Below are 144,179 nucleotides of genomic sequence, written 5' to 3' on the forward strand. Positions count from 1 at the left end.
AGTCACCTCTGCTGCGCCTTCATTTCCTCAACAAACATTTTTTTTATTTTTTTTTTAATATATATTTTATTGTTTTTTTACAGAAAGGAGGAGAGAGGGATAGAGAGCTAAAAACGTTGATGAGAGAGAAACATCGACCAGCTGCCTCTTGCACACCCCCTACCAGGGATGTGCCTGCAACCAATGTACATGCCCTTGACCGGAATCGAACCTGGGACCTTTCAGTCCGCAGACCGACGCTCTACCACTGAGCCAAATTGGTTTCGGCAAACATTTTTTTTTTTTTAATTTACTGCTCTATTCCCTAGCTCCATCCTCATCTTTCTAAATAAAACCCTTGCCCTCATATGGTTTTCAGTCTTCAAATTAAATGCTTAAAATTGTAATCAATGGAGACTACTTTTTTGAGAATTATGGGCATTATGAAATTAGATCATTGGTTTAATGTGATTGGTACAGTGCCTGGCCTACAAGCAAGCACCCAATAAACAGTAGCTGTTTCAAATGGCTAGTTCTGTGATCTTGAGTAAGTTACTTAAGCATCTCAAGCCTCAGTTTTCCCATCTGTAAAATGGTCTTATAGCAATACCTACCTCACAGGGTACATGTGAGGATTAAGTGGAATAACACTTGGAAAGTGCTTAAAAATATAAAAATACTTGATCCATAGTAAGTGCTCAATCAAAGCTTATTGTTAATATTCTTATTATATTACTTATAACCAGAAAGAAGCATAATTCTGAACCCTGTCCTTTTGGGGTTGGGAGGCTGGAGGGGTCACTGTTAGGAGGTCTTGATATCTCTAATGACTGGGTTGAGATGGGGATAAAAAGGATGGTTCAGTCCATTGAGATTTAAAAGTCTCAGTATAGAATCCCTTTCTTATAAAATTGCAAAAACATTTCCATGTGGGGAAATATCAAGATGCAATGAACTCAGTTCCTGCCTCAGAGGATGTACAGTCTGGTGAGAGAGAGAAGGGACACAATGGGATGAATATATTGAAATACAGTCTGGCTGGGATAAGGGTATGTACAACCTGAATATTTCTTTTCACAAAGGTTTGCAGCTCCAGAAAGAGAGAGCCCTTTTATTCCCATTCACCTTCCTGGATGCAATAATTTGTCATAAATCTACCAATTCACCTTATCTATAAATCAGACTTTAATCATCTCTATTTCATTTCAGTACAGTCCCTCTTCCAGGACAGAATTTGTCAGTGAAATGTATTTGGACAAAACTTTCTCCAGGGGGTCATATTATACCAAAGAAATGAAATTCCCTCTTTCAAGCTCATAAAATGCAAAAATAAATCAGCATTTTGACAGAATCGGGTGCTCAGAGTGACAACCCTCCCTCTGCAGGAAGTGTGCTCAGAGAAGCTGATTTGCATTTACCTTCATGCAGGCCTGGGTTCCGGAGGGAGGGAGAAGGGAGGGAAGCACGGGGTGTCCTGGCAGCCTGCCACTGCTGCAGCTTCCCCGCCCTCCTCGTGGATGCCAGTGTGTGATGGGCTGCAGGGCAATGCAGCTGCTCTGCTCCGTCTCCTTTCAGAGGAGCAGTCTTTCCCCTGCCCTTCTCACAGCCCACCTGGCAGCTTCCCTGGCAGTTTGCAAAAGGACAGTTGCTAACCTGAGCGGGAAGATGGGGGAAGAGGAGTGTTCAGTCTGCCAGTAGCCCTGCAGTTTGAAGGAAAGGGAAAGTTGGGGACAAATTTTAGACAAACCAGTGTCCACTCAGCTTCCTCCTTCCCACACCTACCACCCATATAGGTGGGCTGGAGCTCAAATGGCAGCAAGCAATGCCTGGGAGGAGTCCAGAGCACAGGGATACACCAGGCCTGCAGGAGGAGTCCAGAGCACAGGGATACACCAGGCCTGCAGCAAGGAGACCTGGCTCAAACCCTCCTCCCCACTTACCAGCTACGGGCCCTTATGGCAATCCTTTAATCTTTTTATGCCTCAGTTTCCTCACTTCTAAAACAAGCAGGCTAGCAGTGCCATCACCTCCTAGGAATGGGAGGGTTTAAAGAGGCTCACAGTACAGTACCCAGCACCTCGTAAGTGCACTGAAAATGCTAATTACAGTTGCTGTTTTTCTAAAGTCAAAGTCAAACCAAAAGGGAGACGCAGTGCCACTGCATCCTCCCTCCCCTTGGAGATGAGGCTGTTTGGGGACATATACAAAGCCTTCCAATTGTAACTCAGAAATTTGTGTTCTCCCACCCACCATCCCTCTCCTGGGTACACACTGTAAACACACAGCAGTGGCAGTGCCCCAAATCTCCACACCCAGAGCAATGCTCCATTTCAACAAACCATCGCATGGGATTCTGCTCAACCCCATAGGACATTCTCCAGCCATTGCTGTCCTCTTTCTCTGAAATCTCTTTTTGTACTTGGGGGTCCTTACAGGCTAACCAGACCAGTGGTCCCCAACTTGTTTGTGCCAGGATCCCTTTGTTCAAATGGAAATCTTTTTTGTTTGTTTGTTTATTCCCCTCACCTACAATATTTCCCCCCATTTATTTGTTATTTGTTTGTTTGTTTGTTTGTTTATTTTAGAGAGAGTGAAAGGAAGAGGGGAGACAGAGAGAAACATTGATGTGAGAGAGACACATCAATTGGTTGCCTCCCACATGTGCCCTGACCAGGGTCAGGGATCGAGCCTGCAATCCAGGTATGTGCACTTGGCCAGAATTTAACCCATGACCCTTCAGTGGTTAGGGCCGATGCTCTAACCACTGAGCAAAATTGGCTACAGTCCAAATAGAATTCTTAAAGAAAGCCCCAACATACACAGGAACTGGGGAGGATAGAAGCTGAATTTCTAATTTCTTACAAGAAGAATATATTAGTATTTTCCTGGATAATTAAAAGTTAATTTTTATAAAATCCTATATGTAAAACAGACAAAAGCAGAGCTGCTCTGGCTGAAGCCTCCCACCACTCAGTGTTGTCACCCAAGTCACCTCTGAGAGCCCTGGGGACACCTCAACACCCCTAAATTCTGCAAAACACAATTTGAGAACCTCTAGTTTTATAGACAAGGAAGCTGAAGGCCAGAGAAGTCTGTTGTCTAGCCCAAGCATCCAGAGCTGGGCTAATGCCAGGGCTCACAGTTGAACCTGGATCTGAATCCTGACTCCCATTATGGTCATTCCTGATACATTATCATCATTCCCAAAAGACTGGTATTAAAAAAAAATAAAAAAAATAAAAAAGAACAATCCAAAAAATAAAATTAAAAAAAAGACTGGTATTAACATGATCAGCCTATCACCAGAGAGGGGCAGCACATGATAACCTAGGAGCTTTCACAAACACTTTCATCTATGCATCTTTGCAGTTGCCCAGTCACATGGTATTCAGATTCTAAAGAAGACCTAGCTCCATTCCATGTGAGGGTGGAAAAGAAAGGGTAAGGGCATGTCCCCTATCGGACAGGAAGAGTCAGAATTTGGACGGTCACAGTGCTACTAGTCTCAGAGCACCCTAATGCCAATAAGAAAAAAAAATGTTCCTTTCTCTAGATAGACATAGCTCCCTGCCAGGATGCTATCTCACTGAGTGAAGAGCAGGCTAGATATCAAGTGGAAAAATACAGAGGGAAAGACAGAGCTCTTCCACCCATGACTTATGAAGCCCTCCACCTGCCAGACATCAAGTTTTTTGCCAATGTTTATGCATTGCTGAAAGTCCTATGTATTCCTCCTATGATGAAGGTTGAGAATGAACACTATGAAAACGGGAGAAAGCATATCAAAGTGTACCTGAGTAACATTTTGACAGGCCAAAGAACAAGTAACTTAGCTTTGCTTAACAGAAATGTTGCTATAAAACATGATTTGGACTTAATGGTGCACACATATATCAAACTCTATACAACTAAGTCAGAACTCCCTACAGATAATTCAGAAACCATAAAAAAAAAAAAAATATGTGGGAGGCTTTCTTTTGATATTAAAAAAAATCTGTGAGAAATTTGAAAACATCTTATAAAAACTTATAAGATATATATAAACCATTGAATCACTGAATATGTTGAGTAGATTAGCCATTGATAATCTGCCTGTTTAAATGGCCCCCATTTGAACTCATGCTTTGGAGAACTAACTGTCCTTCCAGAAAACAGCACTGAAAGTGCTGTCGCATTTCTGTGTGATCTCTGCTAATGGCACTTTGCAATTGTTTTACAGTCGTTTTAGACATAACGTTTATTATCACTGGATCCAGTTGTCATGGGCTGAGTTATCAGTTCTTTGTAGAAATAAATTTTGAGGAGGTGTGGGAGGAAGGAATACATATTATAAAATCTTACCATGAATCTCATGCCTAACCTTTGATTAGCAGGAGTTCTGAATGTGCTGTGAAAAATCTGTAATGGGCAGTTAATGGAATTACCAGACAGTGAGAGAAACATGTGAGCTTGCCAAATAAGGATTTCGGTGTCGATTTTGTCTTTACTAAAAGATCTTAAAGGAACAAGTTGCAGTTAAAGGTTGAATGGAAGAACCTGCCATTGTTGTTCCACATCTGAATGTTGCTCTTTGTATTCCTTTATTTTTGAACCGATATCTTCATAAGCTTTTTAGCAAGTATATGTCAAACACTTCTCCTTCATGGTTCAAGACAGGATCAGAGACAACAGATACTGACAACTGGTTTGTCTGTTTTATTCTGCCTTTTTCCATAATTATATCTACTGCCTCCTCTTGATTTATAAGCAAAACTTGGAAAACCTACAAAAATGTATTTTGTGGTTATGTAGGAATAATATAGAAAATATTGCCATTATTTTTGGTGAAGAAAGCCAATCCTAGCCTATATGATAAAAGAGTAATATGCAAATCTACCAAATGGCGGAATGACCAGTCGCTGTGATGTGCAATGACCACCTGAGGGCAAATGCTCAACACAGGAGCTGTCCCCTGATGGTCAGCGCTGCTCAACCAGGAGTTGGACTCACAGCTGGCGAATGCAGTGCAGTGGCCATGGCGGGAGTCTCTCCTGCCTCTGCGGCAGTGGTAAGGATTTCCGACTGACATCCCCCAAGGGCTCCCAGATTGTAAGAGGGCATAGGCCAGGCTGAGGGACCCTCCAAGTGCATGAATTTCATGCACAGGGCCTCTAGTTTTATATAAAGTTATTTCAGTGTAAATAAAATATGAATTTTGTTTTTAAAAAAGAACTATTATATCTTGTGGGAGAGATACTTTGAGACTATGTTCATATCCTATTCATCAAGATACTTTTATATATATTTTATCACATACATTGATAATACTTGCCTGAAACATTTTGCCTAATGATTTTTTTCATCATCTTTCTATGCTCATTAATTTGAATTCTACCATAAAGAAGCCTTTCCCTTATTTCTATATTCTTCTTTTTAAAATCCCTAAATTTGAGGTTAAGTCCTTGGTATCTGATACTTGGGTCTGTCCAGTTTTGAGGTATTCCCTAATGTGCCTGCATAACAAAAGAAATAAACAAACAAAACAAAAAAAAACTCCTTTATTTTGCATTTAAACCTTGTAATTTTAGTTCCCATTAATAGAATCTTTGAGGGAAGAGTATGCTAAATGCTTTGCAGGGTGAAGAGAACATTTAAATTATTCAAGAGAACTGCTTTTATACAATTTGGATGTACTCACTTACACATAAAAATTAATGCTAATTAGATATAATTTCCATCTATTCATTAAAACAAATCCCAAGCATTCCAGAAGTCCTTAGTTAGCCTAATGTTATTCCAGGCACTTGAAAACCAAATTGCTTTCTTGAGAAAGAAAAAGTATGACTTTGTCTTTTATGCAAACACTTGTTCCCACTAATGGTGGGGCCTTCTTGCTCCTCTTTCCCAGCTACCCTCTCCCTCCCCTTCCTTCTCCTCATCCATCAGGCATTGATTCAACAACCACTTCTTGAGAACATCCTGTGCACCTGCCTCTTCTCTAAGTGCTGGGGCCAAACCTGTGAACAAAACAAATCTGAACCCCTGCCCTATCCAGCACTCAGTTTCAGGGGGGACGTTAACTACACAAAAAATGACAAATGCTGTCAGTGGGGCAGCTCTGAAGAAACATGAGGCAGAGGAAGTGAAGAGAGATTTACAGGGAAGGGAGCCTCTCATTCAGATGGCATGCGCAGGGAAGACCCCTAATGTGAGGGAGATGAGGTAAGAGTTGGCAGACAGCTGGAAGACCTGAGGGAGGACATTCCAGGAAAAGGAACAACAAGTGCCAACTTCTATTTTAGAGGCCATGATTGGGTCGCACATGCTAGGGGGAGGGGCTGCTGTGTGTTTTTCCCCAAACTGGCCCTCTTTACTATATACATACAGCTTTCTCTTGCTAACAATTAGGCTTTCAGCACCTGCCAGTTTACCTTCCCACCCCACTTAATATTTTTTAAATTTTTCAATTACAATTAACATATAATATTATATTAGTTTGTGTATAGTATAGTGACTAGATGTTTATATACCTTAGGAAGAGATCAGCTCAATAAATATAGTACCCATCTGACACCATACATAATTATGACAATACTAGAGGCCTGGTGCACAAAATTCATGCATGGAAGGGGGTTCCTCAGCCAGGCCTACATCTTCTCCAATCTGGGACCCCTCAGGGGATGTCTGACTGCCGGTTTAGGCCTAATCCCTGTGTGATCAGGCCTAAACCAGCAAATATCCCTCTCGCAATCTGGGATAACTGGCTCCTAACCACTCGCCTGCCTGCCTGCCTGGTCACCCCTAACCCATCTGCCTGCTGGCCTGATCGCCCCTACCTTGCCCCCCCCCCACCCTCCACCTGCCTGATTGCCTCTAACTACTCTCCCCTGCCAACCTAATCGTCCCTAACTGCCCTCCTCTGCCAGCCTGATCTCCCCCCAACTGCCCTCTTCTGCTGGCCTGATCTCACCCCCAAATGCCCTTCCCTGCAGGCCTGATCTTGCCCCTAACGGCCTCTGCCTTGGCCCCCTCCACATGGCTTTGTCCAGAAGGAAGTTAGACATCCAGAAGATGTCCAGCTGACCCAGTCTAATTAGCATATTATCCTTTTTTTAGTATGGATAGATTATATAGGATAGGATTGCTTAAATGGGGGAGAGCCTTTTTCAGCAGGAAGAGATGCTCTTGGCAAACAAAAACACATAATCCCTATATCTGGACTGATAGCCAGCCATATGCACTATACTGCCTGCCAAATTGGTCATTAAAAAATTGAATCACTTTCTTACACCTTACATCGAACAGCTGTTGCCCTTATAACCCTCCTCAGCCCCCAATTTAGGTTCTGCCTTTACAATTAACCCAGATTTGGTTCTGACTGGTCAGTTCCTATGCCAGTCAGCATCAAAAGCTCCACCTTCTAGGCAGCCATTGGCTCCTCGCACTGCACCCAGATTTGGTTCTGATTGGTCTGTTTCTATGCCAGTCAGCATCTCCAGGCCTGATCATAAGAAGTGGGGCCTCACCAGTAGCTGCTACTGCTGCTGATCTGCCCCACCTCTCTCTCTCTCTCTCCAAGAGGTCAGCAGTTCAGCCTGCTCACCTGCTGTGTGCACAGCCTGATGTTAGGTCAAGCCTCCTGTCATTGTGGATGTTATGACCCTGGCTCTTTATATATATAATTTTTTTAATATGTTACAATATTATTGATGTGTAGTTTTGAATATCTTTCCTCACCTGGAAGAAAACACACACACACACACACACACACACACACACACACATATATATATATATATATATATATATATATATATAGAGAGAGAGAGAGAGAGAGAGAGAGAGAGAGAGAGAGAGAGATTGAGGGACTAAGACTCTTTTTTTGATGAGTGGCACCTGACAGTTTTTAAGCCTCAACCTTTCCTTTTATTTTCTGTTTCATCCAATAGAAAACCCGGCTACTCCCTCATTTGGTATAACATTAGAAACAAATTTTGAGTCCTGGTCAGTGTGGCTCAGTTGTTTGGGTATTATCCTGTGCACTAGAAGGTTCAATTCCCAGTCAGGGCACATGCCCAGGTTGCAACTCAATCCCCAATAAGGGGTGTGCAGGAGGCAAGGCAGCTGATTGATGTTTCACTCTCACATCAATGTTTCTTTCTCTCCCTCTCCCTTCTTCTGTCTCTATAATTAATAAGAATATTTTTAAGAACCAAATTTTGAATAAAGGTTCATAATACCCACACACCTTTGCACTGTTCAATACTATAAGAACTAGCATGTATGGCTACTGAGCACTTGAAATGTGGTGAGTGGTGCTAATACAAACTGGGTTTCAAAGACAGTATGAAAGAATGTAAAATGTCCCATTAATAATATTTATGTCAGTTATATGTTGAAATTGTATTTTGCATATATTAAGTTAAAGAACATGAAAATTAATTTTCCCATTTCTTTAACCTTTTTTAATGTGGACACTAGAAATTTTTAAATTACATGTGGAACTCACATTTATGATTCACCTTACATTTCTGTTAGGCAGCACTAATATATACCAAGGTACTATCACTGGGTATGTCTTAGGGTGTTTTTCTCTAAATACCTTTCTTTTGGCTTCTCTGTGTGTTTTTTAAATGTATTTAAAAGTAAAAAGATCCTTTCATGCAGTTGCTGTCACTGGAGGTGGGAAAAGCAGTTTGGGGGTTGGAAAGGAGAGACTGCCCTGATCAAAAAGTTCAGAAAATGAAAATATTTTCCAATCAATCATATTTCTAAAACTAAAGTCTATTCCCTGTTCTCTCATGCCCTGTGAGGGACAGGCAGCATCTCTGTAAGCTTTGGAGGAAATGACTTTCCCTCAATTATATTATAGCACTTTATTCCTTTTTATGAGAGGCCTACCCCAAAACTCTGCTATCTTCCTGTCCTTGGATCTGACTTCACATTACCCTCTTTCCAACTATATTAGGCCCTCCTATATTGCACCCCTCACAAATAAAGGCATTACTTAATGCCTTTAATCTTGAATCTGCTTAATCTTTAGCTATAAGCTCCATAAAGAAATAAACTGTATCTGTCTTGTTCACTCGGCACTTAACACAATGTCTAATAGATATGATCTCAATAAATGGCTGAATAACTTTTTCCTACAGGAACATACAAGTACAAATAATACTGATAGAAGGATGATTATTTTTGGTAATTGTTATTATTAGTAAAAATTAAATGTTCACCAATAGGGAAAGAGCTGAGTACATTAGCGTATTTCTGTACTCTGTGGAATAATGTGCCTAAGCAAAACAATCGAAGAAAAACTCTTGCAACTCATTTCAAAGTCATTAGCTATTACTCCTCAATTATGTTCTGCCTTAGAAAATCAATGTCATTGCCTTTCTTCCGTATCACATAGATACTATCCTTTGAGAGACTCAAGTTCAAAACTTAAACTTCTTCATATTCTGTTGAGTTCTTACAAGGGTCTCCATGATTCAGATTATAACCATTTACCAGGATATCCATTGGTTATCACCAATGACCATCCCATCCTTGTTACTGACATTTATGAAGACACCATGCAAACACTTGATATATATTATTTCACTTTTATACCAACTTTACAAATTAGGCATAGGGGTTGGGGCAGAGAGATCATAAAATAAACCTCAATAATTCTACCTCCTGGTGCTCACACCTCTGTGTAACCCCCTCCACTGACTGGGAAGGACCTTCACTTGCTTCTAACGGAACAGGGTAAATGTGATGGGATGTCAGTTCCACGTTTGCTCCGTTATGTAAGATAAGTCTGCTTTAGCTACCAGGAGTAGGAGACTCACCTGCCCATTTGAGGAGGTAAGTATCCACACTGGAGAAACTCAGTGAATGGAATTGTGAAAAGCTCTAAAACCTGAGGACAGCTGACAGCCACGAAAAAGTAGGGGGTCTTCATACAATCATAAAGCCTCAAAGAAAGGAATTCTGCCAACAATCTTAATGAGTTTAGAAAGAGATTCTTCCCCAGTCAAGCTTCCAGTCTGACCAACAGCCTTGCGGGACCCTGACCAGAGGCTCCAATTAAGCAATGTTCAGACTCTTACCATAGAAACCATGTGATAATAAACACGTATTGCTTTAAGCCACATGTGTCAAACACAAGGCCCGCGAGCCAAATCCAGCCCGCCAGGCCTTGCAATGTGGCCCGCACCGCGCTGTCATCACTGCACTCCGCTGTCAGTTTATGACATTGTCAGTTTATGACTGTTCAGTAAACCATTCGGCCCGCGATTTAGGCTGGATTTTAGATTTTGGCCCCTTCTCTGATTGAGTTCGACACCCCTACTTTAAGCCATTAAATTTGTGGGAATCTGTTATGCAGGAATAGAAAACCAATATAGGGGTTAAGTTTCTAACCCTACAGCCACAGAAGTTGGGGAACTGAATATCTAGCCCAGATCTGCCGACTTTCAAGTCCATGTCCATCAAGGACACACCCTGCCCTGCTACTCCCAAGTGGTGCTGTCAAGAATGTTCCAGACTCAGCTATCATAAATCTCATTACAGTTGGAAGCATTTAATGAAGCAAGTGTTAAAAATAAAGACATTAAATCAGTGCATGTTTTATGGCTTGTTTGTTTATATATTCATTAAATTCACATCTGTCAGATCTATACCAAGTTCAGAAGTTTACTTTGGACCTGGAATACAAAATAGAAATTTGGTCTCTGTTTCCAGAAGCTTTCAACATATCTAAAAATAACCATATGGGCCAATTCAAGCACTAAGAGCCACTGAGATATAGCCATTCTTGTACATATATTTCATCACTACACATGGACATGGACAAATGCCTGACAAGAAGTATATCACAATGTTAACCTCTAGGTGATGAGATTGTGATTCTTAAACATCATTTGTCTTTCCTAAATAATAGAGATAGCCTTTAAAAATAAAAACAATCATGCATGGCTATTACAGATCTTTTAAATCATTAAGTCTAACAACTAATCAGACCCACCAAAACAATGATGTTCATTCTTCCTTAAGCACACAGCTAGTTAGTGCAAAAGAATGTTTACGGAATATGGACCGTAAACATATTTCTTCTTAAAATTTAGTAGTATTTGCACAAGTTCTTGAGTGTCCCTTCATTATTTAGCCCTCAGTATAAATTTCACTTATTTTTTGTTTTTGTTTCAACTATTTCACAAACATTATAATGATAGATCCTCCCTTTTCCCAACTGATGGAAAGAGAATGAAATAAACTCCACCTGCAACCCAAACATTCCTGAGCACCTAACCAAGCATCTTATATGGACTGTCCATTGAACCACCGATCAGCACCTGCCAAATACCCTAAGCCTCCGATTCCTAAGTCCCTAATCATGTGCCTTATATGAAACCATCAATCAGAGTGTGCCAAGTACCCTAAGCCCCATCCCTTCCCTTTCCTCCCCTCAAAAGGCGCCTTCACCACTGCACATGTGCTCTCTTCCTTTGCAAGGTAGCCCGGCAGGGTTCCTGCTCCTCTAATAAAGCCTGTGTCCTGGTCTCTGACCCTCTGTCTCATCTTTCATATAGCAGTACATGTTCTGAAAGACACAACTATAATGCAGCAACTTTAAATCCGTTTGCATGAGATGAGCCCCAAGAACGCTGAGGAATGAGTTCAATAGACTGGGAGTTGAAAACATCTGGCAGGAGAATTTAACCACAAACCTAGGGCATACCCATTAGACATTAGGGGACGCGTGGCAATACATTGAGAGAACACAAATGCAAAATACTCCACAAGTCTTTTCAGCTGCTCATATATGAAATAGCTAGACAAGGATGTTCTCACTGCAGCACATCTCCCCCACCCCCAACCCCAAAAATAAATGAAAGAGGCATCTGATGTGTCTTCCTGACTGCACAAATCTAGAGCTCTTCCCCATGCTGTCATCCATGCATGCTCATACTGGACACTCCATCCTGCATCCAGCCTCGGGACAGGAGGGTTAGCTGGAATCAGAGGGCTTGTTCACTGAGGGTGGAGGTGAGGTGAGAAAGAGTCTTTATATGATGGCTTTGATGTGTTGAATTTTCTGTTCTTCAAATTAAAGCTCTTACCGCCGGGACCGGTTTGGCTCAATGGATAGAGCGTCGGCCTGCAGACTGAAGGGTCCCGGATTCTATTCCGATCAAGGGCATGTACCTTGGTTGCGAGCATATCCCCAGTAGGGGGTGTGCAAGAGGCAGCTGATCGATGACTCTCTCTCATCGATGTTTCAAACTCTCTATCTCTCTCCCTTCCTCTCTGTATAAAATCAATAAAATATCGATATATTTAACAAATTAAAGCTCTTACCAAGTGGTGAGGCACCGAGGACCGAGTTTGTCGTGCACAGTCCCACGGCTGCTAGCTCTATAGGGCAGGGATCAACACCTGGGACCTCACAAAGTGTCTGGCACATCACAGGGGCTCAACAGGTATTTGGCAAATGACGCAATGAAAAAAGGCAAACTTCACTTTGAAAACCTCTCACCTGGATAAAATCAATAGCCTCCTAACTGTTCCTGTCCTTTCTACTTTTGGCCTTCTATAATCCCATTCTCCACAAAAGAACCAGAGTGGTCTTTAAAAAAAAAAAATTAAGTTCTAAAATTACATCCTAGTGATGGTTTGCGAACTCTGTAAATATACTAAAAACTATTGAAATGCAAGTGGGTTAATTGTATAGTGGATAAATTATATCTCAATAAGTCTGTTAAAAAAGTTAGTTATTCCCCGACTTAGAATCCTCTACTGGTTCCCCCCATTTCACTTAGAATTCACTAGGTTACCTATTGTGACTTGCAAAATCCTACCTACCTCCTGGGCTCTCCATCCTCCCCATGCTCAACTCCCACCAGGCACCAATTACCTCCCACTAGTCCCTGCATCTGCCTACCTGGTTCCTGCCTTAAGGTCTTGCATTTGCTCCTAGCTCTACTCCCAACCATCTTCTCAATATTCTGAATGATGTCTCTTATCATTCAGGGCCTCCTACTTATGTCATGCCATTGTGAATCACCACCCTACTGCTCCCATCACCCCAATCACTTGCTATCATATTTATATAGCACTTCTCATTCTTTGAAAATTACATTGGGTTTTTGTTTTGTTTTTTTCTTTCGTTTCCCTTCGTTGAACACAGTATAAGCTCTGTGAGGGTAGAAAAATCTCATTGTGTTTATTTATTAAGAACAGTACCTTGAGCCAAAACCGGTTTGGCTCAGTGGATAGAGCGTCGGTCTGAGGACTGAAAGGTCTCAGGTTCGATTCCGGTCAAGGGCATGTACATTGGTTGTGGGCACATCCCCAGTAGGGGTGTGCAGGAGGCAGCTGATCAATGTCTCATTGATATTTCTAGCACTCTATCCCTCTCCTTTCCTCTCTGTAAAAAATCAACAAAATATATTAAAAAAAAAAAAAAGAACAGCGCCTTGAGACAGTTCCTTGAGATATATAATAGAAATTAACAAATTAATCAGAAAAGAAATAACATTTAGCTTAGTTTATCTTAACAATTTAAAAAATGTTTTTAAAAACTTCATCAAGAAAAGTTTTCCCCTTAATACTGTCCTCTTGGTAATTACAAATAAAACCTTCCAGTTGTTTAAAAAAAAAAAAAAAGGAAACATCTCCTATAGGTATTATTACCCCAATAACTGATTTTAATAAAAGACAGGACAGGCTACTAGATATCAAACTGCCCTCTAAATCAGAAATTAAATAATGTTTTGAAGTTTTCAGGTTGCACATACTTCATTAGCTACAAACTGTTCGAAGGTGTGAAACAATTATACAGCTTATACTGTGTTCAAGGAAGGAAAACAAAGAAAAAAAACAAACCCAATGTAATTTTCAAAGAATGAGAAGGACACGTTCGGAGACCCCCCAATGGATGCCTGAAACCACGAATAGTACCGAACCCTCTGTCTACAGACTACGGTTTTTCCCTATACAGACACAGTGTTGATAAAGCTTAACTTACAAATTAGGCACAGAGATTAACTAGTAAGTTACGACAATTATAACAATACACTGTAATAAAGCTTAAGTGAATGCTCGCTCTCTCTCTTCTCGAAACAACTTATTATACTGTACTCACCCTCCTCGTGACGACGACTGACGAGATGAGTGAGGTGAGATGAGGTGAATGACGTAGTCGTGATGAAGCGTTAGGCGACTGGGGACCGTCTGACGGTAAATCAGGATCACGGGGCCACGATGATGCCATGTTTCCCACCCCCAAAGTTAATGCCTTTTCCATCACTTCGCACTCATTAAGCGCTGTGGTCCTACTGTTTGCCACGTGAGGTACGACAGCAGAACTAGCACAATGTCGTTCTCCTCCTTCAGTTTCACGAATATAAGATTCGCTCTTACCGTTAAGTCAGCAACCTCAGGTTACGGGATTTTTTCTTAAAGGAGGTGCTTTACGGCTGCACTCCAGCATACCGAAATCGCCAACATCACTACATTTGAGCTTTGGGGCAATGATTAAAAGTAAGGGTGGGTTACTGGAACACAAGCACAGCAATAACCTTGATCTTGGGTCTGGTAACCAAAATGGCGACCAAGCTTCTAATGAGCGGCAGCGTCTACAGCGAGAAAACACGGGACCAAGGGATGAGTATCGCGAGATTTCACCGTAACTCCGAATGCCACGCAATTTAAAGCTTATTATCTCTGGAATTTCCCGCTGAATGTTTTCTAGACCACTATTGAGAGTGGGTTTAACCACAGGAAGTGAAACCATGGGTAAGGGCAACTATTGTATCATAAAAATAACTTGCTATTTCGCCAGACTGGGCATCTGAATTAAGTCATCTCTTGGCTCTGCTGTGTGTACCACACATAGGAAGCTATATATAAGACCAGTATGCGTCCAATAAATCATGAGATGCAAGGACAAGCCAAAACTCCCATCTTCTATGAATGTATTAATAACAAGCACATGTGATCTCAATCAGCTGACAATGACAATGTTCTCTCAGAATTGTTTCATTTAGCACACTGGCTTGTAATGTTTGGTTTGGGCACCACCTAATGGCAAAAATGTTTTTAAAAATCCTACTTTGTGCCCAACTGGTGTGACTCAGCGGTGGAGACTCAGCCAATGCACTAAGAGGTCATTAGTTCGATTCCCTGTCAGGGCACAACATGCCTGGGTTGCAGGCTTGATCCCCAGTAGGGTGTCTTGCAGCCAAGAGATATTTCTCTCTCTCTCTATCAAATCAATAAAAATATTTAATTAGGGGGGGGGGGAGAATCATACTTTGCTTTCTGAGGCTTGGTAAGTTTTGTATTTTAGTTTATATTGATTTAGAAAATGTCTGCTTAAAAAATATATCAGCTCTTTTTTAGCCATTTGAATAGTTTTAAGTGTTCACTTCTCTTAAAAAGATTAAGTCTTTTCCATGCCTACTTTGAAATAAGCTGCCTTTTATAGTGAGAAATGTACCAATGAAATGAACATTCTATTCCATCCTTAAATACAATGTTTAAACTTAGCCTCAGAATTAAGAAACACATTTTAGGCCCTGGCCAGGTAGCTCAGTTGGTTAAAGCACCATCCCAATATGCCAAGGTTGTGGGTTTGATCCCACTTCAGAATACATACAAGAAATCAACCACTGAATGCATCAGTAAGTGGAACAACAAATCCATGTTTCTCTCTCAAATCAATACATTTAAGTTTTGTTTTTTAAGAAACACGTATTAATTGAATAATTTTAATTAAGGGGTCTCAAAATCTTCTACACCAAATATCCGTATAGTCCCCTGTCATGAAGAAAATAGTTTGCTGGGTGGGTGTGACTCGGGGTTGAGCATCTACTTATGAACCAGGTCATGGTTCGATTTCCAGTCAGGGCACATGCCCAGGTTGTGGGCTCAATCCCTAATTGGGGGCATTCAGGAGGCGGCTGATCAATTATTCCCTATCATTATTAATGTTTCTATTTCTCCCTCTCCCTTTCTCTCTGAGATCAATAAAAACACATTTTTTAAAAGCTTTAAAAAAAGAAAAGGGGCGCAAGATGGTGCTGCCCTTCACACGATCTCGGTGCCTGTGCTGCTGGGAGCCAGATGATTGGAGGCTGCTGCAGAATTCTGCAGAGGCCTCAGTTTCAAACTGAAAGAGAAAACCACCCACAGCAGCTTGACACGCTTCAGGGAAGACACAGGTGTTAAATGTGGATTGGAGCCCGCCAAATGTGGAGCGTTTCTGGGAGTGGGCAGGGGTGCTGGTAAACACGGCGATCACCAGTGTCAGGTGCTATAGGGAGGTGACAATTCCAGGTAGGAGTGGCAGATGTGGACATTTCTCAGGATAGCTGCATCAGTGTTGACAACTGTTCTTGGGTGTTCACCTATGCCCAGCGCCAAGTGGCACACCATGTTGGAGAACAGAATGAGAAAGCCCCTATTGAGGGCATCGGGCATCCAGAGGTGAGGCTGCTGCTGGAATATGAGGCCCAGAAAGTGAACTTAGTGGATGTGAGTTGGGTTGCTGTGGTCCACACGCTACAAATAGATTTCCAGGGTCCAGTGGTACCTGCCTTTCCCCTTTGTGATGGAGAATTGCTGACCCATTTAGGGCTTGAGGTGCCTAAGGACCTCTAGTATGTCCATCACTGGAGTTCCTAATCACACTCTGGGCCTGCTCAGATCCAAACCCTCACCCTCCCACCCTAACCTTGGCAGAACACACTTAACATAAAGAGGGATTAGGGGTTTAGGGGAAACCTAGTGGGATGAGCATGTATGTGAAATATGCATTTCCATCTTATTCTATTTTTATGATGGTGATACAACTGAATGCCTGTAGAGGAGAAAGATGATTGGGTTTAGCAAAAATAATCATTTGTATAATTAAAGTTTGAAAAAAAAATAGCTTATCTTTTTGAAAACATGGTACTTATTAGAATTAAGTAATATAACATATCTAAGTAGTTGTTAAAAACCAATTCTGAATGCAAAAATAGTGAAATACACCCTTATAAAACCACACACATTTAATTTTTTTCAAGAGATCCTTGCCTGGACCTAATGTTTGTTTTATGATTACATAGTATTTGGGATAACAGAGCAGACAACCAGTGTTGTTTTTTTTAAAAAAAGGTATTTATTATTTACACCACTGAAATAGTCCCGTAAGAACAATATACACCAGGTTCATTTGAAAGAATCAGATTCCTTTCAAATACAAGAACTGTATAAACCAATACTGTCAACACAAAACAGTGGTCACATTACATATTTGCAGGCTTAAGCATTTCAAATTTTTTTTTTTAAAGCTTATGGCTAGATATTTTCACTGAAACAGTGTTGCACTTAGACAAGATACAGCTAGAACAGAACAAACACTTTTGTTCATGCTTTTTAGGGCTGAATCAGTGATATGTCCCATTTTAAAATGTATTGCCTCTGCTTTTATGACAATGGTTTTAGGTAGAAATGTTTTTACTTAGCCACAAAAAGAAACATTCTTGTTCCTTAGTTTTATTCTTCAACCTTATGTTTTCTATTTTTCATACCATGACATATCGGTATTGCAGCTGACATTTTCCAGTTTTACTCAAACACTGACACACATACAACCAGACAGCTCACAATTTAGAGATGCCAATAGTGGATAAGAAGAGAAATTGTGTCTATGACAAAAGAATTTTTTTAAAAAATTGGTGCTTTTAACCATACCAAACTAGGTTCCTTATTGAAAATACATGTGTGTGTGGGGGGGGGGTATATGTTTGTTGTTTGTTTTAAAAGGAAAAGCAGTAGTTTCAAGATGGAATTGGTCTTAGATTTAGTTCAACAACAACACAAATAAGGCAGGAATGGAAAACATAACTTGTTTCCAAAATCTCAAAATGATATTACATTTCTGTCCACTTTTTTTGTGTGAGTGGTGGTTGGGGGAGACACCTCAGTACTCAAACCTGGAGAAAATATTTTTTCAAGAGTAACAATATATTCACATAGGGGGAAAAAGAGATAAAATTTTTAGCATATTGCTGTGATCTTCAAAAAATATAAAATTAAATTTACAAAAAACTGGAAGACCAAGTATAAGTATAAGCAGTCTGGTATTTGCTTCAGTGTCCAGCACTATTATAATGATTTCTAGCATAAAAGCAAGAGTTCGTGGATCTCAAGTATCTTCAATAACTGCCAGCATAACTTGGAACTACTGTCCTTGCTTCTTTGAGAGGTATCTGCAAGAAATAAAAGACGTCTAAGCTGTACCATGCTAAACTCACAGAAACAATCTAACTCTCTCCCCAAAAGAAAATAGTTTTAGTACCAAAACTTTTTTTTAATATATTTTATTAATTTTTTTACAGGGAGGAAGGGAGGGGGAGGGATAAAGAGTTAGAAACATCTATGAGAGAGAAACATAGGTCAGCTGTCTCCTGCACACTTTCTACTGGGGATATGCCCACAACCAAGGTACATGCCCTTGACCAGAATTGAACCTGGGACCTTTCATTCTGCAGGCCAACGCTCTATCCACTGAGCGAAACCAGTCAGGGCAGAACCAAAACTTTTAAAGATGAGTAATAACTGTTAATAATCACTAACAATTTGGGACAATGTGCCAAGCACTATTCTAAACACACACTCTATGTTCATTTGGTCCTCACAACAGCTCTATGAAAAGTTTTCTATTAGAACTTATTCCTATTTTACAGAAACAAAGAGGTTAAGCAATTCCCCCAAGTTCACACAGCCAGAAAGTGGCAAAGCTCAGATTTAAAATAAGGCCCTCAATTACTCTATGTCTTACTTATAATTAATATTGTAATTTCTCCCCCAAAAACCTCAAACTCCATTTAAAAATCTTACTTTTCTTACACAAAGATAGTGGGCCAAAGATGCTAAGGGACTCTGATTAAGAAGGTAAAGATGCAAATACATTAATTTATTAATCAAACAAACTTTCCTTCATGTAATTTTATAGGAATCTACCACTAAATTAAAAGTTTCATATCTCTATCCCATTTATAAGTTACCATACGCAGTGATAATGAGGAATGAGGCAAGAGTCCTTAAAACCATAATACCTAGACAAGTTTAGATGGTGCAAAACTTGCTCACTTCCTGGCATTGTGGCATTTATACCTACCATTTAGTTATATTATCTACAATTTGTTTTTCTAGTGGAATAAAGTTCGCTAACATTTCTGATACACAGATTATTTGTAGATAAATTTTTAATGTATTTTATTTTATGCAGACATTATTTTACAATATCAGATAGAGATTACAAACCCAAGTGTTTCATAATAGAGTGGACCTACCTCATGTCACAAAATAATTTACAGGTAGAGTCACAAACATGTACCAGACTCTCAATTCCTCTCTATTAGAAGTAATAGAGATCTTAAGATATGGGTTTATTGACTAGTTAGAGGTTAAGACAAAAGGTAAAAATACTCTTGGATGAGATGTCATGAGATTAGAAAATATTCTTAGATTTATCCATTGTAAAATAAAGAGTTATGTGTAAAACCAGAGTCGCCAATTTTTTCATTCATAATGGAAAGAGAAAATTAACAAAAATTAACACTCACCTTTCCCAATATTTGTGATTTAGGTCCAAAAAGTCATCTAATTTTGCTATTTCCTTGAGGTACTGAGTTAATTTTAAAAGTTCTTTGTCTTTATCTCGATTTAGGTGAGCTTTCATAAAAGGCCTTATCTATCAGAAAACAAACATTACCCAATATTTCACATTGCACAATGGAAACTGGTCCAAATTTACACTCATCTATCACTTAGAGTTAATTATATTAAAATATTAACAAGGATGTCAATATCAAAAGTTACTTTTATATTACCTCAGTTTAACAAACCGATAGTCCTGGTATAATGTTTATAATACAAGTTAAGTGTACTTCCACCTAATTTTTCCTTGTTATCTTTTCAGTCTGGATCTGAAACACTAGCTTTCTTATGGCACTTGAATCCTATATGGTGACTCTTCTTTGCATAACTGCTTAGACTTTTCCCCTTCTTACTAATTGAATAATTTCATTCATATCATTTCATTCATAAAGTTAACCCAATACAAGCTTGATCTAACAAAGGAGACAAATTTTAACATTGATGACTTCCATTTCAACATTTTTCTATGAAACTTTTATATAGCTAGGAGAGCATACATTTTTATAACCTGTTTTGTTTCTAATAAAAACCAAACCAAAACAAAACAAAAAAACACTGAGCATGGCTCAGAGATTGAGCGTTGACCTATGAACCAGGAGGTCAGTTTAATTCCAAGTACAGGCACATGCCTGGGGTTGCGGGCTCCATCCCGTGTGGTGTGTGCGGGGAGGTGGCCAATCGGTGGTTCTCTCATCATTGATGTTTCTGACTTTCTCTTTCTCCCTTTCTCTCTGAAATCAATCAAAATATGTTTTGAAAGACCCTTACTGCCAGCTTCCTAGATAACTAGAATTTAAGAAATTCTAAGATTTGTACCCCTTATTAATAAAATGTCTGATGATTTCCCCTTTTTATTTTTATTTTTTTTAACCAGAGTGGAAGAGAGAAAGACAGAAACATCGATATGAGAGAACGCATCAATTGGTTACCTCCTGCATGAACCCCAACCAGGACCCAGGCCAGGGAGGAGCCTACAACAAAGGTACATGCCCTTGACAGGAACTGAACCTGGGACCCTCCAGTTTTCAGGCCAATGCTCTATATCCACTGAGCATAACTGGCCAGGGCTGATGCTTTCACTTTTGATGCTAAAAGTCGATGGTCAATAAGCTCATGTTGCTCTCAACAAATTTAATTAAAAATAAAACACCTGAATGAGTTGGCTAACCAAGAAGATAATGTTCAATTTTACATACATTTTTCTAAACAATTAAACTTTTCTTGCATGACCATAATGATAGAGTATTTCCAAAAATTTATGAAATTCAACAGTATTAAGGAGCTACCACATATTCCAGGTTATGTGAGCATAGCAAGTAGAATTGTCTTACCTTTAGTCCATTCTGTGGGTTCATTAGAAAATTTCTTCCTATGTCATCAAACATAATGGTGTTCTTTTTGCTGTAAAACTCTGAAAACTTCCCCCATATAACACCAAGAGGCTTGACCTTAAAATAAAAGTTTAGATTTAACTCAAACTTTATCAATAGTTCACCCTTTCTTAAATAGCAGCAACACAAAATGCCCTGCAGAACTACACCAGGTGTTCCTCTGTAAGGCAGGCACAGCTGGCTGTGTGACCAGACCAGACTGAGAGACAACACACCTCAAAGCAGGATGTATCTCAAAATGTTAACTTCTGAAAGATCTGTTCAAACTGAACTGAACTAAACCCCATTATAAGATTTCCCATAATTACAACATAAAGATTTGGGGTCAAAGTAAGAGTAATAGTTTAATTTAAAAAGAACCTAAAATAACGGTTTAGATATCTGCTAAGCAGACACATTACTCCTGGGCTAATACTACCCTTCAGAACTGGAAAACCTTAGTGATGGACAATGTATCTGGATCTTTTAATACAGACTTTAAATATTTTCATACAGAATGTAAATATTACAGAAAAAGTAACTTGTCTTTAATTCAGTGGCACAGGTGCATAATTTCTAGGGCATTTGATTGCTTAACTTCAAAAGCACAATAATTTGTTAAGTTCTTGCTTTTATTTTTGAATTCTTAAAAGGAGCCTTCAAAAAGATTAATTCCTTATACATTCATATCTGTTGGTACTTGCATTAGGTCTGTAAGACTACTCAAGAAATAAGTGATTTCTCCTGGGAGGGAGCATTAAGGAGAGGGAGGGCCTAAATAGGAGGAAGACTTCTCTTATGTATATTTTATTTTGAATCATGTGAATGTATCTTACACATTTGGGGGGAAAAAATTTTTAATAAATTAATTTTGAGTGGCGAAAGTACATTTTCATGAAAGCAAGGGTCTCATTTATAATAATATTAGAGCCCTGGTGCATGAATTTGTGCATGGGTGGGGTCCCTTCGCTGGGCCAGTGATCAGATACAATCAGGGCTGATCTGGGCCACCTGGCCAGGGGGAGGGATTGGAGGAGGTTGGCTGTGGGAGTGCACTGACCACCATGGGGCAGCTCCTGCATTGAGTGTTTGCCCTCTGGTGGTCAGTGCAAGCTATTGCAACTGGCCAACTGGTTGTTCCATTGTTTGGTTGCTTAGGCTTTTATATATATAGATGAGATTATATCAAAACAGTAACCCTGACATTAAAGAGTAGTAAGTAAATGGTGACAATGGTTGACATTTTAAAACATTAAGTTTTGCCCTGACCAGTGACTTAGTTGTTGGAGAGTTGTCCTGTACACCAAAAGGTTGTGGATTCAATTCCAGATCAGGGCACAAACATAGGTTGCAGGATTAATTCCCCAGTTGGGGTGTGTACTAGAGGCAACTGAATGTGTCTCTCACTCTCTCTCAAATCCTCAGGTGAGAATTAAAAAAAAAAAAAAAAAAAAAAAGTTAAGCTTTCTTTTTCTCCTATCATTTAATGTAAGAAGCCTATTTTCTTCTTAGTGCCCTAGCTACAGCAAAGAATGTTATTAAAATATTTTAATTTTGCCCAGGCCAGTTTTTCTCAGTGGTTACAGTGCTGGCTTGCAGACCAAAATAGTCATGATTCAATTCCTGGTCAAGGACACATACCTGGTGTGTGAGACAACCAACCAATCAATGTGTCTCTCACATTGATGTTCCTCTCTCTCTCTCTCTCTCTCTCTCTCTCTCTCTCTCTCTCTCTCTCTCTCAAAATCAATGGAAAAATATCCTCGGGCCAAAACCAGTTTGGCTAAGTGGGTAGAACATCGGCCTGCGGACTGAGAGGTCCCAGATTCGATTCTGGTCAAGGCCATGTATCTCGGTTGTGGGCACATCCCCAGTGGGAGGTGTGCAGGAGGCAGCTGATTGATGTTTCTCTCTTATCAATATTTCTAACTCTCTATCCCTTTCCCTTCCTCTCTGTAAAAAAATCAATAAAACATATTTAAAATATATGTCCATCCATCCTCGGTTGAGGATTAATAATATATATACACTAGAGGCCCAGTGCACGAAATTTGTGCACTGGGGGAAGGGGGGGTCCCCCTTAGCCCATCCTGCATCCTTCTCTCCAATCCGGGACATCCCTCTCACAATCCAGGGCCACTGGCTCCTAACTGCTCACCTGCCTGCCTACCTGATCGCCCTTAAATGTCCGCGTCGTCCCCCCCTCCCCTCCCCGGAGTCTAATCACCCCTAACCACCTCTGCCTGCTGGCCTGGTCACCCCCAATGGTCCCTTCCACTGGCCTGGTCACCCCCAACTGCCCCCCCCCCCCTTCTGACCTGATCACCACATGCAGCCAGCTGTTCAGTCATTTGGTCATCCCTTACTACCCCCCTGCCAGCCTGGTCGCCCCAGCAGCATGTGTTCGGTCATCTGTCTGGCTGTTTCAGTCATGACAGCCCCTGGCTTTTTATATATTAAGATATATTTTTCTTAATTTTACTAAAACTTTACTTGCCTCAATTTGTATAAACCCCTCAAATATTTTAAGACAAATATACATGAGCTGTCACAATAAACCAGATTCTCCGTTTTCATGGCTACTAAAGTCTTAAGAAATATGACAAGAGCTTTATAACATCCAGGGTTAGGAATCCTATATCCTCTTAAATAGTTGTCATTTTGTAGTTAGGTCAAGCCACCAGTTGGTTCCCAAACATGGGCTTTTCTCTAATGGCTGTTGCTGCTTTTCTCTGGGGCTTCATATATATTACCCCAATTTACCAGTTTCACATAGGGCACGGCAAGTCTATTTTGGTTTGTTTCTAGTACCTCCCTTGATGTCAGTATTTTTTCTCACACTCTGTCTTTAGCAACACTATGCTGCCATCATCATGGGACAATTATCCATGCTTTCCTGCATCAAAACCCTTAATTTTGTAATTAAAATTCAAATCTGAAAAATAAAATTCAAACCTATTAATCTTAAATTCATCTTCCTAAGTCTAAACTCAACTGATAGTTTACTGTCCACTCAGATGTCTAAACTCTTTATGTAGTTTATTCCAGCAATATAAATATAAAAGTACATTAAAAAAGAAACAAGCCTTTAAATAAAAGTAAAATGATTTCTTACATCTATTAATCCTCTCCTTGGCGTATGCACTGTTATCATAGCAGCACTGTCCAACATGAAGGTAATCTTGTAATTTGCATTTGTGCTCACTCCCAGCTCCTAGAAATACACAATACTCGTATGGTTAAAATATAATAATGTGGAAATTCCAGGTTTTCTGAATATTCTAGCTACAACTTCCCATTATGCCAACTTTCTACCCTCCTGGCCACCACCTGCTACTTAACAACTGGCAAGCATTTTAGTTCCACTTAGCTAAGTCAATAAATAGCAGTCCAAAGAAAGAAACTAGAGAGAGATTACTTCCCAATTCATTATTTTAAAAGAGCTTTACTCCTTTAAGTATCAAACACCAGAACAAAAAGAAGAAAGCATTATAATAAATTGGGAGGGAAGAGAAAGGAGCTTTGCTGTACATCTTGAAAAAGACATAGGAATTTAACTTAATATAATCCACCATCAGACTAAACACAATTCTAACTCCTGTACTGTTTATCCACTAAATGTTCTCCAGTGAGAATGAAATTAATTCAATTAGAAACTTTAAAAAAAAAGACAATTATAGTTGCAAGACATTCTTATATGGATTGTTTTTTGATACTTACTTTCATTTTAGCTTCAATCCACTTCATATTTGTAGCAGCTAAAACAGGAATACAAGACACATGAAAAACATGAATTTCACTTTAAAAAACCTTTCTTCTGTATAAATTAGTTTTCTAAGCAACACTAAAAGTTTAATCAATTACATATTTTATAAAAATAAATTTAATGTGTATCTTTAAGACAGAATAAAACTTAACTACTTTTACATTACAGGGGTGGGGAATGTCCGGTCCATGGCCATATAACACCTACAAAATCATTTATTCTGGCCCTGCCAAGGCATTAGGGTGAGTTAATTAAATGTTTAACCCAAATATAGCAGGCTAATTTTTAAGTTGGTAATTTTGTATGGCTCATGAATGATGTTATAAATATCCAAATGGCCCTTGGCAGAAAAAGGTTCCCCACCACTGATCTAAAAGATACAGGTAACCAATGCTATTGTAAAAGAACTGTGAACCTAGGAAATGTGTAAGTCAAGACTTAAATTCTCTTTAAAAATAGCCTAATACTATTCTCTATCAGTTCCAAACTTAAGTTTAGGGTGTCTGGGTGCCCATTTTTTTCTATCCAGGCAATGCACAAGTATATACATCAATATAGGCAGATTAGTATTATATGTCAAAAGTTAACATCAGCCTGGCCTCAGAGGCTCAGTAGTTGAGTAGTTGAGTGTCAACCTATGAACCAGCTCACGGTTCAATTCCCAGTTAGGGCTTATGCCTGGGATTGTGGGCTCAATCCCCAGTGGGGGGTGTGCAAGAGGCAACTGATCAATGATTCTCTCTCATCATTGATGTTTCTATCTCCCACCCTCTCCTTTTCATTTCCTCTCTGAAATCAATAACAAATAAATTTTTCTAAAAAGTTAACATCAAAGATTAGATAGGTTCAATGAATTTTATCAGGCTCACCAAACTATGCTCATTGAGTCTAACAACTTTTAACAGTCTGAGACAACTATATTCATAAACTGATCTATGTTATATATCTGTTTATTGTCCAATTTTGAGATCAATGATATTAAAATATTAAGCCCTCAACTTTATGTACCCTCCTGGTTTCAAGTTACTGGACTAAACCAAATAGGTATTACCAAGCAAAATGTTTATAAAGGGAAAAAGAAGTTCAATTATTTAAGTATGTGTATGTGTATTGTTTTAGGGCAATGGAGGTACAGAGAGGTGTTCTCAAAACAAGTATCTTTAGCACACAACCACCAAAATAATCACCTTCCAGACTGGTGAATCTACAATGACAACAATCATGAGAGAAAAAAATAATTTTTAATTCAGTATACATTCCAGGTTTCTAATTTTTAGATGAGAAACAAAAAGATTCAAAGCTAATGAAAAGGGCTTCTAATTATTAAGTAATCATTATATACTAAGTGCCATAGTATTAGGTAATATACCTATATATTTATCTTCATTTCCCAGATGAGAAAACTAAAGCTCAGACAGATTAACTGACCTACCCAGTATCACATAGTAATACTATGAGCCAGAATTCAAACCCTACTCTATTTAGCTTTCTTCTATGTCTTAAAACCAGAAAATTATGTATTTCAGTATTTACTTTTAATGGCTGTGAACCTGTAATACCACTGAACAATAGAGTTGCAGATTACTAGGAAAAGTACAAAGGAAATTTACAGACTGAAAAATATTATGTGGTCTCTCATCAAAAACCTAGTAAAATTAAATGTAGTATCTTTAATTGATTAGATTTTATTTCATTCCCAATCAGGATAGGTCCTCTGTACTTATGACATTGCCAGAGGCAACTTTGCATGTTTGTGGGACGGTGAGATGTATATTAATACACCACTTCCCTTATCAAGAAAGTCTTACAACAAAATAAAACAAAAAAATTATCAACTAAACAATATGCTCAGTAATGTAGTAAATTCACTTTTCAAAGCAAACTCATTACCTTTATCTTATCACAAACCTGTAAGTTCCTGGAATGGTCCATAGACCACAATTTGTTATACCGATTTAGTCCATTCATTCATTTTCCTTAAGTAAGTTCACACTGCCTTTCTTTATTTCTGAAGAACCACATCACTATGATTTTTAAAATATATAAATTCTCCAAGTATTTTGAAACTAGAGTGATGAAGAAAGAAAGCAACAATATCCTGAAGCATCAAAGATTCTACAGTAAAGATCAGAAAGAAAAGTTCCTAATCAAGGGGGTGAGGGGAATCTTATGAATATAAGGCCATTTTTATCTGACACCAAAATCCACACTCTTCCTATATTTAACTATTTCAGCAGTACTTGCAACTATGTGATGCAAGAAAGTCAAACATGATTATTAAAAATTTGCTAAATCAAATGAAAAATGTATCATATTTAAACATGGTCATTTTAAGTGACACTTTATAAAGCAGAATATAAGGAACAACATTATTTCCATGGAAAGCTAAACAAACAAACAAACAAAACATATATATATAGCTTACACCAAATAACAATGTCATAATCCTCATATGCAGATGTTAGGAATTCATGAAGATATGGCCGCATTAATTCTACCCCAGTCTCTGCACAAGACCTATGGTCTAAAAGAAAATCAGTCATAGATGATTATTAGTTTATTATGTGGATAAGTACCTAATATCAATTAAACTTAGGAAATCAATATATATAAAAGCCTAAGTGACCATCCGACCCATAGCTATGATGCACAATGACCACCAGGGGGCAAACACTCAACGCTGGAGCTGCCAAGCTGCGTTGACTTGGCACCTGAGGTTCTTGGGTGACACACCTAGAACCAGAGAGAAGGGAGCCTGATTCTGGGGTGCATCCCCTGAGAACTACCCTCTCACAATCTGGGACCCCTCAGGGGATGTCAGAGAGTCGGTTTTGTTCTGATCCCCGCAGGCCAGGCCAAATGACCCCATCAGTGCATGAATCTGTTCATTGGGTCTCTAGTGTAATATGCACACTCACAAGCAAGCTACTTCAGACTGACATACATTGACTGACAAAGAGGTGACTCCAAGCACACAATTCAATATCTTTGTGATCCAATTTTAATTTGTCAATTCTATTCAATTTGTGAAGAAGAGCAACAGCCCGAACTCAAGCTTATATAGTAAGGTATAGAATTTTTTTTTTTGTCATCTAGTCTCTCAAGTATAGATGTTACTTTACAATATGTAAAACAAACTAGGGTACTTATTCTCACTTTGAATCATTCACCTTCCAGATATAATCACATTTCACCAAACAACAGGTAAAATTAACTTATAGTCAAATTTTAAAATAAGTATACTTTAACTTATATCATGTACTTCAAGTTTAGGATAGTAGTAAGTAAATTCTTTCTAATATCAGGAGTAAACTAATCATTTCTTGACAATATTAGAGGGGGAAATGAACATCTTTCTAATTTTAAAGAATCGGCTCTGAAGATAATTTAAATTTTAAATTCAAAAATCAGCCCTGAATATAAACAGAAAACCAGGGTTAATATCAAAAATGCTTTTTTAAAAATCCTCATAAAAATTTAAATGTTAATCAGTACGGAATGACTTGGTAGCCTATGATGCACCAAAAAACTAGAATTCTGTGTAACAAAAAACATATATATATATTTCATTCACAATAAATATTAAATGAGAAAATATTCAATATATCACTAAGCAAAAGTAATAAAAATATACATACAAATACACCTTGAAGATACACAAAACTATAAAAGTGGTCATCTTTGGGTCTCAGGATTATAGAGAACTTCTTTTTATTCTTATATGTGTTTTCTACAATGAATGATTTTCTTTTGTAATAAGAGAAACTTTCAAATATTTCATATTGCAAGGAAAAATAAATAAAAGGAAAAAACGTGGATAACAGAAGATGAAACATAATTTTAGCCGACTTACCAAATAACGTATAATCAACGTCTAGTACCAAAAGCTTTTTCCCTTCCCTGGGTGGGTTCAAAATTTCCACTTTGTATTCTTTCACTCTGCGAGAAATTTTCAGTAGGTTTTCTTCCCTAATGGAAAAATAAAATCAGATGAAACACTCATTTCTTTTTCATATTACAACCAATTTTCTTCGGTAGTGAAAAGCACTTACCTATTTTCTACTTCAACTACTTCATCTTCAATATCAAAGTCATTGACAACATCATCATTGTCAGGAGGTGGGCCTAAGACATCTTCCTATAAAGATGAAAATGTTTTCTTTTACCATGTCATCTTTAACACATAAATACATACATAGTATAAAACACAAATGAGAGATTGAGTTCAAGTTTTCCAAGCACACACTGTGGAAAATTTTTCATAATTTGTTATAGACATTCACTGGGCAGATCTGCCATGTTAAATTTGACCATTTGCACTATAATACTTACAGCTATCCATATACTAATAAGTTCCCCAGTATTTTTCTGTGGAGTTAATACCACATTCACCGTGCAGTTATTTTTTAGTTACTACTAAACTGACAATTTTACAATTTAAACTGTGATACAGAAATGCAATGTAAATCATATTATCTTCACAGGGACAAATGGTAACAAAAGTAAACATTTACCAAGCTCTCCTCACGAGTTCCCATCATCATGATTTTAGTATTTGGTTTCAGTTTGAGAGCTCCAAGCTTAACATCATTTTCTGCAGGTTTGCCTACAATACAAGCAAATGACTGTTTTCTCACTAAAGTTCAGGTGCTGGTTGTATCACTATCCTATGATACAAAACCCTAACAATAATAGATTCAGAACAGATCCCACAGCAGTACTTTTTTCCCTTAAATTAACAAACTATTACTGCTGAATTCGGAATTTCCAACACTCTAAGAAGTACCAACTAATACAACGTTTGATTTTTCCCCAACTCTGTCTGAAGGAACATCCTTACTCAACTCACTAAACAAAATAAATTAGTGGTTTCACTGTTAAAGATGAAAATAACTGTTTTCCAAAGTCTTGAAAATTGCACACCTAAAATCACTCATTATAGATTCAATGCACTCAAAACACCTTTCAATGATATGACAAACATAGACACATGAACATCCCTTTTAGACTGGATATGAACAATGCATATAATTGCTAAGTATTATTTTAAATTATCATTACTTTCAAATCAGAAAAGATAATTTGGAGAGAGTACAAGGCCCAAACTATTATGAAAAGCTTGTGGAAGAGGGCAAATGTCAAAACATAGTTTTACCTGGGACTTGTGTGACAAATATTTAACATGCAAACATCATCAAAGGAATGCAAAGGAATCTTTTATATATAATTTTTTCTTTATTAAGATATTACATATGTGTCCTTATTCCCCCTCCCCATTGCTCCCACCCCCCACACTCATGCCCTCACCCCCCTGGTGTCTGTGTCCATTCATCTTAATCCTGGTGGTATTTTCAAGTAACATTTAATAGTCTTCCTTAAATCACATAAAAATTTTAGGAATAGCCCTATCAAATACATCTTCCAAAGGGACTTATTGAAGAGGATAATAAATAAAAATTCATATCAATGCAAAAAAATCTGACATGAGAGAATTACCTTTAACTTTAAGTCCAAGTAATTTCTGTCGTTCTGGTAGCACTCCTGTAAGGGTCTTGAGAAACTGTTTGAGATCCAGCACAGTATCATCTTCTGAAAGTGTGGTCACTGAATATTCCTGCCCACCCCATTTTACAATGATAGGGAGAGCCATCCTTAAAACATATGTTGAGGCAACTTTTGTTCAGAAAAATACACCTAGAAGAAAGGCATATACAAATACACAAGTTAAAATAAATACAAAATAAATATCAAAGATGTATCCAAACCTGTAACTTTGTTTTTGTTGTTTAATATATTTTTATTTCAGAGAGGGAGAAACATCGATGATGAGAAAGCATTATTGATTGGCTCCCTCCTGCACAACCCCACTGGGAATTGAGTCCACAACCAGGAAAGTGCTCTGACCAGAAATCGAAACCCAACCTCCTGGTTCACAGGTTGACACTCAACCACTGAGAACCACACAGGCCAGGCTTTAAGTTTTATAAGTTGGGTTCTATTTTACAACTTGATGATAGAGAAGCAGGACTTTCTTACAGTAATGTTATCAGAATGCCAAAGGTTACCAGGACCCAAAGTTACAATTCCCCCAAAACTTCTTCATATTCTATCAGATTCTCTCTGTTCACCTGGAAAGTTGTAATAATGAGCTACCTTTCCCTCCCTTTCTGATTGATCAGGTTAATGCTACAGGCAAGTTTCTCCATGATGGACAACTGTTCATTTAACATTTGGGAGGTAGCAGAGAGAGAGTTGTTAAGAGCACAAACTCTAGTGCCAGATTACCTGTGTTCAGCTCTTCTACTTATTAACTATTTGACTATGGGAGGTTCCTTGAATCTTAGTGCCTAGGCTTCCTCATCTGCAAAATAGAGATGATAATACTACCTAGATCTTAGGGTTTTCATGAAGATTTAGTTATTTCATATTTATGTCATACAGTACCTGCACAAAGCATTATATTAAAGTATTGGGGAGGCAATTTTTTTAAAAAGCGTAACTCCAGTGTTCCATTTACTCAATAAATAGTAAATGGCCATTATTTGTTTCATATTTAATACATTGGACAGTTTTTATGGAGACTATCTCGTTTAACAAGATTGTTTGATAAGAACTGGCCCACTTTTACAATTAAGGAAATGGGAGTTCAGAGAGGTTAAGTAATCTGTTCATGAGTATATAGCTGGTAACAGGTCTTCTGACTAAATTTCATGTTTTTTTCCCTACACCATCACTGTCTCTCTTGAACTGAACCTACAGACATCCAAGATCAACAAACACAAAGCCCAGAAGTGCATATATAAGCACACAGAGATGAGGCAGCAGTTGCTATGCTCAAAGACAGCATGTATGGCTCCTCCCTCATAAAGCTGTCTACCAGTTTTCATTAGTTTGTTCTCCCCACATACATCAGAGAACTGGATTTCCTAATATCAAGTACTGCTGTATCCAAATGCTATCCCTTATTTATTGAAATCTATGAATGTGCTGCAAGAAAGAAGGCAAATTCTTAACATGCAAAAATAACTTGAAAACCGTAAGGTGTCAAGTGTCTTCAATGTGTCTGGTTAAAAGAGAACACCACAAACTCACTTAATTTACTCTTACGTTTACAGCCTGCTCTACTAAGGAATTTTAATAAAGCGTGTTACTTTAGAGCAAAGCACTTCATTTTAGCGCGAATCTGCTCTCATAAATGTTACGATCTTCAATAAGAAGTCAAATGAATCAAATTGAAATAGGTTTCATATTACTATACAGACTAGAAAACTCAAAGAAGTAAAACAACTTGCCTAAAAGTATTTTTGCAAAGGCGTGAATTACAAAGTAACAGCAGCAAAAGGTAAACATCTCGGGGACTTAGGGGATGTTAACGAGCCTAGTTATCGGTACAGAAAGTACTCCTTTCACCCCCTAGCCAGGACAGCACCACAGCAGCAACCGGGAGGCAGTGCAGAGCCGAGCGCTGTGGGAAGGGACAGGTATGGAATCGCCTAGAAAGCAGGCAGCGAGCCCTAAGTCTATAGGGACAGTGACGGGGGAAGAGATGCTCAAACCCCAGAAGAGGAAGGAATGAGGTTTGGGGACGCCAGGTCCACTGCGGCGCGGGAAGCCCTAACCCTGGGCGAGGAGGCCGGAAGGGACCCCAATACGGCCGCCGCGGCGGGCTGGGGGCTGCTGGTGGGCGCCCGGACCGCGCCTCCCCTGGTCCGCGGCCCAGGGCCGGGGCCGGAGGCCTGGGCGCCGGACCAGGGGAGGCGCGGTCCGGGCGCCCACCAGCAGCCCCCAGCCCGCCGCGGCGGCCGTACTGGGGTCCCCAGGACGGCCACGTTGCGGGGACCCAGCCCACGGCATCTCGGGGGGCAGCGCGCCGGGGCGCCGGAGTCCCTCACCTGGAGAACGGTGGGGCCGTCGGCGGCGGACGCAGGAACCTGCGGCGGCGCAACACAAGGCACCGGAAGTGGAAGGCAGGAACCGGCTGACGAACCGGAAGTTAGGTTTAAACCGGAAACGTGCTGGAGACCGGGTCGCGGTTTGCCTTGTTTTTCTGTAGTAATGCTGGGTAGCTGCTGCCAGGATTTCCTCATGGTGACGGTGGAGCCAGGCCTTTCCGAGTCGGACTGCCGTGCGGATGCTAGGACCGCTGGATGGCCGGCGGCCTTCGCCTGTGCTGCGCATGCGCCAGTTAGTGGGGTCCGAGCCAGGAGGGTGTTTGGGGGGCGGGTGTGAGGTCTCGGGATGGTTCCGCGCGCTGCTGGCCCAGGTGTGCTGCGTTCTTCGTGGAACTCGGGACTAGTGCCCATGTTTCGAGTGAGGCCTGAAAGGTAGTGACCTTTGAGGACTGAAGCCTTGAGGGCCTTCCCTGGCACCAGGAGCCAACAACACCAGTAATTTCAGCTTTAGAAGTCTCCCCGTTTTTATGCATTCCAGGACGGGGTGGGGGGTCGGAAAGGGGAGAGAAGATTGTTAGGAAAAGGAAGGGGCGGGCCTCAGTGACTCAGAGAACGGAGGAAGCAAATGTGAATAGAAGAGCTGCCCCAGAGATTTGTATAGCATTGTGTCAAATGGTATCCCCCCCCCCCCCCGCCCCCGCCCATTCCCACCTCCGTTCCCTCTGAAAGCGGGGAGAGCCCTTGACAAACCCTGACGGACGAAAGAGATCCAGATTCTAACGGAAATTCAGAGCGGTCCCTATCGGATCCATTCAGCGAACTCCCAGCTTGCATTACCTGCTTGCTGTTAGCCAGTAAATGAAAACAAACAAACAAAACCTGCTACGTTGTTGTATATAGTACCAAGCAAAACCTAGTTTTGAAAAGGAAGGGAAACCGCGAAAGTAATATTGGCTTCCAAATAGGCATCAGTCCTAGATTTACCCATATTTTGCCTTCTACTTGACGGCGCTGTTATGGAAGTAAGCGAAGAGAAAAGTTCTGTTTCCTAACAATGGTTTAATTAAGATGTACACTGTTTTATGTTCTCTTTTGGTAATTTTTATTGCACTAATAGTGCATGAATATCTGCTTTTTAAAAACAAAGCATATTTTCAGAAAATATATGCCTTCTTACCTTAAAAAAAAAAGGGGGGGCGGGGGGGGGGGGAAGCCCCAAATTAAAAGAATTTGTACAAAAAATTCATGCATTAGCAACCCAGCCAAAGAAATGATCAAAAGACGACGGACTGGACCTAGTTCAGCTGCTTAGCCACTTTTATATTTTTTGTTGTGATTAAAGAGTTTTGTTTTTGTTTATCATCAAAGTCAACTAAAACCTTGAAGCTTCACTAATTCTACGCAACACGATTCATAAAGAGATTCTTATCAATAATGGAATAGGCATTGTACAAAGGGTCTGATAAGTTTGGTATTACTAGAGTAGATAATTTAATAATTATCAAGTGTTGAACAATGTGTAGTATTTCTCAGAGAATAATGGTAGCTGAGTATTTTAGATAAATGGTCCATTTAACAGATGATTTTTAAGTTATCTTTTGCCCAGATCTCAGTCCACTTCTATTTAGCTAAGCATTGATGAATTCATAAATAATGTTAACAAAACTCTTGGAGTAGATTGCAAGATATCTCTTGAATAAAGGAACTGGACTCTTGGTAACTAGGGAAGAACACAAAGGTGACCTAAGAAAGGGCTTACAGTAACTCACAACGACCAATAAAAGGAGAAAAATTAAACTTTTGCCTCCTGTTGCTCATTAAAACCTCTCTTCTAATGCATGGAAGATGATATCCTTGTGCCTTCATACTTCTCTGCAGCAACTAAAGATGCCTGGGAATTCCTTCATAAGGTTTTGATAGATTGTCAGGTCTAAGAGACTAAAAGAAATATGGAACCAATGTCACAAAATCTGATGATAGGCCTACTTGGTTTGACTCGGTGGATAGAGCATTGGTCTGCGGACTGAAGGGTCCTGGGCTCAACTTTGATCAAGGGTACATACCTCAGTTGTGGGCTCAATCTCTAGTAGGGGGCGTACAAGAGACAGCCGATTAATGATTCTCTCTCATCATTGATGTTTCTATCTCTCCCTCTCTCTCCCTCTCTGAAATCAATAAAAATACTTTTTTGCCAAGACCGGTTTGACTCAGTGGATAGAGCATCGGCCTTGGGACTGAAGGGTCCCGGGTTTGATTCCGGTCAAGGGCATGTGCCTTGGTTGCCCTGATTGATGTCTCTCTCTCGTCGATGTTTCTAACTCTCTATCCCTCTACCTTCCTCTCTGTAAAAAATCAATAAAATATATTAAAAAATAAATAAATAAATAAAACTTATTTTAAAAAATAAAAATACTTTCTTTAAAAAAATCAGGTGATAAACTACTATCACTGTGACCATGTTTGGATTGGAAGACAAAAGGACATTCTTGTACCCCAGTCACCCTGCTTTTATCTCCATCTTCCCTGACCTGTTTTCTTCCTTTGCTTTTCTCCAGCCATTGTTTTCCTCTCCTTCCAGTTGAAAAACAATCCCCCCCCCCTTTTTTTTTAAGTTCACTGGAGCACTCTGTTCCTCTGTTCTAATATCTATTACCTTGCCTTTAACCTGATTGCAAACAGTGAGCTGAAAGTGGTCAGAATCTGCCTCACAGGACAGACTGTACAGGCCTTTTATTCAGCCTGGCAAGTTTACTACATGTTCTATTCAACTTCCTTTCCAAAATGACTACTTTAAAACCTCAACTCCCTTCAAATTTCAGATCTTCCAATTTACAACCTTGCTCTTGGCAGATAATATTATCTTACATTTTTGCTAAGAAAATAGGTCTCAAAGAGTAATTACTTCAACTTCAGACCTCTAAATCTACAGTTATATCTGCACTTGTCCTTTTGCGTCTGTTGCAATGTGGCAGATTTGTGCTCTGGCTCCTTCTCAGGAAGCTTTCTATAAATCCAGTATCCCTCTCTCTTGTATTTTTAACCTCTTTCCCTCTACTGGTTCATTTTCATCAACTATAGATATGTTATCTTGTTATACTTCCCTTTTACATCGTATATTTCAAACAAATGTCTAAACTTGATACAGTCTGTAACTGTATTTCAGAAAATTTGTTTAGTGACAGTTTCTCACTATGATTTCATTCATTCATTTAACAACAATAGTGCATCCTAAAGTGCTATGAGCATTTTGGTGTGTATTTCAATTTTTTTCTGTGCATCCAGTCACATACAAATTATCATAATTTGCTGATATGTATTATTACATGTTATCATTACCTGACGTTCCATTCATCCACTCAGCAACTATTTACTAAGTACCTGCTTCAGCCAACATGCTAGGCTCTGAGACTGTAATGGTGAATAAACCAGACATGGTCTCTTTTCTCGCAAAGCTTACATCAGTGATTTTCAACCAGTATGCTATGCACACTGGTGTTCTGCAAGAATTTTTAAAACATTCATACCTCACTATTCAGTCAGAGGCACCGACCTCTTTCCCTTAGATTGTCAAATTTAAAAAATGACAACATGCCCAGCTGGTATGGCACAGTGGTTGAGAATTAATCCATGAACCAGGAGGTTGCAGGTTTGATTCCAAGTTAGGGCACATGCCAGGGTTGTGGGCTTAATTCCCAGTAGGGAACATGTAGGAGGGAGCTGATCAATGTTTCTCTCCCTCAATCCCTCTCCCTCTCTTTCTAAAAATCAATAAAAACATTTTAAAAAATCCCAATAGCCAACAAAACAATTGCCATCCCAAGTGAATGAATCAAAACTACCTTTTTTGGTGTGTCGGATCTGCAAAAAATACTTACTGGAATGTACTGCAGAATTTTAGTAACTGGTTTATGTGTGTCATAAGATGAAAAAGGTTGAAAATCTCTGGCTTACAGAAAATCCTTGTCAGATAATTCCACATTTTATCTTGGTGTTGGCATCCTTTGGTTGACTTTCTGCATGTAAATAGAGATTTTCCTATTTGCCGGTATGATGAGTACTTTTCTATTGTATTCTATTTGGGGCATTATTACATTACGAGACTCAAATCTTATTTAAATCTTTTGTTTCAAGACTGCAGAATCTCGGAGGGACGGCGGGAGAGGGTGGGTGAGTGGGAGGTAATCAAAGACCTTGTATGCATATATGCATAACCCATGGATACAGTAGGGTGGTGGAGGCCTGGGGTGGGCCGGAGGAGGTCAAAGGGGACAAAAAAGGGACATATGTAATAGTTTCAACAATAAAATTTTTAAAAAATAATTTAAAAGAATAAATAAAAAGCAAATATAAATAAATACATTTGTTTCAGCAGACTTTCTCTGACACTATTGGTTAGGGAAGGGAAATGTCACCTTGTAATTACCTGGTTGGGATAGAAGTCCAAGCTTCCCATTCTGTCTCCTTTGACACCCCATGTGGGCAGGAAAGGACACCAGTACTGTTGTGCAGGGGCAGGGGGGCAGGTTCACCAGGCCTCCACTGATACCACCTTGGCCGGGAGGAAGAAGGGTGCCTCTTCACTACTCCCCACTTGGCCTCCAATCGATATTATGGGAAGTGGCGAAGGCAACCCACTGGAAGATGGTGAAAGTTCTGGCTTCCCACTGGGCTGACATAGGTGAGGGTGGGACTATGACTTTTTCTGTATATGGCAATGGCAGTGTGTTGGTCTTAACACTCCTGTGTTCAGTGGTTTACTAGGAGGACACACAGGACTCAAAATATAGTTGTATTCGCAAATGAGATTTACAGCAAAAAGTTACAAAGCAAAATCTCCAAATGGAAAAGCTCCATGGTGTGAAGTCCAGAGGAAACCAGGCACATGATTCCAAGAGTTCTCTCCCAGGGGAATCACCCAGGGATATACATAATTCTTTCACCAGTCAATTGTGACAACAGGTATGAAGTGCCATCTACCAGGGAAGCTCATTGGAGACTTAATGACCAAGGGTTTTGTTGCTGTTTCATGGAGAGCTACTCAGATAGGTACCCACTGCCTATCACCAATTCCAGACTCCCAGAAGGAAAACAGGCATAAACCATATAGTTTGTGTGAACAGTATAGGCACAGTAAAACACAATTATCATTTAGGAAAATATATATATAATAAAGGCTAATAATATGTTAAGTGTCTGACCATCGGACCGGTTGCTATGACACACACTGACCACCAGGAGGGCAAACACTCAATGCAGGAGCAGCTGTGATATACATAGGCCATTTACAGAGAAACAGCACCAAGGACCTGGTGCCCACAAAGCAACACTCAGCTTCCCCCAAGTGGGACACAGGCCCTGACACCTCCCTTGAGCGACACTTCACCAAATTGCAGCCAATACTGCTGAGACACCATGGTGCAAAATGTGGCCCACAGCCCAGCCCAGAAATGGTCACTGAGGGTGCTGGGTAATGATGTCACGTAGCAATGTCTAGCTTCCTCTCCCTAGCGACTAGCTTCCTTGGAGTTTCTTCAGCCCAGGAACAGAACTTGCTTTATAACCAGGTGCAAACATTTTACACTTTAACCAAATATCAGTGAAGCATTTACCTGTGCCTCATCTCATTTGATCCTCATAGAAGTCCTGGAGTAGGTAGATAGGAGACTCAGTGGAATCCTATTTTATTTTCATTAGCGAGAAAACGGAAATTCAAGAAGCTTAGAAACTTGACCCAACTGAAAAGAAGAAATGGTGGACCTTGAAAATGACTTCAGGTTTTCTCACTGCACAGAGTATAGTCAAACACTGTTGCAGTTAAATATTTTACTCTTTGTTCTCCCTGCATGACAGGGGTCCTCAAACTTTTTAAAGTGGGGGTCAGATCACGGTCCCTCAGAGAGCTGGAGGGCCAGACTATATGAACTACTAATTCCTCTGTAATACCTCGGCTGCGCTCACTGCCCAAAAAACCTGGCGGGCCGGATCAGACTCCTCTGCGGGCCGCATGTGGCCCGCGGGCCGTAGTTTGAAGACCCCTGCTGCATGATCTACAATAAATAATCTGCTTCATGTTGATATTTACTGCTGTGTTGCTGACAACTACCTGAAAGAGAAGTTGGAGTGCTTCACTGGGCTGGAAAAAGTTTAGCTAGGTCAGAAAGCAGGTGTAATTAAGCAAGTTTATTCTATATATATATATAAAAGGCTAAGTTGACTCATGCATGTGCAATACATATAAAGCTCTTGCTGGTGCCAATCACACACGTGTGTTTTAATCTGTCATTGAATGAATTTGGTTTACAGTTACTCTTCTATTATAGAGAAAGGGTGAATAGTGATATTAAAATATTTCTAATTAATATCCTTTCAATATGCACGAATCCACGCACCAGGCCACTAGTGGAATATATCAGTATAGGGCACTGTTTTTCTGTCAAGTTCCCAGATGCCAGCCTTGCAAGCAGGACTTTGTATGGACAGCAGGCCTCCAGGCTTCCCATGTTAAGTCTCCTACACAGTGGCTATTAACTGTTTTCTCCCTTGCTAGGCTACACCTTTCCTAATCTCTTGTCTAGAGAGAACAGGCTTTGTGGGGCTTTCTCTGTCTTTACGCACTGATGTTTCTGGTTGCCTACATCATCAGTACTCACTCTGAGAAACATGAAGCAAAAAGAAAACCCGAGTATCTAGCCAATCTGCTTTCTCTCCCCCTTTCAGAGTCATTTTATATTGTTTTGTAATACCATGCAGGATATTTAGCTATACTTAAACAGGCAGAATGGTTAGAAGCGCAACTATTCCATATGCTCCTAGAACTGGAAGTTTGTATTATTTTTACAATTAAGAATAAAGTGATTAAACATTTTTATTTTTAAAACAAAACATGAATATGACATAGGCTTAATTTTTTTTATTGGATTAGAACACTTGACATGAAATCTATTAAAAAAATTTTAAGTGCACAATACAGTATTGTTAAGTATAAGCACAAAGTTGTACACTAGATCTTTGGAACTTAATTTTAAGCCTGAAAGTAGCAAGCTTAATTAAAATATAGGATCTAAAAATTGCCAGCAAGAGGGAAAAATGACTACTTATTCTAATAGTAAAGTTCATTTCTCCCAATAATAAAAATAATATGTATTATAGAAAATTGATATTACCTTTTTCTGTAGTAAGTGGAGTGAAAATTTCAAAGTTAATATAAGAAGAAGATCCATATTCATTTAATTTTGCCATGATTTGATAGGGAAATACCAAGAAAAGAGGAGGAAATTTCCTGTAATATAGAACTAAAACAGGCCCCCATAGGTGGCCCAGCAGCAGTCTCCCATACACAGTGTTAACGGTAAAACCTGGACTGCTTATTTATATCCAAAGTCATGTGCATAGGAGATACTATCTTCTCAGTCATAGAGAAACAATTACAAATGTCCCTACCCACAAATTCTAGACTAATGAACTACTTCTGAGATGAAATTTTAATATAATATATTGCTGTCTAATCAACACTCAATTTGAAATCTTAAACAAGAACATCAAATTGTAATTACGTTGCAGCATTTCACATTATGAGGGCAATTTTCATTTATTTGTTTTTTTTTTAAATATCCACAGTGACTCATAAGTGGATAAATTAATATCTCCCATGCTTCCATAAATATTAATGAGATGTCTAGACTGTTATAATCTAAACAAATACAACATGACAAAGCAAGCTTTGATCACCAAGAAGCTATCTGTAAGGAATAGGCTATCATTGTTTTATTTATTATGCATTACATCACCAGGAAACAATTCTTTAGCAATGTGTTTATGTCCATAGAGCATTAATCGGGGTTCTGGAAGCAGCCTTGCTGAAAATTGTCCTCCTGACCTTAAGGTAACCAATTTCCCCTGAGCTCAATCCTTGTTAATCAAATTGAATTTATTAAATAACCAAATATATATATATTTTTTAATTCTGTATTTCAGAGTCTAGGATTTAATTCCGCAGTTTTTCAACAATATTCTATGGGCCTGTGTTATATGATGACATAGTTTCCATCAATCTTCCACTTGCGAAATGAGAAGTATAAGGACCATATAGTATCTATATACCGTATTTTCCGGCGTATAAGACGACCCCCTAATTTTACAGTTAAAACTTAGGTTTAGGCCTATATTCACTGTATAAGACTACCCCCCACTTCAAAGAAAAGACTTACTTTGCCGTCAAGATCTGCAGGTAATTTTTGTGCAATTTTGGTCTTTTGCCCCCGATTTTCGGTTGACTTTTTTTCATTTCAAAAGTCGTCTTATATGCCGGAAAATAAGGGTATATAAAAACCTAAGTGATTGTTAAGGTGGAACCACTTTCACGCACTGAGCAGGCAGGCAGGCAGGTGAGCAGTTGGGTGAGCAGGCAGGCAGGTAAGCAGTTAGGGGCTATTGGTCCCGGATTATGAGAGGGCTCAGGCTGGACTGAGGGTCCCCCTTCCCATAGGCACACATTTCATGCACCAGGCCTCTAGTATTGTTCATAAAGCCAAATGGAAGAATCATGTTCTTTATTTTTATTGATAGCTATGATTACTTCTCACAAGTATGCATTTATCTTGCCTAAAATTTCCAGACCCTCATTATTCATACTGAAATAAACTCATAATTTCCATTTAGTATTTAGAATTTTATTGATAACATTAAAGTGGTACATTTTTCCCTTCATGCTGAGTAAATATTACCTCAAGTGATTTGTGTTGAAATATTATTTCAGGTTTTAAATAACAGAAACTTAATGAGGCTGGCTTGAGGCAAAAAAGTAGGAGATGGGGAGGAGAGGTGGTTTTAGGAGGGCAGAGCACCTGACATGGAGTACTAGTTGAATGTTGTTGAACCAGAAACCAATGCCCTTAAAAATAAATTCACATATTTATCCCTAGAGTACTGCCATTAATATGACTTTGACTCCCAGTCTCTGTGTCACTTAGCTCCAAATTCCAAAATTCTGGAGTCAAATCTTAATTTGTCTAACTTAGGTTACATGTCTATCTCTGGATCAACCAACTCTTCCAAGGGCATCAGGTTTTGCCTAAGCCTGCCCCTGCTGCTACAGACAAGTTTTCAGGGGAGAAGATTTCCCTGTAGGTCAAACAGCCTCTCCTGAAGTGTTTTATGCTGATCATTAATGGTGTTCTCTTCCTGACAGGTTTCCATTTTACCGTTTTCTTTCCTTAACATTTTAGTTAATTCAGTACTCATTTATACAGTCTGTTCCTTAATGGTAGGCACATTTTTTCAGTAAGCAAATCATTCATTTTCTTCTCCATCTATAGCTCAGTTATTTGGATGAATATTAATTTAATTTGTAAAATATGTTTTATTGATTTTAGAAAGAGAGGAGAGGAATAGGGATAGAGGGAGAAGGGAGAGGAGAGAGAGAGAGAGAGAGAGAGAGAGAGAGAGAGAGAGAGAGAGAGAGAGAGAGAGAGAGAGAGACAGACATACATGTCAGGAAGAAACATCAATTGGTTGCCTCTACCTGAACCCCAACTGGAGGTTGAACCTGAAACCTGATTGCAATGTGGGTATGTGGGTACAGGGCTCAGTGCCCTGAGATATAGAGGTAAGCAGGAAAGGACTGGATCTGAGAGCTAATAGGCCAACGACAGGTATAAGACATCTCCCAGGTCTGGTCTTAATTCACCTTCCTGTTCTCATTTCCGCTACTTCCAGCCCACTCCTGTTATCTCCAGCCATATCAGATTATCAGATGTTTTCAGGCTATGTCTTGCACATTCACAGTCTCTAACCCTTAGTTCAGATCATATCCCCAGCTTGGAATGCTTTCTTATCTTCTTTGAAGTCACACATTCTTCGAATGTCACTTTATGTCTTCATCCTTGAATCATTTCTCCCCAGACATCCTTTTAATACTGAGGTTTCTATAATAGAATGCTGTCCTTGGTCCTCTTTTTATCTTGGGCCTATATTCGCTGTATCAGACTCCCCCCACTTCAAAGAAAAGACTTACTTTGCCGTCAAGATCTGCAGGTAATTTTTGTGCAATTTTGGTCTTTTGCCCCCAATTTTTGGTTGACTTTTTTTCATTTCAAAAGTTGTCTTATATGCCAGAAAATACGGGTATATAAAAACCTAAGTGACTGTTAAGGTGGAACCACTTGAATGACCAGTTGCTATTTCACGCACTGAGCAGGCAGGCAGGCAGGCAGGCAGGCAAGCAGTTGGGTGAGCAGGCAGGCAGGTAAGCAATTTTGGTCTTACTTGGCTATTTTAGTGGGTGATTTTATGTATCCCCATGATTTTAACTTCCACTTAAGTAGTGATGATTCACAAATTTGTGTCTTTCCTAAACTCCAGACCAATATATATATAGTTCCTGATTCGACGTTTCCACTTGCCTGTTCTTTAATGCCTCAGACTGAGTCTGTCTAAAACCTAACTCATCAGCGACCACACTCCCTCTCCCAGTATAATCCTCCTGTATTTACTCAGTTGCTTATATCTAATAAGAAATCACCTAGTTCTTCTTTCCTCTCGGATCCCTTCCCCAATTAGTCATCCTGAGTCCTGTCAGATGCCACCTCATTTACAACTCTAAAAGATGCACTCTAAAAATTTGGTAGCATATATTAAAAGTCTTACAGATATGTTGTAGGTTGAATTGTGTCCCCTCCAAATTCACATGTGAGAGTCCTATCCTAGTATGTCAGAATGTCACCTTATTTGGAAATAGATTCATTATAACTGAGGTCATACTAGAGTAGAGTGGACCCCTAACCCATTATGACAAGTTTCCTTATAAAAAGGGACAATTTGGGTATAGGAATATATGGTATATCCATATAGTGGAATGTCATGTACCTTTAAAAATATGTATGTATAAGAGGAAGAGAAAGACATTCACAATATAGTTAAGTTGCTTTTAAAATATATATATATATATATATTTTATTGATTTTTCACAGAGAGGAAGAGAGAGGGATAAAGAGTTAGAAACATCAATCAGCTGCCTCTTGCACACCACCTACTGGGGATATGCCCACAACCAAGATACATGCCCTTGACCAGAATCAAACTTGGGATCTTTCAGTCTGCAGGCCAACACTCTCTCTATCCACTGAGCCAAACAGGTTTCAGCAGTTAAGTTGCTTTCAAAGAGGTTACAAAGTAATACAGTGTGGTGACTGACCCCATCCTGAAGTTATCTATTGGCTTATCAGCATAAATTTAGGTAAAGTGAAAAGGGGCTTGTTACTCCTATCAGGAAAATCCTAGAATTTTAGAAGCTCTGTACCAGAAATCAGGAACAAAGACCAAATGTGTGTTTTCCCCAAAAAATGTATACACATTCTAAATAATTATTAATTCCAGCGAGTTAAATCTGAAAACAATTGAGCTATCAATAATGTATGGACTTACATTTTCGGCGGGACACTCTACATATATGGTAGCACACATTGGGTGTCAGATTCCATTTTTATACAATTCAAGAACAGGCAAAACTAAACTACTAGAGAGTTTTCCACAGCTCAGCATGGTGCAGGAGCAGCAGAATGGATTGCCCCATCCTATTTCTTGGAAGGTCTCCTAGCCACTAGACTAGAGCACAAAGGGTTAGCACCTCCCATGATGACTTTTTTGCTCAGCAATACTGACAGCAACACCTCCCTCCAAAGAAATCTTTCCCAAATCCTTTCTCTGCTCCCTTTTTGCACCATTTGGTGACCTCATCTGCCCACAGGGCTCCGGGAGTCTTAGAACTAACTGGTGTGTTCACATTCCTTTCATCAATTATGCCCATGGGAGAGTCTGTGTCACTTTTATGTTGGCATCTGACTCTACTGTTTTGGTACCTCACTTGGCACAGGTAGAAAGTGTCCCACATCAACTTCCCCTGAAATGTGTATATAAAATGTGTGCTCGTTCTGCCCCTCTTTGCCTCATCCTTAATTCACCTAGCTAACTTGTATCAATGTTTCAATACTTAGAATGCTTCTCCCTTCCTTCCATCCCAAGACCCCACAGAATGTGCTAATTCCTCCCAAGGCAAACTTGGCTCCCTTTAATCATAACCAATCCATTCCACTTTGTATCAAAACCAAAATTTATGTGTCTGTCCCCAACCCTATGGGATTGGAAATTCTTGAGGTCAGGAACTCATGAGATTTACTGTTAACATATTCAAAGACTAACAGAAAATTTAAATTAACATTAACAATAGCATAAAAACATAAAATATTTAGGAATTAATGTACTAAAATATATGCAAAACCTCTATGTCAAAAACAAAATGTCTCAATAAGACCTTGAGGAACTTGACAAGCAAAAATTGCAAATTTAATTCCAAAATTGATAAGGAAATGTAATGAGCTAAAATCCTTTTGAAGAAAATAAAACAAAACAAAGACAAAGAATTGGGAGAACTTGCTCTACCATATATGGAGACTTCTTATTTAGCTAGAGTAATTGAAATAGTTTAGTATCGACACAGGATAGACAGTCAAACTTGTGCAATGTTATAGTGAGTTCAGAAACAGATCTACACAGGTATGCATGCTGGATTCAAGACACAATGGCTTTGTAAAGCACGGGAGAAACAGGCTTAAAAGAATCATTACATGTGAAAACTGTAAATTTATGTTCATTATTTAGAGAATGAAAAGGGAAGCTACAGGGCAACAGAAGATGTTTGCAGTATATATGATTGACAAAGGATTAGAAAAACAAAGAATATACAAAAGATTAGAAATCAAGAAGCAAAAGACACACAACCCAGGAGAAAATTGAGCAAGAGACTTGAGCAATTCACAAAAGAGGAAACATGAAACACAAAAGTCCAATAAACATAAAAAGGTACTCAGCCTCCTTAGCAATTATGAAAATGCAAATTAAAAACCTCTCTAGAGCCCTAGCTGGTTTGGCTCAGTGGATAGAGCGTTGGCCCGCTAACTGAAGGGTCCAAAGTTTGATTCAGGTCAAGGTCATGTACTTTGGTGCAGGCTCCATCCCTGGCCCTGATTGGGGCCATGGGGAAGTCAACCAATTGATGTGTTTTTCTCACATTGATGTCTCTAGATCTCTCCCTCCCTCCCTCCCTCCCTCCCTCCCTCCCTCCCTCCCTCCCTCCCCTTTTCCTTCCCTCCCTCCTTCCCTTTATCTAAAAATCAATGGAAAAATATCCTCAGGTAAGGATTAACAAAAAACAAAACAACCCCCAGTAGAACGGCTACAATGAAAAAGATGGCAATACTAATGGTAGGCTAGAATAGAGCAATAGAAACTCTGACCAATTGCTGTTGGGGGTGCATATACATTGGAAGACAGTTGGAGTTATCTAAGAAAGCTGAATATCTACAGACGCTGTGGCCCAGCATTTCTTTTCAAGAGAAATGTTTGCACATGAGCACCAGGAGACAAGTTCCAAAATGCTGATAGCAGCATAATTTGTAGTAGCCCCAGACTGGAATTTAGGTGTTCATTAACCCAAACGTTGACTAACAGCAGAATGAACACAAAAATGTTATATTCAGATAATGTAATTAAAATTGGAATTTTAGTGAAAATGAAGGAAACTGCAGGTCTACAAAAGAACATAATTGAATCTCAAACACAATGTTAAGCTAGTCACCCAAGAATGCATACTATATGATTCCATTTATATACAATTCAAGAACAGGCAAAACTAAACTACCATATGTAAGGACCCAGGTGGCCACACAGAGAAAAGGAAGTTGCTGTATTAAAGTTAGGTTAGCATTTGTGAGAAGAGTGTGTGTGTGTGTGTGTGTGTTTGTGTGTGTGTGTGGGGGGGACACAGACTTCTGGGGTGTTAGCAAACTTCTATTTCTAGATAGTGGTTAAATGGGTTTTTAAAATAACAATTCGTTAAGTTGTACAGTTTTGTTTCTATGCACCTACCGTCATCTAAAATATATCTATATATATCTATATATATCTATATATATATATCTATATATATCTATATATATATCTATATATATATATCTATATATATATATCTTATTAATTCTTCACAGAGAGGAAGGGAGAGGGACAGAGAGTTAGAAATATCAATCAACTGCCTCCTGCACACCACCCACAGGGTTGCGCCTGCAACCACCGTACATGCCTTTGACTGGAATTGAACCCGTAACCCTTCAGTTCACAGGCCAATGCTCTATCCACTGAGCCAAACCGGTTAAGGATCCTACCATCATTTTTTTTTTTTTTTTTTTTTTTTTAGTTACTTCCTCATCTTCATAAAAGCATATTACACTGACTAATAAATTAAAAGGATTGATGACTAGGAACTCTTTTAATTGCAAATAATAAAAAATGTAACCCAAATTGGTTTAAGCAAAAAAAATTTCTTAGTTGATATAATTACAGGATGGAGGTGGACATGCTGGCTTCAGATGGGGCTTAGATTAGGGCTCATACACTGTGGTTTCTTTTTATGTCTTGGGTTCTTTTACATATTTTGGCATATTTTTAAGTTGGCTCTTCCCTTTTGGGTCTAAATGGCAGCCCCCAAATTTATACGATTCTTTATTCAGGTCTAGCAGAAAAGAGAAACTTTGCTCTCCCTCATAGTTCAGCCAAAAGCTCTGGTGCTGAGCCTTGCTCTGATTGTTAAGGCTTGCCTGGGTCATGGGGTTCTCTCTGGACTAATCACTGTGGGAAATAGGGAAAAAAATAATTGATCCATCCATGATCAATTACCAATATACTACATAGCTAGGATATTCAAGTTGATATTGGGGAGGCAACTAACACATGTCGATGACAATCAATATCCATTCTATCACATTAACTATCATGCTTGAAAAGCAACTTATACTTTTGTATTACTGCCCATTTCAGGCTTAATCAAAATCAAGACAAAGAAAATGGCAGGGTAGGATGGAGGTATACCAGTTGATCTTAAATTTGAAAACAACAGTACATTTTTTTTCTTCTCCGTGCTGATGTTAGAGACTCCAAACAGTCAGAAGCATTCAGGTTGATAAAAAGCAAAGTTGGCTTGTAAGATGTAACAACTAAGGCAATTAAGATGTAACCACTTGATTTAATCTTGGTTGGGAAAAAAAAATTATCACTAAAAGATAATACAGGGAGAATTGTGAAAATTTGAATATTGGTTGGACAGTAAAAGATTTAGGGAATTATAATTCATTTTCTTAGGTGTGGTAATGGCATTTGGCAATACTGAAGAAAGCTCTTATTTTTAGAAGAGGAAGACTAGAATATTTAGGGCTGCAGAGTGTTGTCCATAGCTCTAAAATAGTTTAACAAACCATACACATACATAAAGCAAATATTTAAAACCTTAACAATTGTTGAATCTAGATGGTGAGTATATGAGTGATGATTCTTTTAAATCTTCTGTATATTTTAAACTCTTCCAAATGAAAAGTTGGGGAAATAAAAAATGTTGGGGGGGGGGGCAGATTTGAAAAATTCAAACCAAACAAAAGCTGATTTGTTTCTATGCTTTTTCCCTCCTGCAGACTTGGGTATTCATTCCACCGAAGGTAGAAAAAGATGAATTTATTTTGTATTGCAACAATATAAGTTTCAAGACAAAATAATCATCCATTAAACAGATTTAAGCAACTATGTATAAGCATCTCTTATTTTTTTATACATATTTTTATTGATTTCAGTGAGGAAAAGAGGAGAGACAGAAACATCAATTATGAGAATCATTGATGGGCTGCCTTCTGCAGCCCCACACCAGGAATCTAGCCCCCAACCTGAAAAATGTGCCTTGACCAGGCATGGAACTGTGACCTCCTGGTTCATAGATTGACACTCAACCACTGAGCCACACAGGTCATGCAGTAACTCTTATTGTTAATAGGGAGTTATAATTGTATCTCTGTCTGACTTTACTACAGAATAAATGTTGCCAATCAAATATCAAAGACAGAAGGAAGGAAACTAATAACATTTATTGAGGGCTTACTTTGTATTAGGAATATTCACATTTCATTTAATTTTCATTATAATCTGTGTAGAACATACTACCATTACTCCTGTTTCACAGATGACAGATGGAGGTGTTTATAAATTATGTCCACTTGGTACAGGGTCCCACGTCTAACAAGGGGCCATCTGAAACTAAGGGTAAATCTCCCCTCATACACTGCTGATGGGAATGTAAAATGGAGCAGCCACTTGGGAAAGTCTGGCATGACTGTACAGTTTTCCTCTTGGAATTGGATTTCAAAATCAAACCAATATTTGGTTAATCTCTTACTACCTGCCTCCCCACCCCTCCAACCCTTTCTAGATTTAATGAGATTTTATATATGACTCAGACTTTTCTATTCACTAAAATTAACTAATTTTGAGTTGGATAGAGAAAACTTTCAAAGTACCCAGAAAATATTAGGAACTAAGGAAATGAGTGAATAAATGAGTACACGAACATTCTCCTTTCTCTATATTTCCAATGTTGGCTAGCCAAGTTCTTTGAATTTGGGCCCCCTTTTGAGAAACCTATTATATGAAATCTTATCACTGGATCTAGAAGGTAAAGCATAACAAGCTGACCATCAGTTATCTGAAGATACTCATCCAAGGACTATTTCTATGTGATTACTAGCAATAGTCGGTTTTATAAGGAATTCGGGAGACTAGCCTTTTAAAATGACTAGAGCAGTAACTAAATATGCACTCCTCCTCAATGTTAAATACATTTAGTGAACAGGAAAATAACTTTTATAGTCCTGAATGGCTTGCCATTCCAGTCATAAACACTCTACTCCTTTCTAGCAACCGAAGCTAATTCCTTTTATGACCAAGCTGTGGCATTTGGGTATTTCTTTAAGCTTGGTACCAGGCACTTACCCTAAATTTTGCTCCTGACCTTTCCTGATTAGGGTGGGTTTGGGTGCCTCTAGAAAGTACTTTTACTGTGATTGCTCTTTCATTTGAGAGGTCCTCTCTACTGCCCCTTGCTTGCCTGTTCTTTTTTTCTATAGGTTTCTTTTTCTTTTGATTTGGTTACATGCTTCTGGCAATGTGGAGCTTTCCCAAACTGGATCTGCAGCAATGTAATAGCAGTAACCCTTTCATTACCAGAGTAATTTTCTTCACTTGTTTGAACTTCAGATTTACTGGCAGCTGCTATAAAATTCAAAGGAAAAAAAAAAAAAAAAGACATGTGGCTTTTTTCTGCTTTTAGAAGTCCAGAGTAGTTACAGTCAAGGTTATAGGGCTTTGAAGCCATTTTTAGCATCCCCCCCGCCCCCCCCCCGTTTTCTTTTTTAAGATTTATTACCATTCCCCCTCCACCCATCTCCTGCCTTTCCCCCAGGCCTTCCTTGTAATATTGTCTGTGTATGGGTTATGCATACATGCATATATACATTCTTTGATTAATCTCTTACTGCCAGCCCACTCACCCCTCAAACCCTCTCTGAAGCTGAGGTAGGTCTTTCCTTCATTTAAACAAAACACACCAACCTGGTAACAAAACTAAGGTAACATTTTCAAGGTTTCTGCAACTCACCCTAGAGGAGTAAATAAAAACTAGTTAGAATTTAGCATTATATCAATTTTGACTTTTTTGTAATGTCTGTGGTCTTTTATTTTCTTGAATGAGTCGGTAATAAAGTTGTCCAAACAGGAAGAAACCAAGGGATAAGACCTGCTATCTTGGGCAATTTCCTATTCCAGACGTTAGTCATGTGGTCTCTGTAATTTCATACTTTACCAGGATATATAAAGAGACTCATAAAATGGCCTCCCTGGGATGTAGCAGGCTTAATGATTATTCTAAAGTAGTTTAAGGCACCTGGATGAAAGGTGGCTGTAGTAATTTTATTTTCTGGAACACAATTCCCAGAAAATTAAAAGACAAAACAAAACTTGATTTCTATAGAAATCAAACTATTGAAGGAGGACGTTACTCTGAATTTGATTGGCTGATACCTCTAGTGATTACATTTTTTTAAATTATAGAGCTTCCTTATACAATTTTAGCAAGACGCAAAAACTGTTTAGAATTGGGGGTTTGGCATTTAAAGTGTAGAGGCCAGAGAGTTGAATTCCCAAGGATGGCCCCCAGCCCAGAAATCTAAATCTAAACACATCCATTTATCCTGTAACACGCAGAAGTTGAGGCTTCACAATTTCTGGATGATCCAGTATAGTTGCAACATTTTACCTACGGACATACATTTATGTAACAGGCACTGACAACATCAAAGGCTCGACTGGTTTCTCATAGCAACCTAACAGTCCTGCCAAAGCAGGGAGGACTAGCGGCATCCTTGATGCATTCTGCGCATACTCCAACGTGCCGCAGGCTTTGTATTGTGGGGAAGTGGGGCACAGTTTCTGCCCTAAAAAAGTGTGTCGACATTTAAATCAGGGCAGTCATGCTGGTCAGTGCTGGAAATTCCAGCAGAATTTCGACCTTGGGGAGGAAGGGCGTGTGTGTGTGTGTGTGTGTGTGTGTGTGTGTGTGTGTGTACTCCGATCTGTTTTGAACCTTAGACCGAAAAGACAAGACAAACACAAAATAACCACTTAATACTACTACAGTCATCTTCTTGGGAGCAAATTCTGTAAAGGGAAGAAGGGGCAGAATCTTCCAGTTCAGGATGCTCAGTTCCAATTCATTTATTCCTTTCACCCACTTACTTATTCAGCAGAGGTTTCTTGGACACCCCCGTCCTGCGCTGGGCACCGCCGAGCCATCCCCGACGTGGTCCCTAACGCCATGGTGTGGACAGTCTAGTCCAGTCACCGAGGGACTTAAAAAGGAAAAAAAAAAAAAAAAAAGACATGCGGCTTTTTTCTGCTTTTAGAAGTCCATAATAGTTACAGTCAAGGTTATAGGACTTTGAAGCCATTCTCTCCCCACCCCCCCCCCCACTTTTTTTTTTTTTTTAAAAAGATTTATTATCATTTTATTTAAAATTTACCTTTATTGTATTACGGATGTCCCTCCCTTATTTCCCCCACTGACTCCCTCTACCCATCTCCTGTCTTTCCCCCAGGCCTTCACTGTAATGTTGTCTGGCATCATGTAATACGTCCCGGCATCATTGCTGCTGCGATTGCACCGGGTGAGCGAGGACCCGCCGCCCTCCAGCTCTGCCACGTGGGCCCGGCAGGTGGATGTGGGTGTGAGCGCGTGCGTGGGGAGTGTGGGAGCGCACGTGTGTCAGAATGGCGCGTGTCACAGTGCGCGGGCCGGCGCCGGCGCGCGTTCCCATGACCGCCGGAGCCCGGCTGCGCGGGCCGCCGTGGGCTCGTCTCTCCCACCCACGCACCGCAGCGCGAGGCGGCGGCGCGGGAACCCCCGGACCCGCGCGATTGTGAGTGAGCGCGGGCGCGCGCGCAGGAGGGGGCGGGGGAGGGGCGCGCCGCGCTGGCGGCGCCGCGCGCAGGCGCAGAGCGCCGGAGAGCGGACCGCGGCCGCCGCCGCAGAGAGCGCCCGGGGGCGGAGCGGAGAGAGCACTGGAGGCCATGGCCGCCGCCGCCCGCTGCTGACGGGCTCTGCCCGCGAGCGCACGCTGCCGCGGACGATGGTGACCGTACGCGTCGGGCCGCTGCCGCCGCCGCCGCCGCCGCCGCCGCCTCCTCCCGAGACACAGCAGCCAAGGCCCGGCGCGGAGGAGCCGCCGCTGTGAGCGCCGCGGTCCCGGCCCCCGCCGCCGCCGCCGCCGCCGCCGCTCCAGGAGGACGGGAGGGCGGGGGAGAGAGCCAGGCATCCGCGGAGCCTGCAGCCCTCGGCTGCGCCGCCTCGCAGGCCGGGACGCTGCAGCCCGAGGTGACCGCCCCGTCCGCCCCCTTCCCACCCGGGTGCCCCCGATCCGCCGCCGGCATCCTCCCTTCCCTCCGCTCCCTTCCCCCTTTCCGTCGCCGTGCCTGCCCTTTCTCTGCCCGCGCCCCTTCTCCCCCCGCTCTGCTCGCTTCTCTCCGGCGGCGTCCACGTCCCTTCTTCTCCATCGCCAGCCCCTCCCGCGGTCCTCCTGGCCCCCTCGCCAGCCCTTCCCTCCCGGAGCCCCGCACAGGGCCTCTTCCCGCGCCGGATCGGCTGCGCCCCCCAATCTCCCCCAGCTCCCCCATCTCCCCCCCCTCCTTCGCCTCCCCCGTCATTCCTAAGGTCCCCTCACTCTGCGCTTCCCCCACCCTCTCCCCGGCATCCCATTTCAAGGCCTTTTGTAAGCCCCTTCCTGAGCTGCCCCTTTCCTAGTCGCTCCTTTTCTCTAGTTCCTACTTCCAACTTTCCCTCTTTCGCAGTCTTTTGTCCACTTTGCGTCCAGGCTTGCCCCCCTCCTTCCTCTTGCCTTGCCCATCTCCGGTCTACGCAGCCCCAAACAGCCTCCTCCTCCTCCTCCTCCTCCTCTTGAGGTGCGAGGTTTGGGGGTTGCAGAAAGGCTTTGCTAAGCCATTCTTCGAATGGGGGACCCGTTTGCTGTGCATCCCGTCCGTGAGTCTTTCTTTTTCTTCAGTAAGAGCACTCCTCATCCCTTCCTTTTTGTCCCTATCGCTTCCTCCTCCTCCTCCTCGCTTGCCATTCCTTCCGCACCCTCCCTCTTCCCTCCCGCCCCGCGCAGTTCGCTTTTTCCCACCCAGGGACCCCGAGACCCAGGCCCTTCCTTAAGGAACGAGACTCCTTCCTTCCCGCTGGAGGATGAAGAACTTCCCCGCATCTTTCTTTGGAACCTTTCTGGTGTTTGGCGCGGAGGAGCCAGCACGCTTTGCTAGACCAGGAGGAGAGCCCCCCTGGCACGGGCCTCTCTCCTGGCAGAGTTTTTGTGAACGTAATCCCCTACCCCGCGGCTGCGGCGGCGGCCCCGTCGCCGCCGCCGCTGCTGCTGCTGCTGCTGCTGCTGCTGCTGCTGCTGCTCGCTTTGCAGCGAGCTGAGTCGGGGTTACTATAGTTCAAACGCGTCTGAGATCCGCAGGCGTGGCGTTGGGGGAGGAGAGGCAGGGACGAGGGAGGGGGCTTTGCCGTGTGAAGGCATCAAAGATTAATGGATGGCTTTGCATCGCAGTTTACAGGAAACAGGAAACTAGTGTGAAGGGAAAGGAGAGGGGACTGTGCCTTTTTTATGTTTTAAAACACGGAGCGTGCAGCTCTGACTATTGACTCACGCCCAAAAGAGGATGAGCTGTCGGTGCTGCATTCGTGACCCCGGTAGTGCGCTGAATGGCAGAGGTAGCAGTTTTTTACTTTCCGCTGTCTGGCTCCCTAAGTTGAAAGATTCAGTGTGGACTGTATCTTTGCCGATCTGGAGATGCTGAGGAACTACGGGACTGCTAGTAGTCTATGTGGAAATCAGGTACATACAAAGTCAGCTAGCAGTGAGTGGGAGTGGGGAGGACCAGCTATATTTTAGACATGTGCCAATGCTTATGTAAGCAGTGCATACTCCTCCCGGGTGTTTTTGGCAGAGTTGACTTATGGTTTTAGGCTCTAGTTTTATCCTTTTACTTTTTTTTTTTTTTTTTTTTTTTTTAGAGCTTATCATACTAACATATGGACGACTAGAAAATCTGTCAGTTTTAAGATTGGTTTTAGCTGATGGTAGAATATTTTTTAATTGGATGAGACAAAGGAAATTAGTGATGAGTGAAAGTCCCCCCCCCCTTTTTTTGATGGAAAAAGGTGTAGAAACTTTCAGCCTTAAATTATCCTAAGTATGTCCTGAAAAATTTTAAATTGTGTTATATAGTATTCTTATTTTTGCTTTGTCTTTTTAAAAGGGAGTTTATCCAGGAGATGTGAATACTATTCATTTTTTGGGGAAACATCACATTATTTTCCATTTCTGTTATTTACCACAATTCTTCAACTGAGATGAGCCATGACTTTAAAATCTTACGTTTATTATATTGTTCGTGATATAATTTGTTTGATTTCTTTAGATTTAAAACCAATGCAGTGTTTTCAGGAAAGTGTAGAATGAGGCTCCCTGTGTTTCCTAACCCACAAATATGAATGGTGAACCATGCAGCGTTATACTTGTACAGATATTACTGTGTTTGTAAGTAGCGATTATTGCTTTCAAGCCTGGGAAAGTCATTTAATGAAATCACTGTGGTCCTGTTTTTTGTTAGCATTTGTTGAACCTTTTTTCCCATTATTGGACAGAGAGGCTTTTTTTTTTTTTTAAATTTAATTTTTTGAATTGTTTGCTTAAACTATTTTCCCTGGCAAAGCATCTTTAAATTTTAATTTATGGTACTTGCTGAGACATGGTGTTGGAGTATTACTTTTCCAATTCTTCATAGTTCAAGGAGAAAATTTTAAAATCTTCCATTGAAAGTAAAATGTATGTAACTGAACTGGGCTGGAAGGAGCTTATATGTTTGGTTGTAAGAGTGTGGAGCCTTTCAGTTTTCTTTGCCTTTGGCTTTCCTCCTTATTTTTGAGAATTTTTTGGTCTTGTTTTGGTTTTAAGAGAATTTGGAGCTCACTCTGACTTAGGATATGCTCATTAGATCTATCCAACAAGTCTAAGGAAAAAGATAAATGAAGCTTGAACCAAACAACATAAAGGTATAATAATCTCTTTACTCCAGGAGAGAAAGCTCTATTTTGACTAAAAGCTTGTAATCATTGATTTGGCAGGTATGAGTGGTTTCAGGTATCTGCAAATCAAATAAATATTTCAGCATTTTGTTTAGCTGTTGGTTTAGTTTATGGTGCTATAGTGTTATGTATGGTATTTATTTGTGCTGATCACCACTCTATATGGCATTTCTACTTTAGAAAGATTAAAAATTATTTAGAGAAGATGTTTTCTTTTTCTTTTTCTTTTTCTTTTTTCCATATCTTTTGTGGGTAGCATTTTAGATTTGGTTTTTCATGTATAAACTTTGTTTCCTCCATATCCCTACACATGGCATTCACGTACAGAAATAAATGAAAAGCTTAATAAGCAATAGATTTGTTATTAAATGGGCATATTTCATTCTATCTAAGGTCCTTCTTAATTTAGACTCTTGAGTTTACTATGTATAGAGTTTGGGGCTCTGCCTTGAATTTTCTTCTGTACTGACAGCTTTAGAGATCCATGATTCTCTTTTTTTTTAAAAAATTTATTTTATTGATTTTTTTTTTAGAGAGAGGAAGGGAGAGGGATAGAGAGCTAGAAACATCAATCAGCTGCCTCCCGCACACTCCCCACTAGGGATGTGCCCGCAACCAAGGTACATGCCCTTGGCCGAAATCGAACCTGGCACCCTTGAGTTCGCAGGCCGACACTATCCACTGAGCCAAACTGGTCAGGGCCCATGATTCTCTTTTTATTCTTGTTCTGTTTGTGAAACAGGAGTAGAGTTAAATACGAGGGAATGTGTACGATTGTACTAATGGTATTTTGTAATAGAGATGATTCTTTGTAAGAATTAAAGAGATTCCCCCCCCCCCCCAAAAAAAAAAAAACAAACAAAAAAACAAAAAAACAAAAAACAGTTCAGATCTTGATTTCTAATGCAGGGTTGGTTATTTGTTTCAAGTTTTTTCTCTACCCCTTAAGAGCTACAGTGAAGGATGAAAGTGGGTACATTTAAAAATAACATTAAAAAGAGGAAGGTTCCAATTCAAATGAAGTAAATATGGACCACAAATATTAACTCAGTAAATATTTTCTTTTATGTTGTTGTTGCTTAAAAAAGGAGTAGTGATTTATATTGGATTTTAGAATATGGAAAAATAGCTAAACTCCTAAGAACACATTGAGTTATCAGTTTAAACCACCAGAATAAGCTGTTATTTCCTGTGTGTGTGTGTGTGTGTGTGTGTGTGTGTGTGTGTGTGTTTAAATCCTCACCTGAGGACAGGCTTACATTGATTTTAGAGTGAGAGAGAAACATCCATGGGTTGCCTCCTGCCCGACCATGCCAGATCTCTCAGGATGTGCCCTGACTAGGAATCAAACCCAAGACCTTTTGGGTGCTTGGGTCCATGCTCCAACCAACTAAGCCACATTGGCAGGGTTCCTGTATATATTCTTTTTTTCTTTTTTTTTTTTTAAATATATTTTATTGATTTTTTACAGAGAGGAAGGGAGAGAGATAGAGAGCTAGAAACGTCGATGAGAGAGAAACATTGACCAGCTGCCTCCTGCACACCCCCTACCGGGGATGTGCCCGCAACCAAGGTACATGCCCCTGACCGGAATGGAACCTGGGACCCTTCAGTCCACAGACCGACACTCTACTGCTGAGCCAAACCGGTTTTGGCTCCTGTATATATTCTTAAGTAGATGGCACAAGCACATTATACTTTTTATGAAGAATTTTTCTTTTTATAAGTTCATCTCCATACCTTCCAAATAACACATGAATAGTCTAAAACTGTGGTCAGCAAACTGGCTCGTGAGCCACATGCGGCCCTTTGGCCCCTTGAGTGTGGCTCTTCCACAAAATACCACAGCCTGGGCGAGTCTATTTTGAAGTGGCTTTAGAAAAAGTTTAAGAAATTTGGCTCTCAAAAGAAATTTCAATTGTTGTACTGTTGATATTTGGCTCTGTTGACTAATGAGTTTGCCGACCACTGGTCTAAAACATTTGGCAAACAGGAAAAGGTAGAAAGAAGGGAATAAAAATTACCCCAGGCTCACTGTTGAAAGGATGTTAATATTTTGGTGTATTTCTTCCCAAGCTCCCCCCTCCCCCCTGCTTAAATATGAGCTTTGAGAAACTTAGGATCCTGAATAAATGTTGATTTGAGATTTTATTTTTCAGTGCTTTTTTTCTCTTAGGCCCACCTTTTGATTTGGATTCTCTCTCACCATATTATTGTTATTTTTTAATGTAGCATAATTATTAAAGTGGTCTTGTTCATTTAAAGTAACCAGATTTTCAGTATTTACAAAAATGTTAATTATTCGGTATTGATAGGATGTGTATATATAATGAGAGCAATAGGAATGATATGTGATTAGCCAACATTCAATGAAATTATCATTTTTTCCATGCTTGAAAAACTTATAATAACAGTGTGCCAAGTTGTGCTGCCCCCTTTTTAAAAAGAAATAACACAAAAAACAACTATCTGAGCTTGGGAGCAATGAAAATTAGAGGGTAAAATGGAAATACTGACAAATATTTAACTATAGCATAGCAATCTGTCACTATAATTTTCTTCAGAAATAAATGTTTTCATTTGTCTGAAATCACTGCCAAAGCTAGACATGTGTTTAGCTTTCTCAGCAAAATTCTTAAAAGGATATTGTCAGAGCCAACAATTCGGAATTATCTTAAAATTGTACTTTACCCACCTTTGTCCTATCCTGTCCTCTTTTTTGAAATTCCTTGGGTTAATTTGCAGCTCAGTTATATAAAACAGTATTCCACTGAATTGTCCTGTTAAGTAGATTTGTCCAGGAGATCTTTAATTTCCTTCTTTTTCCCTTCTTCACTCTATTGCTCATCAGCAATTCAGTCAAGTCAGGGGCTACAGATTCACACAAAGCCTGATTTCCTTCACGTGCCAGCAAGCATGTCTGTGTATCATAGAAAGAATCTAAATTATTTTCCTACCTTGAAGGCAAATGATGGAGATTTCAGATTAAGAGATTAACTCTAATAATTCAAGGAAACAGTATTGCAAATAATGGTTCCTTTACATGTACATATCACCAGTTCTCTGGATTTTATCTATAGCATGTAAATTCAGTACTTCTGTTTTGATTAAGGGATAAGGAAAAGAATAGATTGAGATGCTGCAGACTAAATATGTACTTATCAAATTTTTATTGAATTGTTTAGGTTTTTAACATTTATTAATATTTAATGTTTTCCTTCATTTAAGAGCTACATATATCTCAAGTAATTTCATAGGAGTGAATTTTTTATCGCAAATTAATTAGACAAAAGCTACAATGTTATTTTAGGGTATTTTGTTGCTAAGTGCCTAGCTTTGGAATTAGGGGCCTTTTAAAACTAAATTTGGAGGCCTGAACATTTCATCAGAATCTTAATGTGGCTAGGGAGTTTCATACAGTCCAATATAGTCTTTGAATAGTATGTGAAAATCCATTAGACTCATAAGAAGATATCTAAAAGCTATTTGAGGTGACATGTTTTTATATACTGTACCTCTTGAATTTTAGGTCTGCTCCAAGAAAAAACATGGCTGCAAAGGAGAAAATGGAGGCAATGCTAAACGTGGCCCTGAGGGTGCCAAGCATCATGCTGTTGGATGTCTTGTACAGATGGGATGTCAGCTCCTTCTTCCAGCAGATCCAAAGAAGTAGCCTAAATCACAACCCTCTTTTCCAATATAAGTATTTGGCTCTTAATATGCATTATGTAGGTAAGTGTCTGCATCACCTTTTGTTGAGCCATAATGAACGTTTATGAATCTTGTTTATAGTCTTACTATTGCATATAGATTATTAGGGGTAGAAGAAAACAGTTGTATTATTTTACTGGATGAAACTAGAGGGCAGAAGAAAACACTTTAGATTTTAATATGATAAAATATAAGTAATGAAGAATACTTTTCTAGATATTTAGCTTGTTTTAATTTGTGATTATTTGTGGTTTTGGTAGTGATTCAGAAAGTAAGCTTTTTAAAATCCATTATTCTTTATTGTTCCAAACATCAGTTGAAAATAAAGCCTTCAGCCCTAACTGGTTTGGCTCAGTGGATAGAGCATCAGCCTGTGGTCCCAGGTTAGATTCTGGTCAAGGGCATGTCCTTTGGTTGTGGGCACATACCCAATAGGGACTGTGCAGGAGGCAGCTGATCGATGTTTTTCTCTCTCATTGATGTTTCTAACTCTCTATCTCTCTCCCTTCCTCTCTGTAAAAAATCAATAAAATATATTTAAAAAAAGAAAAGAAAAGAAAACCTAAGTTTCAGTTAAATGAAAGGTGGGAAATGATATAATATTTTCTTTTAAAATTCTCTTTGAAATATAATTGATATGATTTGGAGTTAGTTATAAAAATAATGTTGAGGGGTTAAAGAAATTAAAGTCAAGAAATACTTTCAGGAACCGAAACCAGTTTGGCTTAGTGTATAGAGTGTCAGCTTGCAGACTGAAGGGTCCCGGGTTCGATTCCGGTCAAGGGCATGTACCTTGGTTGCAGGCACCTCTCCAGTGGGGGGTGTGCAGGAGGCAGCTGATGAGATGTTTCTCTCTCATCAGTGTTTCTGACTATCTGTCCCTCTCTCTTCCTTTCTGTAAAAAATCAATAAAATATATTTAAAAAAAATAAAATATATTAAAAAAATACTTTCAGGAAACATAAAATTCTCCAGAACATAAAAACATAAAAATCTACATTAAAAACTTATGATTCTCAATTTTTTGGTTAATTTTTGATTACATGAAATGATACAACAATATATTTTATTTAGCATTGCTATTGCATAACTCAATACATGGTTTGAATGATGTATTATAGTGGTTTTATTAATATTTTTACTAGAATTGCCCATCAACAAGTGCATCTTTTATAAAATTGTGAAGGGTTGTCCTATCTCTATGAGATTTATTTATTTATTTTATTTTTATTTATTTCTTTAAAAATATATTTTATTGATTTTGTACAGAGAGGGAGGGAGAGAGATAGAGAGTTAGAAACATCGCTGAGAGAGAGTCATCCATCAGCTGCCTCTTGCACACCCCTACTGGGGATGTGCCCACAACCAAGGTACATGCCCTTGACCAGAATCGAACCCGGGACCCTTCAGTCCCCAAGCCGACGCTCTATCCATTGAGCCAAACTGGTTTTGGCAATTTTTATCTATTGAAGGACTTCTTGGGTGCCAAAGCCTAGCCCTGAGAACCCCTTCCAGCTCTAAGAGATTATTACCAAGTAAGTCATTGTGGGAAGAAATAAGATCTAGCAGAAAAGACAGTGTGTACTAGAAGCAGAACATCTGAATACAATAAACTGTCTCTCTTAGGTGGCACTACATTGGGAAAGTCTGTGACATGAGAAGATTGTTTTATGCTGTGAAACACTATAATGCTCAGCCCTTTATTAGAGGCTTTGTATGTTAGCAATTTATGAGAAATAATTCCAGTCTGTTTTAGAAGAACAATTGAGTACTTGGCTTAGATGTTTAGCTTAATCAAATAATTTACAGGGTGGTTTAAAAAATGTGTTTATCATGTATATTATTTTTTATAGATTTAAATATTTGTTATAAAAACATCCATTTTGTAACCAGAAACATTAATTTTAGAAATTGAATGTGTTCTAGTTCAGTTGCCTTTCATACCCACTGACATAACTTTGTGAATGTAACTCATCCTTCTTAAATACACTTAGTATATGCTTTGGTAGAGTAAGCTCAGTGATTACATAGTAGATAATTTCAGCTTGAATAGTTTTTTGGTTATAGAAACCCTTGTGTCAAAGTATTATATAGTGCTTATGTAATGTTCTTGATTACAGAAATTTTCTCCTTAAACACTGTAATGTATTTATGTTTAAAAATCAATAAGCATAAAAAGTATACAGTGAAAAGTATCTCCCCCTATATCTGTTTCTCATTCATTAAGTTCTCATTCTGAGCCTGAACAAGCAGCTATTTTTATTTCTTTGTGTATAATCTTACAGATATTTTTGTGTATATATAAATAAGTATAAAGATGTGTTGATAATATAAGTGTAAATAAAATATATAGTTTAAGTGTATGTATTTCCCCTTTTTTGTACTATTAGTATAATGCACACTATTCTGAACCTTTTGTTTGTTTTAACTTAATGACAAATCAGAACCATAATTACTGCTTTTAGATATTCATGAAATAAAGCTTTGTATTCTGTTCTGCCAAATCAAAAGTTTTTGCGATAATGTTGAGTCCTCACTCTCGCCCCAATCGAATAACTGTGTCCTTATATAGTCTATTGAACTAACAATTAGTGGATATTTTAGGTAGGTCCTGTCTTCTATTTCATTAAGTATTGTACTAAATAATTTGGTATAGCCATAATTTCATCGAGTACAAATATAATGTTGGGATAAATTGCTAGGAGTGAAATTGCTGGATTAGAGAATGTATATGTTTGTAGTATTGAGTGATTGCACTCTCCGCAGGGTTTTACTATTTTGTACCTCCAGGAACAATGGTTGAGAGTTCCTGCAGTCCTACATCCTTTTCAAAGAAGTGTTATAAACTTTCATATTTATTTTCAGTATGTGAAAATGGATGTTTTTAAATGTAGTTTTATTTTTTTCTCATTATGAGTGAGATTTAATTTATTTACATTTAAGAAAAATGTGTATTTCCTCTTGGGAAAGTTGTCAGTTAATGTCCTTTGCCCACTTTTCTATGAGATTGTTAGCCTTTTTTAAACAATTTGTGGGAGAAACTTGTCCTTTGAAATCATTTTTCCCAGTTTCAGTTCCCTTAATTATGCTTGATTTTTTTTTTTTTGACATGCAGAATTTGTTTTTGATGTGATTAAATTTATTGTTTCTTCTTTTATAACTTTACCATTTTGAATTGATTAGAAAAGCTTTTCTGAATTTATATGCATGCACAGTGTGTTACAAATATAAATTTCCCCCCAGATAACTGTCCAGTAGTCTCTGTGTATTTATTAAACAGTTTTCCTGACTGATTATTATTACTAAATTATATATACTTATACAACATACTAAAATACTATATTATCACATACATTTTGTTCTATTTCTGAATTTTTTTTTCCTGTCTTTATTTTTAAGCCTCATCCAAGGATGTTTATTGATTTTAGAAAAAGAAAGTGAAAAAGTGAGAGAGAGAAAGAGAGAGATAAAGAGAAAGAAACATTCATCAGTTGTCTCCTTATGCACTGACCGGGAATCAAACCCGAAACCTTTTGGTATATGGGATGAAGCTCCAACCAACGGAGCCTCTCCTTTTGGTTTGTCTATCTTATTATTGAGGATTTAGATTATTTTCATTGACTGATAGAGTTAGTCCCTTCATTGCTTTTTATTTCTCCCTCTGAGTTTTTCTGTTGTTAGTTTTCTATATGAACTTTAGAATTATCTAGTCTTTTAGTTCAAAAGTTTTATTCATACTACTCTCATTTTGCATAAGTATTCCTAATCTCTCAAAAATCTTGTGCAGTATGTTATTATCACAGTTATTTTTCCATTGGAATGTGAAAATGGGGGTGTAGATTCTTTTTGTTGTTGTTGATTTGTCTTTTTTTGTTTGTTTTCTTGCCTAACCCAATGGGTCTCTAAAGGGTTTGAGAACCATTAATTCAGTCTAAACTCCTTACTGGAATTTACAAGGCTTTATATTGAGACTTTTGGCTCCAGTTCTGTTAGCACTACCTCACAATATTCTCCCAATGTTCTTTCTGTTGACACCAAATATTAATCTAGCCTACAGAATTGACTGTCTTCTGAAAACACTCTGTGATTTTATGGTTTTTATTCTGGCTGTTTTCTTTCCTAGAATGTTTTTTTCTTTCTTCCTCCTGGTAAAGAGATTCATTCACTCTTTGAGGTCCAGATCAAACTTAATCAATTAATCAACCATAGCCTTTCTAATGTTTGCTTATTACAGCAAGAATATTGTATCATACTTTTGTCCATGTTCATATTTCACTAGACTGATTATTTTAGTCTCTTTTGGATCTTCCATGCCTAGGAATGCATATGGGTCATACTTTACATGTAATAATGTTAGTGGAGTGACTGGGTAATTGACAGAATGAATTAAATGAATATGTTCAATTAGAGGATTTGGTAGCTGATTTTATGAGATGCACAGGAAATGAGAAAGATAATATATAGAAAGGAAAAGGATAGTTCATTCAAAGAATTTAAGGAAAAGTTTTATGCCATAGACTGACTAGAAAAATTCTTCAGCCACAAACACTAAAAATGCTTGTTAAATATAATAAATATTCTCTTAAATACCTCTATTTAGAACCAACACCCCCATTTTCACATTCAGTTGTTTAGCAATATAAATTCGGGCAATTATTTTAAGAAATGAAAAGCGAATAGAAATACTTGTCTCTGGCTTCTGCTGGATTTTTCTAGCATGCGTGTGTAATAGGAATTTTACCTCTTTAGTCCCTTAGCACACCTCATCTGTTTTCCTTGCCTTAAGCATGATGGTTGAGTCAGCCTGAGAGAGGCATTAGATGCTAAGAAGGGATATCTGTGCCCTAATAAAGACTTAGTAATTGGAAAATAGTGACAGGAGAGTAGATTAACCAGATTTAGCAAGACCTAGAATATCAGACTGAGAAGTTTAGAACTTTAAAGTTTTTGAACAAGAGAGTTGCCTAGATGAAAGTGAAGGTTTTGAGAATATTACCCTGATAATGAAATATAGGATGCATGAAGATGAAAGGAGACTGAAAGAAGAATAGTAATTAGTATGCTTATATATTACAGAGTTATTTAGGATGGGCACATAAGGGACTGGAAAGGAAGGGTAACATGTGACAGATTTATTGAGAAAGACTCAGCAGGGCTTGGTAATAGGAGAAAAGATGACTCAGATTTGAGTCAGCGTGAATGGGATTTAGGAGAGTGAAAGAGGGTGAGCTAGCTTGTTGAGGAAGGAGACAGGAGCTTAGTTTGTACTTGTTGTATATTAGAATATCTCACTGGAATATGACCAGGCATCATGTGCTATGAGATGTCTTCTTAGAATAAGAAATGATTAAGCTTTGGAAGAGGGGGGCGGGAAGAGGGAGAAAACGGGAGATATCTGTAATACTATCAACAGTAAAATATATATTAAAAAAAAGAAATGATAAAGTTTTTTTACTTAGAAAAGAAAGAATTAAGTTTTTTTGTTTTTGCTTATATAATAGGTTCTGAATAACTATTTGTTGATACCATACATCTAGAATGGTGTATTTGAAGCAACAAGATTGATTATTGAAGCTACATATTTTATACAGAGAAAAGCAGTTCAGAGACTAAATTTTCTGTTCATTTGAGAGGGTGAAAAGAATGTAGAGGGGAGGATTTACAGGGTAAAAGGAAATTCATGTCACAGAGTCAAAGAATAATTTTGAGAGTAGTTACCTTAGATGCTGGCACAAAGATACACACGTTATCTTTAGAGTGGAAAAGGGGGGGATTGGTAAAGGATGTGTAGATAGAATATAAAGAAGGAATAATAGATGGTTAGAAAATAGAGACACTTGTTCGGCTGGTGTTGCTCAGTGATTTAGCATCAGTCCATGAATCTAGAGCTCCCCTGTTGGATTTCAGGTCAGGGCAAATGCCCGGTTTGTGGACTTGATCCCCAATAGGGGGCATGCAGGAGGCAGCCGACCATGCTTCTTTCTCATTAATGTTTCTATCTCTCTATCCCTCTCCCTTCTACTTTCACTAAACTCAATAAAAAACATTAAAAAAAAAAAAAAGAAACTAGAGACACAGTTTATAACATTTGTCAGTGGAATGAGAAAAACAGGCAATAGAAAAAGGAGAAATTGGTGTGAAGAGAAATTTTCCTCAGTACTTGGGGAAGAGCCCTGCACATTGTGTGAAAAGAGAGATAAGGACTGGTGTCAGGGGAATGATTGGAGATGAAGAAGGTAGAGTCTTTAGGAGTTGGAAAAATAAGATCTTAAATGAAGTGGAAGGGGAAGCCTTCAAGGGACACGAAGGTGCCCAGTTCTTCCTCTGGGACTAGGGAATGGAGACTTGGTGTAGAACCCGTGAGGACATCAGGAAGGGTAGATGAGAGAAGTCCACTGTGCCTAAAGTACAAACGTCTACAAAAGAAGTGAAAAATGCTTTACATCTTCAACAAAGAAATCTGCAGTGGTTTTACTGTGCTGAATTTACTTTGGTATGAAGTGAAAAAAAACCTTAAGTTGTTGAAACCTAATTGGAAAGTAATTTACTTCAATCTCTTTTTATTGGTGTAATTAATTGGGAGACTAAATTAGAACCGTATTTTATTTATATTTCTCTTAATTTTTACTACAGGTTATATCTTAAGTGTTGTGCTACTAACCTTGCCCAGGCAATACCTGGTTCAGCTTTACCTATATTTTTTGACTGCCCTTCTCCTCTATGCTGGACATCAAATCTCCAGGTAAGAATGTGACCCCATTTTTGAAATGAATGACTGAATTTCAAGTTTTTCTTTACCAAAAAAATTCTTTTCATAAACACAGTTAAGAAGCTGAGGCCTTGGTAGGTATCCAAAACCTTTTTAAAAATACTTTATTTCTAAATAAATATTAGCATACAGGATTAGTAGGTGGAGCTATGTCTCAAATTTTATTTTTGCTTTTAAAAACAATCTTATATAAAATGGGCCTTAAGGTTATGTTTACAGTGATAACCATGAGCTTTTCTGTATTACCTGAGAAAAGAATTTCCAAAGACAGCCAATAGGACCATTTTAACAGTTACAGACTTCATCATTTTCATTATTTTAGGAAGTCAGTGTATGTTGCATGAGAATCAGTATAAGATGCAACCATGTACATAGTGGATGATTAATATAAATTATTTGATGGGGTTAATTGTATAGCTCAGAACTTCTACCTCTTTAGCAAGAGTGTCTGTTTGCCTAGGTCTACTAGCCCTAAAATTTAAGACCAATGAATCTGAGTGTCCTACTTTGGAACAAAATGTTAAAATACAGGTGAACCAAAATCCACACAGTAAATGTAATGGAGTGGAATACATTTTGGAGTATTATTTCTTCTGTTTTGATTAAAATGTATAAAATATACTCCCTAGTCTAAGAAGAGTGACAGCTACTTTGCATATATAACAAGATATAATAATCCTAGAGGTCTGAAACAGATATTGGTGTAGGCTTGAAATTTAATGTTGGAAATAGCATTTTTATATGACTAGAATTGAATGGTTGACTTTAAAAAAAAAAAAAACCCTTTCCTCCTGATTATAAAATAACAGTACTGCTCACCTTAGACAATTTTGGGGAAACAGAACATTCAAAGACAGTAATAATCACCTGAAATTATGCCACCCAGAAATAGACATGTTAAAATTCTGGTATGTCCTTCCAGTTTTTTTTAATACCTTTCAGTTTTCACCACTGCACTGGATACGAAAAAGTGAAAATAATTAAAAGTCACTGACAAATGGCTCTTCTTGTTGAAGCAGGAAGGGTCCTGCTTCATCCTTAATATTTCATCTAGTTAATTCTCAGAGGCTCCAGAGTGTTTCCCAGAAACCAGTCAGTCCTCTCACATTCCTCACCTGTGTTTCTGTCTGATTTATTTCCTCTGCTCGAAAAGGTACCTGGAGGGTGGGGAATTACGCCTGTCTTGCCCAGGGTATGTCTTCACATGTCCAAGTTGCAAAATCTGGAGCTGCATTTCTTGTAATCCTCACAGTATTGCAAGTCAAGCTGTGTTTGACTCTCAAGTGGAGGCAATGACTTTCCTAATTTGGTGTCACACAAGTATGTCCCTGTGTCTTGGGCTCTATCATGGGAAAAACTTGGGTCTTCTCCTGTAGCATCATTTTCTCCATAGGTCCTAGGGCCAGTGCTGACACACACACATGCTGGCCTTCCCATTCCAATACCCGCCCCAAAACTGGACACAGTTTCTTCCTATGGCCTTACCCAGACACCAGAATCTCGGCTCACACTCAGAGTAAACAGAAGTTGAGTCTGTTGAGTATAATGCAGTATGTCACCCTTTTAGGGTATAAATGAGTGTCCGAGCACCTAAGAGCACCACATCTTTTGGATAAATGGATAGGTGATTTCATAGGTTCACGTTTCACGGTCCTTATTTACTAATCCGTAACTGTAGTGTCACTTACCAGAAAGATAGGTCTCAGTTTTCCTCACTTGTAAAATGATGATAATATCTTAAGACCTATTGTAAAGTTTATGTAAGATAAAGCACGTAAAGCTCTTAGCCCAGTTTCTGACATATAAGTGCTAGAAACGTCGATGAGAGAGAAACATCGACCAGCTGCCTCTTGCACACCCCCTACTGGGGATGTGCCCGCAACCAAGGTACATGCCCTTGACTGGAATCGAACCTGGGACCTTTCAGTCCACAGACCAACTCTCTACCACTGAACCAAACCGGTTTCGGCTTAACTGACATTCTTAAGTATTTTTATTAGACAGCATTGTTTTATGAGCATTTTCTTATGTTGTTAGTTCTTAAAAAATGATTTTGAAATGGCAGAATGTTCCATGCTATAGCAAATGATAGCTTATCTTTTTTTTTTTTTTTTTAAATCTTCACCCAAGGATATGTTTTTCATTGATTCTAGAGAGAGAAGGGAAGAAGGGAGAAGGAGATAGAAAAAAACATTGATGGGTTCCTCACCCACGTGCCCCAACCCCCACCGAGATCTTACCTGTAACCTAAGTATGTGCCCTGACTTGGGAATCGAGTCCATGGCCCTTTGGTGCACAGGGTGATGCTCTAACCACTAATCACAACAGCCAGGGCACGATAGCTTTTAAAGGTTAATAGGACTTTTTAAAATTTTATTTTATTTTTTCCAGTACCATTTATCAAGTACCATATTATTTCACTCATGGAATTTAATGAACAAGTTGAGCTATGAAGCAAAATACATTTAGACTCATAGATAGAAAAGCAGGCAGACAGCACTGGTAGGGGGAATATTGGTGGGGGTGGAGGGATTGAACAAGAAAGTTAATAGCATTTTGATGATTAATCAAAGAAATCTCAAAGTTGAAGGTAGAGCCATTAAAATGATTGCTTTGGCCTGGCTGGCATGGCTCAGTGACTGAGTGTTGACCTAAGAACCAGGAGGTCACAGTTCGATCTTCAGGGCATATGTCGGATGTGCAGAAGTCAGCCAATCAATGATTCTCTCTCATCATTGATATTTCTATTTCTCCCTTTCTCTCTGGAATCAATAAAAATATATATTAAAAATTGTTGCTTTGATAGTTATAATTCTGCATAACACACACACACACACACACACACACACACACACACAAACAAAAAAACAAAAAACAGTGAACCTGCCCTTTCCCTCGTGGTTTTTCAGTTTTCATGTGCTTTGTGGTCTAGTGATGCTGAAATCATGTAGCTCTATTTTTATCTATGGTATTGCCATCCTGGCTTTTTTAGAGAGGTCACAATCTGTTATGTAAAAGGAAAAGGATCAGCTGTAAAGAAAAGCCTTTTTCTAATTATTTTTGTGGCAATTTCAACTTTTTAGTTTTAATTTATGAAGTAATGCTTTTTTCTGATGTTTAAAGTTTGTTTTCATTATTAGAAAGTGTAAACTTACTTTAAACAATAAAAGAATTATAATAGAACGTTATAGTATACAAAATATTTCTGGTTCTTGATTTCATTTTGATCTTTATTATAATGCTTTGAGATTTACAGATAAAAATACTGAGGGGATGGTTCAGACTTTAACTTGACTTCAGGTTTTCTGATTCTTAGTTCTCTTAGGGGAGATAGGATGGTTAATGGGAAGAAAATTAATTTAGAATCAGACTGGGTATGAAATAGTTTTACTACTGAGTGAATACTATGTTACTTTGGCAAGTTGCTTCTTTGAAACTAAAGACTCATCCATCTTACAGAGTTAGTTTTGATATTAACAAATTTCAAGATATGTCATATTTTAGTATTTATCCTCAGTATAATTTATTCTACATGATTTCATGTCACAAAAGACTTGCATAGATGTGTTATTCTTATTTATAATGTATCACATCTATAATTCATTAAGGCCAAAATTTTTAGTTTGTTTAAAAAACTAGTTCAGATTTCATGTGGCAATTTTATAGCAAAGTGTCTTAAGAAATAAGACACTTTATTTAAAAACTAGAGGCCTGATGCACAAATTCATGCACGGGTGGTGTTCAGCCAGCCTGCCCCAATCTGGCCAGGTCAGCCAAGGGGAGGGACTGAGGACATGGTGGGTTGGGCTGGCCCCACTCCCAATTGGGATGGGGGGTTCTTGGGGAGAGGACCGGCCAGGGGGAGGGGCCGTGCATGGTTAGCAGGCCTGCCCTATCCTCAAACTCCTGTTCAAACTCCCAGTTGAGAGACAATTTACATATTAGCCTTTTATTATACAGGTTAAAGCTTTATTGAAATGTATACATTGAATTTTACAGTATGTGGTTCTTTGTGCCTGGCTTTTTGCACTTTGCACATGTTCAAGATTCATCCATGGTATAGCATGTATCACACTATTTTTCTGTCTAAATCATATTCTGTTTTATGAACAGACCATATTTTGTTTGTCCACTCATTTATTGATGAATATTTGGCTATTATGACTAATGCTATAAACATTCATGGTGGACATACTTTTTTTCTTGGAGTGGAATTTGTAGATCATATGAGATTTATATTTAACTTTTTGAGAAACTGTCAGACTGTTTCTGAAGTGGCTGCACTATTTTATGTTTCTACCAGCAATGTATGAGGGTTTCAATTTCTCCATATCCTTGCCAGCACTTGTTGATATGTCTGTCTTTTTTAGTATAGACTTCATAGTTAGTATGAGGATCCCAATTTCTCCATATCATTGCCAACACTTGTTGACGGCTGTCTTTTTTAGTATAGACATTGTAGTTAATATGGAGTGATATTTCATTGGGGTTTTGATTTGCATTTTCTTGATGGTTAATGAGGTTTAGCATCTTTTCATGTTAATCTTCTTTGGAAAAATGTTTATGCATATCCTTTTGTCCATTATTGAATGGGGTTATCTTTTTAAAAATTGAGTTGTAGAATATTTTCACATGTCCTAGATATAAGATCCTTATTATATGATTTACAAATATTCCCACCGTTACTCCAGTCTACTTATATCAAGGTAGAGCATAATGTAGTCCTGAGAAGAAGAGTTACACTACTTGGATAATTTCAATAATTAATTTGGTACTTCAAAAACTGGTTATATATAAAGACATTTGCAAATATTAATTTATTAAATAGAAAATTTCATAAACTCTTGAAAAACTGGATCTCTGTTTTCCCTTAATACATGTATTCACACAATGAAACTGATTATTCTTAAGTGAATAAAAAAATATTTTTATATTATAATATGTCTGTAGAATGGATATGGCTTATAGTTTAGAAAATTTAAGCTAGAAGACCTAGGGACTCAGGTGGTATACTATGAACATTTAATACTATATGAATTAAACGCAGGAGAGTTGAACTCATTAGAATTTGATAAAATTCTTAGAATCTCTAAACTGTACGCTTAATTTTGAGTGATGTATGGAATGTTTTTTCAAGTACCAATCCTACTGTAATATTGAGTCTATCCAGAAATAAAGGGGAAAAAGAAATCTTCAATTTACATGACCATTCCTCTGAGGGTATACTCATGGTTCAGATCCACTGTTCTTTGTCTTTTTCTAAATTTTTTAATTCTAGTTTTCTTAAAATTTCTTGCTTACTTGCTAGATTTTTGAATCAACATATCAGTTTTCATGTATGGCCTGAATTAAGAGGCTGTGCTTTTAAAAGATGAAAGTATACTTTTTTCATACTGGTCTGTCTTGGGAATAAAAGTATGGTTTCAAATGTAAAAATTTTCCAATAGTTACCTGTGTAAAATACAGGTAACCAGCTCTCCATCTTATGAAAGCTTGTATAATTCTTAGCTGTAGATGAGGGTTTCTCTATCTGGGGGCCATTAGCATTTTGAGCTGGGCCATTCTTTGCTGTGGGTGGCAGTTCTGTGGTTTTCATAGAATAATAGAGGACAAATTGCTAAATCACCCATGAAATTTAGGATTATTCCCCATACTGCTATTCTTAACAATTTGTCATTTAAGTTTTTAATTTTGATTTTTGGCAGTACTCTCCTTGCTGATTATGTAAGGGTCATTTATTGTTTGGCTGTGGTATGCTAAAGGAATTCAACTTGATTGCTTAATAGGAAGTAATTTCATGGAAAAAGTAAATACAGCCATATGAGTTTGTTTAGAAATACTTGCCACATTCAAACCGTTTTGAAACAGTGAATAAAGCATTCATCAATTGAAGAAAAGAGGAAGGATATTTAAACAAATTTCCCCACTTTGATGTCATAAAACTTAACCACTTTCTAGTGTTACCATTTAACTTACTGATTAATAAATTAAATTATCCCTTTCTGTGTTTCCCACCTATGCCCTGAAAGTTGTTTTCTCAGAGTATAAAGGCTTCTTGGCTACTACTTAAATTGTGTTGTTTCTTAGTAATCACATGTTAAATGAATTAAATTTAAAAAGGGATATTTGCTTTGGCTTAAGATTTGTTTCAAAATAAATGTATAGATTACTTAAATTTCCTAGAGACTTAAAAGTGACATTTTTAAAGGGTTGTCCTTTAAGGTTAGCCAGTTTTCTAACTAGTTTAAGGTTTTACCTGTGATTAATTAAGTAATAAGTGGGGACAAAACTTTGGGGAAAATAAGGACAGATGGAGGAAGAAAGCCAAAAGAGGAAATAGTTCATGTAATATTGCTGGATATTATTAAATAGTAGGGTAGAGAAATGATGCCTCATTTGGCTTTTTTACTGGGTGTAAATTATTTAATAAGGTCATGGGAAGAAAGAAAGTCCCACACAATGGAGGTTCGCCTGTCTTCTCTGCATAGTAATCTCCCATTTCTGTAAATTCTGTTTCAGTGTTGGGAAGAAGGATTTGAAGGCCATTCCTGTATAAGTCATTATACTTAAATTTTTCCTTAAAAGTGGAAAGAGGAATTATTAAGAGGAGAATATACTTTTTATAGGAATTCTGTGCTTTAGCTGCTTCTGTTTGCCATCTGTACGTGGGATGTATCTAATCCATTTTTACCATTTTACTTTTATAGGGACTATGTTCGAAGTGAATTGGAGTCTGCCTATGAAGGACCCATGTATTTAGAACCTCTCTCTATGAATCGATTTACCACAGCCTTAATAGGTAAGTACTATAAAAGAATTAAAAGTGTAGGTAGGAACCAACCAGTTTTGCTCTTATAATTTTACTACAAAAAAAAATTACTACCAAAAACAAACAAAACACAGGGACTCTTTCGAACTTCAGCCTTGGGTAAACATTCCCTTTACTTAGTCGCTTTTCTCCTTGCATCAGTGCTTCTTATTTTATGAGTTTATAATCATACACAAGAGGCTTGGTTCACAAAATTCATACACAGGGTGTGTGTGTGTGTGTGTGTCCCTCAGCCCAGTGTGCACCCTTTCCAATCTGGGATCCCTCTCACAATTCAGGCTTGCTGGCTCCCAACTGCTCGCCTGCCTCCCTGCCTGCCTGCCTGTTTGCCCCTAACCACTTCTGCCTTCCAACTTGTTCACCTCCTAACTACTCCCCTGCCAACCTGATCAATGCCTAACTGCTCCCCTGTTGGCCCAATTGCCCCTAACTGCCCTCCCCTGCTGGCCTGGTCACCCCTAACTGTCCTCCCCTGTTGGCCTGGTCACCCCCCAACTGCCCTCTCCTGCAGGCCTGGTCCCCCCACAACTACCCTCCCCTGCCAGCCATCTTGTAGTGGCCATCTTGTGTCCACATGGGGGTGGTCATCTTGTGTGTTGGAGTGATGGTCAATTTGCATATCACCTATTTATTATATAGGATTGCCTATAGTTGCTTGTGCTTTTTAGTGGTATTTTGAGTATTTGGGAAGATTAATGAAGCTAATTATGACTTTGTAAGATTAAAATGAAATGTGTAATGTGTTAAAAGTTATTTATTACTATTGAAAGCCATCACCTTATAGCCAAAACTAAATTGCTAGAAACTTCAAGTACTTGAGACATGATTGAAATTTTCAGGTAACAAAATGTAAAAGTAGAAGTGTTGGCTAAGGCCCCATAACAATATAGACAAAACAATGTAAAGTGAGGAACCAGAGTTGCATAAAAAGAAGTGAGAGAAAACCTATTTGTGGCTCTTAACCTCACCTATGCAAGTGTTAAAAAGGTCCATTGTTGGAGATTGAAGGAGAGTTTCTTTTTTAAACTATTATTATTAATATATTTTTATTGAATTGAGAGAGGAAGGGAGAGGGAGAGAGAGAGGAAACATTAAGAAAGAGAGAATCATTGATGGGCTTGCCTCCTGCATGCCCCCTACTGGGACCAAGCTAGGGCAAAGGAGGGCTTTTTTTAGAGAGAACTGTTTTCTCTGAATACCTCTCCAGCCCTTCACATCTAGAGAATTCAGTGCTGGATCATTGCAGGAGTGGGGAATGTCTGGCCTGTGGGCTGTTATAAGGCCTGAGAAATCATTTGATCTAGTCCTGCCAAGGCATTAGGGGTGAGTTAATTAAATGTTTGACCAAATATAGCAGGCTAATTTTTTTAAAGTATATTTTTATTGATTTTAGAGAGGAAGGGAGAGGGAGAGTGAGATAGAAACTTCAAGGATGAGAGAGAGTATCATTGATGAGCTTGCCTCCTGCATGCCCACTACTGGGGATTTGAGCCCACAACCCTGGCATGTGCCCTTGACTGGAATCTAACCTGGGACCCTTCAGTATGCAAGCCAATGCTCTATTCCCTGAGCCAAACCAGCTAGGCCAAGCAGGCTAATTTTTAAGTTGATAATTTTGTGTGGCCCCAGAGTGATATTATAAATTATAAATAATCAAATGGCCCTTGGCAGAAAAAAGCTTCCCCACCCCTGATTTAGAGTCACATGTCTTCTATGGATTGCGAGAGGGGGGGTGTGATACCATGGACTGGTGTCTGGCCCAAGTCTGCAAAATCTAAAGCTGTATCATCCAAAACTAGCTGCATGTGGCCATTGAGCACTTGAAATGTGGCTAGTGCACATTTAGATACACAAGTGTAAAACACACATCAAGTTTCTAAGACTTTGTACAGAAAGGATGTAAAATGTGTTGTTAATTTTTTTTATGTAGATTTGAATATCTATATGATATTTGGGATATGTTATGTTAAAAAATATATTGTTAATTTAGCTGTTATTTTTAACTTTCTAAAATGAGGCTTAAATTCCTGATAGAATCAGCACATATGTAAATTAAAAATTACGCATGTGCCTCATAATTCTAATCTACACTAATAAAAGAAATATGCAAATTGACCATACCTCCGACAACCACTAGCCAACCAGGAATGAGTATGCAAATTAACCCAACAAAGATGGCTAGTTAATTTGCATATGCAGGCATGGAGCAGCCAGGTGGGTGGGATGCTTCTAAGAGGGGGTGGGCAGGGGGCAGAGGGGAACTACAGGAGTGGCGCTCTGGCCGGAGTGGAGAAGACTGAAGGCTTCGGCCAGAGCAAACACTGAAGGCTTCAGCTTGAGTGAGTCCAGCTGGCCAGAGCAAAGACTGGCCGGAGTGAAGATGGAAGGCGGTGGCAGAGCAAAGGCCCGGGTCCTGGGTGCCGGAGGAAAACTGGTGCCGGCAGCCAGGTGAAGGAAGGCCTATTGCATGAATCTTCGTGCAATGGGCCTCTAGTCTGATATAAAGGCCAACAGTGGAGTGGGTGGCTGTTGAGTTTTCTGACTGTGGACTGAGAATGACTTGTTGGGTTCTCTGTATTCCCTAAACTGTTTAGGCAAATGATGCTAGTTTCCTGTGGACTGGTTGGAGGGATTTTCTTAGTCCTTTCAGGAGGACCCTTTAGAAAGGTGATAAGACCCCTAATAGGAATTGAACTTCCAAGATTCCCAGGAGTTAAGGAAAGAACCAAAAAATAGCCAGAGGAAGTACATAGCAAGCCTCAGGGGTAGTGCAGATGTGATCCATACTAATGGGGACAATATCAGAAGAAACCATGTAATTGCCCAGGAGAAAAATCAAGTTTTAAATTTCTCCAATTCCAGGGAGCACCAACATATCGTTTGTCAGTACACTTGAGTAAGAATTTCCTACTTCCCTCCCTCTCCTTCCCTACCTTTTTCAATCCTGGGTAAATGAGAAGAGAGGGAGATGGTGCTGGCAAAGAAAGAGGTAGAATCCTGCCATACCTGCTCCAACGTGAACCCTCTCACAAGGCATGTTTTCATCCATAGTCTCATAGGCCTAGGCCAGAGGAAAGGGAAAGCCTCAACTTTAAATCAGTGTCCGTTGTAGTTATTATCAGATTGAGACTGAAAATTAAGCTAAAAAAGTTATGGGACTTACTTTTGGGATAGGAGCACACTAGTCTTTAGAATGGGTTTTAAAAGACAGTAGGAGACAAGGATAATGTTGCTTTATGAGTATATCCTGAGTTGGTGTATTCAGTAATGGTAACATTCAAATGTGAGGATGTTTGGTAGGTTAGAAAACTTGTAAATTATTCTCTCTTATTCTGTGATAGCTACAATTTAGTATAAATCTGAAACATTTTAAAAAATTGTTTCTTTCAGTGGTTTTAATAATATACTCAAATATGATTCAATTAATTAGAAATAAAACAAAACCCATACACTATTAATAAGTAGCATGTTTTCATCTAACTTTAATTTTATTTATTAAAATATATTTTATTGATTTTTTACAGAGAGGAAGAGAGAGGGATAGAGAGTTAGAAACATCGATGAGAGAGAATCATCCATCAGCTTGCACACCCCCTACTGGGGATGTGCCCTCAACCAAGGTACATACATACCCTTGACCGGAATCGAACCTGGGACCCTTCAGTCCGCAGGCCGACGCTCTATCCACTGAGCCACACCAGTTTCGGCTAACTTTAATTTTAAAGTAACTCTCTACTTCTTTGCTTCCATTGCAAAAACTATTATAAGTAATTTGAATATGCTATCATTTATTAGGGTTGCAGATTTCTTGGAGATATTTCTAATAGTGGAATTTAGACATCCAAAGAATACATTGAGATTTTGGTTTACTCAGACTTATAAGTGTTAATAAACAACTTCCTGTTCTTTTGGAGCTACTGAAGAGGTTTCCACGAATTGCTCCTTCTTCCATCTAAGTAGGAGGAGAAATCTGCTCTTAGAATCATAGCACATGAGTCATATTCTATGAAAGAAGATAAGTGAAGCCTGTTGTCCAGAGCTGAGCGCTGAGTGCTGGCGTAGGCTTGTGGGAATGTTCAGAGCTTAGAAGAAGTTGTCATTCTGAACAAGGAAATTTAAGTGTCATAGCTATGAGCACAGAGAAAACAAGCTTTGTCAGAAAGGAAATTCCTAATCTTTCCTAGCATTTCCTTAAAAGTGAAGAAACACTACAATTTTATGATGAAAATCAGCTCTGTTCTGTACCTCTCCGCTCCACTCAGGTGTTGTTCTGCTGTTTTCTCTTTTATCCTTTTCTGGAAATCATGTTAATTGTTTAAGATTTCTCCTACATTGAGCCCCTAACTTTCTTACAGTTCTGTTTTTCTTTTCTGCCTGAAACCTGGACATGTGCCCTTGACCAGAATTGAATTCGGTATCCTTCAGTCCACAGGCCGAAGCTCTGCACTGAGCCATGCTGGCTAGGGCATGGCAGTCTTTTTATTTCTTAAATGTATTAGTTATCTCTTTGAAGCTTTCTTTTATTCCATTTCCTCTGAGATCTTTTTTTCTGTTTGTTTTGGTCTTTGTCTTTCACGAGACAGCAATGCTGCTCAAACCTGGATTGGAAACACCTAGTTATTTTTTTAAATTATGGATGCTGATGCTAGGCTCTAGCTGAGGCTAATTAAGCTATAGGTTTTTACTTAAATACATGGGAGTTTTTGGCAGATCATTTGTTTTGAAGTGAGTTATTAAGTTGGTGACTGGAATCTCTTTAGGGCCAAGAATTTGACATGCTTGCTTAAGAGCTTAGCCACTGGTGTGAACACAATGGGTGTTCAAATGGGACTGGCTACTTTAAGTGTATTTGTAGGTCTTTTTACTTAGAGCTGAGTGTAAAATATGTATACTACACATTTCCTTTATGTGAATCATCTGTGTCTATCCATGTGCATGGTATAAGTCTGGTTATTTTCCCTAAAGGGGAATCTTGCTGTCCCCTCTGTGACTAGAATTGGGTGGCAGCAAATGTGGTAGCAGTGTTTGGAGATCTAGAGAGATCTCATCTTTGGAAGTGCAGATTTTTATTTTAATCCTTTCTTTTCTTTCGGGCACCTCACATGCCCTGGGCTGTTCAGGAGTCTATTCAGCCTCTCCAGAGCAGACTTCAGCCTACCTCCCGGGCAGGGAAGCATAATGGCCTGGCTGAAACCATGCTGCCTCATAGCTCTGTTTTCTCTCCTATACAATGGTGGCTTGTCTCACTTTGTGGCCTCTCTCCTGTTTTTTTTTTTTTTTTTAATTATTTTTATTGTTACGGGGTTTCCTCTTTTTTTTTTTTTTATTATGCCTTTATGAATGTTTTTCACATATGAATATCAATTCTTTAAAGGCTAAAATTAATATGTGGGAGAAAATACCACATGTTTTATAGTAAGTAGGTTCTTCATAAACATTTGGTTTTGTGTAAAAATGTTGCCATTTTTGTATTCTTCTAACAGTAATATGAATGGAACACAAACAAAAATCCCAGAGTATTGTTTTGCTTTTCATTGGCAAGAAGGAAGATAATTTGACTAAGTGATATTTTTTTTTGGATTGGTGTGGGGGAGGAGGGCGGTCTGAGACTTCTAGATACCTTTAAAAAAAAAAAAATCATCACCTGAGGATATGTTTTTATTGCTTTTAGAGAAGTTGGGGGCGGGTACAACATGGATATGTGCTCTGACCAGGAATTGAACCTTTTGATGTACAGGATAATGCTCCAACTGAGCCACACTGGCCAGGGCCCTGTATGCTCTTGAGTAAGAGGAATCATGTAATTAACCATAGCAGCAAAGATGGAAACCATTAAGGAAAAAACTGATAGGTTTGACTCTTTACAATAAAAACTTACACTAATAGGAACAAAATGTTATTAAAATAGACAGGTGACACATTTGGAAATACATTCATATGGCAAACTAGATTAAAGTCTTAAACAATATTCTTCTACATATTCAAGTAGAAGAATGGGCAGAAAGTGTATAAGAATTTCAATAAATAATTGCAAGTTTTTAAAAAACTTAGAAAATATTCCTTGCTCTTCCTTAAATTATTTTCACTTTGGCAAGTCAGTGGGAAAATGGGCACCCTGTACACTGGGTGTTTTGTTTCTGAAGGGCAATCCAATAGTGTATGTCAAAAGTCTTAAAAAATGTTTATTATAACTCTGTAGTCCCATTTTTAGGAATTGAGTCTAAGTAAATATTAGGAAATGTGCACCAAGTATCTCATAAATATGCAAAGCTTTTTATAATTATGAAATATTTAAAAAGAGCCAAATGCTAATATCATGTCATATACAGTAAGTGTAATAATATACTATATAGCAACAACAACAAAAAAAGGTATATATTTTTATTGGTATAGAGAGATATATGAATAATATTTATTAAATAAAAAGAGCTGATTATAAAATATTATGTATACTAATCATTTCCTTTACATAAAACATCCATGTATATTCATGTGTATGGCATAAATCTGAAAAGATAACAAATAATATGGATAGCTAACTTTTGTTGAGCACTTACTAGGTTTCAAATACAATGCTAAGATTTTATATGTAGTACTTCATTTAATGGAACCAAGACATACTCTTGGGTGATAAAATTTTAAGAGATTGGTATTTTTTTCCTTTTTTACTTCTCAATATTTCCTAAATTTTCTATAATGATTATGCATAATCTTCTTTGAGAATCCTCCTTGCCTCAACTTTTCAGTTCTAACTTTAATTATTGAGTCATTTGAGAAGGCTTTTATGGTCCTGTAAAAGTAATTAAAGATAAAAAAAAAACAACCTTCAGAATAAATGTTATCATAGCACATGATCTTGGACAGGTAACGGTCCCCCTTATATTTATATTTTCCCCTGCAGACCAGGAGAGTTAAATATTGAGTACCTTTGTAAAAGGAGCTATATGTGTAATAGCAGTAACTGAATTATACTATTAAATTAGACATTTTAGAAACTTTCTCCATATTACACATGCTATCTGGAATGGGATGAAGACCAGTGAATATTTGTGCTGCTTTTTTCAAATAATAGGGAATTGCTGCTCAAAATCCATAGAACATGTGAATATATAATTATGATCAGATGAAGTTAAAATTGGCCTAAGTCAAGCATGTCAAACTCACACGTGTGGGCTGCATGCCTTGTTTATTTGGCCTGTGTTAGCCTTTGAGTTTAACAAGCTTGGTCTAAGTCTGTGGTCCGCAAACTGTGCGGCTCTTTGGTCCCTTGAGTGTGGCTCTTCCACAATATACCACAGTCTGGGGGAGTCTATTTTGAAGAAATGGCATTAGAAGAAGTTTAAGTTTAAAAAATTTGGCTCTCAAAAGAAATTTCAATCCTTGTACTGTTGCTATTTGGTTCTGTTGACTAATGAGTTTGCCGACCAGTGGTCTAAGTGATCTTAATTAGACTTCTTCAAAAGCTGTGTCATCATCCTTATTGACGTGTGTGTGTGTGTGTGTGTGTGTGTGTGTGTGTGTGTGTGTGTGTTTTCACTTTGTGGACACCAAATCTCAAAAGTAAATGCCTTCTTCCCCTTTAGGTCAGTTGGTGGTGTGTACTTTATGCTCCTGTGTCATGAAAACGAAGCAGATTTGGCTCTTCTCCGCCCACATGCTTCCTCTGCTAGCACGACTCTGCCTAGTTCCTCTGGAGACCATTGTTATCATCAACAAATTTGCTATGATTTTTACTGGATTGGAAGTTCTCTATTTTCTTGGGTCTAATCTTTTGGTACCTTATAACCTTGCTAAGTCTGCATATAGAGAATTGGTTCAGGTAAGACTTACAACCACACACAGGTAGATAAAACTCTACATAAGTACTACGTATGTTAAAGGTTTAGTTCCCTTTTTTTTCCACAGTCCTGATCATGGTAACCTGTTTGATGGTTTCAAGATAGCAACTATTTTTAACCCAGTTAGGAATATCTGAGATTCTTTGTTGGGATGTGCCATTTAGAGGCAGTAAAGGGGAGTGATTTCTCTGGGTTTTTACTCTAGTGCTGCTGCTGACTAGCTGTGTAATCTGGGGATAGCCACTGAACTTCATTTACCTACAAAAGAGAACTGACCATAGCAGTTGTACTTAATTCAGAGGGTTGCCATGAGATTCAAATGAGTTCAGTGCCATGCAGGTGATGTTTAGTATGCATTAATTGTTGTAATGAAGACAGTTAATACATACTGGAGGTCAGATCCTATTTCCCCCCTGATTATAGTTTTACTGTAACTGCAGTTTTCCCTTTATGTTTGCCTAATTTGCTTAAACTGAGAAATTAAATAGTTCTAGACTGTAACATGATGGATTTCGTTTAGAACTTGAACTGACTTGCTAATATAACGTGCTTCTGTCTCCTACTTTTTTCAGACTTTGCTCTAAAACATTATTCCTAGATACAAACAGTAGATATGTAGGAGATAAATATTTCTATTTGATTTCATTGAGAAATTGCAGTATTTATACATATAGAAGCCTAAGCGACCATCCAACCATTCAGCTGGTAGCTATGATGTGTAATGACCACAGGGGGCTGGCATTCAATGCAGGAGCTGCCGAGCTGCAGTGACTTGGCAGATTTGGTTCTCGGGTGATGCATCTGGAACCAGAGAGGAGGGAGCCTGATTTTGGGGTGTGTCACCCAAGAACTCCCCTCTCACAGTTCAGGACCCCTGGGGGAAGTTGGAGAGCTGGTTTCAGCCCAATCCCTTCAGGCCAGGCTGAGGGACACCACTGTTGCACGAACCCATGCACCAGGCCTCTAGCCCCATGGTCAGCAAACTGCAGCTCACGAGCCACATGCGGCTCTTTGGCTCCTTGAGTGTGGCTCTTCCACAAAATAACATGACCTGGATGAGTCTATTTTGAAGAAATGGCGTTAGAAGTTTAAGTTTAAAAAATTTGGCTCTCAAAAGAAATTTCAATCGTTGTACTGTTGATATTTGGCTCTGTTGACTAATGAGTTTGCTGACCACTGCTCTAGCCTATATATATAATATAGCTTAAAACTGACCTTGGTATAAAAAGAGAGTGTTGACATGGGCATTCTCTTCTCTTTACTGTGTGTGTATGACCTTAAGGTACAGGAGGCTCTCAGGTTGTCCAAACATACTAGATGAAGCAGGCTTTTGTGTTGTTGTGGCCCAGGAGCAGATTTCCCAGAGAAAAATTTTCCAAGCTCTTGACCTTAGTCTGAACTTCCTTATTTCTTCATCTTACATAGTGTTGGATGATTCCTGGAAGTAGATCTTCCAGAGCTGAGGTTATTTTCGGTCTGTCCATGAAAAGTTGCTTCAAGGGGAAGGTTGCTGTTGTCTTCAGAGAGAGAATGACCAATTTAATTTGTATATTTTCTTCTTTGAATTCAGTCTTGTGGAGCTGTCTTAGTTTGTAAGAAACAGTAGACATTGAGTAAGTAATAATGTACACTGTTTAATTAATCTCCAAAAGGGCAAAGTATTTTCAAAGTCATGTTCAATGACATTTTCAGTGTCAAGGAGTTGATTGCCATAAGATTCATACATCATTTAGTGTGGCAGTTGAAAACACATTATAAGTTATGGAGTTAATGACCTGGAAGGAATTTTTTAAAGGTTTTTTTTTTTAAAAAAAATGTTTTTATTGATTTTTAGAAAGGAAGTGAGAGGGATAGAGTTAGAAACATCAGTGAGAGAGAAACATCATGGATTGACTGCCTCCTGCACACCCCCCTCCTGGGGATTGAGCCTGGACCTCTTAGTTTGTGGGTCAAAGCTCAACCACTGAACTACATCAACTGGGCTGACCTGGAAAAAATTTGATGGGCAAGAAGTGAAAACTGTCAGGTATTTTAATGATCTGCTCATTGAATGGAAAGGGGGAAAATTACTCTACTTCTCTCAATGATCAGTTTGCTGCTAATAATAACTTTATAGCTAGTTGAGCAATTTCCTCCCCCCATCCCCTCCCTTCAATATTTTCAAGTTGGGGAAAGAGAGATTAATTTTTTACTAGTTTTTAGAAAAAGCATTTGATTTAGTGGTACAGATGAAAAAAATTAAATTTAGAATACCCTGCAAGTGAGTGTATTTTAACTTAATACTTAAAAGATCTTTGCCTACCTAGAGAGATACTAATTAGAAACCAGAACAACTTGCAATCCCATGTATTTTAAGATCTTTATAACTTATTGAAGAATCACATTGAGAGTTCTAGCAAGACCAGTTGACTGCTTAGGTTAGAGCATGAAGCTTGCCTGAGTTTGTTTTTGTTTTGTTTTTTTTCTTAAGGTATAGCTTGTTTCCTGATGTTAATGTACTTGACAAACCAAATTGAGAAATGTTGCTTGATAAATACACAGTAGGAACGAAGGAAAAAACTTGCTGATTTCCTGGGGTGACAAACTCGCTAATTATCTTTGTTTTATGATAAAGTAAACCTCTCCAGTGATTATTCAGTCTTCCATCGAACTACTTCTATTGTTGACATTCCTGAAAAAAATCTGAAAAATGTTTCCTTGTATATTTTATTTTTCCCTAGTCCTTCAAGCAATATTGTATTAATTGTGCTAGTCTTGATCATTTTGATTAAGATAATAATAAGTTTAGTAAGTCTCCTAGCATTGCTCTTGATAAAGTTTTATTCTGCGCGTAACTGAACTATTGGGCAATTTACTCTTCTATTTGATAAGTGTGTGTTGTGTTAATAATGCAGAAATCAATAAATTTTTCAAAATATGCTATTGGCTAACTATATGTGTAGAGTGACTTTAAAGGAATTTATTTGAAACAATCTTGCAATAAAAGTGATTCAAATTTTATCTGTAGTACTTTAGAATAAACTTTTTAAGTTTAAAACTAGAGGCCCTGTGCATGGATTCATGCACTAGTGAGGTCTCTCGGCCTGGCCTGTGGGGATCAGGCTGAAACCGACTCTCCGACATCCCTCGAGGGGTTCCAGATTGCGAGAGGGCACAGGCCAGGATGAGGGACCCCACTGCAGCACAATCGGGGCTGGGGAAAGATCTTGGGAGGGGTCTAGGGCATGTCCGGCTCGTCTTGCCCAGTTCTGGTCAGCTAGACCCCAGCAGCCAAGCTAACCTACCAGTTGGAGCATTTGCCTCCTGGTGGTCAGTGCACATCATAGCAACTGGTCGAACGGTCTGGTGCAGCATATTATACTTAGATTATTTATTAATCTGTGATACAAGATAAGATGTTTTTCTATTTGTTTTCTTTTTCAGGTTGTGGAGGTATATGGCCTTCTAGCCTTGGGAATGTCCCTGTGGAATCAACTGGTGGTCCCTGTACTTTTCATGGTTTTCTGGCTCGTCTTGTTTGCTCTTCAGATTTACTCCTACTTCAGTACTCGAGATCAGCCTGCGTCTCGGGAGAGACTTCTTTTCCTTTTCTTGACAAGGTAACTAATATTAGCATCTGATACCGCCATACCTTAGGAAGAAAACACTGAACTAGGAACAGTAAGTTTTATAAATTAACTTTTATCAGTCTTATTATAGTACTTTATATTTAATTAAAATAGGATTTTCATTCAGTGGCTGTCCAGGTCTGATGATGCTGGTGCCTTTGTTATTATTACCATTTTATAGCTGAGGACACTGTACCAAGTCATCCAGGTGGTGCTGTGGAAAGAAGCAGCACTGAGCCTGAAACCCCATCTGACTTCAAACCTTGTGGCTTACCTATGAGCCTTCACTATGTCCCATCATCATTGTTATTATTAGTTTAATATATTTGTATTGATTTTAGAGAGGCAGGAAGAGGGAGAGATAGAAACATCAACAATGAGAGAGAATCATTGATCCGCTGCCTCCTGCACACCCTCTACTGGGGATCGAGCCTGCAACCCAGGCATGCATCCTGACTGGGAATTGAACCTGGGACTCTTCAGTCTACAGGTTGATGCTCTGTCCACTGAGCCAAACCAGCTAGGGCACTATGCCCCATTATTTTTAATGTTTTGCTTCATTATTGAGATAGAGTCAAGTAATTAGTTAAAAGGGTTATTTACAGTCTTTTGCTACTAATCCCCAAGGTATTCTAAGACTTGGTTTTTAAGGTTTAATATGAAAAAAAGTCCTTATAGTCTTTTCTCACTTTACTGTCTTTGCTGTGAGCTTATGCTAGATGCACATCTGCCATTTTTTCACTTGGAGTTGGAATCTTGTGCCCTCAGAATCTAGCACATGGATACACATCTTTGCTCCCTGGCTCACTGTCACCTTAAAAGGCAAAAATGAAACTGTCCTTCTGGAAAATAAATACTACAGGTGGATAAAAGTCTTGGGTTTTAGTTGATAGAACCATTGTTATCCAGCCATCCAAAATGATAGAACACTGTGTACTAATGATACAAGGAATGAGAAGTTTAAGACAAATTTATGGTCCTTAAGGAACGTTTCTTGTTAAGATCGAACATGTTACACAAAGTTAAGTATTAATAAAAATGTCATATGGCAGTACCTATGTTAACAAAAAGTAAACTTACTGGTACTAAGTCAGATTTTGTACTTTCTGAAAATAACACTTTTAATTGATAAGTAGCTTCTATAAACATAATAAATTGTTATCAAACACATTTTAATGGCCCATTATTAACTAAGTTTTACTGCTGTTTACTTCATTGTAAATATGGAGGTTTTATGCAGAATTTTAAAGTGATGTAAAAAGTAACTGAATTTAATGAGAAAGAAGATAAAAATCCTACAGTTATAATAATAACCTAAATATGACTGTGTTTTAACCCAGATTGCTATTCATTGTAAAGCACAATCAAATGAAGTATAGCATAGTGTAATAAATAGGCTCAACAATCAGTAAGCTGTGAATGAATTTGGACTTAATTACAAGTCAGAAAAATAATACTGAGATTTTGGTGAGGTTTAGATATATTGTCAAACTAATTTTTCTCTCTATTCTTTTTTTATATATAGGATCGATTGATCCTCAAAATAAGAATACTTCAATTTAAAAAAAATATATATTTTATTAGTTTTCTACCGAGAGGAAGATAGAGGGCTAGAGAGCCAAAAACATTGATGAGAGAGAAAGAAACACCAATCAGCTGCCTCATGCACACTCCCCACTGGGTACGCGCCCTCAACCATGGCACATGCCCTTAATGGGAATTGAACCTGGGACCCTTGAGTCCACAGGCCGACGCTCCATTCACTGAGCCAAACCGGTCAGGGCTCAATTTGTTTTTTAATAGAGAAGTTCCGATCTGGTTCTTTGCTTAATTTATATCTTTGTAAGCATTGTTTTTTGGTCTTCTTGATGCTCTTGTGTGCCAAGTTATTTTTGTGTGTTGCCTTGTCAAAAAACAAAAACAAAACTTATTTACAGAAAGGAGGGTTGCAACTTTATCAGAACACCCGGACTAAACAAACCAACCAAAAAGCATACACAAACTGAAAAACAAAAAGAAGCTTCTTTTGCATCTAGAAAAATAGAAACTAAAATTAATAAAATATCTCATTGAAGAGAGGGGGAAGAAAAATTTTTATAAATTTCCCGGACTCTTTCACTTCCCCAAAACTAGGTTGAAACCTCTTGTTTTCTTTGCTATGCTCTCTTTTGAAAAATAGCAACACACTCTTTTCTAAAGTAAAGGGAGACGAATGTGCTCCTCTTGAAAATGTAATTAGATCACTCTTCTTTGGGTGTAAGATTACTTTAAATGTAGATACAGGAATAATATGGACTTTTATTAAACTTCAGATTTTACAATGAGAATAAGAAAATTTTTAGTGTTATTTTCAGCCATGATTTTCCTATTTTGTAAATTACTGGACAATATATTTAAACATGTTATATAATGATTTCTCTAAGAAAAATGTCAAGCATTTCATAAATCAGATTTGTAAGAATGCCATATAATATTTATTTTTTTAGCTATCAGCCAGTACAATTGATAGGTATTTTCATTCTTAACATAAAACCAGACACTTTTTTTTCTCATTAGAATATATATTGGTCTGCATAAAATTAGATATTTTTCTATGAAAACTAGCTAGTAAGCAGTAATGTAGAAAGGATACCTATGTAGCAGAAGTATGGAGCTGACTAGTAAAGGACCAATATGATTCCCCTGATTCAACTCTTCATGCATCCAAATGAAATTCAAATCTGAAGATTCAGGGCTTTAAACATTTCTTAGATGCTGTGTAAGTGCTAAATCCAAATTATTGGTACATAATATATATATTTGCAAAGTACTTAGAAGTTATTACCTAATATGTTCAGTGAATGTATTTCCATAAAATATGAAAGTGTTTCCAAGCTTCAGTGTAAGATCTTCCAGTTTTCCTTGTGATATTCATAGCAAACTTTAATGCTAAATATCGATATTAAAATATTCTTAAATGGTCTTGAGCTATATTCTTGGACTTGCTTTAAAAATAACCCCAAATAAATGAATTGATGTAAACCTAAATTAAACTAAGCCTAAATAAGTTTATTTTATAGAATCAACAGTATGGAAGATGTTGAAGTGATGTCAGGGACGTCAGAGCCAACATAGACCTTGCCCCATAGCAGTTTGTCTAAATAAAGAGTTTTGACTAGTAACTCTGGTCGCAGTACAGTCAGAACAATTTGAACAGCCAACAATTTTCAGAAGGAACAGTGGACAACTATACATGCTTCTTTTGAATATCACCAATATGTTAATGATGTGTTTCTTAAAGTTTGAACAAGCTGTAAGCCCTGTGAGTTTTAAGGAGATGATGCATTTGAAGGATATCCTAGATAAATAAAAATTAAGAAGACTGTTTCAGATATGGTGCCGTGTACTATTTGCCAAAGGGGTAAGAAAATGTAGGTTAGGATAATAATAATAGATTTAAATTACTAATAAGATGTTTAGGAGGTGACATCTGAAATTTTAGTTTGGAGTGTTTTAATTAATGAGAATTAGGTTAAGTTTGGTGATTATTTGAAAGTTTAAGATGTTTTTATTCCAAATAGAAAATTTTCATCTGCCACTATTTCCTCTCTTCTTCTAGTATTGCTGAATGCTGCAGCACTCCTTATTCTCTTTTGGGTTTGGTCTTCACGGTTTCTTTTGTTGCCTTGGGTGTTCTGACACTCTGCAAGTTTTACTTGCAGGGTTATCGAGCTTTCATGAATGATCCTGCCATGAACCGGTAAGTTCTCTACTTCGAATATTTCTAGACATTTAAATCTTATCTCTAACTTGAAGAAGTAATGATAAATTATTTTTGTTGATGCATTTTAGAGGAAATGGAATTTTGAGTTGGTTTAAAAAAAAAAAAATATATATATATATATATATATATATATATATATATATATATATATATATATATAAAATTGATTTTTTACAGAGAGGAAGAGAGAGGGATAGAGAGTTAGAAACATCGATGAGAATCATCCATCAGCTGCCTCTTGCACACCCCCTACTGGGGATGTGGCCTCAACCAAAGTACATGCCCTTGACTGGAATCGAACCTGGGACCTTTCAGTCCGCAGGCGGATGCTCTATCCACCGAGCCAAACCGGTTTCGGCTGTTTTAGAGGTTTCTGATAGATTATTTTAAAATCAGATTTCTATATTTGATACTTAACGTTTTTTAATGTTTGAACATAATTTTGATACTAATCAAAGTTTCAAAGAATCATTAATGAGAATGCATAATTGTTAAAATCTAGTGGTTATTAAATTAGTAATATCAGGTTATTGGGAAATCTTGTTTCTAGAACTTGTCATGATGTCTATTTAAATATAGCAGTTTCATTTATATAAGTTTACATAACCTCTTCTTAAACTCTAAATTTTTATGGATTATTTAAGAATTAGTAAATAGTGAATACTTGGGGGAAAATTTTGGAGGAGTGTATATTACATTTTTATTACAGAAAATTTAAAAACCTGTGCTCTATAATCTTCCTGCCAGTCCCAGCCAACACCTTTGTGATGGGAATAAAGGAGGGAGGGCAAGAAAGAAAAAAATAACTCGTGTAAATTGACAATTTAAAGTGTTCAAAAGGTACAAAATGGATAGTGATACTTCTACTACTTTCCATTTCCTCTCCCCAAGCATAACAGCTATAGATGATTACTTTAAAATTTCTTATTTAAAAATATTTTTTACCCATTTTTAAAAAATGTATTTTCCAATTACAGTTGACGTACAATATTATATTTGTTTTAGGTGTACAACATAGTGATTAGACATTTTTATGTATTGTGAAGCACCCCAATAAATCTAGTACCCATCTAACATCATACATAGTTATTACAATATTATTGACCATATTTCCTCTGCTGTACTTTACATCCCCGTGACAACTATAAGTTTAAGTTTTATCTATAACTTGACTTATAGGGAAAAGTGCATATATTTTTTTTGGGGGGGGGCTCATTTCTGCATGCTATTCACACTATTGTGCACCTTATTGTTTCACTTAATGTTTTAAGTAGTGTTTATTTTTTATGTCAATACATGTAAATACATCTCATTCTTTTTTGATGAAAGCATAGTATTCCAAATGCGTTTATCTTTTTTTTTTTCTGTTAAAAAGTAATGATATATATAAAGTTATGAATAACTTTATATATGTCACTCTTATTTTTAAATGCTTAATTAGGCAAATTTCAAACCAACAAAGCTGAGAGAGGAGTGAAATTCTCAAGTACAGTCGTGTGTCACCCATGTCCTTATCAAGTTCACCCATCCCAACCCCTCCTCCATAAAGCCCTGGCTGCATTTGTTTGGAGTAAATCCTAGATATAATATACTTTTACCTAAATATTTTTGTCTATTAAGCTTTTGAAAAAACATAACTATAATAGAATGTTTATTCATAACAAAAGAATTTCTTGACATCAAATACCCAGTTGGTGTTCAGATTTCCCTAGTAATCTAAAATGTTTTAAACATTTTGTTTGCTTTTTTTCTTTTGATTGTATGTTCAGTAAATAGCTATTATATTTTTCTCATGTACTGATTCATTATGACTGTATATTATTACATTGATGTTATATGATAAGTTAATACTCTGATTATGTGTTGTCTTTTTTTTTTTTATCTAATGATCACAGATACAAAACAACTGACTGATCCTTTAGATTGTTTTCTGTTGGAATTAAATGAGATTCTGATTGTTTTTCTGAAATTGTATGCTTTTTAGGGGCATGACAGAAGGAGTTACGCTGTTAATCCTGGCGGTGCAGACGGGTCTCATCGAGCTGCAGGTGGTTCACCGGGCATTCCTGCTCAGTATTATCCTTTTCATTGTTGTAGCTTCTATCCTACAGTCTATGCTGGAGATTGCAGATCCTATTGTTTTGGCGCTGGGAGCATCTAGAGACAAGTAAGAAACTTGCTAAGAGAAGTTTTTGTAGTATGGTTTACATGAGTTTGTCGTCAGAAGATTTGGGTAATGTTTACAGACAGAAAATGGATGAATAATTGGTATTAACTTAAGTGAACAAATTTAATTTTAAATTTTTTATATGGCTGACTTTTCTGTTATTTATTTTTTCTCTCAAGATTCCTATAGTTAAAAGTAATATAAAAGGCCATTTATTACAAATAAACTTTTCTTCAGAGAAATTTAATACTTTTTACAATTGTCCAGTTTTAAAATGAAGAACATAGAGCATAAAACTTATTTTAGTAAATACAGCAATTAATACATAATTTTATTCATGTAATGCTGAAGGAGAGAAAGCATTGAGAGAAATGTAAATGAAAGAAAAAGACTGGAGGCAATCATAGAGACAGGCATTTATGGAGTACAACCTCATTTGATGCTTAAATAGGGAGATAATATGTTTGTGTATCTATGTATAAACACACAAAAATTAGATATAAATTTAAAGCTCTTTGCATATTATTCTGGTAGAGCCTTAAGAAGCTTAGTCTGGCTGGCGGAGTCCAAGATTCTGGGGAGGAAGAGCAGCTAGTAGTTCTTGCCTCAGTTTTTGCTCTAACCTCAGCAGATGCGAGGATCAATATACCTGTCATCATGAGCATTCCTCTCATGCCAAGATTTTCATCACGGTGGAGTGGGCGGGGAAAAGGGGGATGGGGATGGCATATGACTTAAGAACACAAACTACTGTTAAAATTATTAAGGTTTAATGCTACGAAAGCCTGAAATTGCTTTCAAATAGCTAGGATTGAGAATGAAACTGAAAGCAAACTCTTGAGGAAAAAAAGAATTGATGATGCCTGGCTGTGGCTGAGTGTGGAAACTGAGAGAAAAGAAGCGAGTCAGGTGGACACACCGGCCTGAGCCCTGACCTGCCCTGACCTTCAGTGCCGTGACCGGCTGGTGAAGGGTGCTCAGGACGGTATTTGTAAAGAGAAGCATGACAAACACCTGTTAGCTGGGAATGTAATGGTTGTGTTACTAGGAAACAGGCACTTTAAAAGAATACTTTTCTTTCTCTAGGAGTTTATGGAAACACTTCCGTGCTGTGAGCCTTTGTTTATTTTTACTGATATTCCCCGCTTACATGGCTTACATGATTTGCCAGTTTTTCCACATGGATTTTTGGCTTCTTATCATTATTTCTAGCAGCATTCTTACCTCTCTTCAGGTAAGCCAAAGTTATTAACGTTGTATAATAACTAAAACTTTTTAAGGACTCATGATAAAATATGACCTATGTAGGTGATTACTTCCCACCTTCTTTACTAAAATATGTGACATTTAGTTGAGCATAGGAGTTGAAGGTAGTTTATTGAAATACTAGGCTGTCTGTCACTGTATTCTATTTTATCAAGGTAATTAAACATTTTACTTTCTCTTTTTCAAAATGGTATGATACAGAGCTGTTATGTAAATCATAAATTGAAGTAATTACAAAATATTAAAAGATTTTAGCACTTGTTTGGAGCTTTTTTTTTTTTTAAGTAAGAAAATACCATTCAGAAATATCCGTAATTTCATATTGTTTATAAATAAAATGACGTGTGTATTACACATATAACCAGTATTGCCTGAAAATGATAAGCTTATTATAACTCAAAGGTGGATCTTTGCTGCCTGATCCGTAGGAAAGTAAAAGAAAATGTAGCACTGGCAGTAGGATTTATTCACTATTCCTTGTAGAAGTAACAGTTCTTTCAAAGTGGAGGAACACATATGACTACAGACTGAAGAAAATTCAGATAGAATTTTTTTTGGTTTTGGTGACCCAGGGACTAAGAGGAAGGAAAGAATCAGAGAAAACTAATTACTAATTAGAACTGTTTTAGGAAAGTTGTGTCTCAAGATAAGGCTTTTTGGTATCTAATACCTGGATTATTGAAATCACGCACCCACATTTTAATCATGCCACTGTCTCCTCTATATACTAATATGGCATCCAAAGGTGTTAGGAATGTGTTAATGTTTAACGTCTATGGAAAACCTTTCACAGTGATCGTATTCTGTTTTAACGTACATGCTTTCTCTTTCAGGTTCTGGGAACACTTTTTATTTATGTCTTATTTATGGTTGAGGAATTCAGAAAAGAGCCAGTAGAAAATATGGATGATGTCATCTACTATGTGAATGGCACTTACCGCCTGCTGGAGTTTCTTGTGGCGCTTTGTGTGGTGGCCTATGGCGTCTCGGAGACCATCTTCGGAGAATGGACAGTAATGGGCTCAATGATCATCTTCATCCATTCCTACTACAATGTGTGGCTTCGGGCCCAGCTGGGCTGGAAGAGCTTTCTTCTCCGCAGGGATGCTGTGAATAAGATTAAATCATTACCTCTCGCAACTAAAGAGCAGCTTGAGAAACACAATGATATTTGTGCCATCTGTTATCAGGTAAGCCACACAGTAAGAATCCACATGGGTGGGTCATACTGTATCCTTTGGTGTCTCCCTTGGGACATTAACTACATTATCCAGATTCAAGTTAAGTTCCCAGGCAGAATTATCTCCTGGGTACAAAGAACATGGACCTCAGAAATGATTAGATCTGATAAAATATTTTCATTTCATTTCTAAATTTAAGTTTTTAATGTAGTTTCTCAAATTCTAATATATTGTTATTTTCAACATTATTGCTCACCCATAAATAAAGGAAAAACAGGTCAGGTGTATTTTATATTTTACTCCTGAGTACATTTACACACACACTTATATATTTGCACTATCAAATATATACTGTCACTCAGGAGTCAGCAACTTCTGAAAAGTGGTGTGCCAAGAATCAACTCTCTTCTGGTATTCCCAGGGTGGGGAAGAAGTGTTGTGTTACTTTACCTCCCGTAGGTGGAGAGAGTATTTGCTACCTGTGGATATCTGCGATGGTTACAAGTCTCTGTGTGTGGGTAGGGTGGCACATATGGTAGAGGCAACCAGTTGGTATTCCATTACATTGGCCTACCTTTGGCACATGTGCCATGTATTGCTCATGATTACCTTCTATTAAACATCTAAAGGTGTTATTTAAATCAGCTTGAAAATATAACAACAAAAAACAGGCCTAGAGTTTAGTCACCAGTCATGTGCAAAGGGATGATTGAGTAGCAGCTTTTGTAACTCAGCTGTACTGTTGGGAGTGTGGACAGAAATGGGCAGCAGCAGAAGCTGCACGTGTAAAACGGGTGAGGAGCATCCAGCCGGTGGGCAGTGTGAAATCATTTGGTCTGGCCCTGCCAAGGCATTAGGGGTGAGTTAATTAAATGGTTGGCCAAATATAGCAGGCTAATTTTTTTTTTTAATTAGAGGAAATATTTTAAAGTTTTTTTTTTTTAAAAAATATATTTTATTGATTTTTTACAGAGAGGAAGGGAGAGAGATAGAGAGCTAGAAACGTCGATGGCTAAATAATTTTTTAAATAAGTAAAAAATTGGAGAAACATCAACCAGCTGCCTCTTGCACACCCCCTACTGGGCATGTGCCCACAATCAATGTACATGCCCTTGACCGGAATCGAACCTGGGACCTTTCAGTCCGCAGACCGACGCTCTACCACTGAGCCAAACTGGCTTCGGCAGCAGGCTAATTTTTAAGTTGATAATTTTGTATGGCCCCCAAGTAATGTTATAAATATTCAAATGGGCCTTGGCAGGAGCCCCCTCCGCCCCCTCCGCTCTAAGGTCACTCTTAGAGTGTGGTGAGTGTGGTGAGTGTGGCCTGCGGGATAAAGCCACAGGGTGTCAGTGAGGACACAGGGAACATCCTCCCTCCTAGTTCTGCTAGACCATCTAGATTAGAATTTTTTTCCTTAAGATTAAAAGGCACTTACGTACCACACTTTATTGTTATTAGAACACACTTTTGCGTACTGGCAAAATACTACTTCTTGGGTTGTTTTTGCATTTGAGAGGACTTGGCGTATAATGTAGGTACCCGGAGTTAAGTGGTTGCTGTTTTAGTTTTGGCACTTGGTGCTTAGCACCTTGTCATGTGCAGGACAGAGCCCAGCAGTGACAGATTCAGGGCACAGCAGCTCCAGTAGCCAGCCTGTGTCTAAATATTCCAGTGCTGGCATTTGCGTCCTCTTTCTATTTCCTGTTGTCACATCACTTTTTTTGAGGTGCTTGAACTACCTGCTGATGCCACACAGAAAATGGAAGTCATTGCTTAACTTCCAAGCTGGCTGCATTTCCTTGGATGGCTTTCTGCTTAATAGTTGACTCCCAGGTGTTACCAGCTCTTGACAAGGGATTTATAGAAATTCCTTGTTTTGGGACTTTAAATAACCCTAATGGTCAATTCACCAAATTATAATCTTAAATTTAAACTTCATGTCCTCAGCCTTCCCTCCTCAAATATATCTTAAGCAAGGAATGTTAATGCAAAGTCTACCATCTCGTATTCCAGTGGGTATTGAACTTGAATGTGCATAAAAGTCATGTGGATGGCTAGCTGTAACTGGATTTGTGAATGGCATCTTTAGTTGTCAACTTCTGGCCCAGGCATATGCATGGTTAACCAGCGCTCTTGGCAGTTCTGATGCAAGTTGAGAAACACTGGCTCGGCTTATACAGGCCCTATCTTGAAAATTGGATATATATGTTGAAACTGAAATTGCTATTTCCTTGCCAATATCCTGGTATTTTGTGGCTGATTTTGTCTCCTTGCCAATAATCTCATCATGGAATAATCTGTTCAACTGTGGAAAAGCCCTGTCTTCATCAGGTTTTTCTGAGGTTCCGATTATACTTGTGCTATATCCGATGGAGACTCAGTAACTGCTTTCTACAGTTCTGTAATCCTTGCATTTCAAGCCAGTTAAAGGGGTCATTTCTTCCTCGTTTTTTGCTTTTACTTATTTAAAAAATTGTTTAGCCAGTGGTTCTTGTATTATTTGTAACGGGGGGTGGGGAAGGGGAGTGTTTCTCTGATGGCAAGAAAATTATTACTAAAATATAAAATGAGTTTTAACCTAAGATCTGTGTTACAGATTTTCTTTGGGGAATTGTGGGGCGGGGGGAAATGTGGCTTTTGGGGATATCATCAAAGGTTGTAGATAATAAACACGAGGTATCTTTACTCCCCATTAGGACATGAAGTCCGCTGTGATCACACCTTGCAGTCATTTCTTCCACGCAGGCTGTCTGAAGAAGTGGCTGTATGTCCAGGAGACCTGCCCCCTGTGCCACTGCCACCTCAAAAACTCTTCCCAGTTCCCAGGGTCAGCCACTGAGCCAGCTCCTCAACCACGTGCTGGAGCTGAGCAAAATGCTGTGCGTCAGGAAGGGGCCCAGCCTGCTCCACAACCAGCTCCACAACAGCGTGCTGGAGCCGAGGAAAACGCTGTGCGTCAGGAAGGGACCCAGCCGTCTCCACAACCGCGTGCTGGAGCCGAGGAAGGGACCCAGCCTGCTCCACAACCAGCTCCACAACGGCGTGCTGGAGCCGAGGAAAACGCTGTGCGTCAGGAAGGGACCCAGCCGTCTCCACAACCGCGTGCTGGAGCCGAGGAAGGGACCCAGCCGGCTCCACAACCAGCTCCTCAACCGCGTGCTGGAGCCGAGGAAAACGCTGAGCATCAGGAAGGGACTGCACCCCCAGACCAAGAGCATCCTGGAGGGACTGGAATGGAACGAGGTTCCAGAGACAATAATGAGTGCATTGCCAGCAGATCAGATAGCCAGGAAGGGACTTGTGAGCCTACGGAATAGCTTCTTGGTGCAAAAGATGAAGCACGTCCTGCTGAGGTCAACCCAGAAGAAAGCAGCAGGAGTAACGCTGTGTATGCTGGCTGCTGGCGGGGAGGCTCACTACGATGGCATTTGTGCCCAGATTTGAGAAACAAATATATGGGGTGATTAGGTGGGAAATTTGACATTCCAAGGATCTAATCCGGGAAATACTTACTCTCAGTGGAGACCACCTGTTTTCATGCCCTTGACTTTGTGGGAGAAATTTTACAATGTATGTTAATCAAAATGTATTTATATATCCTGTGCTGATGTTTTGAAGAGGTTTGCCAAGGAAATTTAACCTCAACAACTTCAGAAACTGTCCCTGATTTGTAAGGGATAAATAAAATCAGATTTGAGTGTTTGAAAGGGGCTAAAGAAAGGAAGACAACATAAGGACAATCTGGGAAGAGGCAGGCAGAGTGGAACTGATACTTCACTTTCTATGGGACAGGATCATTTTTGTTACAAAATATGAGTAGTGACCAGCCCCTTTCTCCACCCCCTTTTCCCTCAGCTAATTGGAACTCAGTCTGGTAATTATTAAGTTTTGTATAGCACTGATTGAAATCAAAGACATAAAGGCATTAATTGTATCCAGAGATCGAAACACCCTCATACTTCGTATGTGCTTTAGTGGAGGGGCGGTTGGGCATTTGGCCTAAGGTATATTCATGTAACCTGAGACCCTTGAACTTTCTGATCGAGTCCTCAATATTTTGTGTATATGAAACTTTTGTTGATATATCGTACACTGTGTTGGCTGTGTGAAGTAATCTAAAACTCTAATGAACACTTTGGAGTCCACGTTAGTGTGGGAGACCAAAGTGGGAAGGGCTTTAGGTCACTGATAGAGGCCTTGTGTACTTTTCAATCCTGTGTAATGTTTAGTTCTTGCAACTGAATCAACAGTGTTAAATTATGGCAATATTTGCACTTGGGAATGAGTACATAACTGTATGATCACACACTGCAAATGCCACTTTTAAAGCTGTTAATAGACTTTGCACCTTTTCTTTGATAAGGATGTGTCATATTTAAATTTTTACATTCATCATGGCTACAGGTAGACCTGGGGGGGGGGTACAATTTTTTTATGGGAATTTTGATATGAAAAGAAACTAGTCATTTATTTATACAATAGGCTTGGTTCAGAAAGTGTTTTTTTCAGACTTGGTATTCCTAATGTGGGTTGTGACTTTATTTTATTTTTAGTAGCAAATTTGGATGTAGACTGACAGACATAGCTGAATGTCTTAATAAATTTAAATTTGAAGATAACTTATGTTTTTCCCCCTGTGGTTATTATTATGAAGTGTTTTGTTCTTAGGGACTTTTTTTCCACCCCCTCTCCAGCTGGATTTCTTATATCTTGATCCCTGTCTAAAATGCCCTGTAGATGACAACATTTTTTATTTGAAAAAGGGCCAGTTCTTTGAAATCTCCTACACCAGTGATAGCAAACTCAGCTCTGCACCAGAGCATCTGGAGAACTTTAAAAAAAAATACACATTTTTTTAACATGACTTCAGACCCATTGAATCAGCTTCGGGAGAGCCTGAGAGCGGGCACTTCAGAGCTTCCTGTGTGATTTTATTCAAGACTGACACTAGCAATGTTGCACGTTTAGAAAAGAAGTGGCTAGATGAGGATGAATTTCTCCCTGGTGGTGGAGCTGCAAGCTTCCCACCATCCTATTGTTGAGCCGTGTTAGGCAGCAAAAAGAGCAGATGGCTCCCTCTAGTGGTGCTCAGGCCGTTGTGCAAGACCTAGCAGTGATCTCTGATTTAAAGCGGGTTTTTGGCCTTTGTGGAAAAGGTAAGTGTTCAAATATTTACCTTTTTGGTGCCTCGTTTGAAGGAATTAAAATTGCAGGTGAAGTTGAAATCATTTGTGTCACAGTGACCTCAGCCAGCCTTGAGCACCATCTACACTTCTGACCAAAGGACTCCCATGCACATCTAAGGAAAAGGAGATGTTTAATAAAAACCCAAGTTTCACATTAGAATACAATCCGCTCTATTTGCCAAGTCGCAGCAGCCTAGTGGACAAATATGAGTCTCTCTGTTAGTCTACCGATTAATGCTTTTGCTTCAGTCAGGAGAGCTATCTTGTGTTGTAGTGATGAAAACCCTCCCAATCTCAGTGGCCCTAAAACAACAAAGGTTTATGCCTCACCAACATCGCATATATGTCTATTTGCTTTGGAGCAGACACTCGGGGATCTAGGCTGAGTGGAACAGCCAGTCTTGAACCTTCCTGATGGTCACACCAAGAGAAAGGGCTCTGGGAGGCTTAGCAAGTACATGCTCCTCCCAGTGGTGGGTGCACATCCCTTCTGTTCATCACCCTTCATCATCCCGTGTCCGGAACTGTGGTCACACCGGCACACGAGGGCGTAGATGTTCAGTCTTCCTCCTGTGGTCTGGGAAGAAGATACAGCAGTGCTGACTACCACACCTCTGTTGAAGCAACAGGTACTTTTATTTACTCAAAAATTCAGGAGCACACCTGTGAATTTTTCAAAATATATGGGTTGGTTGAGAACCTCCAACCTAATTTGCCTCTTGGTCTAATATGTATGTAGCATTGTCTAATGCCATCTGTCTTTCACATTTCTGTTTTCCAGCCATGTTTCCAACTCCCTGCCAGACTTTGGACCTGAGAAGACAAAGTTTAATCACCTAGTTTGTACCACGGAAGAGAAAACAAAATCAGACCATGTTTCCCTTATAGTTGATCAAATGAAGTGAGAAAATAGCACATTCCTGATGGGCTCTTTTTAGGCCACTTTTCTCAGACAGTGTTTAAGTACTTTTCACCCATGATCACTTTTCTCTTAGAAATTTTATTCCCTTATGAACTTCGGCATCAAAATTAGTACTAAACAATCTTAATTCTCATACTAGTCATCAGTGTATATTTCTAGTTTGTGTTGTTTCTCATTTTAGAAAGCTGTTCTAGAGGTCTAAATCATGCTATTTGCACAGCATGTCTTTATACAGGTCTGGTTTTCTTTTTTTTTGTTAATCCTCACCCAAAGATGTTTTTTCCCCGTTGAGTTTTAGAGAGAGTGGAAGGAAGGAAGGAAAGGAGGCGGGGGGAGAGAGAGAGAGAGAGAAAGAAAAAAAAACAACATCAAAAAACAATGTAAGAGATACACACTGATTGGTTGCCTCTCATTTGAATTCCCTAGTAGTCCAGTGGCCAGGGACTCCTTAGCCCAGAGGCTGGGTCTGCCTTGAATCTCACGCCTTGATTGTCTCTGCTCTTAGGTATACTCCTTTCCCTCATGGAGCTGATCCCACAGGTGTAGGCTGCAGGTGCTTGGGGTCCTCCTTGCTTTTGCCTTGTTGCACTGTCTGATGCAGTGTCAATGGCTGGGATTAGATAAGACAAAGACTCAGTCTCCAGAGACCTGCCTCTGCCTGCAGACTGATTGGACTCAGCCTTGAGTGACCTTGCACTTGTCCACAGGTGGGGTGAGAGGTTTTCTAACTGAGTGGGGTGATTGCTTTTGCCTGGAGGCTAATTGTTATTCTCAGTTTCTTAACAGGCCTCAGAAATTTGGTGTAGTACCTTTGGGCAAAGTGTTTTCCATTTGGATAGGTTAACTGTTTTTCCCCCAGGCAAAAACCACCTGGATAGCAAATGTCAGCCTGAGAAAAATGACCTCTGCAGCATGAGGAAATGACTCAGGAAACTGGGCTGTCTGCCTTCCAAGTGCTAACCCCAGAGCCCCCAACCCTGGCTTCTTGCTCACTCAGCTCCAGTCATTCTGCACTTCCTTTGCCGGAGCCCAAGGTGAGTGGCTGTACACAAAATGTTGTGTGTTGGCCCTTTAAGAGGTTTCCCGCATTTCCAGCAGTCTCTCCCTGTCAGACAGCAAGCTGCTGCTTTTCACAGCCAGATATTGTGTGGGTACCCTCCTCAGTTCTGGTGCTCTCTGCTGGGAGGTCCATCTTGGGGTTTAGACCCCGGAAATCTCAGTGGCAACCCCCTACAGGTGAGCTGTCCCTCTGGAACTTCAGCTGCTGTCTGTGGGGGCTCAGCCAGCCCTTCATGCCTCTCCTACCAGTCTTTCTGTCTCCATTTTCTGTCCTTGATTATCAGGGTTTTCTCCTGATAACCAAGTTAGACTTCAGTTGATTATTTAGGATTTTTTGTTTTGTTTTGTTTTGTTTTGTTTTTTTGGTTTCTTTCTTTTTTGTACTTTAGTTGTAAATGTAATTCCAGTTTGGTCCTGTAGTGTGTCTGTGTAGCATCCACTTACTCCACTGCCATTTTTAAAAGAATAGAAATCCCACCTAGTCTCACTTTTGGAATTAGTCTTTTAAGGTTATTTTTATATCTGGAGATAGCAGACACCCTCCCCCCTACTGTGGAGAAGCACAACCCCCAGAGAACCATTTCCACTCTCTTTTTAAAGTCGACTGCCTATCCTTTGGTTTCTGAAATTCAAATACATTCCAAACAGTATAGCAATTCATCAGTTGAGGCACACCTGATTATCTCACCTTTGCAGACAGAGAATGCTATGACTTTAAAAAATAGGGTTACATCTCATAGGTAGTACTTGCTTAGAAAATAAAAATAAAAAAAATTCCAGGAGTCACTTATGGAGTGACCACTTTTGTGGCCACTCAGAAACACGCTTCCTTTTTCTCCAGTGGGTTCTGCAGTCACATGCAATGTGTGGACAGGTCGAGAGTCCAGGTAAGACATTCACAGTGAAGACAACAAACTCTGCTATTGGCCATGCTTCTGGCATCTTCTTTATTGTCCTTGCTCTTACCTACACTGATATTGGGGTTCTTTTCCTAATCTATTTTTATTGAATGTTGACTGTTTGACCCTTATTTTCTCTTTCTATTCTTAATAGATGTAAGCAACCCCTTGCTTTCCTATTGTTATTATATACTAGAGGCCCAGTGCACAAAATTCGTGCACGGGTGCGGTCCCTAGGCCTGGCTGAGGACTGAAGCGTGAACGTCTGGCATGGAAGGGCAGGTCCCAGCTGACCTCTGGGCCCTGAGCAGCACCTGGGCCCCCAGGCCCTTGCGGGGTCCCATTCCCTAAGTCACAGCACCTGAGTCCCCATGCAGAGTTGCAGTGAGCATGACCTGATGCCATGGGCCAGGGTGCAGCGAGGGGTGTTGCATGGAAGCTGGGCAGGCAGTGCAGGCTTTCATGGCTGGCCTCAAGGACCGGCTCCCATGTGAACCCATGGGGAGCCCGACCAGCCTCTGCAGTCCTGGTGGCTGCAGCCCAGCTCACTGGGAAGAGGCTGTGTGGGTGTGGGGCGAGCTCCTTGTGGGCACCAAGCACCTGAGCACAGGGGCTTCCCTGGTGCATGAACCCTGGCATCCCATGGGAGGGAAGCAGAGGGAGTGAGAGAGAGCTTGGTGGACACCCCACATTCCCACTGCACCTTCATCCCTGTCACCCCCACCCCTAGGTAACTGGCAAGAGGTCACAGCCTCCCGCCTGGGCACCGCAGGAGGTTGGTTGCCACCACCCACCCCCAGTTCCCTGTCCCAGCGTGGGGCCCGGTCCAGATTGGGCAATCAGGGCCTGTTGGCTGCTGGTCACCATCTGTGGGGTAATCAATTGGAGCTGGCCCTTCCCCCACAACCCCTCCCCAGCTCCCTCAGTGCCTGGGAGCTGGATGGAGGCCCCGCCCCTGCCACCACCACTGGTTGCTGTCTGCAGGGCTATTGGCAGGGCGATCGGGCCCCCACTCGCACCCGCCTTGGTTTGGTACCATCTATTCACCTGCTTCACCATCTTGCCTTGGTCCCGCTCTTGTCAGGGCCCATTGGGTTCGGCAGTGCCTCCACTGCCGCCTGTTGCCAGTGCCACATCGCTGACACCTGCCATGTTCTGCACCACCCCTTGTTGGTCAGTGCATGTCATAGCAAGTGGTTGAACTGGTGGAAGGAACAATTTGTATATTAGGGTTTTATTATATAGGATTCTAATGTATGGCTTCTGACTTGCAGGAAATAATCTCCATGGATGTAGAAGAAATCTTGAGCCAATTCTAGATGGAGTGTTCTATTACAGGTGAGAACTTGCCAAACTGATTTTTCTGAGGCCCATCAGACCTGCGAAGTTTCCTTTGATACGTCTTCATGAGCCCCGTTGGGTTTAGAGAACTAGATGGTGGAAGGAGGAGACTTGACTAAAGGCAGGATCTCTGGGCTATACTTTGTACTTCCTTTCACGCTGTGTGATCCTTGGCCCAGCCTTTGTTCTTCTGGGCTTCAGTCCCATCTGAAAAAAATGATCTCTGAGGTCTTATTCTGCTCAAAAGTTTGCTCATCTGTATTAATTTTGAACACTGATGAGCCTCATCTATTTGATGAACCTCATATATTTGATGAACTATGCAAATATTAAACTTAACTAAGATTGGGTTTACTCTATGTTCCCAGCACCTGACACAGGGCAGGAGCTCTCTGAGTATCTGCTGGATGAACAAATTAATTGAGTCTGTGGCTCCTTGTACAAACCCTATAGTTAAAAAAAAAAAAAAAAAGCAGAGAATTTCGCTAGTTCTCGTGGCAGAGCGCATAACCCTGATTGCCATCTGGATGAGGTCATTTCTGGAGTAGCTTTTGATCTGGGGCATCCAGGTGAAATCTGGGCAGATGAATTTTGCTTTGCTCTATGGTTTGGCCTCCGTCGTGCACTTCAACATGATGTTTTCAAAAACCTTAGAATCAGTTGCCAACCACTTAAAAATTGCAAGCCTATAAATACAAACTTGAACTTTCCAGCTTCTCAGAAAACTGGGAGAGCTGGCTGCATGAGGTTACTCATGCCTGCCTGGCAACCGTTGGCAGGAGCCGAGGTGGGTTGAGTGGGCTAGTTTCTAAATTCATCCTGGATCCCTCCCCACCACGACTTGCTCTTGGAAATTAGATTGTTATCATCGAACTCTTCTGTTGCCACGAGAGATGCTGTGCTTACTGGGCAAGTTTGGCTTTTCATTTAATGAAATTGCGTAATGCAAATATCCTGTGCTGATCAAAGTGAAAAATGTAAAAAGAACCAGAAGCAATGTGGATGAGTCCTATGTTCAGTTAGGAAAGTGTAGAGTCTGTATGTATTTCATTTTTCTCTCATTACAATAGTTCAGTTTTTAAATATTTTTATTGATTTTTTACGGAGAGAAAGGGTAGGAGATAGAGAGTTAGAAAAATCCATGAGAGAGAAACATCGCTCAGCTGTTTCCTGAACACTCTCTACTGGGGATGTGCCTGCAATCAAGGTACATGCCCTTGACTGGAATCGAATCTGGGACCCTTCAGTCTATAGGCTGGTTAGGGCAGTAGTTCAGTTTTTAAAAAATACTAAATGACCTAGTCTTTCATTTGCTTCTATTTTCAATTTGAGTCTTTGAGTTTTGCACTCTGATGTTGCCAAATTGTGGGCATGACCTAAGGCCAGTGTTTCTCCTCCTCTAATGGGTGTTGCTAGCAGGTGGGAAGCTTGTTAAAAATACAGGTGTCAGGGCCCAGCCTCACAGGTTCTGATGGGGCAGGTTTGGGGTGGAGATTGAGCATCTGTTATCCTTGTACACATTTTGCAGATGATCTTGATTTCGTGGAAATGTGAGAACCTTTGATCTGGAGTAAATATTCTTGCTCTTTTGGTGTGGGGGAGGGTCCTGATTTTGGGAACTACTGCCTTTACGGAAGAAGATTCTTAGAGAGGAGATACACATGAACACGGTTGCCTCTGAGGAAGATCTGTGGTTAAGGATGGCAGCAGACCTCACAGCTTATGGTGTTTCTGCAGTAAAACACCAAAGCCTGCAGGTGCGCGCATGAGATCCAGCCTCGTTGACCAAATATTTTGGTTGATTAACCACCCAGAAATGTCTGAAACTATTTATATTTGAAAGTAAAACATTGTCAGCCCTCCTCCCCCTCTCCATATATACAGAATTAAAGAACCATAGGATTTTGGAATAGAGATATGTTGGAAGTTACTCTAATAGACACATGCTGGAAGTTACTCCTAGACACCAGACATGGGCTCAATGTCAGGCACAGCCCTGCCCTCATAGAGCCCTCATCGAGCATTCAGAAGACACAACACTAACTAAGACCAAAGTGTGGCCCAGCTGGTGTTGCTCAGTGGTTGAGCATTGAGAGGTCATTGATTTGATTACTGATGAGGGCACCTGCCTGGGTTTTGGGCTCCATCCCCAGTAGGGGGCATGCAAGAGGCAGGTGATGGATGATGATTCTCTCTCATGAATGTTTCTCTCTATCCTTCTCCCTTCCTCTCTCTCTAAAAATCAATAAAAACACTTTTTAAAAAAGAATATGTCCACTTAAAAAAAAAGAGAATAAAGAGTGATGATAGGGATCCCAACTCCTCTACTTCGCCTGTGCCTTTATGAAGTCCATTGTTCATAGTCCAAAGAGAGTAAGGAAGGGGTTTCACCCCTGGATTAATTTTTCTGTCCAATATGAGAGCACATTCAATATTTAAAATTGAAGTACTCTTCTTGCTTTCTATGAGGCATATTGCTTCCATGACAAACCAGTTTTATCAACTGCAGAGACAGGGTCTCAGAGAGGCATTCCCTAGCTAGAGTGTAGTGGTGATCGAACTCGCTGCACGTTGGAATCCTCTGGGCTGGGTGCAATCTGTGCATCAGAATTTTGAAAAGCTCCCTGTATGCACCAAAGTCTGGGAACCAGAGTGTCAGGGGATCTGCACTCTTCAGCCCTGTCACTTGGGTGCTCGCAGGTAGAACTGATGGGCCTGGGACCTTGACAACCAGGGTCCCTGGGATGTAGCAGTTTCCCCATCCCGAGCCTTCATATTCCCAGCTCCCAATCTTCTCTTGAATCAGCTTCAGGCAAGTTGATCTCTGCTGCTGATAGGGGCTCAGACTCGATAAACTGGCACTGGGATCCTGAATCTGAGTGGCTTATTTTGCTTGGACAGTGTTTCTAAAACATTTGAGCTAAAAGAGAGGTTTCATATTAAAAATCTGGACTCCTGAGTTTTCTGGAAAAAAACCCAAAAAACTCTAAGCCCATTCTCACTGATTTAATCAACAGGGACTCCTGCTCCTTAAATGGCATCTACCCCACTTCCAACCTCCTGGTGTACCGGGCCCTACCCAGACCCCATCATTCTTGTTACCTATGACCCCCACAGGTCACATGACAGTTGCATTTACTCACCATTTGCTAAATATTGATTACCTACACATAGCGCTTTTCCAGCCATGGGTTGCTTCCTGCTTGCACAATTCACACACACACACACACACACACACACACACACACACACCCCACTTTCCAGGTTCATGATCCCTACTTCCATATTCACTTTTCAGATCATGTCTGCTTCTCCTTTCTCACTTTCCTGAGGGGATAGGGTTAGTGGTGTTTTTTAAAACATTGCAAAATTAAGTAGAAACCCAAAAGTATATGGCAGACTAGGTTCTCAAATTCAAATGCCTACGGGGGTCAGGTCGGTAATGTCAAGGGCAGGAGTGGGCTGCCTGGGGAGCACTGGCATCTGCAGAAGGCAGCCCTCCCAGCTCCCCTCCAGAGGGTGGTGCTGTAGGACACTTGATGACAGGAGAGCCCACTGCTCCGTCCCACTTGGCAGCCATGAGCCACACGTGGCTAGTGAGCATGTGAAGTGTGGCTGCTGAGATGGAGGAACTATATTTTAAATTTCATTTAATTGTTATTACTTTAAGTTCAAATAGCCACATGTGGCTAGTGAACACCCTCTCAAAACAAGTCTGGCTGAGCCTTGCTGATAAAGGTGAGTGTGGGTCCAAGGGGACTTGGGTTGGTTGACATTCATTTCATGCACCAGGAGGTCACCAGGTCAACTCCTGGTCAGGGCACATGCCTGGGTTGCAAGCTCAGTCCCCAACAGAGGGCATGTAGGAGGCAGCTCATCAATGTGATGTTTTTCTCATTGATGTTTTTTTTTTCTCTCTCCCTTCATCTGTCTCTAAAGTAAATTTTAAAAAAATGAAAAAGAAAGGTCATCAGTAGCAGAGTTTATGCACCTCCCATCTTATGAAAACATATATCAAGGGTCAGGTAGCTTGAGACATAATGGATGAAGAAAAGGTCTTCAAAGGAGAGGGAGCAGCAAGGGGAAGTCCCAAGGACCAGAGAGGACACAGTTGGCTGGGGACTTGAGATGTGATGTGTCGGCTCTGTCCAATATATTGGATCGGCAACTAAGTAATTGCGGATTTTTTAAAGAAAATCAAAGACAATTTTTTCATGGAACTAAATAACTTTATTCTGTAATGTATTGCCCATTTTGATCAATGACCTTTTGCCATCTTTCAGGCAGCATCATAATCCCACGTTCAAAAAACTTCTGGTTTTTATTAGCAAAAAACTGAATCAGGTACGATTTGACATCATCATCATTATTGAAATTTTTACCATTCAAGGAGTTTTGTAAAGATCGAAACAAAAAGTAATCAGATGGTGCAAGGTCAGGACTATATGGTGGATGTGGCAAAACATCCCAACCAAGCTCCATTAATTTTTGCCGAGTGACCAAAGATGTGTGTGGCCTTGCATTGTCATGATGGAATACAACACCTTTTCGATTTGTCAATTCGGGCCGCTTTTCTTCAACTGCATTGTTTAATTTTGTTAGTTGTTCAATGTAGACATCAGAATTGATCGTTCGGTTGGGTGGTAAGAGTTCAAAGTAGACAATTCCTTTGTAATCCCACCAAACTGATAACAAAACCTTCTTTTGATGAATATCAGCTTTTGATGTTGTTTGAGTTGGTTCAACTGGCCTGCTCCACGATCTTTTCCGCTTGATATTGTTGTAAACAACCCATTTTTCATCGCCAGTTATCAGTCGTTTTAAAAATGGATCATTTTCATTACGTTTCTTTAGCAAATCGCAGCTGCTAATGCGTTGCGTTAACTGTGATTCTTTCAGTTCGTGAGGAACCCATGTATCGAGTTTTTGAACATAGCCAAGTTGTTTTAAGTGATTTTCAATGCATGTATGTGATACATGAAGCTTCTCTGCAATCTCACGTGTTGTACTGTGACGGTCCGAATTGATTATTGCTTTGATTAGGGCGTCATCAACTTCAACTGGACGACCAGAGCGTTTTTCATCTTTGAGTGAAAAATCACCAGAACGAAATTTGGCAAACCAATTTTGACACTGCCGTTCTTTTAAGGCTTCGTCACCATAAACAGCACATAACTTTTTATGAGCTTGTGATGCGTTTTCCCTTTGCGGAAATAAAAAAGCAAAATATGACGAAAATGTTCCTTTTGATTTTCCATTTTTTAACGAACGCCAAACGAAAACTACAAAATAGATCAAAAAACTTTTTTTACTGATTAACAGCTGAATAGCCAACTATCAAATAACAAAATGTGTTTTACATTTGTACTACGTCTGCAAACCTAAAAATTCAACTGAAGCCATATGTGTGTGAAACCCGCAGTTACTTAGTTGCCGACCCAATAGTAGCCACTAGCCACACAGGGCTACTAAATGTAAATAAAACTTCGAACATTAAACATTCAGTTTCTCAGTCATGTTAGCCACAGTTCAAGTGCTCAATAGCCATGCATGGCTCGTCCCTACCCTATGGGACCTTGGAGGTACTGAGCTTGTTTATTCTTGTACAAGTCTATTGCCAAGTACTAGAGCTCAAGGAGTGTGGGAGGCAAAGCTAGGGATGGGGCCTCGTGAGAGGGGCTACAGAGAGACTGGGGGGCCAGGCCACAAGGTCCCAAAGGAGCCAGTGCAGCTTATCAGGAAGTCTGGGCTTGGAGCTGAAGGTTTGTCATTTAGGAAGCTTGTGCTGCTGAGCTGTGAAGAAATGGATTGACGATTGAAAGGAGAACCAGAGTGGAGGGATGTGATAAGAGGGGTGCCAGTCCAGGTAAATGGGTGAAATGTGGCCCCGGCTGGGTAGCTCAGTTGGTGAGAGAGACGTCCGGATACATGAAGGTTACGGGTTTGATGTGGTCAGGGCACCTAGGAGAATCAGCAATGTATGCATAAATAAGAGGAACAACAAATCCATGCCTCTCTCTCTCTCTCTCTCTCTCTCTCTCTCTCTCTCTCTCTCTCTCTCTCTCTCTCTCTCTCCAATTTTAAAAGAGAGAGAGATAAAGATGACCAAACAGTTACACATTATCTGTTCTCCACCATCCACCATACTTGGCTCAGGACAAGCGTACAGTCACCACTTGCAGTGGGGACATAGAATCACCCACTCAAAACAGGCCTGATTCCTCAGGAGAGGACATGGAGGTTCATGGTGATTAAATACACCAGCCTCACAGGCCACACAGCCAGTTCGTCCAGAACAAGGCCTCGGCGATTAGCTCCAAAGCCTGAGATTAGCTTTTATTTTAGTTTTTTTTTCTCACATCAACTTCCCCCACACCCAGCGAGCCACTCCCTCTCACTGCAGTCTCATCCACACTCTGTGTTCCCTTCCCTATAAGATGAAGAGAATTATATTTTAGAGCCGTGCCCCCCCCCCCCCCCCCTGCCAACACCGAGCCAGCTTATTCTACTCCAAATTAAGGATAATCACAGCTGGTTGGTTGAATTCAATGCCAGAACCCGACCTAGATAAAAGTCTTTTGTATGTGATAGTAAATGTGTGAGCTTTTATGAAAATATGTGTGCCTTTGAGGAATTCTTCAGACATCGGGGGAATTTAAACTAGTAATTTATAATAGATTTTCTTGACTAGCATGATAATTTCCTAATGAAAAGAGTGGGCTTTATGGCAAACTGCGGGTAGCAGTGAAAATAGACTTTCCTGATGCTCAGTATTCTCAAGCCTCTACGTGTAAGTTTACCTGCTTATTTTGCTCATTTTTTTTTCATTTGTTTTTCAAAATAAATCAAACTTTAAAAAACTCCTTAAAACCTTATTTTTGCTTTTTTGTTAACTTCTATTTTGATATAATTTCAAATTTACAGAAAAGTTGCTAGAATAGTACAAAGAACCACTGTGTACACTTTGCTTAGACACACCAATTATTAACATTTAACACACTTGCTTATTTTCTTTCAACATACACACACATGCATGCACACACATGCACACACAAAATAATTTTTGAACCACTTGAGAATAAGTTGCAGACATAATGCTGCTTTACTCCCTGAATATTTTAGTGTGTATTTTCTAATACTTTAAAAAATATTTTTATTGACTTCAGAGAGGATGGGAGAGGGAGAGATAGAAACATCAATGATGGGGGAGAATCCTTGATTAGCTGCCTCCTGCACGCCCCCTACTGAGGATCGAGCCCTGGGCATGTGACCTGACCAGGAATCCAAACTGTGACCTCCTGGTTCATAGGTCGACACTTAACCGCTGAGCCACACCAGCTGGGCTAATATTTTTATTTTACATAATATAATAAATTAATAAAAACAAAAAAATTTAACACTGGGAGAGTATCATTATTCAACCCACAATATTTAATTCAAAAGATTATTCAGATTTTACCAAGTACTCGGATAATGTCCTTTCTAGCTATTTATAACTCCTTCCACAACATCACAGGCAGAATTGAATCCTAGATTATGTATAACATTGAGTTGTTAATCTCTTCAGTCTCCTTAATCTGGAATAATTCTTTTTTTTTTTTTTTTTTTTTTTTTTTACTTTCACAGTATATATTTTTAAAGAGAAATAAATAGCAATAGATTATGGATTATGAATAATATAATTATGTATAGTGCTAGAGGCCCAGTGCATGAAATTTGTGCACAAGGAGGGGGGTCCCCCTCAGCCCAGCCTGCACCCTCTCCAATCTGGGACCCCTCAGGGGATGTCCGACTGCCGGTTTAGGCCCAATCCCCTAAACCACATGTGTCAAACACAAGGCCCTCGGGCCAAATCCAGCCTGCCAGGCCTTGCAATGTGGCCCGCACCGCGCTGTCATCACTGCACTCCGCTGACAGTTTATGACATTGTCAGTTTATGACTGTTCAGTAAACCATTCGGCCCGCGATTTAGGCTGGATTTTAGATTTTGGCCCCTTCTCTGATTGAGTTCGACACCCCTACCCTAAACCGTGTACACAGGCAGTTGGACATCCTTCTCATAATCCAGGACCACTGGCTCCTAACTGCTCACCTGCCTGCCTGACTGACCATCCCTAAATCCCCCTCCCCCCCTGCCAGCCTGATCACCCCTAATTGCCTCTGCCTGCCAGCCTGATGGCCCCACTGTGCCCTCTGCTGGCCTGGTCACCCACAACTGCCCCCCCTGCTGGCCTGGTTGCCTCACGCAGCCTGCTGTTCAGTTGTTTGTTCGTCCCTCACTATCCCCACTGCTGGCCTGTTGCCCCACAGGAGTTGCTTGCTTGTTCAGTCATTACTGTGAGGGCGTCCTGACCAATTTGCATATTACCCTTTTATTAGTATAGATGTAGGAATTCATGAGACCATATTAATAAATATAAACACAAATAAATAAGAAATAGGGAAAGTTTTTTCAGTAAAATGATAACTGGTAAAAATGTAGAAAAAATAAACAGAATTAGAGAATTCTGTTACATTATAGTAATAATTGATTTAGTCAAGAATTATTTTTTCAGTTTATAATTTTTGTTTTTATATTATTTTGTATCAGTTTCAGGTGTACAGCCTCATGATTAGACAATCCTATACTTTGCAAAATGTTCCCCCAGGCAAGACTTACTAATGGATAGTAAAATTAGCAAATAAAAGTTTTAAGAGAAAAAAAAAAGAGACATTTATATAGTTTCAAAATATTGCCCCACAAATATGTGATGAATTAGAAAGGAAAGGACAATAACTTTACATAGTGTAACCCTGGCAGGTACCCTGTTAACCAAATAGTTAAAGTTAACACACAAATAATGGGGTAAGCCATTATCACCTGCTTCTTGGTATGATGCACAACTTCACTTAGGTGGAATTCCTGTTAAAAAATAAATCTATTGCCCTAGATGGTTTGGCTCAATGGACAGAGCATCGGCATGTGGAATGAAGGGTCCCGGTACGACTCTAGTCAAGGGCACATGCCCGAGTTGCAGGTTTGATCCCCACTGTGGGGCGTACAGGAGGCAGCCGAACATCCTTGATGTTTCTATCTCTCCCTCTCCCTTCCACCCTGAATTCAAGAAAAATATACTTAAAAAAAATAATTTTATTGCACTGGCCGGTGTTCTCAGTGGTTAGAGCGTCAGTCCCCACACCAAAGGGACTGCTGCCAGTGTTCGGTTTCCAGGTAAGGGCTGGTACCTGGGTTGTAGGTTTCATCCCTGCCCCAGTCAGGGTACATTCGGGAGGCAACCATCCTTGTGTGTGTGTATATTTCTCTATCTCCCAGTCAACTTCCCTATCCCCTTCCCTCCCTCTCTCTCTCTAAAAATTAATGGAAAAATATCTTGGGTGAGCATTAAAACAAACAAACAAAAAAATCAATAAATATATTTATGAGGAATTAGACAAACTCAAACTGAGGGATAGAGTCTGCCTTTTAAATGACAAACTTGCTCAAATCAAGGGTTGCATCAAAAGTTGCAGTACTGAGGAATACCACTAGACGTCACTGTGGTTTTACAAGTTGGGCTCCGAAGGTCTGCGATTTAAGCTGATAATTTCTTAGCTACAATAATTTCAGTGCCTTTAGAAGATTTTTGCCCAACCACAATTGGACCACTATTGGTTTTCTTTGCTTTTGCACCTGTCCTCTAATTTATCTAATGTTTATCTTTAAGTTGGCTCTGTTTTTTTTTTTTTGTTTTTTTTTCTTAAGGAAATAAATTTATAGGTGGATAGCAAATGGAAACCAGTTCCACTTGCCATAAATGGAAGGTAACCGCAAAAATAAGTGTAACAAAAACAACATAATATAATTAAATTGGAGCTAGAGACTAGGGTCTGCCAAAGGCTCAGAGCCTGTGGCCTGACTTTTTATTTTATTTTTAAAGAGACGTGTTAAAGAGAAGTTGAAGACAGACTAACCCTGCCACTTTCCCCCTGATGTAAGCAAAAGAACTGAGACTGAGAGCAGAAGACCTTCCTGTCCGTGCGGTTCGGTATGCTTAAGTCTGTATCCACAAGACCTACCACAATGCTTCATACACCATCTAACCAGCCCCTGCTTTCATAAGCTGTTCTCAGTTCTATTATTCCCTCTCACCCTCCCTTTCTTCCTTTCATTCTTCTCTGTGTTTTTTATTTTTATTTTTTTTAACTCTTCTTCCCTATCCCTAATAGACCAGAAATAATGTAGAAATCATACATTATTAATCTTTTTTCTTCAGTCTGTAGTTAGGCTTTCGTTTTATTTTGCTATTCCTTTCAGTGTAGTATCCGTTTAACTGGCTTTCGTGTTTATTTAAATCTGCTTTTATATTCAGTCTTCTCCCATTTAAACCGCTCACTCCCTTTTAAACAGAGGAGATGATATATAGCCTGTGCTGTCAATGTCGAAGCAATTATATGCCACCAAATGACTTGTGATTTGGCATCTTCTCCTGATAAAGGCTTGTGATAGATAGGATGTGGCAGAGGTCAGGAATTCTGCTGAGTACAACCTGAGGGGATGCTTCAAATTGCTTGAGCTTTATCCAAGTCCCCCAGGACACAATCAGAAAGCTGGTCCCCTTCAATTTAGGTGCAGAGGGTTTTCTTCTTCATTCTTCACAGAGATTCAGAGGGAAGACTTCGGAGGCTGAGCCATCTAATTGCAAACTTCACTCCCTCACGTTAGTGTAGGTTTTTCCTGCTTTGTATAATTTGTTATAATTGCTAATTTGCTAGCCACAATTAGTGTAGGGGATTTTATAGGATCCGAGACAATTTTTTAGCGACCCGATGTTACTAAATAATTTGAAAAGGGGAAGGCCAATAATTTACATCAAACATGTTTTGTTTGCTTTTTAAAAAAATATATTTTATTGATTTTTTACAGAGAGGAAGAGAGACGGATATAGAGTTAGAAACATCGATGAGAAAGAAACATCAACCAGCTGCCTCCTGCACACCCTCTACTGGGTATGTGCCCGCAACCAAGGTACATGCCCCTGACTGGAATCGAACCCGGGACCTTTCAGTCCACAGGCTGATGCTCTATCCACTGAGCCAAACCAGTTTCGGCTGTTTTGTTTTCTTAATGCCTGTGTTGCAATTTAGGGAGACCATGATAAGGCAAGAAAATCAGGAAATGTGTGAAGATCAATATGCCAATTATTTTCTGCATTATAGTTATTCTTTCTATAGTTTCTTTTTCTTGGTAAGATAGATTTAATATGCCAGTAGGCGCTCCAAACCTGAGAGGTCAGCTTCCCTAGTCAACAAAACAGAATGCTTCTCATCTTGCATGGCGCCCTGTTCCTATCTGCAAGAAACTTCCTGAAGTGATTTCAGGAGAAATTTTCATGACATGATTGATAATGAATGAATGGAAATATTTTTTCTCTACACCAAATTCTGTAAAACTATACTCTTGCTACTCACCCATCCCAATTCAGAGTAAGAACACCTGGGGTTTTTTTTGTTGGTTTTTGTGTTTTCTTCTCTCATTGTTCATTACTATAAGTATGCTGAGACTCAAACCAGGGTGAGCAGATAGAAGATTTTATGAAATCTACTAAATACACTAATAAAAATAAAATACAAAGCATAATTGTTTTGCGAGTTTTTTGTGTGTGGGTTTTTGGGTTTTTTTTTTTTTGTGAGAGACATATTTGAGGTTTGCTAGGGAATTTCTTTGGATTCCCTTTAGCCCTATTTTACTGGTGCTTAGTGTTTATGATTTCATGATTCACTTTATGTTTATAGATTCCAGGCGTCCAGCATTCACTCAATTGTTTTATGATATGTTGATGTTGGTCTTAATGAAGGATGGTTCTTTGGCAGAGCCTCCTCCCAAGGTTTGCTGAATATCACCAGTCAGTGAGCCCATTTCTGGAACTAAATCCCAAGTATGTCCCCAGGGCTGCAAATTCTACTTTATTCCATTGTTTCAAAGTGTGTAGAGCCAACATGTCTGTTTGAGATACTGAGCCAAGTATTGTCTTCCCAGCACATCTATAACTATTGATTCCTATGAGGGAGGCCTAATTATATTTGTGCTTATCTTAGGACTACAGCATCGAAAGAGGCTTTAAAGATCTCTCATCCCATCTGGTGCTCGGGTCCCCATTGAATCAGCCTTCTGTGATGTAAGTAATGAAAGCCAATGCTGGGAAAGTTAAACCAAAAAGGGCATTTATTTTATTAATAAAGGGTGGCTCATGGAATAGAACAAGCAAACAAAACAAAACAAAAAAACAACAACCCAAGAACCAGGCTCTGCAGGGTCAGAAGCCACATGGGTTGGGTTTTAGGTAAAAGGCCCTAATGGGCAACGTCTTTAGGAGTTACCCAGTGGTGACTTCAAGGGGATATTCGGGGGAGCTCTTAACTCCCCCAAAACCCCAATTCTTAGTCTAGGCAGGTGAGATTTATTATCCTTTTCCAAAATGCTTTGCTAAAGAATCCCAGCCAGCCCTCTCCCTTCGACACAGAAATAATAAGGCTGGTACTGAAACAACCACGAGGGGGCACTAGGTTCGCATTTCCCCCAGCTCCATCCTGGAACCACTGTGAAGAGGGTTTTGAGGGAGGAAGCCCACCTGACTCGCTCTAAGTCATGATGGGACCACTCTTTGTCCAGGGTTATTGAGAAGTCAAGGCTGCCACAATAGGGGAGAGATCATTCCCCATGAGGAAGGCAGGAGGCTCTTCTTCAAGAAAGGAGTGATGACCAGAAAACACATGTTCACTGAACTTGCTAAGATTAAAGTGACAATCACTTCCGGTGACATGGGCCATGCGGACTCCTCAAGTAGCTATTGATGAGGTACTTGAACCAATGGTAGAATTAATGGAAGGCTGCCAAACCTATTTTCAAAAGATAGATTTTTTAAAATCTTGAGCCATTTTAAATAGCTTTTTTATGGCATAGTTTATATGTAATAAATTGTATATATTTAAAGTGTCATATGTGATAAGTTTTGAATATAGATGTAGCTGTGAAACCATACCTATAATAGATACCATATATATATATATATATATATATATATATATATATACACACACTCACACACACACACACACACACACACACATACACATACAGGGTGTCCTCCAAAAATGTATACAGACTTTAAAAATATATTTTTTTATTGACTTATTTTTCTTTACAGAGAGGAAAGGAGAGGGATAAAGAGTTAGAAACATTGATGAGAGAGAAACATCGGTGAGGTGCCTCCTGTACTGCCCCCCCCCCCCCCCCCCCCACTTACTGGGGATGTGCCTGCAACCAAGGTACATGCCCTTGACCGGAATCGAACCTGGGACCCTTCAGCCCGCAGGCCAATGCTCTATTCACTGAGCCAAACCAGTTAGGGCCAGACTTTTTTCCTGATAGCTCAATTGATGTTTGTTTCTTTTCATATTTAACCCATTAGAATTAATAATTTTTAAAAGTGTGTACACATTTTTTTGGGGACTATATATATCTGTTATACACACACACACACACACACACACACACACACACATATATATATATATATATATATATATATATATATATATATATATATTAGATTGTTTAAGAAGTGGTTATGAAGTGAATGAACTTTTGATAACCACCACCCAGGTGAAGAAATGGCATGGTATTGGCAACCAAGAAATCATCCCTGTACTTTGTCCATTTCCAATCACAATCCCTTTCTCCTCAACGAGGTAACTACTATTCTCATGTGATAATCATTTACTTGTGCTTCTCCATAGTATTACTGATCCGTAGGCCAGGTATTTTAGTCTTGCCCGAACTTAGAACTAGATATGGACGGAATGATACTGGATGACTCCTTTGCACCTTGATTATTTTGTTCAAGGTTATGTGTTTAGGCTTCTAACTTCTGGCATGATGGAGTGAGAAGGTTGACAAATATTATCCTTAAGTTGGTCAAAACTTCAAAAACAACCATATCAGTGCTCCTGAAATTTACCAAAGCATACCACTAACTGTTGGCTTTTAATAGGCAGAGAGTTTCCATTTTAGGAGATGAAAGATCGGTTGCACAACAATGTGAATATATTTAATGCAACTGAACTGTATACACTTAAACATGGTTAAGATGATAACTTTTATGTTGTGTATATTTTATGACAATTTTTAAAAGGAGGGAAAAGCCTGCGTGGAGAGTGAGCTTTCAACACTTGTCACTACGCCTCTACAACACAACGTACCCCCAATTTTTTCTTTAAAAATAGAAGTACAGAAATTGAATTAGTAATTTATTCTCACAGAGAGAGAAGTCCAGAACCAGATTATTTTTTTACTGGTAAATTCTAGCAAATATTTAAAGAAGAAATATTGATCCTTCACGAACGTTTTAAAAAATATGTAGCAGGAAAAAACTTCTAAACTCATTTTGTAAGTCTACTATTATCCTGTTATTAAAACTAGACAAAGATCTAATTAAAAAGAAAGAAAGTCCATGAATCTTCAGAGGGAAGGCAGAGGAGGGTCGGGGTGGGGAGTAAGAGATCAACTAAAGGACTTGTATGCATGCATATAAGCATAACCAATGGACACAGACACTAGGGGGGTGAGGGCATGTGCCAGGGAGTGGGGGTGGCCAATGGGGGAAAAAAGGAGACATATGTAATACTTTAAACAATAAAGAATTTTAAAAAATAGAAAGAAAACTACAGAGCAATTTTTCTCAGGAACGGAGATACTTTTTTTTTTAAAGTTTTTATTTATTGATTTTTAGAGAGAGAGTAAGAGAGAGAGAGAGAGAGAGAAACATGTATTTGTTGTTATACCTATTTTTACATTCACTGGTTGCTTCTTGCATGTGCCCTGACTAAGGATTGAACCCGCATTCTTTTCATATTGGGATAATGCTCCAACCAACTGGGGAGCATCATCCCAATATGAAATTTGAGGAAACAACATCAGTACCCTGGTCCCTGGAAAAAGTCCATGTGATGTTCACTCATTGCCTACTATTTAAAAAAATATATATTTTTGTTGATAAATATATATTTAAAAATATGTTTATTAGAGAGTAAGGGAGAGGGGGAGAGAAAGAGAGAGAAATTATCAGTGATGAGAGAGAATCTCTTGCACACACATCACTGGGGATTGCGCCTGCAACCCAGCCAGGGCTGTAGAACTAAGATTAAAGTACTACTACATTTTTAAAAATGCAAATTATAAAACATTTTGGTCTGAAGATGTAAGTATACTCTCACTGTCCTGAGCTTACCTATTGTCCTGAACTTCCATGCCGATGCGGCCCACACATTTCAAAATCTGTTCTCTATTCTGTTTTATCCTATATGCCTTTTGAAGGGTAACGTTTACCATACAAGAAAATATTTTTTTCTCACTCAAACAACTCACATATTCATGCCATTTAATTTTAGAGCGTAAGTAATGAATTCACTGCTGTCCATTCTAAAAAGTCAAGTGAAGTAAGAAGAATGGCTGTAAAATACATACATCAGAAGTTATTTCCTTTCCCTGTGGTTTCCAACAGCAAGGACCATGGAGTCAGAGTAGGCAATGAGTATCCCGGATGGCATGGCTCAGTAGTTGAAGCATTAACCTATGAATCAGGAAGTCATGGTTCGATTCCCAGTCAGGGCACATGCCCGGGTTGCAGGCTCGATCCCCAGTGTGGTGTGTGCTAGAGGCAGCTAATCAATGATTCTTTCTCATCATTGATATTTCTCTCTCTCTCCCTTCCTCTCTAAAGAACGCAGTATTTTAAAAAGTATATTTATCAATAAAAATATATATATTTTTTAAAAAAAGAGTAGGCAGTAAGTGAACATCACATGGGCTTTTTCAAGGAACAAAGTACTGATGTTGTTTCCTCAATTTGTGTGAGAAGCCAGGAGAAACCTGCTCCTGCCTCTGACTCCATAGGTTCTTGATGACCCACCTCCAATTCCAGAGCCTTGAGGTTCTGAGTGACAGAACCCCAGGAGTAGCTGATTCCAGTCACTGGGGCGATTCTTCCACATTGATTTTGCACATATGCTCAGAGTAAGGGCATGGCCTCTGTGGATGGCTGAGATTGAATGTCTCCCTCACCACTTATTGCCTTTGGGACTTCTCCAAACTCTCACCCTCCTGTGCCTCAGTTTTCTCCATGGTGAGAGGAGGAAAACGGACTGTTTCCACATCACAGACTTGCTGTGAGGAAGAGATGAGGTCATAAATGGGAAGGATCCAAACAGTCATTGGCATCTAAAAAGTGCTCAATAAATGTTGGATATTAATCTTCAGACTTAAGGCATAGTAGGCATATATTTAGTTAACTCACCTGGGGAGAGTAATATTCTTGAGAGAAAGTCTTGAATGTAGTTCAGAAATAATTAAATGCCTTCCTTGATTGAAATAGAAAGGCAATTAAGACAATGCAGCTTTTTTCTCTGTGTTATCTAGGACATATTTTTCTCATTTCCTCCTGTAATGGGAAAATTTGAGGCTCACACAGAATGGTGAAAAATTACTCATCTTGAGGTTAATTGTTCCCCAACAAATACATTTCAAATAGGGAAGGTGGGAAAGATTCCGGAGGTGTCGGAAGTCAACCAGTAGCAGGCCTAGGTGTCCTGTTTTGCCAGCATATGATTTGGAAAAATTCTTTAACCCTTCTGGGTTTCAGGCTCCTTGACTATAAATTAGGGATAAAAAATGGCAAACTACAGTGATGGTATTGTCAGTTTTACAGAAGACAGGCTATAGAGAGGACCCTTCCCTTGTAGTTGAGCAACAATCCAAAACTTTGTCCTAGATCCTGGGGACTTACTCTAAAAGGGAGCTACCTGTTTACATAAAATGAGCCACTTAAACAAGCTCTAGTCATGTTAGCCAAGCAAACTGTCTCCCAAATGTGTGCCTCTGATTATCTGGGATGGGGCACAGGACAACCCAGATATGTCTCAGGGTACAGGATGGTGGGATGGAGAGAGAGAACAAGGACCACTTAGAATGTCGTTGATGCTGCATTCATTAATTTTGCCACACACATAATTATTTACTGATAGCGTTTTATTTATTTAATTAACAATATGCATTGGGAAGGCTCCATGAGAGAACCTGTGGGAACATTTCAAGGGGAGGGAGAAAAGAGCCGCGGGTTGCCTGGGGTCAAGTTCATCAATAGTCACGTCCTCTTGATGACCTCCTCCAACAATATCGGAGCAGGCTAATGCCAAAATAACCCTTAAGTCTCAGTGGCCTCCCATGATAGAAGTTTAGTTGTTGCTTGTACAAAGTCTGTTTTCTCATGCAGTCATTGAGTGACCCAGATTCCTTTAACCCTGTGATTCTGATATATCTTAGAGCAGGGGTTTCAGCAAACTATGATTCATGGGCCCAAATTAACCTACTATTCTCGTAAAAAGTTCTTTGTGTGTAAATTAAATTTTATTGGAACACAACCACACTCATTTATTACATATCACTTGGGCTTTGTAGCTCCTCTGATGCTTACAATGGCAGAGTGGAGAACTTGTGACAGACTCCATGGCCGATGAACCCTAAAATTACAGGAAAAGTTTGCTAAGCTCTAAAGCATGGGATCTTATCTTGGATTCTCTAATTCAGCTCACAGAGGGAGAAGAAGAGTGGAAGATTATGTGGGAGGTTTTTATGAATGATGTCTTCCATTAATTCCATCTGTGGGTTTTTTTTTGTTTGTTTGTTTGTTTTTTTCAGATCTCAGTCATGAAGCCTATCTAAGCTGCTAGGGAAGCTGAGAAATGCAGCTTAACAATGGCCCAGAAGGAAAACACAGAAGTTCTCCATGGACTGGTACTGCAGTAGATTCTTCCACTTATTCTATCCTCTGTGTTCTTCAAAACAACTGTCTAAGGTAAGTACAGTACTACTGTGCAAACGAGGTACCTGAGGTTCAGAGAGGTCAAGCAACTTGCCTCTGATGCCCAGCATCAGAATAGTAGGAGTGAGGATTTGATAGTCAGAATATGTTGTTCTGAAGCCTGTGCTATTTTTCCTGAAAAAAAATTTTTTTAATTGTAAAATATACAGAAAATGTGCCATTTAAGCCATTTTAAGTGTATAGTTCAGTGGCATAAGACACACACACACACACACACACACACACACACACACACACACACACACTAGAGGCCAGATGCACGAAATTTGTGCAAGGAGGAGGGGTGTCCCTTAGCTCGGCTGTACTCTCTTGCAATCCGGGACCCCTTGGTTAAGATCCTTAGGCCTGACCAGTGGTCAGAGCCTATTGGGGCTTTTCTGCCCCCCAGCTGCCGGCATCTGGCCCTGCCCCTGCTGCTGCCACTGCTTGCCATCTGTGCAGTGCTGACCCCCCTCCCCTGCCACCAGTTGCCTCCCTCTGCAGGCGACAGGTGTGGGGCGCGATTGCTTAACTGGCCTGGGCCTCCCTCTTTGGGGTGATTGTGGGGCAATGGCTGGACCCCATGACCAATTGCATTGCACCCGCCTTGGCTGGCCTGGCACCAGTGCATGGTTGTCCGGATGGTCCTTCTGCTGTTCCATTGTTCAGTCAATTTGCATATTATGCTTTTATTATTATAGATTTAACATATTAATATATTTTTATTGATTTTAGAGATAGAGAGAGAGAGAGACATCAGTGTGAGAGAAAAACATCTTGGCTGTCTCTCACACTGGGGATTGAGCCCCCAACTTGGGCCATATGCCCTGACTGGGAATACAATCCGACACCTTTCATTGCATGGGGCGATACTCAAACAACCGAGCCACACTGGCCAGTGCTGAAATATATTTTTGAAAGTAGAAGATTCCTAGATTTTGATAGAAATGTAAAAGCGTAGGGCTTTCATTGCAATGATTGTCTTAAAAAGTTAAGCATAGTCAGGCTTAAAACTGAATGCTAACACAAAGTTTCCAAGCTCCAATTTTAGTGGATGTTTATTGGTGCCAACAGTGATTCTTGACTGCCATGGGCTGATTACAAAGGGACAGAGGTTGATTTGATAGAAAAATGACTCATTTAAGCTTTCCCTATACTGTATTAATTAAGGAATGCTTTGCAGTCATTCAGAAAAAGAAAAAAATGGTAGGACAATTGAGACATCACCCAGGACATCATTATATAGAGATGCCATTCTCCAATTAACCTATTTTATTGAATTCAGAACCATGTTGATGTTTGACTGGCAATTTAATTTCCACAAAACAATGGCACCCAGCACATTTTATTATTGTTCATTTGTAAATCTTTGGTGTTGTGGCATTTTTCTTTTCCATTAACTTTGAAATTGGGTTTCACAGTTAAGTGTTATATGCATAAAGATTGTATTCTTAGTTTAATGCTATGCATATTTAAGAAGATAGTAAAATTAATTTAAATAAAAACACGAGAGAGCCAGGGAAACTTTTCTCTTTAAAAGGTGTGTATAAGATTCAAGTTTACAAGATAGTTCCCTTTGACAAAAGACTGAAATTTGAATTAGGAAACTGTACCTGCAGGACAGACTTAAGTTAAGCTGCAGTAACAAGCAACCCCTAGATTCTAGTGGCTTAATGCACTTCCTTGCAATAATCAGTTGCATATGGGTAGATACCTCTGCTCATCACGATCCTGACAGCAGGACCTAAACTGATGGATCTACCTTCAGTAAAATTTCTGGCTTAGGGGAGGAGCGAGTACTCTGGAGGTTTTCTGACTTTGAGGTAAAATGCTGTGGCTCAAGAAAGTCTGATGACCACACCTAACTTCAGGAAGAGGACTACAGTCTTTTTGGGAGGAGAGAGAAACCAGCCGGCAGCTATAATGTCTACAACAAGAAGTACCCTGCATCTTTCTACAAAGGAGTGCCCTATGGCCTGGTTTTGAAACTTTCTATTTCCTAGTAAAGTTGCAGAGAGCTTTCTTAATTTCACAGGAGTCTGTGGCTCCTGGGTTACAGCCAAACCCTGCTGCTTACCAGCCCCATGGCATAGGCAGATGGAAACCTCAGCTCCTCCACTGTGAAATGGGGGTGGGGAGAAGTGGTGGGAAGATGTCTGTCGCACTGTTTGTTGAGAAGAGTCAAAGTAATAACTGGTGGAACCTCTTCATCAGTTGTAAATTATTATCTAGATGAAGGAAGTAGTATTATTTCTGGCAATCAATCATGCCACGTGAAGGAGAAAGAACACACAATAATGATTCCACCCCACAGCACTTGTCACACAATCAATATTGTCTCACAAGTTTCCCAGAAATCCACAAGAAATTTCCTTTGGTGATCTGATAATGAAACCTGAAGAGAGTGGTTCTCCAGTAAAAAAGCAAAAAAAATTTCCTCTTGGCTGGAAAATGACAAAGCATTTCACAAGACCCTGAATCTGTATGGTCCGCTTTTCTAGCAGATATCCACATTAAAAAAAAAAAAAAAAAAAAAGAGGTTGAAGAAAAGAAGTACTATCTATCTTGCCTAAGAAGCATTTTTTTTTAGAAAGTTCGGATCCATGTGGAAAGAGTAAAAATGTTTTATGAAAGAGCAATGAAGATATAAACACAGGGAGAGTATTATATAGTAGGACTGACTCCTGAAACTGCTGTCACCCAAACATCCCAGTATTCTTGCTTTGTAGATAGAACTGAATGGCACCTCGATTTTGTCTGACACTCCTGTTTTCCAGATGAAGAAAGTAAGGTCTAGCAAAGTCAAACGACTTGCCCTAGCCCAGTAGTCTGCAAACTCATTAGTCAACAGAGCCAAATATCGACAGTACAACGATCAAAATTTCTTTTGAGAGCCAAATTGTTCAATCGTAAGCTTCTTCTAATGCCAGTTCTTCAAAATAGTCTCGCCCAGGTATTTTGTGGAAGAGCCACACTCAAGGGGCCAAAGAGCCTCATGTGGCTCGCGAGACGCAGAACACCCTAGCCTAGATGGTGTTCCTTAAGCGCAAGTTGGTTAGTCAAGTGTTCTTCCCTACCATCGACCTGAAATTATAGAAATGAACACAATGGAGGAAGAAATGTTTCTTCCATATAACTGAATCGAACCCGAGCCTATGAAATCCCCTTCATTGTGTACCTGCAAAGCTGGCAAAAGTCTCCCTGGACATTCTTGAAGATGGTCCAGCAGTGATTTTGACAAACCTTCTCAGCATTTCTAAAATTCTGTTGTTTTCCCCATTTCAGAGTCTTCTAAATGGTACTTCTGACTCACAGGAAATGTACGAATTAAATAAGAAAACAAAGAATAGATTTCAGATGGAGTAACTTCATTATCTAATTGTTCTACTTAAATAGATGTGGGAGCCCACATGGTACTCTAGGAGAAGAATCCTCACACTGTCCAAGGAAAGATGTGTTGCCTTCCTGGGCGTATTTGTCAGGAGAGGCTCAGTTTGCTAGGGACTTAGAGTAACAAAAGATGATTTCCCATTCATGCGAAAAGTCCTCGGTGGGCTCGAAGGGTCTCCACTCGGCATTATCTTTGCAAAGAGTGGTGGGGGGTGGGGGAGGATTGCATCTGGGGGTCACCTGCATCTGTGGCACAGATGCTTTTAAAACTCCTGCCATGGACAACGGGGGGCGGGGGGGCGCGGAGAGGAAGGGGGGGCATATTTAGGGAGGGGTTTGGGATGGGAATGAGGGAATAAGGACAATTATGTGAGACCATAATCAAAAAAAAATAAATAAATAAAACTCCTGCCTATAAATAATGCATATTACTTCTGCTAATTTCTCATTTGTCAAAGCAAATCACAGGGTCACATCTAAATGCACAGGGGTCAGCATACTTCCATCTGACTATGCACCTGGAAGAAGAAAAACTGATTTTGATGAACATCTCTGATGACTACCATATTAGGAATAAAAGAGAAAACAACAGACCCCTCTCCCCCAAATGACAAAAAGCCGGTGTCTTATACCAGCAATATGAATCAAATACCAAATCAGGATAATAAAGTATCTGTCAACTCTACAATAAAACCATTTAATATTAATTTGCTGCAGCTAAAACTTTCTGAATTTGTTCATCTTCTTACAAGAGTATTGCATAGAATGGGCAGCAAATACAAATGAAGTAAACCAAATTGGGGCTGGCTGAGATGAAGTTTCTAGAAAGTCATTGTGGGCCAACTAAATAGGGAGGCACATTTATGCTTTCTGTAGATTTTATTAGACTCATTTCTCTGAGGAGAAATAGCTTCTTTATGATGTAACTGTGCTAGTCAACAGACTTTCTGAAATAATTTGATAGCAGGAAAGTTATAGCCTGATCCAATAGAAGAGTTTGTCTTCATTTAAATTGCTAATAGGACTAATTGTTTAATGATCTTTCTAAAAAGAGACCTCTGCCATCCAGTGTGACTAGGCGGCTGAGTGATTGACCCAGGGGGTTGCTGGTTAGATTCCGGGGTGAGGCACCTGCTGGGTTGCCAGCTCCATCCCCGGTGGGGAAGTGTGTGTGTGTGTGGGGGGGGGGGGGGGGAGAGGGAAGGGAGGGGCAGACGTACAGGAGGCAGCCGGTCTATGTTTCTGTCTTTCTGCCCCTCTTCCTTCCTCTCTCTGAAATCAATGAAAACATATTTTAAAAATAAAAAAAGGCCGTGTACCCTTAAAACTTAGACTTTTGGGGAAATGTCTGAAGGTCTGGAATATGTTTTAACAACCCTCATTTGTTTCTTTTATTTGGGCACAATCATTTGATTAGATATATATTTTTAAACTTTTTGTATATTACCAGCAACAGAATGTTTCAAGTGGGAAAATGCAAACTAGCTCAGAATGTCCCCTAAATTAAAAAAAATAGAGTTTTGTACTTTCCAGAATAGTAAGCATTTTTTTTAATAGTCTTTCTTTAAATCTTTCTTGGTAGAAATCTACAGAGCAAGAGGAAAGGGTGAGAGTCAATGTTTAATTATATCATCTCCTCCCCTGCCCCTTAACATTTTATAACAGAGCAAGGTTAACATGAACACGCCAAACACAATAAACATGCTTTATTACATATTTTATGTTCAAGATGAAAATGTAGACACAACAGTGAGATCATTTTATACAGAGGTACAGTGAATTCCATATGAGTAGGGGAAAGTCAATTTTGTGTTTTGTGCTTTAGTTTTTAAAGCTCTCATCAATAATGACATCAGAGTAAAATTTTATTGAGCACTGACCACAGTATGAGGGACTATATCAAGTACTTTGCAATTTTTCCTCATTAAAACCTCATAGCAAACTTTCTTTCACAAATGAGGAAATTGAGGAGGTCACCTAGCCAGTGAGTGAAGAAATACTCTTTGGAGGTAAATCATTGTAGTGGCATTTCAGTTAAGGTATCTGATAATTGCTGTATTTTTTTTTTAATATCCCAACTCTCTCAGAGAAGAAGGAATTAAAGCTGGAGGTGGTTCATTTATTCATAAGTATACAAATGCCCGCTATGTGCCTGGTCCTAAACACCATGCATATAGAGCTGAATAAGTCTGCAAGGTGCAGAAGTTAAGAAAAGTGGGCTCTAGCATCAGACAAACAGACCTGGGTTGGGCTCTACAATGTGACTTTGTACAAGAACTCTCTCGTCTCATCCACAAATCTGGAAATTATATTGGTGCTTACTTCATGGTTTTGCTGGGAAAATTAAATGAGTCAATGAAAGTGCTTATAATGGACAAGCTCGTTGCTCCATAGTATGGTCAGTAAATAGTAGGTTTTAATTGTTATTTGCATTGTCATTACCATACGCAACAGTAACAATAATCATTGTTGGGGAGCTCTTGATTGGGGAGAGAGAGACTTTTAAACATTTCTTGTCCAATGTGATATGAGCACTGGGGAAACCAGGGAAGGCAAGAGTGATTGCCTAGAGTGGTTTGTAGAGGTTTCACAGAAGAGATGAACTTTGAGCTCGTGAGAGAAGGGTGTAGGCATGCCAGTCTCCTGGAAGGTACACCGGCCAGGGGAGGGCCACGCATGGTTGGGGAACCTGGAGGCTCTTGCGAAGTGGAACTCCGGGGGATCGCAAGGTGGCGCTGTGGTTCCACGAAAGGAGGAGATTCGCGCGCCCACGGGTCACCGCACGCCCAGGGCCCTGGCTTCCAAGAGGCGGGGCGGTGCTGTATTGCTCGGTTGGGCACGATCTTCACACAGCCACCAAATAACGACAGTGATAAAGATAATAAACACAAAGGCAAATAGCCCTGAAGCAGTCTCCGTTAGGACACGCGGCATCAATAATCATGAAGAGCGTGGAACTGTCCAGCAGGGATCACTTGCGAGCTCAGTCCTGGTAAACCTGTGGGGCACCCTTGGCAATCCCGCTCGCCCGCAGCCCTGGGCGCTAACCTGCAGCCTCCAGGCGGGTCGGCTTCCTGCTACCCGCAGGCAGAAGGAGCAACAGTTTCCACACCGGCCCTTCTGTGATCAGTCTGCACCCTGCCCGACAGCATGTCACATGCACACATGGACACAGGCGAACCACCTCTGGGCTCAGGCTCGCTCACCCACAAATGTACGATCCTTTGGCACACACACCCACTCGCATAAACCAGACACTTGGCACATGCACACACTTATACACATGCACACGTGTGCAACAATCAGCCTCTGAGCGCACGCCCACACGTGCACCCAAGTGGGTGCTGTCACTCACTGGCACACGCTCTTACTGGACTGGCCCACAAACAGGCAGCCGCTCTTCGCTCATACAAGCATGTGTGCACACTCGCATCACACGCATCTTGCATCTCGGTAGCTAACAAAGACCTCCAAGCAGTGAGCGGTGCCTAAATATGTATGAATTGTGACCTGGGTGCCTTGCGCTAAACTTCCCACTTCCCCACAAGCAAACGGGCCTACAGCCTTCTCTCCCTTCCTCTCCACATCTCAGGCAGCCTCAGTTTCCAGCAAACGGATTTGCATGTGAAGGGACGCTAATTTCCAAAGAGCCACGAGCTCCCTCCTCCCACATTTGAGCCTCCTTTCTGCCGTAGAAGCCAGCGAGGGCCCCTCCCCATCCCGTTTTCTAATGGTTGGAGGACTGCGGGGAAGGGCTGGGATAAGGTATGGTCCCACCCAGTGATAGCCTTTCCAGGGATTGGGAGATCCTTTCCGGGACAGGGCCCCCACCTGGATTCCCTTGGCTCAGAACACCGTTAGCTTTTAGCCATTTGTGGCCATGCCAAGGCTATCTGGTCTGCCTCCGTCAGAGCACATCCGCAGGCGCCCAGGTTTCTGTCCCCGGATGGGTGTCGCAAGCATCCCCCCAAAGTCTCCTGTGTAGTCCATTTCAAAGCGACCTTGCCCCCGCCTGGACCTCGAAGCCCTCAGCTAGGAGTGGGAGAAGCAGAGGATTGGGGTTCATTTAGCAAAGATGGCAGAGCAGGGGCTGGAGTGGACGTAACCCTGGCACCTGTCCCGGGAAGCCAGGGGGGTCAGGAGTCCCTCTCTGCCCGCGGGGATACACACCTGGTCTTCTCAGGAGGACTTGGCACAGTCCCTGCTCCCCCCTCCTCCCTCCCTTCTGCTGCCTGCCCTCAGGAGGCGACTTGCACCCAAGCTCTTCTGTCACCCAGATACTCTGGGTTGGGAGCCAGAGGGATTTGGGGGGGTGGGAGGGGGTAGTGGTTTGGAGCTAAGGTTAAGGGCACAGGTTCTGGGGCAATTTCGGGAGGGTGACTTTGTTAGCAGCGTGGCCCCAACAGGCTGACTCATTTCAGTCACAGGGCGGCTGTTTCCTCACCTGTAAAGCAGGAGTGATCTCACCTGCCTTCGAGGTCTGTTGTGGGAATTCAGTGAGTTTATGCCCGTAAAGCCTTCGACAAAGGATAGGTATTATTATCTGGGGACCGCCCAGGGGAAACCCCAGCGAGCGGACAGGCTTTCTCTGGGAAAGGTCTGTTCCAACCCGCTGCCCAAGCCCTCATCCTGGGCAGAGTAAGAGCTCACGAGCCCTGGGCTGATCTACCCCCCGCCCCCCAACCTCCCCAATCCCCCCCACCCCCGGCCCCTGCCCATAGTGTTGTCGGCCTGCTCTCCACCTCTTAGCTCTTAGCTGTCTGGGGGTACCTCTGTCACCCCCTGGGCCCCGGTTTCCCTGTCTGTACTACGGGGGCTCCCAAGGGCTGGCAGCAAAGGGGACCCTGTCTGCAGCGCGGGGTCGGGGACTGGGATCAGGTTGAAGAAATGACCCCTTCCCTTTCTTTGCCACTTGCCAGAGCTGGCTGAGGGCGAGGAGGGGGAGCAGACGGATTTCCGGAGCAGCCTTGGCTGCGGCTCCTGTGTGCTCCCGGAGGGCAGCGATAGGAGTCCCTGAGGGGCGGGGGCAGGGGCAGGGGCAGGGGCAGGGGCAGGGGCAGGGCTCTGACCGCGGGCCACCGGGCCCTGCTGCTCCGCTGTCCCGCCACCGTCCCGGGCCGTTCAGGTCCTCGCTTTCCCAGGGGTTCGGGCTGCCTGGCACCCACTCCCATTGCTCTCTTCCCGCGGGCGGCGCCCGGCCTCTGCTCCCCTCCGGGCCACGGCTCCGGAGGGCCAGTCGACGCCTTTGGAGCCTGCGATGTGCGGGGGAGGCTTCGGCCTTCGCACTCCGCCCTCCCCGCACCTTTCCCTTTGCTTCTTCTCTGAACAGCAGGACGCGTCCCCGCCGCCCCCCGCCTCTTCCCCCTCCCCTCCCCCCGCCTCCGGGCATCTCCCGGGCTGGGGGCCCCTTTGGGAGGCGCGTCCTCGCTGGGGAAACGGGGATCCAGGGAACGTTCGGAGGGAGAGGTCTGCAGTCTGGTCTCCTGGGGGCGGACGAGCAGAGAGGATCCTCTGTCCCCCGGACGCCCGGGTGTCGGTTAATTCCAACCCGGTGCCCCAGCAGTTGTAGTTCGGCAGATATTTTCCTGCCTCTGCTCTTTGGGGGTGAGAGTTGGGGCCGGCGGGGAGGGTTCCGCCTCCACCCCCTCCCGGTACACCTCGGCGTGGACTGTTGCCCTTCAGGACAGGGAATCGCTTTTTCTACGCTTACGCGGGTTGGGATATCCCAAAGCCAGAAGGTTTCCAAGTTCGGAGTGAGGTGTGCTGGTGACTTCCTTCCCCGGCCTGGGCTTCCTTTAGGGCTGGGCAGCCTCATCTACTTTTTGGAGCAACCGAGGAGGGGTTTTGAGGATGCTCACTTCCACCAGGAAAGAAACTCCGAGAAGCTCTGCTGGAGACTTAAGTCCAGGGGGAAATACCATGCCTTTCCTTCCCATTGCTTCTTCCACATATAAACCCATTTTGCTGTATATTTATTTTTCTCATGCACAGGTTCCCCTCTCCCCCCACAACACACTTTCTCTCCCCGCCCCCCTCTCCCCCCCCCCCCAATTCTGCAGGTTTGGACAAGACCTGGGAATCTGCATGTCTATCCCACCCTCCCATAGGATCAGGCTGGTGAGTGGGATCGAGGCCAACTGTTACAAGCTACCCTAAAAAATATGCTACAAAACCTGGGCAAGGTTCCACATACAAGTATCTCTCCTTGCTGGAGATGTGACTATATTGGAAAAAGGAAGGAACCAGTGAATACTTCATGGTCCCGCCCTCCCCAGGCATGCTGTGCCTTCGGGAGGCGGTGCTAACCTTACATCAGAGAAGACCCAGAAGTGTTGAAGGGATTTTTCTAAGTTTAAAATTGCAGTTGCAAGTTCAATATTTATGAGAGGAAATTCACCAAAATCCAGGGCTCATCCTTCTCTACTCTTTTCTACCTTCTCTCTAGGTGGGAAGAAGGAATTCTTGTTTACACACTTATTACTGGGTGAGAACGGGCCCGGTTAGAAAAGCTGTGGCTACACTCTGCAAGATGAAAATAAAGTGTACTCAGCATCCCAGGTGAGGCACCTGCTGCCCCCACACAGCCAAAGGGCCCTAGTCTTATCAAAAGATTCCTGCCCCCTCATATTTTCCCTCCTCCTATGGCCTGGCAGATATGGAGATTGCCTCCTCTTATTTTTAATGCTTGACGATTACTGGCTCTGGGGCAGGAAGTGGGCTGCTAGAAGCTTCGATTTCTCTGGTCCAATTTCTCTTTGAACCAGGCAGCTTCAGGCCCCTCAACAAACACATCATTGCTGGAGTGCCTCTATAGTCTTCTTGACTCCCCCCCCCCCCCCAATATACGCCCCCCCATCCATCTGTTGTGTCTCATGATCCTGATCCTCAGAGAGGCTGGATCTCTCCTTTCTCTGGCACCTGTACCACCCCCCTTTGGCAGTAATCTTGTCCCCCATCGTGTACTCCCTATCACTGGGTATATCTCTCACCAAACTCAACTTGGAGTCCTGAATACTATTTACTGCAGAGTAAAATGGAGGCTCGGGTAATTACAAAGAGGGAGGCCTGGATTGTATGCCAGGGGTATCTGGGACTCAGTGATAGGGCCGTGGCCTCTGCTTTCTGGTCCCTCTCCCTTCAAGGATCCCCTCAGAGCAGGCAGGGGGAGAGGTTGGCTCTTGAGGACCCTTTGGGCCTTGAGATTAAGCTCAGAACTTTGGGAAATTTTCAGCAGGCCCAGTTTCAACTGCGTATTTAAATTCTAAAGAGATGGAGAAGGTCCAACTCCCTCCATCTTTCCTCCCCACAAACCCATAATCCTTCAATTCTCTGCACCAACATGTCCCTCTTGCGCACCCACTGTGTGCCAGGAACTCTGGTAGATGCTGTGGGAATCCTGATGGATCAGACAGAGCTCCTCAGGAGTGTCCTGGAAGAGATGGTGTGAATTATGGTGCCAGGGAGAAAGTGATGAGGGTGCTAGTGGTCCTGATGAGATGGTCTGAGGGCTGGGAGGCTTTGTGCAGGAGATAAAGCAGTGTTTTGAGGACAGTGGCCATGGACTGACAGGCCTGGAACACAGGCTTTCATCTAGTTTGGGAATCAGGAAGTGGCTCCCGCTTTCCTGCATTGCCAAGAGTACAAAGCATAACTCTCGCCTGTCTCCATTCCATTCTGCATGGGCATGTGTACTTTTCCATCACTGACCCCAGGAGCTTTCTGAATCAAAGGGCCAAGCAAGGCCAGCAGAAAGGGGACCTGGATTTCTGGCAAAGATTTTCCCCGAAGGAGTCCTTAGCAGATTTGGCTGCAGCCAGGGAGTTCCTTTGAGGGCAATGAAACAGAAGTTCATCATGTGCTTATTAGAGGTTACAACCTGCTAAAAAATGATGGGGCACATTACCCAGAAACATCTACCTATTTCCTTTGCCAGCCTCAAGCATGCATGCCAGAGGCCTGAGGCAGGAGATCTTTCCTTCTTTCTTTCCTGCTTTCCTTCAATCTCTCTTGACATATGCCACGGGCAGAATTTGGGGAGGGTTTGTGCAAGCCCACCCCCAATTGAACAAAAAGGATGAGGACAAGAGAAACCCTGCACCAAATAAACAGACTACTCAGGGGCCTTGTTGTTGCTTTGGTAGTTACTCTAAAGGAAAACTGCTTTGGGGGCGGGGGTGAGGGGCTGGGATCAAAAATGAGTCAATTTAAAAACACATCCTGACACAGCTCCAGTGAGAGCATTCATTCCACCGTTTACGTATCCGCGGATCACTAGAGGGACGTGAGCATCTGAGGACAGGACCTCTACAGCCTGTGGCCTCCAGGCTAGCGGCCAAGTGAGAAGTGTTTGCAGAGGCCAGACTAGGGGCAGAGCCCGCCCCCCAGCCCCACCCCTCCCAGCGTGAAGGCAGTACGCTCCGCGAGCCACCGGCCCCGACCTCCATCCAGCACCCTTTTCCCACCCCACCACCCCCTCCTCAAAGCGAAGAGGTGGGCACCTGGGACGGGCGTCCTGTTTTTGTTTTTGTTTTCTGCCCGGGATCTCCCGTCTCCTTCACTTTGGTCCCCGACGTCCCAGAGCAGCGGAGCAGGACGCGGGCAGCGGCCCCGGGAGGGCGCAGCCTGTGCTCCTCCAAGCGCGCTCAGGGCGCGGCAAGGATGCTAAACCGCCACGGCCAGGATGCAGATCCCAGCTCAAATCCCCGAGAAAAAGAAGGTCCCCACCCGTTCCTTCCGTCCCCATCCTCTGGCCAGGCTCTGTCCTGCTCAGACCCGCTCCTTCCAGCTCAGACGCTCGAGCTCGGCGGTCCTTCGCCCGCCCGCCACTTTGCGAGGAACTTTGGCCGGCTCCCGGGAGCCGGCGCGAGAGGGATGTTAATGAGGGGGCGTGGTCCCGCACTGCGAGCCTGCGGGCTCCCGAGCCGCGATTGGCTGCGGCGAGGCGGAAGAATGACGTTATGCAAATGAAGGGGCGGGCCTGGGAGGCGCGGGCCCCGCCTCCTCCCTTTGGGGTTAGTGTGCCTGTGTTTAGCTCTGGGGAGAGTCAAACTGGATTCCATAGGGAAAGCCTGCAAATCACTTCTATTTTAGCGAGGAGAAAACAGAATCTCCATCCAGCAGGGTCCACCCCTCTCTCTTTCTCCCTCTCCTCTCCTTCTCTCTCTCTCTCCCTCCCCCCCTTCCTCTCTCCCTCTTTCTCCCCCCTTCCCCCCCATCCCAATCTCCCTCTCTGGTGTATCTGTCTACGGCAACCAGCGTCCTCCTCATCTATACGCACTGAAGGAAAGAAACATCTTTGGTTGGGAGAGAAGGAGGGAAAAAAAAAGAAAGAGGAAAAAAAACTTGCCTGGTTGTGGAAAATGACACTTGAAGTAGCAAAGCCGGCAGCGCGAGTTGAGTCTATTGTTTCTTAAATTGCCATCAGGGCTTTTTTTTTTTTTCTTCCTGCTTCTTCAAGTGAAGGGTACCTCTGCAAAAGGAAACTCCAGCCCCTCCTGCCCTCCACCGGCCTGTGATCATTACAAAAAAAAAAAAAAAAAAAAGCAAAAAAAAAAAAGCAAAAAAAAAAAAAAGCACCCAAACCAAAAATTAACCAACCAAACAACCCCCAACAGCCAAGCATACATCTCATTTTTTTGGTCTTTTCGTTGGATTTTCCCTTCTTTTTTTCTGCCTTTTTTTTTTCCGGGTTATCGCTCAGTTTTGAGCGACGGTTTACATTTTTTAAAAATTTGCTTTCTAGCCCGCCTTGATCTTCCAACGCGAGTTCACCGTCTTTAAAAAATCTCTGGCTGGCGTTTTTTTCTTTCCTTTTTTTTTTTTTTTTTTTTTTTTTTTTAATATTTTCAAGGGGGAGGAGATTTTCCACAAGAAAAGGTTGTTTTCATGTTTGGGATTCAGGAAAGCATCCAACGGAGTGGAAGCAGCATGAAGGAAGAGCCGCTGGGCAGCGGCATGAACGCGGTGCGGACGTGGATGCAGGGCGCCGGGGTGCTGGACGCCAACACGGCGGCGCAGAGGTGGGTACCGCTCGGGGACGCGGCCGGGGCGGCGAGCCGGGAGCGGGGAGCCGGGAGGCGGTGGCGGCGGCGGCCGCCCGGGGCCTGGCCGCAGCCGTGCGGCCGCCGCTCCGCTCGCCTCCGGGCTCCGCGCTCCGGGGCCGCGCTGCCTGAGTCGCCTGAGGCCGGAGGGCCGGGAGCTCCCGCGAGGAGCCCACGCTTTGCCGGCACTTTCCCCTGCCGGGTCTGCGGCTGTTTTCATTTTGTTTTAAGCCAGAAGAGGCGAGAGAGTCTCAGCAGCTTGATGTTGGATATCTGTGTTTTTATGTCTGCTTTCTTTTCTTTCTTCTTTCTTTCTTTTTCTTTCTTTCTTTCTTTCTTTCTTTCTTTCTTTCTTTCTTTCTTTCTCTTTCTTTCTTCCTTCCTTCCTTCCTTCCTCCCTTCCTTCTTTCCTTCCTTCCTTCTTTCCTTCCTTCCTTCCTTCCTTCCTTCCTTTCATTTCTTTCTCATTCCTTCCTTTCCTTCTGCCTTTTTGCCTTCCCTCATTTTAAAACTTTCCTTCTCTTTCTCTTCATTCCTTTCCTCCCTCCCTCTCTTCTTCCTCCCTCCTTCCTTCCCTTTTCCTTCCTTCTTTTCTCCCTTCCTTCCTTTCTCCCTCCTTTTTTACTTCCCTCCCTTTTTTTCCCCTTCTTCCCTCCCTTCCTCTCTTTCCTCTTCTTTCTTCACTCCTCCCCCTCATTCTTCATCCCTGACCCTCTTTTTTTCTCTTCTTTTCTGTGTTCATTTTGCCCCAGAATCTTCTCTTATTCCCCCTATCAGTGTTTCTCAGTCCACTCGGGAGAACAGCAACTCCCAACTTTAATTCTGACGTCTCCTGGAAGTCTTCCCCACCCTGTCTGTCTCCATGGCCCCTCTAGCCCCTGTCCCACTCTCGGCCTCTGGGATGCTGGGTTGTGTTGCCTTCGGGCACTGCCCTTGGAGGTTGACAGGGGGAACTTCCCTGGGCGCCCTCGGCACTCTTTCTGGGGACTCCTGGTCCCAAGTGAGAAATGGTCATTGCCCCCCACCCCTCCAGGCCACCGCCAGCTGGGCTTCAGGGAGTGGGAGACCTGGCGGCCCCAGGCCTTATCGGACCCAGCGAGGGCGGAAGGGGAAGAAGGAAGATGACTAATTACATCATCCTTATTTTCTCTGGGCTGCGGACAAGTGTCGTTAACACTGTTTCCATCCCCACTGTGTACAAAGATGGGGGTGGTAGGCAGTGAGAGTGAGTTGGATAACTGGGCTTGAAGTGAAAGTGTGTGTTTGTGACACGTGTGTGTTTGTGTGTGTGTGTGGGAGCGCGCTGGTGTGGGGCAGGTCAAGCTGTCAGTGGCCGCCGCCCCGCTCCCCGGGCGCCCCAGCCTCTAGCCCCAGGGTGGGCGCCCTCAGCCGTGAGCCCTGGTCCTTAGGGTTTCTGCAAAGAGTGTGAGGATTTCTGCGGAACGGGAAAGTTTGTCAGGACAGGTCTTTTTTTGATTTAAAAACAACAACAACACCAAACACAAAACACCCCAGCTCCCCTTTCCACCATGACAGCTCTGCGTTCCATCCTTAGACCCCTTTCCTCCGCGCTTTATGGGGCGGGCGGGGGCCTGTGGCTTCCCGCGGCCGGGCGCCCGCGCCTGCAGGGGAGCCCGAGGTTTCCCGGAGGATGGTTCCCGCAGCGAGCAGCTGAGCCTGCTCCCCATCCCTCCGCACCAGCCCACGGAGCAGAGACGGGAGAGACTCGAGGGGGCGGCGGGACCGATCCCCATGCCCCCTCCCGCTGAGCTGTCAGTGAGCTGCTCCGTTCCGCGGACACGGGTTCGCCTCCTCCACGGCCACGCTCCAGGCTCCCCACGCCGCGCGCCGGGCCGGAGCCCGTGCCTTCCCTGCTGCGCGAAACGCAAACCAAACTTTCGCGGCGCTCCCGCGAGTTGGGGAGGGGAGGGGGCGCCCCGTGCTCCGCGTGGAGGCCAGGACGCGCGAGAACACGCCGATCCCGCCGTCGGGTGGGAACGGGGCGGCTGCGTGGAGGGCGCCCCCCACGGGCGTTTTTGGGGGGCGACCAGGGGTCGCGGGTGGGTGTCCCGTGTAGCCGTCTAACTCTGCCTCTTTGGCCGCAGCGGGGTGGGTCTGGCCCGGGCTCACTTCGAGAAGCAGCCGCCCTCCAACCTGCGGAAGTCCAACTTCTTCCACTTCGTCCTGGCCCTCTACGACCGGCAGGGCCAGCCCGTGGAGATCGAGAGGACCGCCTTCGTGGGCTTCGTGGAGAAGGAGAAAGTAAGTGGGCGCCGCGCCCCGCGCCTCGCCCGGCGGGGGAGCAGGCCCAGGCGCCCGGGGGCGCGCTCCTCCCGCAGCCGCCCGTGCAAAGCGCTCCTGACACCGTGCACAGGGTCTTCCCGTCCTGGGCGAACCCCGGCTCCTGGTCCGGGAGGTTCTGCTCCAAAAAATAAAATAATAAAATAAAACAAAAGAGTGTGCGCGTAGCCCCCCAGAGTCGGAGAGAGGCGAGCCCGGCTTCACCCTCCGGGGCTCCCCGGGAGGAACGCGCCCTCCACCCCCGGCGCCACCCCGCGCGGCTCCTGCCTCCGCTGGCCCAGGCCCGAGCCCCAGGGGATGGGGATCGCCTGTGCGTGCCCCCACGGAATTTTCTGGTAGGGAAGAGGGAGCAGTCAGGGTCGGGTTGTGGAGGGGCGCCGGCAGAAGGGTCCCCCCCAGTTGGCCGCAATGTGTGCTGTTCCCGGCCTGTCCGGACTCCCCGCCGGTCAGGGGGCCCGGAGGGGAGAGTGGCCTCGAAGTCAGGCCACGAGCTCACGCCGACCTCTCTCCTGCGTCTCTTGTGTCTGTGCGTCCTGATGCGACCCAGGAAGCCAACAGCGAAAAGACCAACAACGGGATCCACTACCGGCTGCAGCTCCTCTACAGCAATGGTGAGGCTCCGCACCTGGGGCCGGGGCGCGGGTGGAGGGCGCGGGTGGAGGGCGCGGGGAGCTGCAGGGCTGCAGGGAGGAGAGCGCCGGTGGGACTCGTGCTCCTTCACCTGCGTTTCGCCCGAAGAGGCTGCACCTGAGAAGCCCTGAGCGGCCCGTGGACAGGCAGCCGGGGCCTGAGCTTACCTGGGGCCAGGTGTGGCTCCTCGGCCCTCGATGGGCCGCTTTCCCCTCCCTCCCCTCTCATAAGGCCGGTGCCTTCAGCTCAGCCCAGACGCCAGGCCCCAAGTCTCTGGTTGGCCCCCGGGGGCAGGAGGGCGCAGAGGGCTCCCTGGGAAGGCGGAGTGGCCAGGTGGGACCCGGCCCCGTTGCCTGCTGCGGGCTGGGGGGGCTGGCTAGCTAGGGCTAGGCCCGAGGCCCCTCTCTGCACCCTGGGGAACGGGGTCCTGGCCTCGGCGTCCCATGCTTTGTGTGCTTGTTTGTGTGTTTGTTGGTTTTCGCGCAGGCCCCCTCTCACTTAATTCTCCTTGTTCCCCTCCCTCGCTCCCCCAGGGATAAGGACGGAGCAGGATTTCTACGTGCGCCTCATTGATTCCATGACAAAACAAGTAAGTTTCTGCATTTCGCGCCGCAGGGGTACGACTGTAGGGCAGCAACATATAGGGGAGTCCAGAAGCTGGCTGCTCCCAAGCTGGAGGGCTGGGACTCGAACTCTCAGCGTCAGGGCCGGCCGCAGACACAGCTCTCAGCGCTGCCTTCCTAGTGCCTGTGCATTCTGGCACTTGTGCCCGCCGCCGCGTGGGGAAGGTGGCTCGAAGGCTCCTAAGGGCAACTCAGACCTTAGGACCGGGGGCTGCTGAGTAGGGAGAATATGGCTCAACTTTGCTTGACCCCGCCGGGTGCTCCAGGGGGCGCGCAAGGTGTCCCAGGGAATTGGTGAGGAGTGGGCCAGATGTGTAAAACCCACACCTCTTGGGCCTGGGGTAGAGGGAGCGGCTGGGGGCAAAGGCAGCTTCTCCAGGAGTGGTGAGGAGGGCTGAGAACACAGATGATCCATGTCACAGGTTTTTTAAAAGGAGGTGGTGGTGGTGTGCTGGAAGAGGGAGCGACAATTGTTAGAGGATATTTTGCAAAAATCCTCCTGCTTTTTGCCTCTAAGTTTGGCAAGAAGCCAGGCAGCATGAGTGAGCTTGTGGTCTTAAAGGTACATGGACGGCATTTTCTTAAGCTCCCCAACAGGCATGGAGTCAAGCAGTATACATTAAGGTTGAGTTATGGTTTAAAAGATACAATTATGAGCCCAGTCAGAAAAGAGGCCTGACGTTTTAATGAGGCTCAGGAGCTCCTCCTCCCCCCTATTCTTTTAAATTTTAAGAAAAAGTTTAGTTTCAGAATTAAGTAGTAGCTGGTTAGGTAGTTGGAGAACTTAGTCACAGAAAAAAAAAAAGAAGACAGGTTTATTGGGTGAGGGAAAGAAATCAGAACAAAGAGAAAAGTTATCCATTGTGTACCAACTACCAATTTAGTAGGAGGGCTAAAACTTACTTGCTTGATTGTGATTTAAAAAGATTTCCTTTGAAATAAGGGAGGTGATCTTCTTTCATTGATATTGGTTTGGAAGGTTTCAAATTAAGGTGTATATATACATATTTAAAATTTGTTTTTAGATAAGCATGGCTTAAATATGTTGTACAAAATGCACACCATTAAGCTGTTGTAAGTTTTAAACTCTATCGGCAAGAATACACTTAATAACAGCTAATTTTGATTATTACCTCATATTTCATTTTGAACCAAGTAGAAAAGGAGGGTATGAAATATATTTTTAAGATAACAAATATCTATTGAAACCTATTTCAAGTATTTGCAAAAAACTGGACTTTCTTAAAGATCTAGTCATTTCTTGGTTGATTGTTCAGAGTAAATCCGTATTTATACTTTTAGTCTTGGTCTTTTTTTTTTTTTAATGGTTTTTATTATTATATAGGAGAATTCCCTTTTAATTGGATATATTATATTTTGTTAATTTTCCCCTGCTAAGCAGAAACACAAAAGCCTAATTTCAATCACAGTTGTTTTTTTCATGATATTAAAATTAAAATGTCTTAAGTGATTTTTAAAAAATATTGTCTTTGATACCTTGATTATTCTTTCCTGCCATTCTCATCCCAGGAAAGAAAAGATGGGAGGGGGTGGGGAAAATATGAACTCTAATATGTATTCCATATGTATTCGTTAGAATTTACTTTTTGAAAGATAAAAAATCTCCACATATTAGTATATAAGGCCTGTCTGCTCGTGCAACATTGACAGCTTAAATATTAAATTATATACAGCACTATGAAAGCAACAGTTGAAGGGAGCACAAAATTAGGATATGTTTTAAGTGATTAACTTCTCTCAAAACTTTATATTAGACCCCTTACACAAAAAGTGCCACCAAAAATCAATTTTCCTATTATGAAATGAACTGACTTTACACACTTTCATATGATGGGAGAATACTCTTATATTTTTATAAAGCAATTTCATGATTTTTATAAAGCAATGCATTGAATATCATTTTACTAACAAGGTCACAGAGCTTAAGAAAAACTATAGCTTAAGGCATCCTTTGACCTCTTGGTTATCATAAATTCTACCAGTTGTGTGTGTGTGGACTAGAACAAGATACAGTTTATTTTTAATAATAGCAGGTATGAGAAAGTCATTTGCCATAATATGACATCTCACTGGAAGTTAAAATTACAAATGTATACAATTCTATATTTTGGTGAGGAGTGACCTGAGAAAAGGTTTAAATAATTCTCTGAATTTAGTCTAAAAATATCAAGAAAAAGAGATTTTTTTTTTTCCTTTGAGTCATACCTGTTTGCTTTCATAGTAATTTCCTAGTGCCTTCTATGTAGCTTTCACTTTGAAAGGCAATCCTTGCCCATTCTCCGGCTGCATGTTCGTTGATTATGTGCTGTAAGAGTTTGGGAAGTAGGTTAGCTTCTTGGGTACGCAATTAACACAATAGTCTTTAAAAAGCAAATCAGTTTGAAGAAGCATAACTTTCCTTAGCTGTGACATAATTATTATATTTTAGCCTTGATGAGTAAAACAGGGGGTCTCATTTAGCTTGAATTATTCTATGATAAGTAATTACCAAGTCTGATAAAAAAAATGCTTAAATTTTTTATTTTAGTTAAATATGTGGTAACCCATTCAATCAGAAGTAAAGCTAAAGCTGACTAAATAAATGGTTAACCCCTACTTCAACCCCCCCCTTAAATTCTTCTAGATAGACTCAAGATTTTGATACTTAGAATGCAGACTGGAATATTTGTCAGTGCTGTGATGAGTTCTAATAGCATCATACGTTTCAGAGAGCATATGTAGCCACAGTTCAAGTCTCCCCTTAGCTGCTGGCTTATTTTTTCAGACCTGAGATACAGCGTTGTGTGTGCGATATCATATCTTTGCCTCACAAGATGGGGTTAAAATTCAAAGGGAATCTTTGGCAAGCAGAATCCAAAACTAGCAGTGAACTCCACATTTTTATAGAATGTCCCTGATCTTGGGTGGAGTTAGAATCATGAAGATCAAACAGAAATGTACTTGACCAAGATATGTTGGTATGACACACAGTATTTCACACCTTTTCAAAGGGTCTCATGACACTCTTTTTGGGTAATGACTTACTTTTGAGACTCTCCCGGAAAGACGAAGCTTCATTAGGAGTGAATGTGTAAGGACCCGAGCCCCCTATCCCTCTGCCTCTCGTACAAAACACAGAGGATATAAGGATATTTTAAAAATTCACCCACCAACTAGAAAATAAGAGGCTTGCTTTTTGGGAAGGGTTGTTCAAAACCAAGTTTAGCTGGACTAAAAATAGGTTGTTTTTGTGTCATTGCTGTTTTTGGTATTCCATTAGTGAGCATTGCAAAAAACGCCTGTAGAATTCAGAACTTTATGGCTGTTGAATCCAGAAACAGGATCTAATGCAGAAGCTCAAGTGAACCCGGTGGGGCGGACTGAGGTTGAATCTGCTTCCTTTCAGGTTTTCCTGTAGTATTTGAAATTGGATTCTGTTCTGTGATGGCTTCACTGAGTTATTTATCTTTCAATAGTTTAAAAAAAAAAAAAAAGCCTTTAACTTATCTTTCCTCCTGATATCTTGCTTTAAAAAAAGTGACATTTTAATAATTAAAAAAAAGAGTACCAAAGTCCATAAAGTTATCAAAAACAAAAACAAAACTCTCCCTGCACCCAAACAAAAATTTTTTGTTTTTTTTTGGAAAGGGGAAAATAATGGCCACATAATCCTTGAATGTATGGTTGAAGGTAGGTGATGTGGTGAGGGAACTCCTAAAAGGTCCCAGCACAGTGGGTGGTGCAAGGAACAATAATCAGAAATGCTGTCATATTTCTTTTCCCAACTAATCTTTATATATCTGTTTTGATGTTCCTGGTACTTTAAGTTATTGATGCAAGTGCATTTTTCCTTATTGATTGTTTCATTATATCCTGCCACAGCTACGTAGATTTGATTAACAACCCTTTCAGTTCGTGGTTCTTCATTGGTAGATAAACACATTTTTAGTATATCAATAAGTTCCAAAGGAATTCACTAGGTCAGGAGAGAGGGTCTTTCATACATTTGGGGAAACAAACAAAAAGCACAGGGCAAGATTATAGTCAGGAGCCATATTTCAGCAGCTTTCTCTCTTCTTTGGTAAAACGTAAAAAAATGCAGGTGATTTAAATTTCTTTGCACATGGAGGAATGAAGAAGTTTGGAATTTTTATGCATGATCAGGACCTGTGTTTGGGAAAATGTAAACTCATCACAGTGGAAAATGTGTTGTTTGGAGTCTGGGGGTGAAAACAAAGCTGATGGTTTTGGAGAGATTGCCGGAGCCAGATGGCCTAGTACTTCCCCAGTCTGGCGGTCCAACTGCTCCCTCCTGGATAATATACAGCCATTTGTTCGGGGATATTTACGCTAGAGCTGTTTCCATGTGAATGTTTGAACAGCATTAAAAACGAACATATTAGTAGTGATGCATTTCTAGAACTTGTATGACTACACCGATAGACTGTTCTTTTGCCTTTACGTACATTGCTGAGGGGCAAGAAGGAGGGTTTGGATATTGGTGAATTGTTTATATAGTTGTTGAACAAGAATAATTTGGTCTTAGTTAGTAATTAGAATATGTAAGCATTTGGAATTAAATTAATGGAAATAAAGGGGCACCTACCCCGGAGCTTTGTTGTGAGAATTATATGAACTCATACATGTGAAATGCTTAGTATAGTGATGGGCACGCATTAAGTGCTTAATAAATTAGCTGCTGCTATTATTATTATTATTATTACTATTACTATTATTACTATTATTATCCCATTGGGTTGACAAAGGCAGTTGAATCCACTAATATAGATGTAAATGTAGTTATCATATGAGTGAAATATCTTTTTTTTTTTATAATATGGGGTTGTTAGAATGCTTCAGTTTTTATCTTGGCGTTTGTATAATGGAAGGGATTTTAGTTTTTTTTTTTTTTTTTTTGAGACATAAAAGATGTATTCTAAAGCCAACTGCTTTTGGTACACATTCTCTTTTTATTCAGGGCTGTGATGTAACTAAACAGCATACTGAATATGATATCATTCCTTTGCAACTTTCCTAATTCAGTCCTGAAAACGGCCTGTTTAGCTGCTGAGCTGAAATTACATCTTTGTAACTTGTTCACCAGTAGCCAAGCTGCTAATTGAAGCAAAATAATTTTTCATTTTATCATACTATTAATGTTGGAAGGCTGTTTGACACAATTGTTTATGAAATGTCAGATGTGTAGTGTTTTCTTTGGCTCAGGTTAATTTCTAACTAACCTTCTGGAAATTTCTAGGATTACATTAGCTAGCACTTTTTTTTTTTTTTTTTAAATGACAAGCAGTGGAACTTGGTGGTCAAATATAATGATTCATATCACAGTTTGCTGATATTGTAGGTGTTAGTATTATTTTTGATTAGTTTCAATTCTTGATCATTTGCTACCAAAGCCTTAATGACAGTCTGTTTAGAGGACACTTCAATTCTGCTTGAAGGAGATACTTTGTATATTCATGAACTCTTTTTTTAATGAACTGATTATTTTACATGACACATTAGGTTTGGCCTTTTATTTTGTACGGGGAAAAATACAGTAACATATATTCAAGTTTACTCTTTGGTTTAAATGGAAAATTAGGCATTTTTGTTAGTTATAGATAACTTATCTACCTTCCCCCCAAAAAACTAATGACGACAAATCTCCTATTATTTGGTTGTAAACCAAAACGACTAATACAAACATTTTGTTTCTAAAACCCTTTAGGATTTTGATGAACCAAAGTCAAAATATTCTCCTCACCCTCTTTCTTTTGTCAAGGAATACAAAGAGTTAAAACTATTAGAAAAATAAACAAAGAAGGCCATGCATAATTCTCTGTATTTCCTTTGGCATTCTATTGAAGTGTGATCCTGGAGTGTATGTTCACCATGTATTTTTTTGTTTTACTGTGTGGTCTTTATCCACAGTAAGTTTCAATTAACTTTTAAAACCCAGTGATATTTTAGAAAAGCAGGATGAATCACACTTCACAAGATGCCTTCTAAAAACAGTGGCAACCAAAGCAGATTTTCACTATTGATTGATTATTTCTTTGCAAAGATGCTGTAGGTTAATTTATAATTGAGCATTTGAAATTGATGGCATTTTATCCTTTCATGGTAAACCTTCTGCCTTGTTGCATAAGGATGTGAAAGTTTAACAATTCCTATTTTTTTCTTCAATTTTGTTAATTAGAAAACATTATTCTGGGAGAAAAAAACAAACCTCTCAATATGAAAGTTAATAAAGTATTAAAAATAATTGCATATTTTCTTTCTGCTTAACAGAGGAGGACATTAAAAAACGGGAGGCTAGTCTATCAGAAAAATAAATCTCCAGTTACAGAAAAAGAAATCTCCAGTTATGTCATTTTGACAACTTGTTTGTCAATTTCTCCAGGTTTTTAAAGTTGCAATGAAGTTAACTCTGTTTATTCTTCAACTTTTCTTCCTGAACAAGCATTCCTGCCATCTTAAGGCATTTACTTGCCATTGGTAGGATTAATATACACATTGTGTCCTACCTGATACTGTATTTTTTTGTTTCCTTGCTTAAAATTTCAACTTGCTTTACCATCCATCCACTTATTTAAAGAATATATTTTTCTATGTCTTTTCTTCCCTGCCTGCCCATCTCTGTGACAGACCTCCCATCCTTACTCCTGGTAAACACATTGATTTATTTAAACCACTGTTGTCTTTGTTGCTCTCACAGCAGACTACCTTCCTCACAGGGAGCAGACGCATGATTTACTATGGAGGATGAAAATAAGCCTTCTTCTTGGTGTTCTATTGTTTGGGCCCTAAACCAGCTGTCTATTAAAATGGTTTCACTTAAAATAGTCAATGCTGTTTATATGCTTCTGTGATCTCCCAGCTGATCCAGCCTCAATGAGCTTTACTCACACCCCACAGAGACACACATTTAAATGAGGAAGAAAAGCAGGAACTTCTTCCGAAATTGGTGTTAAAGGATCCCTTTCCTTTTAGGCTTGAAGTCTGGGTTTGCTAAACTGTGAACCAGTCTTGGCGTGTGTACTGTGACTGTAGATGGTAGAGTTAACGTGTGGCTGCCAGTTGTGTGTACAGGCTGGAGGGAGAACTTGGTGGCATTTTTAAAAGTCTGTCTTATTTTTGACAATCTGCCTTAGGGATATTCGCCAACATGAATTTATCATGTTTCCTTATGTTGGATCTCATTAGACTGTTGATTTCCTGGCCCATACCTTTTATATAATAGTGTGTGTGTGTGTGTGTGTGTGTGTGTGTGTGTGTGTGTGTTTTGTTAGTAACAAAAAACCGCTTTGGTGAGGTTGGAGGTGAATCCGTCTTTGACTGAGTTCCACTCCCTAGCTGTTACACGGAGGTTCCAGTTTACTCTAGTCAAAGGATTTGAGCTCTCCTCACGGGACAGTGAAAAGGCTCCTTGTTTCACTTGCTTTTATTTCAGAAGTCACAGAAGCAGCAAAGCGCTTCTTTCTCTGCATTTAGGTGCTGAAAAATATTGTTC

The 144,179-nt window shown here is 40.6% G+C and overlaps 3 protein-coding genes and 1 pseudogene across 9 annotated transcripts in view; 3 read left to right on the top strand and 1 right to left on the bottom strand.

The window, feature by feature from the left end:
- The first annotated feature begins 14,550 nt into the window (after positions 1-14,550).
- On the top strand, positions 14,551-16,635 carry LOC311622639 (SPRY domain-containing protein 4-like; annotated as a pseudogene). The gene is made up of 2 exons: positions 14,551-14,649; positions 16,082-16,635. The product of its transcript is annotated as an SPRY domain-containing protein 4-like (transcript).
- A 452-nt stretch (positions 16,636-17,087) lies between these two features.
- On the bottom strand, positions 17,088-32,966 carry UBLCP1 (ubiquitin like domain containing CTD phosphatase 1). Its single transcript, XM_084884146.1, has 11 exons — positions 32,685-32,966; positions 30,289-30,486; positions 29,307-29,398; positions 28,845-28,930; positions 28,646-28,761; positions 27,218-27,316; positions 24,747-24,784; positions 24,142-24,240; positions 20,988-21,104; positions 19,563-19,690; positions 17,088-18,203 (listed from the first exon to the last, which is right to left on the bottom strand). The coding sequence occupies exons 2-11, from the start codon at positions 30,440-30,442 to the stop codon at positions 18,176-18,178; spliced, it is 957 nt and encodes a 318-aa protein (XP_084740272.1). The 5' UTR covers positions 30,443-30,486; positions 32,685-32,966; the 3' UTR covers positions 17,088-18,175.
- Positions 32,967-52,348: 19,382 nt separating this feature from the next.
- RNF145 (ring finger protein 145) lies at positions 52,349-97,003 on the top strand. Of its 3 annotated transcripts, none has more exons than XM_084884196.1 (12): positions 52,349-52,476; positions 58,778-58,980; positions 65,593-65,701; positions 72,436-72,527; positions 80,141-80,376; positions 83,819-83,994; positions 87,602-87,742; positions 89,751-89,933; positions 91,020-91,167; positions 92,033-92,389; positions 95,081-95,486; positions 95,529-97,003. In XM_084884196.1, exons 2-12 carry the CDS (start codon positions 58,797-58,799, stop codon positions 95,699-95,701), a joined length of 2,205 nt encoding a protein of 734 aa, XP_084740322.1. In that variant the 5' UTR covers positions 52,349-52,476; positions 58,778-58,796; the 3' UTR covers positions 95,702-97,003. The 3 variants fall into 3 exon arrangements, with proteins under 3 accessions (XP_084740322.1, XP_084740321.1, XP_084740320.1); XM_084884195.1 differs by having other exon boundaries at positions 95,081-95,453; positions 95,496-97,003; XM_084884194.1 differs by having other exon boundaries at positions 95,081-97,003.
- A 35,091-nt stretch (positions 97,004-132,094) lies between these two features.
- The window catches only part of EBF1 (EBF transcription factor 1), a 386,949-nt gene continuing 374,864 nt past the window's right edge, over positions 132,095-144,179 (top strand). For 2 of the 4 annotated variants that reach the window (XM_084884648.1, XM_084884651.1), the window contains exons 1-4: positions 132,096-133,094; positions 135,221-135,377; positions 135,964-136,027; positions 136,580-136,635. In XM_084884648.1, coding sequence (XP_084740774.1) covers positions 132,961-133,094; positions 135,221-135,377; positions 135,964-136,027; positions 136,580-136,635 — 411 coding nt within the window. In that variant the 5' untranslated portion in view covers positions 132,096-132,960. Of the gene's footprint in view, positions 133,095-135,220; positions 135,378-135,963; positions 136,028-136,579; positions 136,636-144,179 lie in introns of all 4 variants that reach the window. The other 2 variants (XM_084884650.1, XM_084884649.1) reach the window with 2 other exon arrangements.

Source organism: Pipistrellus hanaki (genome assembly GCF_964339955.1).
Source record: "Pipistrellus hanaki genome assembly, chromosome: 5".
NCBI classification, from domain to species: domain Eukaryota; kingdom Metazoa; phylum Chordata; class Mammalia; order Chiroptera; family Vespertilionidae; genus Pipistrellus; species Pipistrellus hanaki.

Coding starts and splice junctions, on each gene's coding strand:
- RNF145 (XM_084884194.1), top strand. CDS start 58,797: ATGGCTGCAAAGGAGAAAATGGAGGCAATGCTAAACGTGGCCCTGAGG. Junction 65,702..72,435: donor GCTGGACATCAAATCTCCAG/GTAAGAATGTGA, acceptor TTACTTTTATAG/GGACTATGTTCGAAGTGAAT. Junction 89,934..91,019: donor CTGGGAGCATCTAGAGACAA/GTAAGAAACTTG, acceptor TTCTTTCTCTAG/GAGTTTATGGAAACACTTCC.
- UBLCP1 (XM_084884146.1), bottom strand. CDS start 30,442: ATGGCTCTCCCTATCATTGTAAAATGGGGTGGGCAGGAATATTCAGTG. Junction 24,785..27,217: donor TTATGACATTGTTATTTGGT/GTAAGCTATATA, acceptor TTCCTGTTTTAG/CTGCTACAAATATGAAGTGG. Junction 19,691..20,987: donor ACCCACAGAATGGACTAAAG/GTAAGACAATTC, acceptor GTTTTCTGATAG/ATAAGGCCTTTTATGAAAGC.